Below are 144,179 nucleotides of genomic sequence, written 5' to 3'. Positions count from 1 at the left end.
ATATAAATCTCACAGAAGCGGCAGACTCATCTTCACGCGGAAATGCAAACTCGACCGCGTTCAGAGTTATGGGCTGTTTTAACAAAGGAAACGTTGTAGTTTTTCACTTGTCGAGCTCTATGAGAAGACAAGTTCCATGACTGATAATTTTTTTGAAAGTTTATTTCCTTTCAAACTCTTTTTAAATTAATATGTATGAATATTCAAAGAAGTGATGAATTAATTAATTATACTTGTAAACGTTAAATAAAAAAATTCATACATGCTCTTTTGGTAGAAAAAAAAAATATATATATATAAAATTATTTTTTTAAGCGAGACCACAAAAATGAAATAAACAAATGTAATGCATCGCTCAGTGGACAGAATTTCTATTTCACGCGCAAATGGAGTGCGAGTGTAGGAAGACTGATTTATGCGTGTAGCCCTGACGTGTTAGCTGGGGCGACCTATCTGCCGATATATAACTCTGTGGCTTAAATAAAGGAATGAAACCTTATTTTAGCGAAATTTATACCATTACTTTCCTTTTAGGGACTGATAAGTTAATCTATATATAAAATAGATTACAAAGAGTTCCTTATTTTCTATGAAAGTACCATTATTACAATTTTAGCTTCAGATTGTCTCCGTGGCCTTCTTAATCGGCCCAAAGAGAAATGTACGGCAACGAGATGTATATGTGTCACGTGTGTTCATATTTAATACAAATGAAATCCGTTGATTCTGCGTTAACTGTACGGAATATTCGGATAAGTTATAATCTATATCTTATTCTGATGTCTAAGCCACATTGCTGTAAGGCTGCATCGTAATTATTTAAGTAGATTTTGCGTGTCAGAACAAGAAATACCATACATCCTCACAAACTTTCACAGTCCATAATATTATAAAAAGATAATTTAAGAAACGAAACATAAGTTTTTATATTTTGTTGATAAGTCAAAAATATTGAAAGAGGTACAATTCACCGAAGGCAATATTTTCGCTTATCTACTGAAATTTATGCGAAAACTTGGCCTTGTTTGAGATGTCAATTGCGATAAGTGCCATCTCTTTGCTTTGTTTGAAGATGAAATTTTTATTATTAATTACATCTTATCTTAAACAACACGAAAGTTCTAGGCAAAAATAATTTTCATTCACATGAAAAATATTCCGAGGAGTCGAGCAGAACTTATGAGCAGCATATTATAATACTTGTGATGTTGTTTTTGTTCGTAAGGATAGTATGAATGCATAACCAGTTATTAAACAAACCAGATCAGATGGAAAGCAGACGATATTCATCCCCATTACGGCATAGTACAGCCATCATACGTCTGGCATAATACCAGTTATCATATAATTTAATTTGAATTATCCCATATTTCTTCTCGTGCCACTTATAAGAGAATGCGCTGCAACAAGGGTGACTTAGGACCACATAATTATATAGAGAATATTTTATTAAAATATATTGATTTGTTTAATTTTAATGTTATGTTTTATTACTCATAGTACTTTAATTGTATTGTAAGTATAAAGGTTTTTGTGTTCCTCGGGCGCTAAAAATAAGCTAAAAATCCTATAAGAATCACTTTATTGATTAACAAATTTCGCCCTATCCAACAAATTCTTGATGATATCTTAATACGACAATGGTAAATCAGAAATTTTATTTTATTCTTATATCTTAGCTTATCAAGTTTGAAATTTAAAAGAAAAGGGCTAGCCCTCAAACATGATGGGCTAAAATGCACTCATACCTTATTAACATAATAATATATCAAAAGGAAATATATATTTTAAATGGTAGTAACAGCTCGTTATCAGTAAACGCTTTACCGATCACCCCTCGTCTTAAAACTTGGGGTTCGACAAAGATCATAGCTCCTTTCACAATCGTTCTCCGCAGACCCGTTAAACACAGGAGACTATAAAAATTGTGCAAACCATAAATAACAACTGATGTTCAATTATAGAGGAATTTTGGAGGGCCCGTGACGCTTGACACACGTTACGTGCACTTAATTGCATTACCAAAATATTTCTATTGAATTATTGCCGAATAAATTTCATATTTAAGCTCGACTTAATGCTTACTTCGAAATTTTATATCCATGACATTAAAGTATACGTTTGTTGTTTATTTTCTGCATACAATGATATTGTTACGTAATTTTTCTTTATTTAGACATCCGTTTTGTTTATTTATGCGTCATGAAACGGATAATATACGTGTCGAATTCGCAGATGGTCGCGGCCGTTCCACTCTTCGCATTTGTCACGCGATCCTGTCACGAACGGCCATCAGTCAAAAGCTCTAAAGAGGCAATTCACATACTAAACTATGGCTAGTAAATATAGGTGTATAGTAATAGAAGACGATATTTATTCAATGTTACTTCAGTTGGGCACTTGATAAATACAGCAGTATTGTGGACACTTTGACAGTTATTTGTTTAATGGGAAACATACAGATTATACAAAAATATATAATCTCGTAAGATTATAAAAAAAAAAAAACAGGAAAGTTTACGCTGTTATTTTAATAAGGAGTGTATTAATTCAAATACTTTATATTAAGAGAAAACAGAAATATTACAAAGATATTAGTATTAACAAGAACAACCAAAGATTATTAAAATTTTAAGGTTCTCTCTAAATATTAATAAGTTATTAATGAATTAAAAAAAAACTAATAAAAAATACAAAACTGCACCAAAAACTTATATAACTTTATATTATTCTAAGGATTGATATTTAAAATACAAATAAAATTGTTTATATCAGAGTTTAGAACGTTTATTAATGAGGAGTTTATCAGAGTTATTTGTCACCTTTCCGAATACTTTTATTTCTTAAATAAACTAGAAACGTTTTGAGGATTGAACTCGATGCAAATAAATGTAGGTCGTCGAATTTGTCCCCATGAAATACTAACTTTTCTAGTCTTCAAGTAACGGCGTTCCGTCGCTTCACGAGTATTATTATCGTTACCTATTTTAAAAGAGAATTCAAGTCGGAAGTGTTCTCACGTTGGAAGGTGAAAAGCCCGAATAAGGAGTAAAAACTATTTAGGACGTACGTTATTAATTACTTGGATTGAAGCATTGAAACGCTAATGTAGCAAGCCCGACGCTAGATATAAGTCAGACATAGTCCCAAACAAATTATATGTCATGAAAAATGAATGACTTTCAGTCTCCGAATATTCTAAAACTGAAAAGTATGAAAGTTGCTATGAATTAATTATATATATTTTTTTTTATATGTATTTAATTCCGTCCGTCACGTCAAATGTTTCCTATTCAATGAACAACTAATATATCCCTATTAGTTCCATTAAATGAGTTGTAATGATTATTTATAAACGTAACTTTATCATCCGGTTAAATGACGCTGTCAAGGTGTACTGTTGCTCGAAATACATAAGGCAACTACTGAGTTTAGTCATTACGTTAATATTGTCAATTGTAAGTTGGAATGCTCTGACCTCGGTCAAGATAGCTTAAGTCTAATATAAGAGATATAACAACAACAACAGATGTTAAAGTTCGGTCTAACTTTGATTACAAGACGACGATGCTTATGAAAGTGTCAAATACTATATAATGTACAGTCAATAGCATATATTGTTACATTAGGTATGAACGTTTACTTTAAATTGTTACTAAATTTTAGAAGTTTCATAGTTCATACCTTTGAAAAAAGATTTATGTCTTTTGAGGACATCATTTTAACTTATTAAAACGTTGCTTTATGTTCATATCTTCGTGCGTAACTTTTAATAAAACAAAATAATTAGGAACAGATAATTTGTCCATTACAGTGCTAAATATTGAAGAAAATATATGAGAGGAAACCTCTCAAATGTTGGTAAGGTAATTAACTGATCCCAACCAAATTATCGCAGCGATTATTGCCATTGTACTATTAAGGTAACTACAAAAGATAATAATAATAGTGACAAATATAAATAAAATTCAGTAGCGTCTATATTCATCATGTGTGGACGAGGAGGGCAGCGTTTGACGCTATGTAGGTTATTATCATGCAATGTTAAGTGTAACTAACACTGCCTCGCTCACCAGCCTCGCTCATATTTAATGGCACGCATCACGGAGGCTGTCCTGTTTAATACCACACGGGCAATGTTGCGATTAGTACTATATTAATTAGTTTTGAATAAGGAAATAGTTGTTATGGTTGAATTAAGGGTTACTACAATGAAATTTGTATGGGTTAACTTTATATAAGATACTGTTGAGTTGCTCTCAGAGGAGTGTTTTTATTTTAAATAAGTAAAACCAATATTTCATAGAGTTTATAGTCTATTCAATTAAGATACAGTTTCGCCAAACTCTGTTTGTTAAATCTAAACGAGGCGTTTACTAATGAACTTTTTAATAATTGTCTGTCAAAATATTTACGTCCCACGATGAAAAATTAACAACGCATTATTAAACGACACGTTAAATAACCGACTATCAAATTATTCGTTCTTGTTATTAGACGACCAAATTGAAGTAATCACGTTTAGCACGACATGTTTGCTGCGATACACCACTTTATCCGTTGATCGCATATATTCCTAGATACGTCACTTGTTAGCCAATGCGACCAAATTTTGTGTATCGTTAATTGCATAGATTTGGCACACAAAAAGCTTTTTTTTCACTTTAGTAGGTGTAACCTGTCAATATCGTGTTGTGAATTTATTGACCTAAGTTGTGTTCAAGTTATAAGTAAAGAAAAGAGTAACTAATTGGCAATGTCGAGTATTGCGTTACTATGGCTACAAAAATTAGGGGTGGGGTGTGACATTTGAGTTTTGAAAATACAATTGATTAACAGTCCATCAGCTATTTGACGACCTCTGGATAAGGAATTAATATTAATGTCTTGTTAGGACATTTAAACAGACATTAGTGCGTGGTGGGAAGTTGGATACATCTAACAGTCCATCAGAATTCAGAAGCCTTAACAAGACATGTGAGAATTGAATCTTTTAAAATAAGGTGGAGTGATATTGAATATAAATGCTTTACACTTATATTAAAGAATAAATCCAGGGTATTGATAAAAAATAGTTTAAACATAATCGTTTACGACAATCAATAAAGTTATTACTATGTTACTAGAGAACTGTACAATTTCTTCCCTAAGGTAAACAGCTATAATTTTTAATTTACAATATCTTTGTATATTGTGGATGCAACAATGTAAGATTCGGTCATTATTTAGTTGGACGATAAAAGACTTAGAATACAGAACGCATACAATAGCCAAATGCTAAACCTCAAAATAATTCAAACAGGCCTCGTAATGAAATCCTACTATTACACGAATAACGTGGGCCTCACAATGGTATGGGATTTGCATTTTCACTGAACCGACCAATCTGAATTGCAAACTTGCACTACATCGTATAAACAATTGCGTAGTCAATGTACACACGACTCTCGACACTCCGATATTAAAATAAAGAAAAGATTTCATACATTTTTATTATACGATTCATCACGATACATTTAAATTGATCATTTCAATGATCAGATTACATTTAAACCTATAATAGTTATGTGATTAAATTCTCGTTGAAGTCATCCATGGAATATTAAACTTTATCTCTTTGCATATAAGGTATAACTTTGTATGGCCGTTTACAAATAACCTGTTAGTCGTATTGACGGGATTACAAAGTCATTAGAGGTTTGATTCTGAAAGTCAACACTCGTATGTATTATTTCGGAATTATCCACAGGATTTTATCGTCAAATTCGTATTGATCTGTACTAAAACTTTATTGGCTTTCCAACCTTTTTAATAGTTACTACACCCAAATAAATTATCACATTCTCTATATATATATATATATATATATATATATATATATATATATCTTTATCCATAAGCTTAAAATTTATATAGAAGTGTATTTAATCATATGTATGCGAGTTATGCATTATAGTTAACTTCGTTTAATGAACATAACATATATATATGCTTTAATTTAAATTTAAGTTATCACTTCACTTCTAAGATAGTAATTGAATTTAGTATAGGACAAATAAATTAACCATTATGCATATACTACAAAGTAGGCTGGGAGATAGGAAATTACGACACGATTTATATCATGAGAGGACGGCTATTTATGTGCACAGAACTTTTCCCTTATCATTTTAGGACAAAGAATGAGACAGAATCAGCACGTTAAGGTTTATTACCAAAGACCAAAGAATCTCTTAATAGAACTACACCAATGTACGAATTCTTTAACATTTTTTCGAAATGTTCATATTGCGGATGGGAGCAAACGATTTTTATTTATACAGAATATTGCAACGCTGGTAGTCACATTTAATCTTTATCATGGTATGCATTTTTTAAGTGATTATTATAAGTTCTTTTCGGCCTTATCGTCTTTTTATCAAGACTAAAGTTTGTCGCTTGTCGTGACGGTTTTTGCATTCCTTAGTAACCCTTTCGTTTTGCATTTTGTAAAAGATATGTTTAAGAAAGATTATCAAGTTAGTTAGTTATTAAATATTAATAATCTATTCCTATCCTTGTAATTCCTTGTTTTCAAGTGATAATATTGAACCAAATAACATTTAACTGGAACATTTTATTTGTAGTGCTCTCTCAGTTATCTGCAATGCAAACGGGTTTATTGCAAAAGGGATCACTCGCGATTACATACCACGTGATCACTTTTGATCTGATGGAAATCTATCCGAAAAACCGAAGTACCATCAATTGCATTAAATTGTTTGTATCTATATTTGCTGTATAATACAAACACTTTAAAATTTTCCCACAAAAAGGAATTATTTTTCTTTGCGTTAATAGGATATTTCAAGGCTAAGAAACATGTAACTATAAACCAAATAGAATTTCTATAAAGACTTTCATTTTGTCTATTACAGACTTATTTTCTCATTCAGCAAGGAAATAACTGTTGTATTCTTGGCTACAATCTTTATACTTAAGTGATATATACATACAACTGAATGGAATATTTACAAAAGCAAATTAAACCGATATTTGTATGTATTGGATGTAGGTACGTAAAAAACTGTCATAAACGACTGGTAATTATATTTCGTATCAATATTAACATGATGAATAAAACTAATATTTTCGGATTACTACGCGTTATTTTATTGTTCTAAAACTACATACTTCCGGTGTTCCGGTCACTCCGCTGTAACTGTGATCGTGGGCGGACGAGATGAGAATGATTAAAATTTAAAAAAACCGCTCAGTAATACGAAAACATTAGTTTAATAAATTAAAAGCTGTATATTAATTCTTTTAAGTTCTCATTCTCTTAAGTATCTTGCAGTCGTAACATAAGAAGTCGAAAGCAATGCTTACATTTTCAATATATTTTACATTTTATTAAACAAGAAGCCTTCTATAAATTAAATCAATATTAGTCCAAAATAAATCCTTTTAAATAAACATATAATATCCACAACAGGTAAAGACGCATGATATGATATGATATGATATGATAAGCCTAATGGTAAATTATTCATATTAGTTATATGTTGTATTTAGATTTAAGGGTGTTGAAGTGTTTGTCTACGCAAGATTAATTATGTCGGAATTGATATTGATTTACGTTAACACTATTGAATTAGTTTGGGATTATTCAGAAATTAAATATGTTGGTTTTTATTAAGAATTAGAAAAACAATAAATTTCATACAAATTAACAAGTTTAATGTGTGATGACAGGATGCAGAGCTTGTTTATAGAAGTCTCAATTATATAGTATCAATCAAAGTGTTCTTTGCAGACTCCTTGGAAAAACCTTCAAAAATCCCTGAAGCTAGATTTATTTTATCAAAAGATCTGCATTCCTTGTACCAGACCGCATAAGAAAGCAATGATATATTATAATACATCGATTTATGTAAATTTATACATGGTTATACAATGCGATTGCATGAGACAATTGTTTACATAACATAGAGCAGTTTGCAATGCAGATTGGTAAATTCAGTTCAGTAAAAATGTAAATACATGTCCCATTGTGAGACGCTCGTTTTACCATGTTGTTGAGGGTACGGTATATGTATTGACTTTATGAGAGCCGTAAACCTTTAAACTATAAACGCTTGTTTATAGTTTAACGCTATGAACGTAAAGACTGACAGTTTAAAGGTTTTTTTTTTTTACACAACATAAAATATCTTAATATAATACAATTATCATATACAATATTTTAATGGTATCTTTGTCACTACTGAATATTGTAAGCAATATGACAAGTTATAAGTATACTTTTGTATAAAATATACATGAAACCGTTTTTATATTTTGAAACTTCACTTTCTAGATTTAAATAATAGATATTGATGACAATTTAACTAGTGATACAACAAATTGTGAATCGCTACAATAAAATGTTTCGTGTAATCGTCAATCAAACGATTATTCTGTATTTGAATACTAATACGATAATGTATCGTATTCATCTGCTAATACTGGCGTGTAACAAATTTATTACTAACAAGCGATATAGTCTGAAATTTTACTGAAATATCTACGGAAAATTTTAAAAGTCTTTCATGTTTTTTGTTCATTCTGAAAATATAACACTGAAGATTTTAAATATTCAATGAGTTCTAAGTATCTTATTTGTCATAGAAATGACTACAGATTTTTTACGGTTGATATACTTATTCACATTTTGAATAATATTGAAATAATTTTAGTGATTTTTAGGACTAGTACACAAAATGTGAGAAAAAAAATATTACTGTTTATCTTTGAAATTCATTATAAGATGACGACTTGTTTACAATGTTTATAAGTCTTTATTAATTTATAATTAAATAGTAAAGGCAATATGTATGTGTACTATACTGTATACTCAATATAGTAAATAAATATTTACAAAGCAAAGCCTGTAGAGGCTAGCTGTTGTCAAGTTAGTACAGCTCGAACATGGGTTGGCTAAACCTGGGACGTACCACCCTCTCACAGAAGATCGGGGTGAAGTAGCCTTTAGTGACTGCATTTCGTCCGATGAGTGAGAGAGCCTGTTGCCCTTTCCCCGGACCCACCCTTACCTGCCATTTCTATAATAAAACAACGCTATTTAGTGCAGAACAGAACTAACGTTTTTATTTAAAGTAGTTTTGACGTTAACTAAACCATCACAGATGGCAGCACAAGTTCACAGATAACATTTTAGATATTACTTTTCTACACCCCCACTATATCTAACAATGTTATATTGATAAAAATCAGTATAATGAACAATTATTAACTTTAACATATGTGCTGAACCCCCAACTTATCCAATAAATAATAATGCTTATTAGAGCACAAGCTCTTTGTAAGTAAGTCAGCTGGCATCTCAGCTGATGGTAAATATTTAACATTCACAATATTATTATTTACACATTCTCTAGAAAAATGATAACGTATGTCAATGTGTTTGCTTCTCTTATGAAAGATTGGATTTTGAGTTAACTTTAATGCACTCTGGTTATCATTATATAATTCAATAGTGTACTTCTTATTAGTTATTTCAAACTGTAAATTTCTTAAATAAAGAGATTCCTTACATGCTTCAGTTAAAGCCATGTACTCGGCTTCACTGCTTGATAAAGCCACGGTCTTCTGTTTCTTTGTCTCCCAAGAAATCACACAACCTGACAAAGTGAAACAGAAACCCGTGTAGGATCTTCTATCAATAGTGTTCCCACCCCAATCAGCATCTACAAATCCTTCAATGACAGAGTTCCCATCTGCAGAAAATTTTAAACCATAATGTTTGGTCAATTTTAAATATCGCAATATGCGTTTTACATATGAACAATGCTGTTTGGTATAGGAATTATTAAATTGACTTAAAAAGCTAACTGCAAATGCAATGTCTGGCCTTGTAAGAACCGCTAAATACATTAAAGAACCTATCATTTGTTGATAAGGAAACAATAACTTATCTACATTATTCTCATCTTTAGATGCATGTAACTTAGTCTCCATTGGAGTTTGAACAGTTTTACATTGACTCATTTTGAATTTAAGTAACAGCTGATCAATATAATCTTCCTGACTTATTGATATTGTTTTCTCACATTTATTTACTTTTACATTTACTCCAAGACATTTCTTGATTTCACCTAAATCTTTAATTTTAAAATTGTCAGATAAAACATCTTTTAAGTGCTTAGTAGCTATAATATCATTTGAAAAAATGAAGAAATCGTCGACATACAGAGTAACAATAGTTTTTAACTTATCCTGTGTTTTCAAAAACATACAAGGTTCTATCTTAGATTTAACAAAGCCAATTTTTAAAAGACATTCCTTTACTCTCTTGTACCATACTCTTGAAGACTGTTTTAAACCATACATAGATTTCTTTAATTTAAGAACTTGACCTTTCTCTACTTTCTCAGAAAAACCTTCAGGTATTTGTATATAAATGTCTTCTTCAAGAATTCCATACAAGAAAGCAGTTGTCACATCAAGATGTGTTATATCAAGATTAAGTTGAACAGACAGAGCAAATAAAAGCCGCAATGTGGTATGCCTCACTACAGGTGAGAAAGTGTCAGTATAGTCCACACCTTGAACTTGTGAAAAACCTTTCGCCACTAAACGCGCACGAAACCGAATGTTATTATCACAATCATATTTTTTACGTAACACCCACTTGCACTTTACAACTCTAACATCTTGAGGAGGATTGCTAATCTCCCATGCATCATTCTCTTTGAAACTTTGTAACTCTTCAGCCATAGCTATTTTCCACTGTTCTTTTTCAGGTCCGGCTAAGGCATCCTGAAGAGACAATCCTGTCACATCATCATATGTGCTCTCACCAGCACAAAAATTTGAACATTTGAACCTGTCTGGTTGCTTCCTCTCTCGTGTAGGTCTTTGAGGTCTAATCTGCGGGATATCTTCAGCTTCAGAATCACTAGGTTTATATGTCTCATCAACCACATCCAGAAATGTGTCCTCTGAGCTATCTGTGTGGTCAGATTCCGAGTTTGGTTCATCTATATTAACTTCTTCTTCCCCCACTGAATCAAAACTCTGAGAGGAAACTTCCATCTGACATTCAGATTTTGATTCCTGCTCTATTATAACCACATCTCTACTAGTCAATATTTTCTTTGTTTCTGGGTTATACAGCCTGTATCCCTTTATGTTTTCTGGATATCCAAGGAGAATGCATTTTTCTGACTTCTTGTCCCATTTCTTGCGCTTCTCTTTAGCTACATGGACCATTGCAGTACTACCGAAGATTCTGATATGGCTTATGTCGGGCTGACAGCCAGTCCATATCTCATACGGTGTCTTATTACCCAATGCTGCAGCCACGCTTCGATTCTGTAGATATACTGCCGTGTTAGTAGCCTCACCCCAGAATTCTTTCCCTAGGTTGGCATCAAAGAGTAAGCATCTTGCCTTTTCAACAATAGTACGATTGAATCGCTCACATAATCCATTTTGCTGCGGTGTGTATAGATTACTTTTTTGGTGTATTATGCCAGCACCTTTTAAATAATTGTCAAACTCTTTATTACAGTATTCTAATCCATTATCACTCCTTAATACTTTGATTGTCTTCTTAGTTTGATTTTCCACCTGGGCTTTGAATTCTTTGAAACACCTCAAAGCCTCATTCTTGTGTTTTAGAAAATAAACAAACACCATTCGACTACAATCATCGACAAACAACAAGAAGTATTTGGATCCTCCTATGGATATATTTTCCATAGGCCCACAGATATCTGTATGGACTATATCTAATAGGTCACTGCTTCTCTGATTGATACTCTTGAAAGGTAACCGACACTGTTTGCCTTCGCAACATGTATCACATGAAGATTTACCAATATCCACTTTTTCATCAAAAGACATACCCTGTACTGCAGTCTTCATCTGATTCAGGTAGTCTTTATTAATGTGTCCTAATCTGCGATGCCATGTAACACCTGATACAACTGATGCAGCCAAATGTTCCTGGTTTTGTAAGTTTACTTTGTACACTCCATTTTCTAGTAATGCTGTTGCTACTAACTTATTATTTTTGTTATATACCGAGCAACTACTATCAGAAAAAGATACCTTGTTTCCTTTGCTTATGAGTTGGCTGACTGATAGCAAGTTAGTCGCCAGACTTGGAACACAATAAACGTCTTCAACCATAATTTCGTAATCAATATCACCAGTTGTAGTTATAATTTTCACATCGCCAGAACACAAAACTGACAACTTTTCACTGTTCGCAACGATAATTTCCTGTTTCTGATCATACGACGCATTCATAACCAAACTTTCATTTGCCGTAAGGTGTACACTGGCTCCAGAGTCAATATACCATGCATTTTTACTGAAATTCCCGCTTAGGAACACAGCACTAAACGCATTAGACTGCATTCGGGGTTTTTCCTTGAAGTTCGACGCGTTATTTTCGTTATTAGTACATTGATTTCTATAATGGCCTTTTTGTTTACATCTGTAACATGTCACGTTTGACTTTGACGTATCGGCAGTGCTACCAACATTGACATTTTTTCTTGACGCCATTTTATTTTTCTTGTACTTAGAATTCGAACGAGCTGCGAACGCGCCGCCAACTTCATCACGTTCCTCTATGGTTGACTCCATGTCTAACAATTTCGATTTGATAGAATCAGCCGTTATGCTAATGCCTGAATGCTCAATTGCCATGATCATCGGTGAAAATCGATCCGGCAATCCTGCTAATAACAATGAGCCTGTCCACTGGTCATTTATTTCAAAACCCGTGCCACTTAATTTTTGAGCCGTGTCAATAATTTGAGTCACGTAGGACGTCATTGAACTGCAGTTTTCCAATCTTATCGAAATTAGATTCCGTAACAGATTTATCCTTCTTGAAAAACCGTTGTCATCGAATAACTGTTGTAGTTTATCCCAGAGTTCTTTCGTTGTTCTTACACTTTTCACATGTACAAACAAAGACGGGTCGATTGTCATAATCAATTTTGCTCGAGTTTTCTCGTCGTCTGCAGCTCCTACTACAGCTCCTTCTGGCTTTACACAATGTTTCATGCCTTCAAGGATTAGGAAATTCTCTGCCGCGAAGCTCCACTCGCTGTAATTTTCCCGCCCGCGTAATTTGGGTACATTTACCAAGTAGTTTGCCGCCATCGTAATTCTGAATAAAATACTTTTATTTCACGAATGTCCAGCCAATCTACACAACACAGTGTAAACGCGTGTCGAAACAGTCTTTTTAACACTCGTACCGTGACGAAATACTTGTTAAAACACTACTTTTCATTAATTTTCTGGGCCCATAACCTATAATAAAACAACGCTATTTAGTGCAGAACAGAACTAACGTTTTTATTTAAAGTAGTTTTGACGTTAACTAAACCATCACAGATGGCAGCACAAGTTCACAGATAACATTTTAGATATTACTTTTCTACAATTTCCTTATTCCCACCCCTCCCTTTTCCTCAATATTAAGGTTGGCAGCGCATCCGCAACATCTATGTTGCAGATGTCCGTGGACGACGGTCACTACTGCCCATCAAGTAGGCCGTCTGCTCGTTTGCCACCGTTCACATATAAAAAAAAAGTAAGCAATATCCAAAAGTTGAAATGCAAACATATCTCATATGTACTATATCTCATATATGTACAGATGGAGAGAGAGAGTCTCTTATTTTTCAAAGTTTCTATTTTTTTTACTCATAACTTTTAAAAATTGTTCATATGTTCCTAAATCACTCGAAAATAAATCTTTACCTTTCCCTTTTGCCGACTTTCATCGAAATATGTTCATGTACGTAACGCCGAACTAGCGGCGCGCACCCGTCGTATTACTTTTTTTTTTTATAGTAACTCTCGTTTTTACCAAATTGTTTGAATGTTGAAGACAATTGCAGTGTAATTAAGAAGCACTAAAAAAAGTATTTTCTTAGTTGGTGAAGTGAACCTTCTAATAAATGGAGCTTAGATACTTTCTAATCCTCTTGTTATACATTCGCGAATTTAAATACACTTATAATGAATGTGCAAATCTTGTCGTTCGAGAGTGTGCTATATTCTTTAAAAAAACTAAAATCCCTACCAGAGCCGTGGCTAACTCTGTAAAAACTGTATGGATCGTCACCGTGCTTGGAGAGTGATACAAAACAATTCACAAAATAACGCTAGATATTTAGAAGCTCCATGAGGAAGATTTTTAAGAAAATGTTGTTAATTTTTTCTATATAGTACACGCGAAGGCTTTGGAATGGATAAAAATAGACATATATTAAATTTTTTGACTTTGTGAGTTGAATCTCGAGGACAAACAATTGAATTAATCATTGATTATTTTCTAAATATAAGATAATGGGAAAAATATTAAAGAAGAGCATCGTAACAAGCCAGATGGACGGCTACAGCCATTTACTCTGTGGAAATATGTTTGTTTAATCTCAGTTCTCAATTAGCGCCAAGGATCAACGAGCGCTTCGAGATATTTGTGTATATATTCAAGATTGTATTTGTGGATACATGTGTAAAACCATAGTTTGGATGCAGTCTGGCGGTCATAGCAGCAAAACAAGATTCGTGATTTTTAAAAAATCTTATAGAATGTGAAACTGTTAACAGATATATCTTCAGTAGCCCCCAACAAGTTAAGTCAACATCTCTGGTATTTGGTAAGAAATAGCTGTTTCATAACTCTTTGGTGATGAAGTAGATGAACAAACTAAGATTAATATTGCAGCGAACTTACAAAGAGAGATTTGTGTGATTCGGTAGAGAGGTACATTCCATCGAAAAAAAATATGTCTGATCATTTGTGTGGTAAGTAGAAATACACAATATTTTCATATGTTTTTGAGATAGTACACAATTAATTTAAAGAACTTAATAATTTTTGATCGCGTTAATCACATTTCTATATTTTGACATAGACTGACTTAAAAATGGCATAAACGCAACAAAACCGTATAAAGTTATTTCTTTTAAATGGAAATACATAGTGTTACGTCTTTTATCTTTCATAATAAACTGATAAGAATATTACTTTGTATTTTATTACACGAAAATCATTAAATGATTCTGTATCTGTCAAGAGCATAAATTTATTTGCACGTTTAAACATTAATACTCCTCAAAGAAACCCGTCTCTACATGGGAAGAAGATGTAATTTATGCAGGCAAAAAGAAGGATTAAAGGAAGTTCCTTTAATGATACCTTATGCGAAATTTACCTGGTTTAGTCATTACAGGGGAAGAAAAAAAATTTTTTTTTCTACGATGTATAAGATAATAGCAATCTGTATCCACACTGTAAAAAAGAGATCCTTAAAAGACACTTACCTTGCTGATTTGTAATGTTCTTTTCATAAATACCTATTTCCTAACTTGCTCTTCTATTATTATTATATAATATAAACATTATATTTTATTTTATTACGAATACACAACTATAAGCGTTAAAGACAACGATTTAAAAATCTCCAAGGTTCTGTCGGCATGGATTAATGTTGGCATATAAAGATAAATTTTTTATGCGCTTACGTTTAGTTACATTCAAAAGAATTAAGAGATTTGCATTTCAATAGTAGAAAAATACTTTTCATCCATATAAGGGACACCCTAATATATAATATATATTTTAGTACTCCTATTACTATTAATAATATGTAATGCGATGAATATTAATTAAATGGTTGGATAATAGTCAGATCGACATATCCACGCTAATGGCCTAATTTGATGCAACACAGACTAGTAAATTGGTAACAAATTAATATTTAATATTTGTATTACGTCCGTCCATAGTTTCAAAATTTACAAAGAAGTTATTCACATTTCAAATAAACGTTATCAGATATGTGCTAAGGTTTTGATCAGGGTTTATTTGCGTGTCTTTCTTATAATGTATTTATAACATTTCAGTGAAGACGTGAAGGGTATTGATAATTGAACAAACAAAATACCTATTGTCAAAACCACTATTATACTCATTATGCAGAATTACTATAAATGATTTTGTTTTCTATTATGTAACATTTGCTTTGATTGTTTTGTTAGCGTGTGCTAATTCCCATGTTAAATACCTTTCAAAAGTTTATGTATACTTAACACTTTATTTATTATTTTATCTATTAGTTTCTGGTTACAAAATAATATTTTTGTCTGATTCGTCTTAAGATTGAGATATCTATGGGGAAACTTGGACTTAAGTCCATTTTAAGAACGTGTGTAATATTGTTATTTTCAAGGATATTAGTTGTTTACTTCATCTGATTTTTGCAAAACTCTTTAACAATTAATTTGGTTAGCTAATAATTTTAAATTAAAAACCTCCTCTTTTCCATGTAGGTTAGAAATATATTCATTACAAAATGGGGAATGCTAAATATGCAAAACTCCTTATGCCTGTATGAGATTATCTTTTTATGTTAGAAAAAATGGCGGAGCTTTTAAGGTAAAATTAAATATGCCCTCAATATTACTCTTGTCTTAATAAAAGTAATGATGAGTATAGTGCCTTTGAAATATAATAAAATTGACTTGTTCAAGGGAAACAAATAATTCAAGGGAGACAAATAAATAAATTATACTGGGATGACAATATATTACTTTTAGTTTTTAAATTGCTAACGAGAAAATTAAAAATTTTCGAAATAGCTACACGTATTTAAATGTATAGTAAAATAGTTTTTTATTAACCAAACAAAAAAGATTTTAATTGAAGATTTTATTACATAAAAATATTGTATTAACGCTAGCGGCCGTTGAAGTACCTATTTGAACATTACACGTTAACTGCGCTCAGTTTATTCAGTAATCGTCTAATCAGATGCGAATATGGTAATAAGTGAAATTACGTAAATCAGTCAAATATTCATATAATATAATTTGAGTGAATATGTTTTATTAAAAATTATATTCCTTTTAAACTAGACATTGTTTTCGACCTGTAATTAAATATGATTTTAAAAGATGCACCCAGTTTTGGTTAGTGTCGTTCAATAAACTTAAAAAATATTTTAATACTAATTCCTTACTACTTTAAGTCTTAAATCTCATGCCTGTGTTATTATTTATATTAAAATAAAGATTGCTTTTTTTGTGAAGACCTTTTTTTTTATTAATATCAGTACACAAAAGGGTAATGACATTTCATTAAGCAAAAAAACAAACGATACCTGTAGTAACAGAGACCCGGTTTTCACAACACCCTAAACGAGTTAAATTCTGGACTGACAGAACGTCATAGGCCTTTTGAGTAGTTGGATTACAAGTCTTCTCGGTATATGGAAACATTATCTTAACAGCCTTACCAGTACATCTGGTAAAGGTATCGTCTGGACTAAACAGCATCTGTCTTCTTGTCCACAGTATCATCTCCGTGGCACCGGTTATTTGAATTTGTAGACTCTTAGTAATTCTGACAGCTCATTGAAGGATTCAGCAGCAAGATCATTAAATTAATTATTGGGAGGTCAACCAAACCATTCTATGTTTTGTGTAGACATTGAACAGTGAAGGTTTAAGTAAGTCATCCTGCTCCATGTAATAGACTAAACAAAAAACAATCTCTTATAAGAGAGAGTGTTAGATATAAGTACAAATATTAATGAAGTAAGGCAGTCCCCAAAAGGTAACTTCTTATTTAGATTCTTACAGTTGAAAAATGCACTTTATACGTTATTCATATTCAGTTTTATGTTGTTTAACCCGACTAATCTGATAAGAAATTCTTGTCAACATAGTCTTAAGTTGTACCCTCTATAACTACTTATTCACTACAATAATCTGCACCACGAAAATTCTAAGGCAAATGAAGGTTTCTAAAATGTATGTTCACAAAAACTCATCAAATTATCCCATTAAGTGATGTAATGTTTAGAATAGTATGATGTTTTTTCTAGTTTTAATTAAATAGATTTTCTACGTGTGTGTGTATTGGCTCTCACAAATACACACACACGTAGTAAGGCTGTGGTCAGCTCAAACATGGGCTGGCTCAACTGGGGAAGTACCACCATGTCACAGAAAATCTGCGTGAAGTAGTCTTTAATGGCTACGTTTCGTCCGATGAGTGAGAGAGCCGGTTGACCTTTTCCTTATTCCCACCCCTCCCTCTTCCTCAACAACTAAGGTAAGCAACGCGTAGGTATTGCGGATGTCCATGGGCTACGGTGACTACTGCCATCAAGTAAGCGGTCTGCAAGTTTGTCTATTATGAGAACAAAAAGAATAACAATACACATATTATTAACTCCCTCTCAAAGTTTTTTTGCTGGCTTTTTCCCTCTATAATTTTTTATACCTTCTAAGCATACTTACCTTCTTGCATACTATACCTTCTGGCAAAAAATATATAAATATGAAAAAGCGTTGCAGAAAAAAAAGTCAGAACTACCCTCAGCAGCCATCGTCAACAATAATTAAAGAAAGATTCCTTAAGAAAAAGCAAGGCTTATAACAAAAAATTAATTCATTAATTATAAAATGAATGGTCAATGTCATTTTTAATTGTTTAATTCAACTTTTTCTCAAAAGGATAAGCACTTCAGTTAGCTCAAAAGAATAAGAAATTCAGTGCATACTCTTGCCAGCATAGTCGCTACTCGCTACTTTTCCACTATAACGCTGATATTATCAAATAACATCATGGAAATTAACAGTTTTAAATACCTTCAATAGTTATACAAAAGTAAATATTATTAATGAAAATAAAACAACCCTATGATTATTATACAACAGACAGAAATATTTTTTACATATAAAAAAAAATACGAATTTTTAAATCTCCAAACGTTTTCATAGCTGTGTGAGATAATCTCTCTATGTAAGTAAAAACAGCGAAGCTTTTAGGCTAATATTAAATGTGCTTGTCAGACGTAAACAACGTTCTGTAACAGAATTAACTAATTCGTGCATCAAATAATATATAAAAATAATTATCTCATTCCGTTCTTTCAGATACGGTTTTAATATTTTAATGTACACAAAATAACATATAAATAACGTTTTACAACTGGATTATTCCATTCAAATTTACGAACAAAAGTATTGCGATTTTATCAAAATGTATGTTTCTAAACGTTACAAAACGGCTTGTTTAACTTATACAGCTTTAAGATTCCTTAGCCATCATTATTCGGATGTTTAATCATATGATGTGTGGAACTATTGCAAACCTGAGTGCATCTAGTCCAACATTATTCGTTAACTCAACCAAGTTTGTTCAGTGATCGTCTAATCGTATGCGAATACGGCATTATTCGGAATTATGCGAATTATGCGAATATGCATATATTTGAATTCGAAAGTGTTTTGTTAGCATACGGAAAATTAATTACCTAGTGTTGGAATAATATTGATCTATGTTAAGCGTATTACAATTATATATTTCTTTTATATAATTTGTTAATATCAATGATATTTTTTTATTGTTTTTAACGAAACCTAATTCGATACACCTTTCTCGCTTTTTATGTGAAACTAGATGAAAATTTTGCAGATATTTATGATCTCATAATATACGAGAGAAAATAAATTCTGCAGGAATCCTTTAAAAATATACGTAGATTCTTTAAAAGGCTGATATTTATTGGATTCTTTAATACTTATAAGATGTTTTGGCTCCTTATTATTATTTTAAGGTAGAAACATTATTCTCACCTTACTTACTATGATTATATAATCTGTTCTTGATAACGTATGATATAATTGTGACATTATTTTTTTTTGTTTTAAAACCGAACAACCAGCATTGAAATAAAAATGCCCACATCGCAGCATTTATATCTATAGTTTTATCCCGCGACTTCGTCTGCGTTACTTTCAAACGAACGAACGAACTCTGCTCCTCTTTAAGGGCAGTAAATAAGAAAATTCTGGATTTTATATATTATTTTGGATCACATGAAAAGTATCCTACATCCATAATCTGGTTCCAAATTATTATCTCAGCCAATTTTCAGCATTACCCGTAAAGCCGTTCTTGAGTTATAAATAGTCTTAACAACAGGACTTTCTTATTTATATAAAGAAAAGCATTTATTCAAATAGACATCCAAATAAAAAAAGGTTTTTATCAATCAAAAAGTTTTTATATAAAAAAAAAAATATTTCTACAAAATATTCCGTCAACCGTCTAGACATAGACATAAGTAGAAATATATTAAAAATATACACCTATGAAGTATTAAAAAACAAAATCGAAAGTACTATCACGTTGGCAATTACGGGTTAGACCGTTAGATTGGCACTTTCAATTAATAGTGTAGAACTGGAAGGATTTAAAACTGCTGAAATCTACTGTTCACTTTTACTTTAATGTCAGCTTCCATTGTATACGGCTCAGCCACTCACACGGCAGCTTCATATTTTATATTCAAGCAACATTTAAAACATTACAAACATTTAATTACCTAACTTTTATATGACATAGAAATGCAGGAAATTTCTAGCTATTTTACAAGACCTATATCATTGTTACGCATTATTACAAAATATATAAAGACGATAATATTTTTTCTCTTGTTTTATAAATCACAGTTGATCGAACAGAATCAATAATTTTAAATAATATATATTTTGTATATAAATCAACAAGTCCTAATATAAGATATTTTTTCAATACATTATTTTTTATATCCATGATATTAAATAATATTTCTTTTCAAGTATCATCATAATCATCATCATGAGCCTATCAGTGCCCACTGCTGAGCAAAGGCCTCTTCTCGCATGAAGAAGGTTAGAGCATAAATCACCACGCTTGCTCAAGACGGGTTGGCGATTTCAAGTATATAATTTAAAAATCCATTAAGTATATTTTTACGCTAAACAGAAACAATACGTGTCAGAAAACAGTCAAATTAAATAAATATTACATTATTAAATGAATGTTTATTCATGCCTCGTTCGACATCTAATAGAGTAGACATTATATTTTAATTACTTAAACCATGGCTCCTCTAACTTTTAATTAGTTTTGTCGTCTACAATTACTCGGGCCGTGATAATCTATCGGTCACACGCGCTTAGCTTAAATAGCGGTTATTAATGAATTTATACGTTAATTTGTTATGCAATCAATTAATCTTTAACACCTTACGTCTTACAGTCTTTCAGTATTCAGAATACTAAGAGGTCTGAACGTTGTCGGATCACAGTATATAAATATGCATGGAAATAGTCCATAGACTATATTATTCTAGGCCGATACAATAGACTAAACTCGTTGGGGAGCGCCTGTGGCGGCGACATACCATAAATTAGAATGGTCAAGTGACGCTGAATGCTAAGAGTGGACCGTTAACATTTCAAATTTACAACAATGACTTATTTTTATGTCTCTTATAATAACATTTCAGACAAATCTACTTCTATTGCGTTCGAGTTCTTTTTAAAAAATTACCATTGGTTCGTATAAATTTCCATTCGTTTTAAATGAATAATTTTCCATATAACTAAATAGTTACTATTGTATCGTACTACATCTAGACGTACAAAATATTTGTTAAACCAAATCCTGTTACATTCATATTTCCTTCTGAGGAGGACTTTGTAAATACTTTAAATAAGTCAATTATAAAACTCCGGAGACAGAGGGTTGTGGACCCCTGAGACAGACATGTCTGCCTCGGGCTGTTGCATCATGCACAAGTCGATTTACTATTCTCGTCTTTGTCCCATATTATATACATATTTTTGCTATTCATATAAACTTTATTAGGCATGCTCGACTCCTTTATTAAAATTCTCACAGATATAACATACTGGTGCGTTTGTGGTTCTATTCAAATCTCTCATATGACACCGCTATAATAAAATCAGGCTATGCCGTCACTCAAAAATCTATTACACATATAAAAGGCGAATCCATCAACAAATGAATGACAGCAGCGCTTAACCAAATTGCGAAGTCACTCACGGCAGACTCACTCACAAAGCAAAGCAAGTTGTCATCCATTTAAAAAATTGTTCACCACTCTATCAACTTGCACTCATTCCACACAACACTCGATTATTGAGATGGGAACTTTATATTTAAATAATGTATTTAACATTAAATATTAGATACTTATAAAACTCACAATTATAATCGTTCTATATTAATAAAATGTTTTTTAAAAGCAACTATTTATAGCCACATTATTTAACGGCACTCATAACTTTTAAATGGATTCTATATGTATGTTATAATAGCAAAACTGTCTAATGTTTTATCAAACACAATCCCGTTGATATACGGCAGTGGATGTGGGTTACCGTGTTAGTGCTTCGAATGCAATTATGCGCTATATTGTAGGGCTTTTCCCTTTTTGGGGTTGCATTTCGCACATCACAATGCACGTTCAGCGTTTTGGCGCAGAATGTATCTCTGCGACTTGTGTATCACTGACGGATATATGTATATATTAAAAACGAGATATTCAAGATATTAATATTATAAAATTTATTCCTCTCCAGGCTAATGCTTCTCACGCTGTAATATAAGGTTATTTAAAGACTTTTATAGTTTGAAAGTGTTGAAGCACTGAGAGTTAATTATATCTAAGTGCACCATCGCTTAAGGATTTATTAATAAAATTGTGCTTTACAAAATTTAGAGCCAGTGCGAACCTTTTTGGCTAAACACAGCCTTTGGCGGCGACCGCAGAGTAATACAGACCAGCTTTTAGCCGACTAAGGGCTTTTAGCAAAAATCAAATATGCACCGCAAAATTGCAGCGCCACTGATTTTGATGTTTCGCTGTATCAAAGGCATGCGTTTGTTTATATTTTCACAGAGAAAAATTGAATTCTGTATCGATATCTATTCCAGTGGTAATTGCAACATGCATCATTTGATTTAATGTGTTTATTTATTGTACATAAACCGAAACTTCACTCAGTATATCTATGTATTTTGTTATATACATTAACTTTAAGAACTTAAATTGTTTTACAATACAAATAAAATTTCCACAACGGACTTATCTCTAATAAGTAACTTTCGCGGAACGTTTCCGCCGTATCTGAAGTTACGATTCTTAACATCAGTTTTAATACACGGATTAAGTATAAGCTGGGGCCGGCCATCTGCAATCAGGATTAGTGCTGCAACGGAGCTTTAATGGCTGTTCGTGATTTTTAACAATTCAAATAATCTTTTCTTCGACATAAGTTTCTATTAGCACTGCTTACAAACAATTTCTAAATCCTCGTTTATAACTTTAGTGACTTTTAATGTTGTTTAGAGCAAAGGAAAAAATAGGAGTAATGATTACAATAAAAAATAAGACAGCGGATCATTTACAAAAGTTAAAAATGAGAACCTTGACCCCATCCGGGCCCGCAGCACTTCGCAAACAACACCCATCCCACTTCAGGGGAATGAATGAACTTTTTTCATTCTGCCACACTTATTACGGTCCCTGGGCCAGCGGCGACTGTTGAAATATCCGGCCGGTAGGTTTAATGCATTTCTTTAAGACGTCGCCGTTTAAAACTCCATTGTTACGACTCTCATTTCTATCTCACATAAATATATTCAGCGAGTAATAATAACTGATTTCATATGTAATAAATAAAAAGTATACCTTTTTATGTTAACGTATATACATAAGTATAAAGTATAGTTTTACCGATGAGAAACATAAATAATACATCTGAAAGCCGGCGATAAATAACTTGAAGACTGAAATAAATATTTATTACCAGGATACATCGGATCCGGTATGAAGAAACAATGGGCTCTAAATCCAATGAGAGCTCAGGCTAGGATAGTCTTTGACTGTGGATTGTTTATCGACTGTTATAAAAACGCTTTCCGTATTATGTATTATCCTATCCACTATGAGATAACATGCTATGTATCTTCTTATATTGGTCGTTTGATTTTCTGTTGTTCTTTTCTACAATAATCAATTTAAAAAAGAAAATAAACGATCTATTCAAATACCTTATATGTAAAAAACTTTGTAATTAAATTTAACATAGAATAAGCGAAAGAAAAGCTTTGAAAACAGAAAAAACACAAATTATCATTTAACTGTTTGCAGTTTGAAAACTTTCTTGTTATCTTTAATAAAAATGTATTTTTTATTTTTAACATAATCATAAATGTTACAGTCATCAAGGCAATAAAGATCAAAGCGCAACCTTTCAAAAACGTTACACTGTTTATTTATCATCCCACAAATAACAGCTTTCTTATTGTGACCCTATACGTAAAAATAAACCTTTTCGATTCCGTAGCAATTTACGATATTGCCATATTTTAAATGCATGCGTATAACTGTTATAATACATATATATTATAATGTTAGCAACAAATAAGCAGTGTCAGTAGTACAAGAAGCAAAGTTGCAGAACGTGCCTCGCCCATATTTCTCACGTCAGGCTCTTAAGCCGCACATACACTATAGTTAAAAAATACAGAAAAATATACTTATAACAGAAATTTATTTCTCATATACGATGTCGTGTATGAGTATCTTAAAAGTATATTCAATAAGAGTCATGATATAGAGTTACTTTTATAACAAAAAAACATCGTCATTATTGCCTTTCTGTTGTTGAAACTGAGAGGAATAGCATAGAACTTGTGGCAATTGTGACGGAACGACAAATCTGCATATGCAGATGTTAATGTTGGCAATTTATATTTTAAACTTCCAAAGGTGCTCGCGGCGATTCCATTTGCATTCATGAAAACTAAACAGTCGGCTATAAAGCATCAACGTCTTGACGAATAAATCACCTGAAACTAAGAGTTCCACGGAATAAATAACCGAATTTTATACATTAAAGTTCGGAATCCGTCAGCGGAGTGAAGATAGGGAAGTATGAAAAATATCCCCAGCCATTACAAGGACGGTAATACATCTGGAACGTCGTCGAATGTTTTCAGACATGTACACCTGTCCTCCTATCTCCCGTCGTGTCCGCTCCGTTGATCGCACCATATGTTTCACGCCCTTAAATACGCTTATCCCGTTTGCATTCAGATATTTTTAACTGCATTTATTATGTTATACCTAAACTTAAACGGTTGTAGTTAATTTTATTAATATAAACAATATTGCGTCCAATCGTTTGTCGTTTGTTATTAAATACGACTGAATTATCCGATAAACTATACATTTCTATACATATAGATAGAAAATAATGGCTATTAATTTGAAAGACATATTTTTGTAATAAAGCTCATATAATAACACATCAACGTATATTTAACACATGTAAATGATGATTGGTAGAACTTTTTATCGCTTTGACCCTCATCTAACTCGGCAGCAACTGTGCTTTAGACAATATATGAACCGTTTAAGTCGAAACGCTAAAAGCATTTGGCTTTTTACTATTGGTCGAAAATAATGACCGGCTAAATTATCCCGAATATTAAATACATAGACATTTTACCTGAAATAAAAAAGAAACGTAACAAATAACTAAGAATTTATTACAGTAATATTAAAAAAATTATGTATTATAACAAAATGAATTATTATTATTTGATAATCACTTAAGAAAACTAATACAAGATTTTATGAGTTAATACATATGAGTTCAGATTTATATTTTGTATTGTCGAGTGAGTTTCAATAGTTCATGTCTGTAGTGATCCAAACTTTAATGAGACTCGCTATAAACATCACAGGGATATATTTGTGAGTAAAGCGAAGTGCCCATTCAACTGTTACATTCTAGCTGGTGTAAATCTGTCTTAATTTTTTTATATTGCAGTGTCATAATATTTGGATATAAGCTAGTTCAGAGACCTATCAGTTATGTCAATCAACTGTGTGTGGATTTATAGTTAATTTATATAAGTTAGACTTTTTAAATTAATCTTAACCAATTTTTTTATATCCTATTAAAATATTAATAGTTCATAGATGTATCCACATATATAGACAAATAAAATAGACACATATATCTCTTTGTTTGGGATCAATGTAGAATTATATCAAATAGCTTTTTGTTATGTAATTTTATTATATCACTATCTAATTATAGAAATTGGATTAAAAAAGTAATATCCAATAATTAATTGATATTTTTTATAACGTAATAAAACATAGGCTTTAGAATCGTGTATTTCAGAATAACTTTTTATATTTCTGATGTGGGCATATCGATAAACAAAATTTTATGTTATTGTAACGTTAGTGCTTTTTAACACAATATAATATTTATATAATTTTATCCCTGTCTAAAGATACCATCATTCTCTGAACAATTTTCGGGTGACGTACGTATGTGGGTCTAAATCGTGACCACTCGCAAACCCCTAAGTGTGAGTTTAATAGTCAAAGAAGACTGTCCACTTTGTCGTCTTCCGTTTACTCGAATGTTTATTAAAAAAATGTTTTCATTTTTAATAAATAAATGCTTCAATGTTCAAACAATACACATAAAATAATAAAACAAATTCATAAATATTCTGCAAATAAGATAAAATAAGAGGACATTTTAATGAAAATATTTGAAACTTTCCGTGTTTATGACGCGAAGGAGCCCAGAAAAAAATAGTTGGCCCTTACAAACTGTGAAAGTTTCGGTAACTACAAAACACTTACTAAGAACACCAATTACGTTTAATTGACAGAGAACGGTGGTTAAGGCACATCAGACATACGGGCGACTTGAATGCAGTCTCTAGTAAGAGTTTGCATCGTCTATACGTAAACACTGGCAGTTACAAAGTTCATCATTGATAAAACATTCGATTATTATCAGATATGCTCCTATTTACGAAGATTTATGGGTCAGAAATATGAAACTATCGGTATCGGGTCGGCATTACGATCTCTCACTAAGGTTACCGATCACATCAATCTACACGAATTATACCTGGTCATTGAATAAAGGTGGAAGAAAGGATTTGGTCTTATTCTTTAACACAACTTTTATGTGATATGATAAGAGAATCACACAAAACAAATTTGGTACAAAGATATAGGAAAAGTATGGAACACAAAAACAAATTGCACACTTTACTGTCGGCTTTACTTACCCGGTTGTCGATACTATGTATAAAAAGATACAACAAAATTTTGTCTTTCGAAGGCCACAAAAGATAGGAGTGGCCGCGTGCTGTGAAAACTGCAAAAGTTATTAATGCTGTTAAATGTAGAATTCGTCTAAACTACGTTAGGGAGCAAAAAATCTTGTCGCAAGAAATTAAGTTTCTCGTTAGAACTCTGTCCTGTATTATAAAACAAGACCTGGAGTTCTGTGTTTCTCGTGGATCTACAGGATATGCAATTAACCAATCATTACAATTAAAGAGAATGGATCGGTCAAAATGCCTATTTTTGCAATACGCAACGCAAGAAAAAGGCACAGAAATGTCTTGTTTTCCGATGAATCGCGAAAATTTTCTTGATTAAGAACACTACAACAAGCACAATGAGAGAATGTACCCTCGTAGTTATAAAGAAGCTGCTGAACTGTTCAGAAATATACAATGTGGTCATCCTCCCGTGCACACGGCAGTGCTTATCTTATCAAGGAGTCACAAAACTATATTTATGAAAAAAAAGAGAGATAAATTCAGCCAAAGTGTATCAAGATCAATCTGGGATAATGTTGTGAAACCTCTTAGTAATACACTTTTTAAAAAATACGTTGCATCAAGACTGATCGTAATCACAAGACAAAAATCAACCAAGCCTGGCTTGACATCAACGTTATGGACTTTATAAAGACTAAAGACTGGCTCTCCCCTAGTCGAGACCTGAACCCTGTAGACTTCAAATTATCATCAGCTTTAGAGGACATAGTCTGCTCTAAATGGTACTATGAAAGCGAGTTGTATTAAAAAATCTTTGGAGCTAGCAATGGCGAAATTTCCATTGGGATTAATTTGACATTAATGGCCAAACAGATTAACGGCCTGTATTTTTATACAAAATTAAACAGTGGTCATTTAGACAAAAATATTCTTTGGCGAAACTAATAAATTTTAATAACAAGGTAGGTGTAAATTTTTAATACTACATTACTTCAATAAAAAAAGCATTTTCATTTGTAACAAAACTTATGCCTGTACTAGGTACAACAATATATTTAAGAGCACAGATGTACAGAGAGTCCCATATCGTTTACAAACGATTTATTTAATTTATTTAGCACTTTATTATAAATAACGTTCACGGTAAACATACTCCTGAACCAATTAACACACACTAATAAATCTTTTAATATTTAATTTAGGTGAATTGTTATCATATTCGCTTATTCGTCTCCATATTACAAAGGTTCCCTCTCCGAACGACTCACTGGGGCTCACGTACGAAGTACGTATCTCTAAATACGTGAATAGCATTATGGGTTATAGTCACTTGTGATAAGGGCTATATTCATGTGGTATAATTAATTCAACGTCCATGAAAATTATATGGAACGGGTGTTGATGGTATGAGAAGTTTTGTTGGGATTGCCCTCTCGAGCACGGGTTAGTTTAGTGTCTTGTTGACGAAACATACAGACGGCCACTGATTTAATATTACATTTATAACTAACTTTATATAATTAATATTAATGGGGGTTCTGCATGGGAGAGTAGAGGAATTCGTTATGTCTACTGGGACGCGGTCTCCCGGAAGTCGCAGTGTGAATCCTGGCTGTGATAAAAGTTTGTTTAATTGAAATTAATTATTTTTTTTTTTTACTAACAAATAAAAACAAAATGCATTTATTCCAAATAATCTTAGATTATCTTGGCAGTAAGAAAGCATGATTTTTGACAGTACGTATTATTATAAAATATTGAACACTTCATACTAATTAAATATTAATTTTGAAGTACCAATTAATAGTTCTAATTATAAAACGGACAACATACTGCGTATAGTTTATACATTAATTATGCCCGACACTAGAATATTAATTGATTGTCATTAACATAAATTACTCGAGAAATTTCTTCAAAGGAATTCCTTTATTGCTTCCAACACAGTTCCAAATTGAGATAATTACGAATGGGCATTTATTGTATTATAAAAATTACTTAAAAACGAGAAATTTGTTTGATACTAATCATAACTTAACTTTATGACCCAACGTGTAATTGGTACGCTATAATGAGTTATACTTGTAACGTATATGTCTGTAACAAAGCCATTCCTAATATCTAAGAGCACAAATACATGAAAGTTATTTCGGTGAAAATGTTCAGTAACAAACGTTTGAGCGTGTGAGGCTTGAATGTCTGTATTGATGTATCAATCGAAGATATTGTGGTCATAGGGAATAAAACATTCCGTTTATGTTGTGAACGCGTGGTTGTGGTACGTGTGACAGGCGGTAGCGGGAAACAAATCATTATATGAGTTTAAATCTACATCAAACAACACATATATTTTTTAATGTACGAGTTTTACATTAAATGAAATTTGAACAAGCAAAAAGAATTATATATGTATCGTAGAGCCAATGAAGCTTCTTGAAATAATACTAAGAAAGAAATAATATTAGCAGCATGGTACATCAAATTATATGAACTCATAGCCTCTTGCTATTTCGTAAACCTTTAATTTTTATTTAATGTAATAATAATTTTGTTTGCGTCATAAGAAATCTCGATATATCTCGATCTCTAAATGACACGTTACTTTTACCATACAGACGCACCAACACACAGACGTCCGCATAACGAATGTGCAAACATTGAATACCTGATGATCAATTTGCATACGTGAATCGCTTTATACGGTGACAATCATTTCAGATCTGATTCTGTAGTCGGCTTTAAATTGAACTTTAATACAGTCCCATTACGATTAAATACGACTTAAATGTTGACCTTTTCTGTGATGAGAACTTATGTATATATAGGTTTTTATTGTTAAAGAAAGAATGCTATTACTTAAATAGAGTCCCAAATATATAAAATTGAAGTGAAAGTTATGTTTTTTTAAATGATAATACTTATATGTATGGAATTTTATTGATATTTATAATTTATTGTTCAACTTATCAGTATATCTTTATTGATCGGTTCCGAAACATGCTATTTTTATGCTTAAGATATACGAAACGATTTTGTGTACTAATTACATGTTAGTAATAAAAACAAAATAAATAAAACTATATACATTATCTATAGAGATTATGATTAAGAATATTCTAATAAAGTTTCTTAAACTAACCTGAGTATTAAGCGTGGATGTTTATCTCGTGAGAATTCGCTTATAAAAAAGTACTCAAACCGGCCAATACGCTGCTGTTACTATTAAAAGTAATAAAATATAATTTTGAATTTGGAATTCGTCATTTTTATAACATTGTGAATTGTTTCTTGATTTTCGCTTCAATATAGTATTAAATGTTTAATGATGTCAACAAAGAAAAGATCTGGCCGTTCAAGTACAGTTCGTGCGAAAAAGAATATCAAATTAGATAAGAAAAAACATTAAAAAAACATCTTAGTGAAAGTGACTTTATAGAAGTTGTAGTCTACAAAGACACATTGGTCATTTCTTAACTAAAACTCGTCGTTTAAGGGGTGTTAGTTATGAAGGAGAGATAGAGCCAAATTTTTGTGAAAATATCGACATAAGATTTTCAAAATACTATTCTGGAGAATGTGGTTAAGTCCTTTAACAGCACCGTACGCAATAACCGAGAAGGGTCCTTCCAACAAGACGCAGCAACTGAGAATGCGAGAAATCAAATCCTGCTTAACAATGGACGTGGATTTCACCAAAGTCGAGGGCTGGCGATCGACTAGTGCTGGTCTTAACCCACTGGTTTACGAGCTGTGGTCAGTTTTAGATAATAAAGCTCTAAACGCAGTGATAATTTAGCGTCCCTAAAACAGTCAATGCGATTAGCAAAGAAAATTTTTCCCAGGGTACGAGTGGGCGCTGCTATTGATAACCCCCCTCAACATGTATATGACTGTATTGTCGCCAATGGAGACCACGTGAGTTAAATTTTATATATATTAATGAATTTTATTTAAATTTTATCTAACTGAGACCAAAAATTACTACTAAATTCAGTTGCGAAGCTCTAAAAGTAAATACTTTTTTAATATGTTATATATATGTACATAATATCTCAGGTGACGTACACGTTTTTATGTATAACTTTTACTCTAAATTCGCTATTTACGTTTTGCGGTCGCCGATTCAAATGTCAAACACAAAATTCTTGAAGAAATAAATAAAAAGGCCACTGTAAGGTTTTCCCCCGAGCCGTGGGTCCGTGAAACATTCATAAAGGCTCGGACAAACAACCAAACGACCTATACAACATACACAATTCAGCTAACAAATGTTTTTTCAATGGATAATTGACGAAAGTTTTCCACGACTTAAATACATTTGAGTATAAATGTGCCTCACAAATTATTTTATTTTAGGTTACTGTACAGTCATTCTGTTAGATTCCGTCACTGATAAATGAACAAGTAGCTGAAACGAACAGTAGTTTTAAAGGATACCTCGGTAACTATGAAGCAGATGACGTTAAATCGAATTTACTTCAAAAGAATAACGCCAAGTGGCCATTAGCATAGGAGTGGTTATCAACGCATGGCAGATTTGATGAAATTTCCGTTCACTCGTAAGTGCCGTTCACTGACCGGATATTACGGACCGGCTGACCGAACGAAATGGGTCACCCATTCATTCATTCAGATAGCAGATTGAGAACATTGTTATATCGCTTCAAAATTTATTTTAATTCCTTCTCAAGAATCCCTCATTTATTTTTAAGTTTACTTGGTTATGTATAACATTTATGTAAATTCTCTTGTAAATAAAACTACCCAGGTACTACATTTGAAATAATTAAAGAACTGTCACGAGATAATTCCACTGAAGCTTCCAGTGGCATGCACGCTCCCATAAAACGTCTTATTTGTAGCAAAGGAGGGACATATACAATTTAAAGAAACCGTTCCCGCCTTTAATAAAAAGTACAGCGAAGAGTTTCTTCTGTCGAGGCGAGGAGCTGCAGACATAAAAAATGTGAACCAATTCCACTCGCCGCCCGCAGACTGTCATGAATATTAACCATTTTGTGTTCGGTACATAGAATAAACTCATTACTAGATACGACTTTTTCTTCTGTTTTATACCTATTTTATGTTCACCTTATGTCTTTGACAACCTCTGACGGTTAACGCAGTTTTATGTTCATTGGAAAGTGAGTGTACTGTGAAGGTTAAAGTTTAAGGAAATATTTTCACCTGCTTCATATATATTATTACAGATACTATAAGAAATAAAAGGAATGAGGCATCTTAATTAATTATCTACGTTAAAAAAAGAACAATAAATTTTGAATGACATTATATGTAACCTTTTTAAATTGACACTGCAATTGACATTATCTGTAATGACAAAAAAAAAAACAGATAAAAATATTGTGACATATTAAGATATACCAATTTCAATAATCTATGCGATCGCACAACAGTACGGCGTCGATTGCGCTTACGATCCTTGGGGTTGTATTTCAAACAGGAACTGTCCTTGTACAGATTACATCCAATTTTCTTTCTTACCACATTGAATTACCACGTCAACATTGATAAAACGCTACACATGGCATTGTATACCTGCAAACTATATTATAATACAATTTGGGGAAGTAGCGTTGCGTACACAAAATATAGAAAGCTCCCGTTACAAACATTTGGTTATTGGATGTATGTAGAGAAATATTTATATGTTTTTTATGAATTTTTTCTGTTATCATTCCATTCATCCTCTCCTCTATCGGTCTTGTAAAACGAAGGGTGATGTAATAATGTTATCTGACATAAAGATCCGTGTACATATGCAATGTTTCTCAAGAATGGAGTAAATTTATTTAATAATATATATACAAATGTATACGTATATATATTATTCTGAATTAATTGAAATTCTAAACAAGAAGATTCAATTTCAGGTAGATTGAAATATCCAAAAACGTTACCGGAAACTTGACCTACAATAAACAAGCTTTACTGCCGATAAATTCACAAGCAACCTCAGTTTAATATTTAACGAGAGGTCCGTCTCGTCCGACGGTCGAAGCGAGACTGATGTTTTTCGGCCGAGGAACAGACCGCGGCGCTTAGTTATTTCGACTACCCTCATTTGTTGATGTGGCTTTTAAATTGAGGTCACTGGATTATTCAGGGTCAGTCTAAGTAATCGACCTAATGTTAGGGTAATTTATATTACACTATATAAAAACAGTATATCATTACAAAATATATCAGTTTCTTGATGAAAGAAAGAAATACATACATTTCTTTTAAAAACTATGGTTGCTTTAAAATATCGCCAAAGGTAACAGATTAGGTACCCTACAGAAATTAAGCACAAAACTTTCTAATTAATGCCAAGGTTTAAAAATATGCATATCAATTTCTACGTTTCACTTACAATTTATTATTAAAAATAAATTTGTCTAATGTTTTGTTCAAAGTTAATATTCCTTATAGTAAACAATATCCATATTAATAAACACATGGAATGCAAAAAAAGAATTTCATGATCTCATCTGCTGTAGTTTAGCAAGTAACATAAGGGGTAAATTAATTTTTACTTTGTTATATTCATTAATTCTGCGTTAAACGATAGTTAATTGCTAGACATTAGTTTAACATATCTTGAACTAATCACATTAGGCTTGAGAGGTTGAACTGAGTTGAAAATTATTGATCAACTCTAATACAGATACCAAGAGGACTGTGCCACCTTGTATAGAGGTTGGACAAGAACCGTTAGATGTCAGATATTTGTTTCACATGATCTCCTTTTCATAATTTTACATTGAAGTTCCCATGTTGTCTAAAATAAAACCAGAAGAAAGACCCTGCAAAACCATTTAAATTTGGTGCGAAACTAATGGTTAGACGAAGAATAGGAATTAAAGCAATACAAACTTTTCATAAACCCTCAATTTTATTTTAAACAAATTCCCTGACAAGAGGAAATTTTATGGAAGAATATTTTTCTTGGAATACGGTGGAAAATTGCACAACTGCAGCGCTTCTGCAAAAACAAGGTTTCAAAAATGGCTTGATTACGAGAGCACACTACCTGTCTGTGATATTGACCAAATGCCCACAACAAAGATTTTTTTTTTATGTTAGCGAAACACTTTATAGTCACAACAATTTTCCACATTGAGCAAGATTCTATGCCATATTAACGATAAAAATTAAAAATGTCATAAAAAATTTCTAATATTAAATTCAGAGATTTTAAATTCGCACCTTGGCAGTCCACAAAAACATTATTCATAGCCACGTCTCCAAACAGAGGGTAAATAAAAAACCCATGATTTCTCAAAGGGATGTTTGCCAGCCCTTGCGAGAAACGCACGAGTTAACTTTTTGACCGGGATACCTTTGGCGACGTGATGGGAATGTTAGCGGATGGTGCAAGCTACGGAAGATCAGCAATCATTTTGGACCATCAGCCACCACATAATTAAAAAAAATGATTACACTTCATGAATCATTTGCAGAACTCATTTAATATTTTAACAGCACAGATCATATTAGTTGATCAGAATTATTTTAAGTCTCCTTAAATACTTTTTATCCCCGTTGCTCTTTATTCTCTCTTTATTTCTATTGTGTATTTCTTTAAACAGTCAATATTAATCCCTGATGTGTAACTATTTCCTAGACTGACGTCTCCATAAGCTGATGGGTTGCGTCGTATTATAAGGTACGTTTTTTCGACTGGATGATTTTCAGCGAGATCTCTTGTTGATCTGAGAACGGCAAATTTTTGCCCACTACGTGCTCAAAGTTTCTAATACTAAGGGTTATGTTCGTTATGATCTGTTCTATGATAACACTACATACATATTTAGAGAGGTTCATCACAGAGTAGAGAATAGCAAAAATATGACAGTCACAGAATACCAACTTGGCGTAACAAATAATGACTGTAATTTTTTTGGCTTAATAAATGCGTTTAACTGTTAAATAAAGTGAACGGTAGTTAAAAGTAGCTTTAATTAACAAATATGTTGGTTTTAAAATCTCCTTTCCTCCATTCGGCTTCTTCCACAAAGCAATCGCTGTGAAAAGCGTAGTATCTGCTGCCGGAGCCATTTTATTTTATTTCCAACCCGTCCTGTGTTAGACGTGTTAAGTTAGATAACATTGGTTGTAACTCGTAACCGTCTGTTTAACGTTCTGCGGTGCGTGAAAACCATTTACATAGTATCATTTCATATTTTCTAAAAGCATCCGCTCATTGAACCGTGCGGTCCGGTCAAAAGGCTCTCATATCCGCCGGAGGAGACGCCGTTTGATCAAAAATCCTTATAAATCCCGTGTATGCCAAATATAACGTTGCTACAACATACTTAGGTGGAGGTCGGATCAAATGATTGGATTGTCCGTTTTTTGCTCGATTGTATCTTTTAATGTTGAAATAACGTTGTTTGATGTTTGTACAAATGTTAATATTTGGAAGATTGGCTCTGTCAGGTATATCCATGCATATATAATGTCTGGGCAACAGTTTTATTATCAATGACACTGCTAAATCTTCGTTATATTTTTATTAAAAAATCATTGCAAACATTTGTTCTGCTTCAGATACACTCAGCATATGCCTTTCAAACTTAATATTTTTCCTTGTTTTTGTTGCGTTGTTGTTATTTACCAAGTTTTAATTCTTTAAGTTCAATTGTCTATTTTCGACTGATGGATTATCTTAATCTATTAATATTTGGTACAAATGTGATATAACTTTCTTGTTCCACGTATTATTTGAAGGTAGAAGTCTCTTTAACTAATTCTAAGATGTTTTTATGCGACTAATTTAACACAAATGCTACAGAATTGAAAAATAATAAACCCTATCGGCAAATATCACAAGGTTTTATACAAATGATACTATCTTATGATTACAAGGAGGATTTTATTGACGACGTCTATTGAAGTAACGAACGCACGAAAGCACATTTTCACCCTAAATTGTGTAATCTAGAGAATTAAGATACAATTTAATTTGATTAACTAAAGCTGTGTGGTTCAAAACACTCACGCCAAAGCGATTTAACTATTCAATATGTTTTAAATAACGACAAAATTAAAAGTTTTAGTGAAAAAAGAAATTTGGTTTGAAATAATTAAATTTGTAACAATATAATGATTGTGACATCTATAAATGATAACAAAGTTTGTAGTAAATGTCTTTGTTAAATTTTCTAAAGCGTTTGATTTAAAGATAAAAAATTTATAAATAACAATTCCGACAACTGTAGTACTACTAAAATATACTTCAACATAAAAAATTGGCAAATCTAAATGTTGAATACACAGCGATAGTGCCATCTAGTGAGAAAAATGGACACTAATTAATAGCATTACTTAACACGTCTCACATCGTCAATAGTTTTACTAAATTGTAATAGATGGCGCTTTAATAATATTGTACATAAACAAGATTTGTTTCAACTTATGACAATTAAAATGACGTCATAATTTAAACATTTATTTTTTACAAGGTTATTCATTATAAGCACCATAGCCCAGTAAAGGAAATTAAAAAAGAAATTTACACATAAAACTGAAAATCTAAAGGTAGTTTTTGTAATAATTAATAATTTATAACTTACAGGTAACTTTTTATTAAGAACAATACATCTAAATGACAAAATTCAAATTATATAATATACAATAATAATAATATAGACCATGTTCAACAAAATTTACCATATATTTATTCCCTTTTATTTATTTAAACTGATGAGAGAGCTTTATCCAGCTACTGTGCAAATTTAACTATGAAAATATTTTTCATTATTTTGTAAGGCTGTTAGCCCTGCGACTTTTAGTGTCACCGGGAAAGTGGGCCAGTGCTGAGACCGGCCTATTCAAAGAGGCCTGAAGGGCCCCTAAGCCCTAAGACACGTTCGTTCTAAGGGCGCATGTTATAACTGAGACTCGGAGATGAACATATTCTAAGTTATCTTAAACTTGCTTTTGCTCGCTGCTCGGTCCGCATGAAAATTTGAGTTGTTTTTGACCACTACGGCCACTGAATCCAAACTGCAGGTCATGGTACCACCCATGTGGTTTCAGGATCGGGATTGAGATTTGAAATTCGGGATAGGGATAGAAGGTAGCCTATGTATTTCTCCAAAGCTCTATCTTTCTCTATACTCAAATTAATCAAAATCGGTTCAGCGGTTTAGGCGTGAACACGTTACAGACAGTCAGACAGAGTTACTTTCGCTATTATAATATTAGTAGTTATACTATTCTAAGACCTAACGGAAATTAATGATTTCAATGAAAATTTTGTTCACAATGGAATATTAAAGATTTATAACATAATAGATTTATAAACATAATGCTTAGCGTAATTTCTTTCTTGAGACGATTTAATATAGGTATATTTTTTTTAACAGAAAAAGCGGATATTGTGACTAAACTATTATAGATATATGCTTTTGCATATATTTTTGTAGATTTTAATGGGTCCTATAAACCCGTAGTACATTATTTTGTTGTATTGTCAATAGTTTTCACAGCGAACGCATAAATAGGATTTCTATTTTACACCTTGGGTTACTAAGTAGCAATTTCTTTACGGATCTCAATTTTTTTAAATAAAATATGGCTTATAGCCTTTCTCAATAAATGGTCTATCTAACATTGAAAGAATTATTCAAATCGGGCCAGTAGTTCCTGAGATTAGTGCGTTCAAACAAACAAACTTTGCAGCTTTGTTAAATTAGTAAATGATATAGGGTGGCATTCGGAGGTTCCAGGAAAACTACGTAATTTACTTATAATAAGAATTACAAATTTAAACTTATAACCTATAGCTAAGACTACATGATTGCCCCGATGTTAGAATTGCAATCCCATTCCATTGCTTGTGTTGTATCAGAAATCTTCTAGTTCACATGGCTTGGTGTTCATTCCGCGAAGTCAGTGGCGTCACTCGTAATATGATATTTTATCCATACTACGATGTTGTCCCGGCGATTATTCATTTATATTTTAAAATGTTACTCGTACGTTACAAGTATAGATAAAAATTTATAAATAAAATATATACAAAAAAGTGACAAAAACGTTGATATGCGACCGTGACAGGACTCGAACCTGCAATCTTCGGATCCGAAGTCCGACGCCTTATCCATTAGGCCACACGGTCCTTGTTGCATGAGAATGAAATTTTAAATAATATGTTACAATTATTGATTTTTTTATTAATTGAATTTTTTTTTATAATTTATTTATCAATAGATTAAAAAAAAATTGAAATTAAAACCAATTACAAATACTGAATAAAAATTTTATATTTTATATCCACTATATATATTAAAACCAAATACATAAGTATAGTCTTTAGAAAAGAAGTCTCATAAATATTTTATAAAATGCGATATGTACCAGATCAGTTCTCTTAATTGTTTTTTTTATTAGAATATTATAAATCGTATTATTTTAAGTACAATAAAAATTGTGAAAAGAGCCATCTAGTAACGAACATGGAAATTTAAAGTAGTGCAGACTTAGCTCCAACGTCGTGAAATGTTTAGTAAGCTCCATTTATTATTAAAAGAGGTCACTTTTATAAATTTATAAGTTTGTCTGAAGAGATTCATTAAAAAATAACAACAATAACAAAATCGTAGTTTATTTGTTTTACTCTGTTAATGAAAAAAAAGAAGAATTTGAATACCAGATTAATTGTTTAATCAATTTTAGAAATTACTATCACTGTTACAAAATGGAGATTTCAATACCTTTTAGCTATAAACCAAGTATTTAAGAAAGGCCCACAATCATTAGCCACAAGGTCCGTAAAGAGCCAATTTGTCGCGATGAACACTTAGACGTTGAGCGGATGTGTTTGCCCCTTACAACTCCTTGACTCGCCAATTTTGCCATTCTCAAGCACTTTCTTGAGTATTTTCGGGGTAACCGTTACGTTTTAGTATTTTGTAGCATATATTTTACTTAGTCAAATTTGCTACTTATCTAAGTTATACAAAAATATTCAGAATAGCTCAAGTATAAAATTAAATCTGTTTAAAAAAAAGTTATCATCACGAACAGTAATGTTGTGTCAACATTTTTCACTCACAGATCAGAGATGGCGCTAGTTGTTGCTCCGGTTAACTAAGGACAGCAAAAGATAATAAATATTTTTTTGACAACAAAACATAATTTTCATATATAAGCAATATCTTTTATCCCTTTTCATTTGTTTACATCGAAGCAGGCACTAACAGATTAGTGTCATTATAAAGGCACAAACTTCTTTTGTTTAAAACGATAACCAAATTTTCTAACTTTTATTTAGTTTTGAGGAAGCTGAAGGACCGATTCTATATAATTAAACTAATATGTTTTAGAAACTAACACTGGAAACACAAAAAAGGAAGTTGTATCACGTTTATCAAAATCCTCTACCTTAGACAACCAGCTGTTTTGATAAAATATACCTACTATTATTTATTTACGTCATATTTTCGATTAATACTTGACCATTACAAGTAAACTAATAAACTATTATTATTATTCAATATTTCTATTAGAGTAGGCACATTAAATACCCAGTGTTATTATAATAGGTACTCTATAAGAGAAACCGTTTTTTTATTCTGACTGGAGAGTGTTTGACTGTCATTCCGCCCGTTTGAAGGTAGCAATGAAGTCGTAGGTGGTGAAGCACTATCTCAGCATGTGTAAAGATGATTAAAAATCAATGTCTGTTTGTGTTGCCTTTATTCACATTCCACAAATAACTTTTTGGATGAATCCTAAAGTACTCTAATTCATATAACATAAAAGGGAATTAGGGTGCATACATTAACAAATGAAATTAATCCTGTGAGTCATACACATAACCACAATATACACAGTTTTTGGGACACACAATTATTTTCTAAGCACCAAGGTATATACTCAGCACAGCTAATAGTCGCTGAAACAATATACAATCTCTACTCACATCTTCGTATCTATGGAGACCAATGAAAATAATTTAGGTAAAAAAACCTATCGGAGTCTGCCACACCTCGAACGTTATACGCCCTCCACACACCACATAACAATGGTTTACACAATGGGCACAAAGGGAGCACACTCTTCCTATTGTAGGGTACAATGGAGTCCCCGCCCACGACAAAGGCGGCATTGTTTCATCTCCAGCCTGCACGTCTTATTGGCGGACATCTCGCCGCGATCTTTGACCACCCGCGGCTATAACAGCATCCGAAATCTTATCTCAGCTACTTTATTTCTAACACAAACGATACTCGACTCTCCCCAGTGCGTGTAGGGTCTCGTTCCTAGTGTCCGTCGTTGCTTAACTACATTCTCATTCAATTGACAGTTACAAGCCGCGCACTGATTAATGATACGGTTTTATAGATATAGTTTTTGTGAAAGGACATACATACATACCTATGTATATCTGAGCAGGGATACACGTGTAGGCTTACATACTAAATATTACGTTGTACATTATAACTGGTTGAGAATTCCGTATGATTGATGAATGCACTGAAAATGTTCTTACCAGCGGTGGTGTCTGTTTGTTTTGTGATAGTTCAAGGTGTTTTACTACCGCGTGTAAGTTTTTACGTAACAAATGGCGTTTTAAGGGAGCGCAATAAAACGAGTGCGCCAGACAATGTTATCGATCAGAAAGGGAGCTGGCAACCAGCCGTATGAGGACTGCTCTTACGAATACTTTGAATGTGTATTGTCAGTGTTACAGACAATACATAGTTTATACTTTATACTTAATATGTATATTATAATTATTACTTGACCAAATTTCTCAAGGCTGTAAAGGTTTGGTATATCCAAATACAGATAAATGAAATAAAACTTGGATGTGGAGGAGCCTCTTAAAATGGGCCATCACAATTTGCTTGATCGGTCTTAATCTCGTTTACCTCGGTTACCATTGCATTGTGTTTTACAAATGAGATATATTATTGGCAAATTTCGGTAAGGAAATTAGTTTTTTACCGAATCCAAACATCAGAGGAAGGCATTCTATTCTATTCCACTGTTCACATACTATTGTTTTTGGCATGAAAACTTGTAACTATTTCATGAGATGAAGTTGGTTATCTGACTGATTCAATGTTGATGTCAAAGAATATTGGATGAGAGAGTTGGACAAGAGTGAGGAAATCTGAAGGGACGGCATTCTCAATGGGATGCTTATAAGAAATGTGATTATATACCTACATAAAAATCTCAACGAATTTGCCGATGGATTAAAAAATTATGATTATTTTTCTTCAATAAACCTTTTTTGTTATTAACATTTAATCTATCTTTATATGTAGTAGATGTCGAGGTATTATTATAAATATTAAATTCAACTGTTTTTCATATAGTTCACTGACCTTTCATTGCCTACTTAAATTCTCATAGCTATCAAAATGAGTAAAAACTAAAACACAACCTATATTTCTAAGACAATACATCTCCAGATAAACATCTATCACCAATTATTATAAATTAATACTAAAAATATTTTAACAGCTCTCAGAGTGAGACGATTGCTCGACAGTTAATTTTCGTTGAAGTTAGTTCGCAAACAAGTTTCGTGCGAATAAGGACCTACGCTTAAAGTAAATAATATCGATGAACCGATGTTAGCATTCAACCGTCTCTGGCTTGGTTGAATGTAAATTGCACAATACAGCCTCAACAACGGCTGGATGGAGTCTCGATGGCTGAAACAAACCAATTAATTAAAAAGCAAATCTCGAAGAAGCGGATCTCGTGGTTTTAATTATTGACCCGAATGGTTCTGGCTGTGACGTGACAGGGTTGCCATCGCCACTTGATGTTGCCTGATTAGAAATACTTAGGATATCCAATAAATTTAATATATTAAGGTTGTAATTTTAGACAAATTAAAACTATTTTTGTTTGTACCGATTAATTTAAAAAGTGTTTTTACATTAATATACAAAATTTAAAACAAATTCGGGTTCGTATTTATAAGATTTTAATTGGTAATTTTTTTCACCATAAAAATGTAAACTCAAATGTAGGTAACAAAATCTAATTTAACTCCTTAATATTATTTACCTAATGACGACCCTGGAGCTGTAATTGGCACGTTGTATACAAATAATTGGCCGGTATTCTGAAGTCTGCGAGCCAATCAAAGTTTTCAGCGACAATGAACTGCCTACTTGCTAATTGATTAAAAACAAAAATGGGCCGTCATTAGGGATAACGGGTTGGTGGGATAACGATCGTGTGCCCGAGCCTTTCGATTATTTTAAATCGACGGCTAATTTAAAAAAAGAAGTTGAGGTGACGTAATGAAAACAAATAAGTGCACCAACAATTTATGAATGACAGAATGGAAAAAAAAACGGGCGGTCACTCGTAAAGCCCCCATTTACTATATGTTCCATAGTTAATCATTGTGGTGCCCATAAAATAGCACCTGCTCATTTATTATCGCAATACCATTCAATGAAAGATATATCCATGAAAGAAAAGGAAGTGATAAAAACTTTTTCGACAACAATATAAAACACCTTCGGTTTGACTTTATTTTTTTTTTATTTCATTGACGTTATTATTTGTTATCACTTCGGTTTCCAGATCTGCGTTCGATTTTCAACTTTAACCTTTCGAGGAATAAAATCCATGGGGAGATCATTATTATTTTAATCGAAGCATACTAACTGGCAGGTTGTAATGAAACTAATCGTTAGAACGAAGGAGGTGCAATAAAAAAAGGTCATTCATAACAAAACGAGATGGTGGCACGGAATTTTTGGATCCCATGGGGTTTTTTGGGTGTTTTACGCATCCGTAACTAAATGTCCTTGTGACGACCGTTTTGCGGTGACTAGGCATTAATGAGCTCCTTCAGACAGACGAAATATTATAATTACATTACATTATATGGCCCACAATAGCGTCGACAACAAATAGACCAACGAAATACGATTGTTTCATATTCAAAGCCCATTCAACTATTCATAATGAATTCATCTTCAGAGAACTTTTATACAAATAATGAGAATTACGCATTCATCCCGAAACAAATACACACAACAATGGCGTAAGATAATCGCGCTCAGCTCTGTTCGGCGCACCTATAGCAATGAAAATTTTAAATTTAATTAATAGCAAGTGGCGTCGTCGCCCCGATTATATTATTACGCAGCCATTGTACCACCTACCCGCCCCCCCTGACACCTCCTCCTCCCCCCAACCCTCACGGCTGCCACCCTCGGATGACAATCATGGAACACAAACGCGGAACGTTCCTTAATCTTCTGTAAGAGCGTAATATGAATATATGTTTAATATATTTATCCGCTATATGATTCTTATTTCACATTGGAAAGTAATATTTACTTTTCCCTCTACAAATATCAGAAGATACGCTAGAAATAGATCTGTATTGCAGAATAATATTCTCGATTATCCCTGGATATTCTGAGGCATGTCCCGCCTACAGGCCCCCGTCCCCGAGACGCGTCGCGTTAGGCGCTTTGTGAGGCAAATCCAAGTTTTATATAATGTAAGTATTACAGATTCACTATACATGTAGAATGCGGATCCAACGCTCTTTGTCTCGTATTGTTTAATGCAAATACAAATTTATCATATTTTATTTACTTTTGATTTATTATCCTCAACAATACAGAACATCTTTCAGCATAACGAGACCTCGCTGCAGACATATTGATATCTGTTGCTGGGAAATTCCTATGATTTAAAAGTTAATAATCATTTATTTATTTACTATATAGGTATTATATACGGATACGTTATTAATAAACATTTCAAAATTAAATAATGACCATGTTTATATATGATTTTAGTTGACAGAAATGTCTTTAATTCAACAATTGGTAACCTATATTATATATTTTTTTAGAAATAATGTTGATGATTAGTATTTATATTATACTAGCCTTTGCCCGCGACTTTGTGCGTATTAGTTTCATAATTAGAAATGTAGCTCACCAAGCGAAGGGTTTCGGTTTAGAGGCAGTAAATAGACAGATTTAGATTATTAGCAATATTTTTTTTGGTCGTACGAATCCATAAGTATCTTATGTCCGTCTCCTGATCTCAACCTACCTCCATACAAATTTCTAGCCAAACACTTACAACCTTTCTTGAGTTATAAATAGTGTAACTAACACGACTTTCTTTTATATAAATAGATATAATCTCTGTTGTGATTACTAAAAATTGTTTTACTTAAGTTATTTAATAGTAATATTCAGGACAGCTGCGACTTTACATCGTAATATGGATATCTTGTTCTATAGAAATTGTGAATTTTATTTAATCAAAAAAACGTCAACTCGTCTGAGATTCCAGTGTTTGTGGAATTTTTGTCACTTACCATCAGTTCGCTTATTCACATATGACATATGTGACGATGGACACTACTTACTGACGTTAACAGTTTTTAATTCATAGCTTCTTACGTTATAATATTAACGTAAGTACGTTAGGTTGGTACGTATTGTGTACTTTAATATTGAATGAGAGACGAACAACGCTTTGTTTGTTGTGTTACGATGCAAACTAATATAGACTTTTCAGATTCCGATAAAGCCTTCTATACTATGTAATGTAACCGCCAACGCTTTTTTCTTGTAATTAATTTTGTTTATGGTTTTATTAGTACTAAGAGAAACATCTGTAAAAGAAAAGCAAAGGTTTATTTTCATTTATAAAAATGCACACAGTTATTTTGGCTAGAAGCTTCCATGGAAACTTTACTGATAATTTCATTCAAGTAAATTTTGTAAATCGTAAATGGATAGTAAGTGTGAACTATTGACACGCGGTCATTAAACAGTTCCTTTAGCTATGGCTCGATGTTTAACACTCAGATTATGTTTAAACAGTTTATTTATGAATTAGGAAATAATCTCAACTGATAGTAAAATTATCGATTCATCTAAATCAAATTCTCCTCGCACTGAAGAGAAAAAAGATTTTTTTTATTTAAAATGTTTAAAAAAATAGCCGGTCTTCGACAAACAATGTATGGAATGAAATCTTTATTTTTAATTCAAACTTCGAGAGTGGGTCTAAGTTTTTCGTTATACCAATGTAGGTAAAACTGTTGTTTAAATCAGTCCGAAGAAAGATATTTTCTACTAGTTTTAAGGAAAGCATCTGACTAAATAAACAAATTTGAAGCGAGTCTGTTAGGGCTACCTTAGAAGTACGTTTTGAGAATGATTTGGCGTTAATTTTGGACAGGACCAAGTCTTTTAGTAGGTTGTAGAGAGATTTCGCCGTTATACCTCCCGCTCCCACTTCTACAGCCTACAAATCCACGACGAACCTATATCGAGTGAGTTCGTTTGTGAGCTCGTAATATTTATTGACCTTGATGGCATGGTCTTTTGGATGATGGTTTCCCAAGGAACCGTAAGCTCTATTAACACAAGCGTTTTAAAAATTTGCTAATACACAAATATGCCTAGTCTGGACTCCGACGCACAAATTTTCTCTGGGTTTTAATATTGTTTCTCATATGTATCTGCGAGTCTCAATTTAGTCTCATCAGTGCTCATAACATGCTGGATGTATTGAAAAAGTATAATATTTAGATTAACATAAATGAAAACTGGTTTATTGACCCTCCGTAATAAGATCTTAGCACATTATGATGCATGTGATGTGTATCTCGCGCGTGTACAGATCTAATTATATGTGACGCCCCTCGCGAGTCTGTTTAAACGACTTTTGTTATCGGCTCCTACATTGTCTTATTCGGGACTTTGTTATATAATGCTATTGAATTATATATTGTTTCGTAAATCGAATATCAAAGATGTGAAAGTGAGAATTTTAATTTTCCGAGCTGTTCGTTACGAGCCTTGATGACTATGATTACCCTCTTTGTAGAAAACAATCAATATATTGGTACAATAACGTTTTCTGAAAGTTGAGATAAATAAAGTTATAAAAAAAAACTATTAAAATACAAAAGTTTAAAGTGTGAACTTATGTCAAAATAAGGTTACCATGATAATGACAATCATCACAACCTTTGCCAATTACTTTATATAACAAAATTATATAAAGTAATTGGCAAAATTTATAGTCGCTAAAAGAAATCTAGATGGCGGACCTCATTACCACTGACAATTTTATATTTTAATTGATTAACTACTTTTTTCAATTAAATTATAAAAAAAAGCCTTACACAAACTGTTTTTATTTATAGTAATACTATTCAATCTAGTCCCGTCCCGTAAGTTTACCTGGATATTAATAATTTTCAAGACGTAGGTACTTTGAGGTTTAAATTGTGTCTGCATTTACACATGAATCTATTTTTGTTCAAATCTCTGTTTTTTTTTTGTTTATTGTTGTAAATTAATAGATTTCGTTGGGATACGGTTGTCATATTTAGTCCCACATATATATTTCATGTTAAAAGGAGGTCTTAATGATTTTAGCTTCTGATGACATAAGACGAAGAACAGATTCAAAAACTAATTCTAGTCCTTATGTGGTTAAGCTTAACTACTATTAACGAAATAAATTTGTGGATATCTGTGAATCTTGAAAATCTATATATATTTTATATTTTTTAGCATTCTTTATAGCAATATTCTTTATCTAAACATGTTAGGACTCTGAGACCAGAATATTGAAAACGAAAGAAATACAAATATGATTTTTTTTTTGTCTTTCGATTCGAATGAATGAATTCGACCAGAGAAACATAAATATTTATCTTTTTATGACAGAATGTTGATATGAATCCCAAGGGACAATTAATGCCATGAATTGTAGGCAAAGGCGCAGAAAAAATAATAAGTTTATTAAAAAAATATCAGAACTCAATAAGGAGGGTTACATGATCATTAAACAACTAGATAACTTCTGACATGTTCGGGATGGAGCCAATGCAGGTTTCTAAGAAGAAAGTGTTCAAAATTAAAAAAAAAATAAAAAAATCTCATACCATACAGGTGAATCGCTTATAATTTTATTCACTAAAACTACCCAACAATAACTTCAAGGGAAAAACATTCTAAACGAACCCATTTTCAAATTTCCACCGTGCATCATCCCTCAAGCGAGATGTCAATAATCAAACAATGCATAATCAATATCAGAATTGAAGAGGGTATAATCTTAAAGAAATTCGAGGGTTTTAAAGTCCAGGGGTTCATGACAATAGGTGTTTTTCGTATAAACAGCCCTCACGTCTGTCAGACGAGAATTATGTGCTTCCAGAAACTCGGCCGAGTTTCCCCATCGATTTTCAAGTTTGAGACATTTTTATTTATTACTTCGCTTTAGTTTGGTATTTGATTTATAAATGAAATAAGGTTCTATTATTGTGTTTTTGCCTTCATCGTTTAGGTATTTATAACTAGTGTTTAATATTATTATCCTTAACTTAGACACCCTCCGGCCATAGAATAAAAATAACTCAAACAATTCATGTTTTTTATGTCAATATTTAAAATCCATTTAGAATAAGAAGATAATATTTTTTTTTTGTCTTAATATCACACAGAAATACGGATTATATCTGTGGGTCTGTAAAATGAAACGGGAGATCTATAATGCACGCCCCAAACATGAGTGGCTTAAATAATATAAAATTAACAACGAAAAATCAAACCACAATCAACACTTGCGGAATAACTTTTGACTTGAGCTGTCAAACTCAACGATAACAGTTTAAACAGCACGTGCCGACACGTGGCCACTGACAGCTGTCACTGTCACTGTCAAAGTGTTAAGCGATAAGAAACGGTCACCATTGTTCTTTAAATTAAGGTTTAGGGTCAAGTTATTAGCTTCAATGTTACAAACGCAGGACGTGAATGTTAGATACGAAACATTAAATACTATGTTATACGTAAATCGAACTGACACTTATTATAAATATAAAATAACGGCATTGAAATTACCGTTGACAGTCACAAAGTGTTTTTACAATGTATCAGAAAACAGAAGTATTAGTATAGTTGTATCTTTCATGGTATAATGCCTGAGGATAGGATAATTACACCGTCATTATTGTATGGGAAACAACAGATGTGATGGTGTCGACAAACAGAGTTATGTAGAACACGATAATTTGTAGAATTTTTAAGTGTTGCCTGATACAAGTACACTACGCAGAACTTACACACATATATAATATACTACGGTACTGTTTTTTATTTCGCAGCTGTATAACTTTACTGTTATTCAATTAAGTATACACATATACATTAGAATAATACTATTATATAATTATTGTCTTATACATAGATATTAAAAACGTTATTATTAACAAAGATTTCTGTGATAGATTTATGTTATCAATAAAAAAATATGATTGTATTAAGAGAACTCTTAAACGACTATATTATTATTAGTGTTTTATAAAATAGCGTGGTAAAGTGCGAGTAAATCAGCGTATATTTATTAGTTCTGATTCTGTTTGCAGTGAAAACAATCGCCTGCATCCGACACCGGCGATTTTATTTATTTTCCTTCGTTTTATCATAATACCGGGGAGTAAGTTTATGTACAGGGTGATGATGAATACATCGCGAAGCATAATTTACTATTGTTTAACGAATGATATGGTTATAAATGGTTTTGTCCCAAATATAATTTTGATCGGAAATTCCACTTGGCACAATATTTTTACAGACGGAATTTTTAAAACGTTGAAATTATAGGATATCCACTTATAGTATTAACGAAGATACCTATTATCAAGTATATATTAAATTTTAAATAAAATCGTACATAGAGTAATATTTTATGAATAGATAATTCTCGATCACAACAAAACCCGCTGTATATAAAGTTCTCGAATGAATTTCCAACACGCTGTACACTCACCTACATTAAAAGGGTCCTTGTATATGTTATTCTACCGTATTTTACTCAACAAAAGACAGCCCAGTTGTTTACATTCTGCCAAATCACTACCCTTGTGCCTTGCAGTGATATCTAGTGCGCATAATTTATTAAAAAACATTGGGGACCATTCAACCGTGATCTATGGTATATTTTTTTAATTATTGCCGAAGCAAAATAGTCTTTATGGTGATAAGAGTTCTGTGTTTATTCAAAGGGTATTTCTATTCTTTTTGTCTCAATATAAATTTATAATACAGTATGATCCTGAAATAATATTATCATTTATGATATGTTTTTATAATTATGTATAAAAAAGTCTTATTGATATTGTCACACTTAATTGAAATGTTGTCAGTTTGAAAAATATATTATTTAAGTACTGCCCCATATTCTGATTAAAAATATTATGAAGTAATCAAAAAGTTTTGAGAAGTTTTAAGGTTTAATTATTTCGTTTATAAGAGATTTTCATATATGTATATCAAACTGTAATTTAGATAAACTGTTAATAAAGTTTACTGTACATAAATTGTATAATAAAAACTGTATCTTTTTAACGTGTCTAAAAATATGTATACATATACATATATGTAAATATAAAAAATTATTAAGTACTTTTTATAAATGAGCTGAATTTTAAATTTTATTTTAATAGGAACCGATAATGATGATTCACAATTATTTAATGTCCGAAATTAATTCTAGGAATTTCAGTTCCATATCTAGAATGAAAATATTAGGAAACGAGAGTAAATTAATTTCTAAGCGACTTAATCCACTAATTAATAGAGAATAAAGATGAGGTTGGCGAGGTAAATAAAAGAAACCAAGAGATTTTCAATATTTTCTTTTTAATTCATTAAGTTATTTTCAATAATATTAATTTTCTAAATTCATTGTACACTGAATACATTATAATTATCCTATAAATAATTTACAAAGCACTAAAAGGAAAGCTTACCTTAAGCTTAGTTACTCAATATTTATGTTTCGGTGACAGTTTTGGCAATGATTTTGAACACGTGGTTAATTTTACAATACTGTCATTCAAAATTACATTTTCCCGTCGATAATTGATATAATAATTGTGTTTGAACTCTTGTCTCGTGTTTTTAAATCGGAATATAAATTAAATTATTTTTTTACTTATTTTAAGTAAATAAAAAATTTATGGCATCTTCATAAATGCAAAGGTACGTTAATATACAACATACAGCGAGCGATCATAGACGATTTGAATATTTAAAAATAAACACTACGTCAGTCTATGTTGAACAGACAAACTAACAAGTCGATAATTAATGCACATTTTATTTATAATCTAAAACAATATTTATAATATTTACAATTACAGAGTCGTTGTAATTTGGACTTTTACGTACGTTAAAAACACCAATGACAGCTGAAAACGTGCGCTCCCTTGATAACAGCTCTCACTGTCACTGGAACCTTTAACCCCTCCACGTTACATGTTACCGTATGTACAACATCATTTACAATTTAAATCTCTTAATCTAAACTATATAATTTTTAGACTATAACAGAAAAAAAAATCAAGGAACTTCAGAGAATGATCACGATACAAAACAACGTGAAAATAAAAATTCACTTTAAGCACAATGACGAAAAGAAACAATTTGCAATGATAACAATCGAAGCTGAGAGTTCGTGAGAACTGCTCGTGGCTAGTGAAACAGTCCGATCAGGCTAACTAGACGTCTGGTCAGAATATAACAGTGAGCGGCCGCCTGAACTCCGGACCGGCTTGGGTGTTCTGAGGATACTGGCCGGGATACTGGGGCATCAGGAGCCCCGAGGACTGGTAGTAGGGGAGGGAGGGGGAGGGATTGGATCCCGAGGACGTTGACCCCTCGGGGCGGTCCTGCTTTGTATCCGGCGACTCCGCTGGAGACCTCGGAGACAAGCTGGATGCAGAGTTAACAGTGGAGCTCAATCCAGCCATAGCCACCGAGGCCTCGGAGTACATCTTGCTGATATCCATAGGATACGAGCGTTGCTGCTGTTGATCCATGTACATGTAGGCCTTGGAGAGGGCCGCCGAATCCAAGTAGCCCCGGGACGGGTCGGGATACATACCATAGCTCCTGTATTTGTCGTCTATACCGTATTTAGACATATCCATTGACGAACCAACCTGCAACAAGGTTCCCATTGTGAGTGAGCTTTGTAATACATATATAAGATTCTCTATAGTTATTCGGTAGTTAGAGAGTTTAATATAGTATGGAAGTATCTAAAGAGCAATGAAATATAATTTAAATGTGTTCAATAAAAGTCGTCCCACGCGTCTGTATCGTGTAGGCGATGTATGACTTGTAGAACGACTCCCAATTAGTTATCGTCACGTATAAATCAAAATATTGACAAATCAGCACCTCTATTATTTTCTTAAGCGGATTATAATTGTAATCTATGGCTGAAAATTGAATACCGCATTCATGGAAGAAAGATATATATGGCTATTGTAATACGGCGGGGAATTGTGTGAGGGTATAAGATACAATATTGTACGGCTACACAAATCAAAGCCAACAATGCAGCAACGAAACGATCGCTTAATGGGTCGTGTTTAAATTTTTTTAATGTAGTGTGTCCTATGATATAGCAAGAGCAGGTTCTGATGTACATTCACTTGATATGTTGGCTCCATTTATAGATATTGTTACTATCGTTCATAACTATTGTCATTGCTTTTGATTACATTAGTTGTAATAACGACTGTTAATTGACTCACTAAATATCAGAAAGGCGCTAATAATAGCACTACATAACAACGATTCCTTATACTCTATTATATTGCAGTAAACTAAACAATTTACTCAAAAGTTAACTTGGCATATTTCCTATGAGTATTGCCTTTAGCCGGTTAACATAACATATAGTGCATTAAATCAGGATTAGTTTGACAGCGGGGCAGTCGGTTTACGGGGCTCACAGGGTTATTTTATGACCGGTTATAAAACACCTTTCAAACTGCCTCGCGGCTATTGATATACGTTCAGGAACGCTAAAGCTCTAGTGTAGTTCTTTTAATGTTTTAAATGTGTATAGTAGCCGCCTCCAGGGAGTGTGGAAATTTAATAATCATAAAACTCAGTTCAGGATGTATCTGGCTTCAGGACGCTGGACGGGGAGTATATTAGTTTGAATGAAAGGAAATCGGTTGGTCTAGAGCTTACATACCTACAGGCAGTCGGTCTTTAAGTCCATTCTTCGCTTTCGTCTTTTTAAAGGGATATTCGGATTACATTACTAAGACTTCCAATTTAGCAAGCAATGTAATATCGAATATTTCCTCTGTACTACTTTTTTCAAACTTAAGCGTCGCGTCGTTGTCGCAATATGTTGTAAATATACATTTATTTTTGAATACATTGTACGTTCCATTGAACCTCTCTCCCCGAGCCGGTAGTGAGACGAGAATGAACGCCGAAAAACACAATATCAACCGTGAAATGCCAACAAATAAAATAAAACATCGATCAAGATAATCGAATACGAAAATCACAATGGTTCGTTAAAACGTTTCCATACCTGACGCGAAAATGCCCAATCACTGCTTTTAATATCACAGAGCAGACTACCGACGAGACTGTCGCTGAACACAGACTTGATTAATTAATATTATACGTATTTATCGTTTTATGTGTATGGGTAATATATTTAGTTTCTAATTGAGGCGGAATAAAAAAATGCTAACACAAAAATTTACTATACCCACAGATGAAAATTGTAAAAAATGTTATATGGGTAACGCGTATACAAATATCCGTTTAGTTCAGAGCGGTAATTTTAATATCAGGAACGGGTTCATTAATTTTATTTTTTCGTATAGATATATTAATTGTAACTCGTTGTCGGAAGTCGGTTCAGGCCCGATCATCTCGGAGACCATATGTTCAATGGTAGCTGATTATATTGTTTAGACCGGGTGTGGGCTGGTGGGGTTGTGTTCACCCGTTTATGTAAAAAGCGCTTCATCAGATCGCCGCTCTATTACACGTGATGGATGAACTGTCTAGGGACGATCGCACGCGACATATGGAAAGATATCAATATTTATATATAAATCCCATTATAACACCTACCCGGAGGATGTTGATGCTTACATTTTTAAAACAATATCCACAAACAGACAAAGAACGTAAGGCTTTCAAAAAGAGTTTCCAAAAAGAGTTTTCATTGCAATTTAAATATTTCGTTTAGGATTTTGTTGGTAAATAATAATCCGTAAAACCTTAATTGAACGGTTCATTCCTCCCCCATGTCCTCCATCTTCACAGCGCGTCCCCTTGACGTAATCTGATGTTGATGTGTGAAATATCGTTCAGATTTAGTTATACTAGCGTCGCCCTTCCGACTCGTTTAGAACTAACATATTTTTTATTGACACTATCAAGACAGAGCTCTTTTTATGAACCAATTCAATTAAATACGCGTACTTTACTCGTTTTATTTGATTTGCTTAATGTAATTCGTTCAAATGTGCGGTGTAATAAGTATAATTCAATGTTATAAATCACCTAAGAGGTGTAACGATGATGAAATACTTGAAATTCTGCTCAGCAATCCCGGATACATTAATATCCTTATTAAATGTCTGTGGTGCCCATGATTTGGGTCAAATCGAGGATATTATAATGGAAAATTCTCTATGGAAATTACATGGTTCGTGTTATATCAAAATCATGGTGTCACTACGAATCTCCCCCGTGAGTATTGTTTGTAGGAGAGGCGGCTCGTAGAATAATTAGCAAGTGTGAAGATGTTGGGGTTGGAATGTTTACACCTTGATACATTTGTCTGTTTGTAATTACTAGCGTACGCCCGCGGCTTCGCTTAAATTATAGCATTATAACGGTAAAATTAACCGGTAAAATTGCTATGAAAACAGCATTAATTTTTTACATATATTTCTTTCGGAATATAACGAATTTTGATCATCTGATGTTAGAGAAATGCAAGTAACATTTTAATATAGCCGCCACACGTATTAACCGAGACGAATCACTCGATTTCGTGAACCAAAAAAAAAACATATTCGCTAACACAAAGTAAACTCATTCCCTTTTAATTACACGCCTTTTAGTTTTTTTTCTGATGGCGCTACGAAGATCACACGTTGGGACAGTTTCGAGCCGTGAAGTCATTAACCAGTTTTGACGCTAAATTTTGTTATTTTTTTTACACCTAAGTCGTTTCGGTTTAAATCAGATTTTAATAGAAAATAATATTTAGAAAGATACATATATATATATAACTTCTCTGTTAATATAACCTTGATTCTTTATGAAATCTAAAGATATATTTGTGTAGGTATAATAGATTTTTTTTGTCCAATATTTTTAAAGCATACTAAATAAAAATAAATTAAATAGGTTCGTAAATTTGTTTGTAATTGAATGACAGAGAAACAGTGACAAAACTTCTCATCATGCCATGCATTCACCGTGCGGATGTCGAGTCCATCGTGTTGCAGGGAGAGGAGCTTCAGCAGTGCCTGGGACTGTTGAAGCTCCTCTCCCATACCACAAAGACTGTATAAATTCAGTTCAGTAGTAATAATTCTGGTGATGCCATACAGAAATGCTTTTAATAAATTTTAAATTCCTAGTTTACAACTACAAAACTCTTACAATTCACTGCATTCTACAATTAATGTATCCGGTCCTACAACACCTGTCTCACTTCTAGAATAGTCATCTTTAACATATAAATTATATCTATTAATTTAATTAAGTTCATATTATTTTATTTGATACATGTTTTTTATTCATTTTGAATGTGTTATGTGTGTTAACTCATTTGGAATTCTTTATATATTTCATTTTATTATGATTGGTTTGAATTTTAATTTAAAAGAGATTTAAAATAGCGAATAATGTTGAGATGTGGTAAATGTATTATTAATACCTGTGCGTTCGGCGTCAACGCTGCCGATATGGCGTTCTGCTGCGCCGCTGCCGCTGCTGCTGCGGCCATACTCGCTCCCAGAGGTCCGTATGCAGCACCATAGTAACCACCCATGGCCTGGGTCATACCACCACCGGCCATACCTGGCGATATATCAGACGTTATTTAAATCCTATGCCTCAATTAAGAAGTACATCTAATAAATCTAGTTATACTCATAAGCCTCTTAAATAAACAACTTCCAAAGACGTTTCATAACTTAACAAATCTTGAATAGTATGAAGAAAGTAATGAATAAAACTCCATCAATCTTGTAGACATTTCAAATATAATTAAGATGTAAGTCGTAGCTGTAATAATATAGTGGAGGTGAACAGAACTCTCAATAGACTTATATCCATATAATAATGGCGCAGAATTCAATATTTCATCTCCATAGAATCTATGCAACTAACCCCAAACTAAGGCGCTTTTAATAAACACCTCTAAGGAACTGACCGTCAGTTAATAGCACTCGAGGGCCGTCGGATTATTCATGCCACAATGAAATAATTAATTGGTGCTCAAATCGGAGTTGCCGGCTCGCTATTATGAATATTGTCGGACTCAATGGACCTCTGTCCATTACGGAGGCTACTTGCACACTGAGGTGTGAACTTGTGAATTCCAACTTTGAATCTCTATTCACTATTCTGTATTATTGATTCGAACGGCTTCGATATTCAAAGACGCGGTTTTACTTTTTTAATTATTATCGAACAGAAGCTTAGAACAGGATTTTTATGAACAATTCGATTTGATACCGTTTGATTGATGGATAGAAGTCATCAACTCAAATATATTATGAATTCAATTTAATTTCGAAATTTGATAACGATCGATCGGAATGTTTTGAATTAATAATTGGTTACCACATTTCTGTGTTATCTGTGACAGCAATCATGACGGTATTATTCGTAATCGAACACTTCATGTCTTCCCGCGTAAAAGATTCCAAATTTAAAAATACATGAGACACCCTCATTGTAGTGACGTCAATCGGACCTACAATATATTATAAAGCACACAAATATTTATCGCATTCATTGCACGACAAGTGCCCTATTGTGAAGGAATTGAGTCGAAAATCGCTTAGCAACCTATTGTGGGCTTGTTGGAATAGCTCGACTTTTGAAAGGGACGGTGGAGATTTTTTATTATATTTATAATTAAATTCGTTGTCATCTCTCGGCGTATTCTGATGTCTTCGCCTGGTATTGGCGTGAATAACGATGAATTTTCTCTGCGGACTTTTTCAAGAGTTTTATTAATTTCCAACACACGTTTATCGTTCGTTTTATAAATATATTTTAAGTATGACATCACCGTCACTTAATAATGAATTCTGTCCTCGGTTTAATATTATAAAACTAATTAAATGATATAATATTTTTGTTTTTTGCTTCTATATTGCCAAAATATAGTTAGGTGATTCTTTAAATATAAGTCCCAAAAAAAAATTGTGTAACTTTTATAATATAAAGGTCGTATCCAGCCCCTCGCGTCCACAATCCATCCATTTCCACCTTCTATCCATTCATCCTGATAATGACCGTCTTCCTCGGACATAATGTATTAATACGTAAATATACCCTGGTATTGTGCATACAGGATCCTATTAGAAAAGGTCCGATGCGAAAAGGGATTTTCTCTTAGAGTTGGACCCTCGCCGAGTTTTGTATTTGAATACGTTAAATTTCACGGAAAAGTGGTCATTTTTATGCCGTCAGGTGTTGTCTGGATGATTTGTTACTGTTCACTGTAAATGGGATTTCCTGACGTATTTCTTTTGGAGAATATGAATCGGTCTGAATGAAAATATGGAAGGAATATAAGGCCGGAAAAAGGGAGTTATTAGCGTATGGGAAAATGAGTTTTGATCTTAAATCATAGAATTGGTGATGTATTTTTAGAAATTTTGATTTATAGGTATACTAATACGTTTAAACAAACAAGTAGAAGACTTTAACTATATTTTCGTATGAATAAAAAAATTGGTTAAACTGAGAACTTTATAGTCGAATATAATTATAAAATTCTCGTAACATAATGGTATTAAAAGTGCAGAAACAACAATCAGTGAGCGGCTTACAGTTGGTAAGCCTAAACAAGTCAAACTTAAATATCAAAAGGAACACGAATTTTCGTCAGCGGCCCAGTCGTCCGCACGGCAGAAAAAAATTAATAACTGAAAGTTTTTCTTTACCGACATGGGGAGACCTTTCAAACCGTTACAGTTAGCGTTCTTACCAACGTCTCAGGTTTAATTAAAATCGAGCCTTTGATGTAGCATTTCTGCGGTATCGTTCCTAGTGAATTTAACCCTTTCTTTGTTGAACTAATTGAGTTTTTCGGTCGGCATTATATTTGGTCGATAACGCTTGCTATTTTTAGTTGCAATTCCTATTCACATATTTATGGTTTCTCTTTGTGTATTTTTATTAATTTTCAATAACAGGTCAGTCCGGCCCTGAAGTGTTTCACCCCTAATGTAAAACCGAATATGTATCCCTTTGTCAAAACATTCTTACAAGGATGATGCAGCCGTTTTTTGGGATACCCTCGAATTTAACAAACCGTGGTTAAGCTGATAGATTAGCGTTACTTGCGAATCACGACATCTGAACTCAACTGTGTGAGACAAATACTTTATTACTTTTCATATGTTTGTATGTTATAGTTTTGGAATTAGGAAGAAGAGAGTATTATTATGTAATACATATAAACATTTCACAGATGTGGTTTAGTACTGCTTTTGAACGGATTACCATATAGTAACTTGAAAACTGAAAGTCATTTCCTTCAACAGACTAATGTCTCTTCCCCGGACTCCGGCGCGAGTGTCATGTAAATGACGTCACGCGACCGGAAGCAGCTCGGCCCGGGGGAGGGGGAGCCGCCAGCGCACGCCATTGGTCACTTCCGTTCAACAAACTACCGTCATAATATGCTAATCGTGATGCAGCTATTTATTGGACTATGGGAAGATTAAAATCACTAACATAGAAATGTAACGAAAAAATGTTTTCTTTAATCAAAGATTTAGTTACAAGAAAGACAATATAATTATAAAAGTGTTATAATTTGTCCTGATAGAGTTACTCTGTTAAGTTGCGGACATTTAGTACACATTTATTACAAGTCCTACATTGCTGACAACATGAAAATATTGAACTACCCACACATATGTCAGCCACCCAGAGTAATTGTTCCAGCATCATAATATGTAGCTGATTTAGATATGCATACTAATAATAAATTAATGTTATTGATTGTTCTAACATATATTAATTATTTTTGGCACTAAACCAGACTATTTTTTTTATTTAGGTACGCCCCAAATTATCACAATGTTATTATTTATCAGTAAAATATTTCCATACTTTCACATTTTTATAAAAAAAAAACAAAATAAAAAGATACTTCTGACCTTCTATCTGTATCCGACATAACTTACAGGTTTTCCTATTCTCGTGTCATTAATATATCAATAGTTATACGCCAACAATTAATCTCTGAATTTTTTGTTGTATTTTATAGCAATATTGGTATCGATTAATTGTACGAGGTAATTCAATCACATACAACACTTTACTGTCCAGTGACGTGAAAGTTTTCATTATGAGAAATTAAATGCATGCCAAATAAATAGGAGGATATAGCTGGCTGTAATCTCATATACGGAGTAACATACATCATACTGATATTTTCCTATAAGACGTATGCAATGAATTTTTAAATAAACACGCAACCTTTGTTACAACAATGTGATTAAGCAACTGTGTAAATATGAATAAGTTAGCTGCTAGTACAGTCAGGTGAATATGTTGAAGTTGTTAAGAAAGTATTGATTTTATTTTTAATAAAGATTACATTGACACAGCTCGTATCACACTACACACGTAACGTTTCCCGGTTTTAATTTCTCATTTATTTCGTCACTCATATTATAAATAAGATAAAACGTTAATTTATTTGTTTACTAACTCACGACTTTCGTAATCCAGAAATGAAATATAAAGCTGTAGTCTTAGTACGTGTTCTCACTTTACACAAACACTTACAGTTTCGATTCTGTTCATTTACAAATGATCGGATATATTGAATACATACTTGCGTACACTAATAGATCTAAAATATAATTATATACGAATATGTGACGAGTGTCACTGTCAGTACTTACCGCCAGGACTGTACAATATACAATTAATATTAAATAAATTTTCATTTTAATGGAATGTTTACTGAAGCCATTGTTCACGAACAGTTCAACAATGTAGCTATTGTAGTTTAATTGAACAGTTTTTAAATAAATACTTATAATGCTACGATCAATTTAAACTCGGAGCTGTTTGGATAAATATTTCTTAGGAAAAAGATTATAACTAATATTATACGTAGTTGTATTGTTTATTGATTATAAAGTTATATATTCCTATAAGAAAAGTATTCGTTTTGCTTTGATTTATTGTCAAAGAAGGGGAAATCATGAAATACTTTTGACAATGTCATAAATTATTTATTTTTGTTTTTTTATATGTTATGGTAAGGTTCGAGTAGACAAATTAATTCCCCTAATAATACAGTTTGATATTAGTTATGGCTTTTTAAGACAAAATCAATGTTAAATAAGGTTCACATCTACCCTTGCGATTGGTGGGCGGAGACGCGGAGTGTGTCGGGGCCCTATTTAAGCCGCGTGCCCGCCGCGTGTGTAGCGACCCTTAAGTGGTCATTTTACGACATTTTAGCATAAATTATACTTAAAGAGGATATGTTTGGATAAAATTGAATGAGAAAATCAAATCAAAATAATATTGACATATAATATTATTGAAATTTTACGACGGTCAGTGTTCATCGACAGAACATAAAAATATGCAATTTTAAATATTTAAATATATGAAACAATATTACTTCATTAACCAATATGTTACTTGATTAAAAATTCAATTTCATTTCGAGCGTTGTTTGTATGTCTTTGTAACAATAACAATAAATTCAATTTAAGGGTTGAAAGCATCTCTTAGTGGTGAAGTCTTATAAAATTACTTTACGATCCCGTAGCCGTGTTTAATTCACCCCAATTTTATTTCCACCATAAATTCGCGGTAGCAATTAAGTTAAAAGCTATTTGGTGTGTTGGCTAAGGGTCGCGACACACGTGCGACCACGCCCACACAGACCGCAGGGACAAAACGCCTCATTGACTTTAACGACTAATTTGTCTTTAGTCGATGTTTATGTAATGGTTGATAATGTATCAGACGAACAAAATACTCCACGCCTTACTCACGAGCCATATCTGGTTCTTAACGAATAATATTTAAAAATTTATTACGATTTTTCTAAATCAATTCTTTGGTCCAATCGGATATTTGAAATCAGGAGAGATTTAGGAGAACCCATAAGGCAAATTAAATCTCATATAACACATTATACTACCGTAAAATATGTTGTCCACAGATAAAACTCTTGTGTTCGCTAGAAATTATGTCAAAGTAGTGACATTTATCATCTGTGAGCACATTATTTACACTCGAATTAAATACCACAAAGTAAAAAAACTTTAAAAACTCAATAACATCCCCTTAAAATGGATCTTTCAATAAACATAATCGCATGTCAGGCCCTAACCCTGCGAAATTTGACGCACCCCCTAACCCCATTGTCACCAGCTTCATGTGAAAACTGTCAACTGTCAAAAGCAGTCAAGAAGGTTTAAACTATGCCCGTCCTCACATTATATTGGGGTCTGGGTCTTGGGTTTTTGTCCGCGGACTTAGGGTTAAATATTGTAATGCAAGTTCCAAACGTCTTACAAGCACGATACCGACATAATTATATTTTATTACTATATATACTGAGAACTATTTTGGTGTGCTATAATTCATATTCGTGACAATTCTCAAAAAAAAAAAAATTTGTTTGTAAGTGGACCGTATACCTTTATAAAATTCATATAATATTACACGTACGATAGGTTATAAAAAAAGCCGAAAGTCTTCAATGAAATAAAACAGTCAGAGATGAATTCGGATGCTGACCGACGCTGATCAGTGTTACATACAATATTCACTTTAATGTATTCTTTCAACGATTTTCCTCAATATACGAATACACAACGGTCAAAGGTCTGTCGAGACAACGTTAGCATTGTGTAGTAATGAAGTGCATGTGTGCTGTGACACAAGAAATATAATCAACTTGTTTCGATAATGTTTATAACAATGTCAGTTTTTAGTTTATAACATTTCTCGGTTTGAGTCACGGAAAAAAGTCGTGACTTGAGTTTTTTGTCACGGGGCTAGTGACCGCGATGCTGTCTTTACATCTCGTTAGCCAGCTTGAATTAATGTACAATTAACTCACATTAATTACGAGCAAATGATTTCAATTCCGTAATAATGTTTACGTTACTGTGACATGAAAATTAGAGAGTTCTTTATAGATGCAAGTGAATAACAGATAATATGTATATATATTTTATTATGTATCAAAAAAATAACACTTATTTATTTTAAGTGCGTTCTAACAGGTCACTGGAACGTTTGAACGAAGCATGAGGTTGCGTAACTCCAATGCGGCGGAGAATCGATGACATCTATAGAATAGAGCTAGTTGGCGTCTATTGCTTGCTCTTTATCGATTGAGCACGAATTTCATACTTTTGCTGTTAAATCCATTTGACAATAATCGTTGCATAACGGACGGACAACAGACGCATTAAAAACGTCCATTGTTAATTTATAGTATAAAGACCATTGTTGGAATTCGTTACATTTTTATTTCTATTGATGTTGTTACATGACGATTTCTTGCCAATACTATCTATGTGCATGTTATCTTATTATAACCAATATTTTATCTCTTAGTTACGTCTATTCATATCAAACTTAGTGTTAATTCACTTTGTAACGAGATAGGAACTGGAAATAAAGTGGTAACTTACCGGCTCTCAAGGCGTCCATCGGTACACTGGGATAGGGGATGGAGTAGGGATAGCCTTCCTTCCTCAAGGTCTTGGGCTTCCTCCGCGGTCTGTACTTATAGTCTGGGTGTTCCTTCATGTGCATGGCTCTCAAGCGCTTCGCCTCATCAATGAAGGGTCTCTTCTCGTCTTCTGAGAGCAACTTCCATTCAGCGCCTGTGAGAAGAATTAAGTATCTCGTAGAATTCAGCCATGTCCAAATAGGCCCTGTCGGACCCATTAAATGTACCAATATATTTTTTAGTAACAACTTAATAACTATTACAATTTAATTGCTTTTGACGTTGTTAATACACAATAGATTAGGTTTCTATTATGAAAGAAGTTGATGATCTGCAGGAACTTTATGTAAATTGTAATCCTCCGGTTTTTTCATCAATAGTTAGAACAAACAATTCAACTATTATGACGAGGGACAAAAACAGAAAAGTAATTTGCTCTAACCATCCCTCATTGCGCAGACAAAGCCTTTGATCGATACAATATAATCGAAATCACGAACGACCTGTCTCCCAGCTCGATTCAAGGGACCAACCCTTTGTCTCCTCCCATTTATAGAAGGCTGTATTCGTGGATGCCGTGGAGGGGCGCCACCGTCCATTCAAACAGACAAGACAATTCTGATTCAGCCGGGTATAAAAGCGAAAACAATGTCGCCAACATTGAAACGAACAATCCGGTAGAAACATCCCGTCCCATTCAGGCCCAGCCGAATTTGTGTGAGAGCGAGCGGGACGATGAACAATGGCAGAAAGCGCCGCCTAATGACGAATTTGCGCTTTTCATTCCGCTACAGAAGTTTTTCCCGGTTCCTCATTATTGTCGATACCAGGGGGTATTGCCTTTTGTTAGGTGATAAGGATCTTACTTGCTTACTATTATACGTCCTGTAAAACGAGACCTGCGGCGATTCCAATGTCCTTTGTGATATTCTTAGGATTTATAACTACTTCATTTGTTAAAGTAACGAGAGCTGAAGATCAGTACGCTCAAGATAGCTCTAGAGATAGCAATAATTAGGCAATTAGATTTGAACCCTAAGAGAAATTAAATAAATACATGATATAAGTAATATCATTTAAATCTTTACAACACGTTCATGTTTTTGGTGAAAGCAAGACAACTGTCACTAAACGGACATTTGTCATATACACAATGATGTACAATTTAATTAAAAACACAAAGGCACCATATACTAATTATCCACGTAGTTATTGCTATAATTTCGAAACCGCAACATCCTGTACCTTTCTTATCATTTAAAATTTCTTTTTAAGTGCCCTAATTTAGAGGTAAATAGTTTTCATGATTTTTAAACGTTAATATATGCCAGCATAAATTGAGGTATTTTAAAGGTCGATTGAGAATTGCGGCTAGTGTAAATAAATCAATTAATTCATGCTTCAGCATATTAGAGTAACATGCCCGCTAAAACTTGACCCAAAATTATAGTTAGAAGTTGTTATGTTCGTTTTTAATTTAATTAACAATTAACCGATACTGCAAGCGGCACGTGGCGCAAGTGTTGCCACTCTACAATAATTATTTCCTACATCCCGCCTTCGTTAAACAATGGCAACATTGAATAATGATTACTCTATGTTCAAACAACAGTGGAAAATGTATTTTTCATTGTATCTTTGTTGCTTCGATTTTTTTTCATTCTTATAAACATCATGACTGAGGCGAATATAATTAAAACAATATTCACTTAAGTCAAAAACTTAATATTTAATATCGTAAAAGCGTCTTTCATCATGGAACATTATCAGCTAGGGTCCTGATGGATCCTTGATCCAAGACGAGCGTCGTTCTCAATAGAACACCGAAAACACTATCGTTTTACATGACATGCCTTTGTCAGCGACAATCGCACAAACAAATGTGCGAGACAAAAAACAACTGAGTATGTAACACACTCGCGGGACAATGCAGCCTGCGACAAAGGAATTTCCTCTCTGCGTTGTATTAAAACGACTATTGTGTTCGGAATCGGACGAAAATGCTCTTCATTACGCTGAAAGCTCGTGTGCTGCGACAATAGAGGAGGCCGGGAAGAGGTGGGGGGGGGGCGAGCAAAGACGAAGGAACCCACCCTTTAGTCCGGAAAATTGAATGGTAAGACGTTATTTAGGTCATGATTTTATTAAATCTTGATAGATATTTTTTTAAGATTGAATCAGTTTCAATTATTGACGGTGTTGATTCTATTATATCGATCGTATCGTATTTACCGAAGATTGAGGAACGTTGTTGGAGTTACAAAGTAAATGGTGCGGCGACAATATCAATTATATAATGTAAGCGTACGCTGAGAATATTAAAAAAGAAACGTCCCATGGCATCAACAATGCAGGCAGGTACAAAAGGCTGCAGTAATTAAACAAGGGCAACAAACGCCCCTTTCAACAACAACAAGGATACAACAGTATTTTTGTAGCGTGCCCCTGACAGCCTGCGTCGCCGTGATAAGCCTCTCTCAGTACGTACACTATTTGGTGTTACGATTGTATGAAACAGGAATTATCTTTGCTCTGACAATTCAATTTTAGAATATATCTCGTATATTTTATTAATGCGGAGAAAACGTATAAGGGCGTACACACATTACTGACATAAGGACGGGTATTACATCGGAAAGCGATGTATCCACAACTTGCGATGGAATCATTCGCTCGACTCGACGTTACTAAACATATGGTATAAATCCAATTTAAGTCAATTTTCTCCGCTCTTATGTATCCGGCCTTATTCAGCGTTTTTTTTGTTTCAGCGGTGAGTTTTTTTTTGTGGCCGATGCAGTAATTAAGCCGTGTCTACACTTAATGCCATTGGCTTTCATCTGTTGTGGTGTGAAGGCATGTCCAATAGCGACTCCGTGTATAATAACCCTGGTGGTTTTTTGAAAAGTCTAATTTTTTCTACAACAGTACCTACCCGCCACGAATAGCTATTGTGTGGGGGGGAATCCATTAAAATATACTATAGCGAGTGTTCTGACAGAATTACTGTTTTGTGTAAGTATAGAAGCTTTTTGATTGTAAATTATCTTTTATTACGGAAACTGGCACGAATGGGTTTATAATAGTTTTTTTTTTTGTGATTAATAGAAAGCTTTTGACAGTTTTAATGTATAATATTAATTGAATCAAATCAATATACTATTAGGAATGGTAAAAATCATCTAACTCTGTACATTCAAAGTCAAAGCATCTTAAATGTAATCAGGGAAACCGTCTCGCGTACAGGGTTCAGGGTTGTCAGTATTGATAAATGAAAACCAATTACACGAACTACAATGACCCGCCCCCGTCTTAATTAATATTAACTACACACGCCGAGCGACGCCCCTAACAGTTGGCGGATAGAGGGTAAACGAAACAGACAGAAATGAAAACAAACACACAGATGAGAACGTTTTATAGAACGGTCTAAATTCTATTTAAATTATATCGCATTAATTTATAGTATAGGAAATGTATACAAAATAATATATGCTATACAACTCCTAAGCTTATTTTTTAGGAACTAATAAAATGATTGATAAGTTATATAATCTATTTTATGTAAAGATAAATTTAAATTATGACGACACACAGGAACTGTACACACAGTATCTACAGAAAAATTCGTTCTTATCTGAAACTCATCTTAATAATATTGAGTACTGTCGAGTAAGATCCCTTTGCGATTTGCTTCTCAGCCGAGAGGACCGTGTGTCTCAGCACCGTTCAGTAAAAAGATATGCACTGCACAGCACCTTTGTTGTGCTCATCGACATTTGTCGCGCGACATTTCGATTGGTTTCGTAAACAAAACGCGTTTTGTGCGTCGATTTATTAATGACTATAAACAATGAGCGGGGGATACGTACCTCGATCGGCAGGTACAGTACAATACGGCACAATACATTACAATACGGTACAATACAAAACCAGCGTTTTACCAGCCATATATTACACGGACAGATGTGATTGAAATGGTTTAGATTTCTAATCATTGTTTGATAACGTGGATTGTATTACATTCATTGAAGTCCGCAACTCTTATTGATTGGAGACGGGAATGTTATTCTTTTGTAGCTTTCGTTCTGACCACGGTTATTAAAAGAACTGCAAATACTTTATTTCGTCTAATACTACAAGTGATCCGCCTTGTTATCTATATGGAAAAGAATATATTGACAGACATAAACTACATAAAAACATTTAGATTATATTACATTTAAAATTTTGGTTGTATGAGTAGGGCTTGGCATGTAAAAAATAACGTAAAAGTTACAAAATCTTGATTAACATGGAGAAATTGCTCATTTTAAAAATTCCGTTTACAATTTTTCAGATATTTTTCTCCTTGTACCGGGCACAAGTAATTTCAGCAAACAAACGCTTCTCATTCAGATCCAAAAGACGTTGTATGCATAAAACATGCGCTGTTTGAAGAGGACAATACAAGCCATGTCGCCCCGCTCCTTTCGTTAAGATATACAATACTCCCGTTCAAACTACAGTCGCATACCTACTGCTCAGAATGGAGAGATTCTGTATCAACAAGATAGCACGACTTAACTTACTGTCTGAGTTGTATTAGAATTGCAATTAGACTTGAACTGCGCTCTTGTATTTTTAGTCTAACAATCATATTTCATGGTACAACATCTATGTCAGCGAAACAAATGGCAACGATAATTTGTTTCGATTATTTAAAAATGTATAGTAATGATTACATTAAACTCCGGTTCGTGGTGAACCCATGGAACCATTTTACACAAGAAAAGGAGGGAAAAATAGAAAATGTCGTTCCCTGTCGCCGTCACTGCCAGAATGGCGGGCGCGGTTGGTTTTATTTCTCCATCCCGCCCGTGTCTCCCCTTTTCTGAACATTTTTAAATTCCCTGTTAGACTGGATTTTGCTTACTTTTAGCCGTTGATTAATTCGGTGGCCGGTACCCCGCTGTGACGCTTCTGCCGGTTGATTGCGCGTTGCTTTTTTTTACGGTGGGCAATTTTTTTAGCGCTCCGTATTCTGTGAGCACGATTTTCGAAGACATTTGTCAACTGTGTGCGTCCACAAGGTCCATAGTCGTCCAGTCGGCTTTTTAACGACCATTGTGTCGTAGAAATGTCAAATTAAGCATGAAGGTCAATCGTAACACAAAAGTTATTGAACCCATTCGGAAAAAGACCAGACGTGAAAAAATCGCGTAGCATTGGGTGAAGACAGAAAAACCTTATAAATACCCTTCGGAATTCTTAAATACATTCGTCAACATTAACTATCGCCAAATTGTTTCATATTTAATTAACATTTCCTCTATCGTACGAGATAATTGAAAAGGGCATGTTCCATAAGCCTCCTCACCACAAAGGTGTGATGTAAATGATCAATTTGCAATCAAAATGAAGCCTTTCAATCCTTAGACGTCATTGAAATTAATTACACCAATATCCTCAAGATATATACGATAGTTTATAAGACGTTTGGTTTTTGACCATGCAGAGGGGGCCGACTATGATAAGAGTATGTAATTACATTAACAAATATTGTACAACATCCTTGAAATTTTTGTATGCACAGTCAGGTAAAATTAAATATGAAGGTCTGTTTTTAATGTCGTAATGTAAATTGGATTAGAGTAATGTGAGAAGCAAATATTTTATTGTAAATAGTTGATACTTACCTAATCTCTTTGAGATCTCCGAGTTATGCATTTTTGGATTGTCCTGAGCAATTTTCCTCCTTTGTAATCTGGACCACACCATGAACGCGTTCATGGGTCGCTTGATGTGTTCCTCCTGGGATTTCTTCTGGTGTGATTGGCCGTTCATGGCTGAGATCGCTCCCATTGTGCCGATGGCTCCCATGGCCGACATTGGGCCCATGGGGAAGTGGCTCATGGTGCTACCATAACCAGCTCGATCGCACATAGCACCAGCGGCACTGTTAACAAAATATAAGAACTTAAACGTCATCTTATGTTTATCTTACAGATAACTCAAAATACTTTATACCAAAAATGTTACGTACATAGAGATATATATAACATAAAAGAAATTAAAAAATATACAACCAAAAATATTATTTATGAGTACCAAGTATAACAAGAACTAACAAATCTAATAACGCCGTTATACCAGTAGGTAGGTCGCCCCATCATACCACGTGCGTCGCAACAATTGCAACTTTTAATATCCAGCGACAATTACTGTGATCATAAAAGTGGAAAATATTAATATCATACGCATTATAAAGGGTCCTATACAAATTGGCTGCTTGTGACACGGGTGAAATACTTGTTTCTGATTGGTCTCTTCCCCCATTTAATGATTTACCTGTCGGAGTCGCATTCTAATTCTTAAATTCGCATTAAGAAAGCGACAAACAACATAATTTAATAAGACGCCATTTCAAGAACCGCCTCCGACCGGACTAAGAAAGTAACAAGAAAACTTCCGACGTTTCGAACATAGATGTAAATTATGAAACAATAATGCAAAACTAATTATAATCAGGGAAATCCCCGTACGATTCGCGGTCTCCTACGAAACAAATTGGATTAAATTATTCCGCCAATTAAAATTGAAACCGTTTAGAATCGTAATCAACGCAAAACGATACAATTATTTCTCAAATCAAACAGTCGGAAACATGGCACCGCAAATCCCATAAGGAGTGAGTATTACGTCATTCAAATTGAATTTGAAACGTAGCTACGTGTTAGGTAATGAACTACATTTGATGTTACATTTAACGATTCACAAATAATATTACTTATACGTATTGGGTTAGTTAATTATTGACTTTCCTGTGAACTCCCCCAATATTTAAAATTTCAATTAATCGATGAAGCCACTACTAGTGATATGGTTTGTGATTCATTGTTACCTAAACAGGGCCCTCTAATTAGATTCAAATCCGGGATTTACGTCTGGTGTGGCGTTTGCTTTGTGTATTTGTTATTTTTCTCTACGACTACCAGTTTTGCTTTACCGAGAAAAATGTATTTGGGTCAGAAAGGTTCTATTTGTATACGGCATATGTCAATATTTGTCACCTGCCTCCTGTGCGATTTATACACTCAAGGAAGGAAGAAGTATTTTCGTGTTCACTATAAAAGTGTGAGAGTTGAAATATTTAAAATATGTCAAACAATTATTAAGTCCATGTTTTAGATGATTTTTTTCTAAGGGAGGAGGTTTAGGTGAGTTCAAAGAATGTGCGGAGAACCTTTAGTACCGAGATTCTGTCAACTTAAAACTATTTTAAATATCCCAGGGAACCCTAAAGATTCTAAAGTTCCAAAGTTGTGTGCTCTATAGGAAAACAACACGTAACTAATTCACAGTGGGCCGTCAACTCCTGCACAAACATTGATGTAACGCTGTGGTGTACGTTATGAAATTTTTGAGGACTTCAATGTTTACTATTTCTGAATTACATATAATACCGTTTGTGCAGCTCGTTTATAGTATTCATTTGTTTTACAAATAGATTCTCTTGAGGCGCCATTAATTCGATCCAAGTATTCTTTCTAAACAAAAATATTTTATCACAGGAAATTATTTTCCGATTTTTAAACATTACAAAAGATTATCTGGTCATTATTTTGGAAGTCTTATATTAAAAGTATCTGTTCGTCGATCATGATTTCGTATCTTAACATCAATCTTAAAATCCAAATACCACCGACTGGTCTCCAAACAAGCTACTGTGCGTCGCCGCCATCTTTGTCTAAGCAATTTAAGAAGTCAAAATGCCAAGTTCGAGCGTTATTTCTATTTTTTATCAGTATTGATTTAAGTTATTAGCATCTGTTAGTGAAGACATCATCGTTGGCTTATTATTTGTTTCGCCGCGAAGTATTACAGCTAAGGTTTCAGGCTTCGAAGGCGATGTAATATACAACATAATCAAGCACAATGAGATCTAAGACTTTCGCGAGTTTTATTCATTTAAATGAAACTTTTCAGCAACCGTGATCACAACCGACATCTCGTCTGCCCGTGATCACGGTTGCTGTAAAGTAACCGAAACGTCGGGATTATGTAGTTTTTTATAAAAATAAAGCACGCGTAGTATATCCGAAAAAATATTAGTTTCATTTAAATAATGAAGTATTTCAATTACCTCAAACTTCTTTATTTTTATTGAACACGTCTTGTTAGATATCAAACAGACAAACAGATACACATATAAATAAAGTCAATTTATAATGAAGTTATACATTTCTTTTGTAAGGCATACAATACCAAATAAAGATACCTACTGCCAAGACGAAGGAGACTATCGGATCTAATAGGAAAGACTTTCTCAAGCAGAACAAGTTTTTATTAAATAAGAACAATATTACACGCAAATATCTAATTAAAATTTTTGATACATATAAAATATACCTTTATCATAATCTATCGCCGTAACGAGCAAAATTTCCACTTGGATTATTAAAAATATTATTTTGCCCATATATTTTCCATCTCCATAACCTAGATATTGATCTATATCAACTAGTAACATATAAATATGGAGTTAATAATCTGTCATTTAATTTGAACACGCGTAAACTAAACTGAAATGTAATTTTTATAATAAGAAACAAGCATTTACACATAAACAATATGTAAATTATTCGCTATAAGTAACACTTGTTAAATACTTTAAGCCGTAACGTTAAAATGATGAGTAAGTGCATGTATTAATTCGTATCAGTAAGGGCACGTCTTGTTAATGCGATGCGCACACGCATGTTGTGTTTGCTGCGGCGAGTACTGAGGCTGCGGATTGTTTAATATGCTTTATGTGAGCCGCCATCATCTGACACACGCAGAACAAACAGACTGATGTGGTCTCAGTCTTTTATCACCTGTACTACTGATCAGAGATACTCCAACATTAGGTAATACTGACTTTATGTCGTACTCGTTTCCAAATAAGAAATTCACGGCATTTAACAAGCTTCTTATATAAAATAGATATCATTTCTTCATCGTGTAGGGATTGATCTGTTAAAATTTTATTTAGTTTCGATGGAAAGTAATTTTTGTACGTATTTAATTTTTGTTTCTGGATAAGCTGATGTAGGGATTATTTTTACTTTTGTGTGCATAATGATGGAGGTACATAGGTATATATATATACCTACATTGTAGTCATTTTGTTATCAGATTTTCAGTATCTAAAATCATCGATATCTAAGCTAGTTTTTCAAAAATTGAAATAGATTTACTCCTAATTGTTAATTCGTTGTATTATATTTGAACTATTGCATATGCTAATTTTTTTAAGACATTTTTTAATTTTTTTGCAAATTACTAACTAAATCAGTAAACCAATAAGAATTATACATTCCCCTAGCTTTGTGTGTCTTTAAAAACTTCTCTAATCTTCAAAAATTCTCGCAAGGTCAATAACTCATCACCAAAACGCCGGCGGGTTCAAAGCTAAGCGTAATCGCTATTGTAAAAGTGTAAAAATAAGCTGTTTATAGCACTGAGCTGCCGCAATAAACGACCGGGGTTCATTAGACGAGCCCAACAGAACCCTGATTGGTTTGGTGTGGACTTTCACAGTCATCCTGGCGTATTAAGACTTATTTGGTTATATATGATGTAATTGGGTTATCATTAGAGACAATGTTGTATATTTTAAGTAAGTCCATATAAGTTGATGTTACTAAGATTTATTGGACACAGGTTGTTTTGTGTAACCTTACAAATAATTAAAAAATCTTCGACTACCCACTTTAAGAGTTGAAGGGATTACATTTTGATCTGTCAACTTGATGTTAACTTAAAAATGGTAGTTATTATGCAAAGATTTTCGACCGATGTATTAAAAAAATACATTATGAAATAAACAGTATAATAAATAATTATTTCTCTTATCATCAATTCCGTTTAATTCGAACATTAAACACGTCCTTTCAAAAAAATAAAAAAAATATTAGGAACACAATATTATCTCATCCTGAAGACGCTGGACATTTTTTTTTTCATGGAAACTTTGCAGTAATAAAGTTGTAATGAACATGTTTCTTTTAATACGTTCCAATAGGAATTTGTTTTTAAAAAGTTAATGAAACTAAATTAGGATCGTAATACGCGGTTTTACAGCGTAATAGTAGGTGTAATTCCCTTAAATGATTGACTAACGGTTTGCTTCAACTTATTATCTTACTATATTATGTTATATTAAGGAAAGACTTAACTTTCGTTTATCGATATTCTTAGATTTAATTATTGACGTTTTAAATTTCTTGTACGTATAGTTTATGTCTAACTAGGCAGTTTTTATATGTTTTATGTTTATTTTTCTGTTAGTAAAGTTAAATATTTCGAAATTTTGAGCTGATTTTCTTGAAACTCTTATAATAGAGGAGTTTTGATTAAACTCAGGATATTTTATAATATATACGAGTATATAAAAAATTTTTACCCGAATATAAACTATACCTACATCACAATCAAAATGTCATATTAGTTATCTTTCAAATCAACTTATTATGATATTATATTTTGCTTTAGAACGCACACCTGTATTCAGAAAAAAAACTGGTGCAGAATATATATACAAAATTATTTTTTTCGAGTAGGTTTACCTAAAAGATATACTTAATGTACTAAGTAATCAAGTGACCCCAGTGACTTATACCACCTAGCTATCCCTTATAGGAACTGTTGTAGACAGACGAGCACCTACAAGTGATATCAACGACAATAAACATCAACGAAGAAAGAAGAAATGTTGTTTATATCAATAATAGTTAATATTCATTGGGTTAAGTTTCACTTGGACTTGTTCTTATAAGAATCTATGGCGATAACTTTGACAACACAACCTTAGGAGTCGAAGACTTAAAAAAAACTTAGTCCCAAAAGAGAATTCAAAACAAAACTAATTTGATATTGAACTTACTATAGAACTAAAAGCCTTAATATTATTTTGCTCATTCATAACCTCATCTATATTACGTTTAACACGAAACAGTTCATTCAACTGGAAGTGAACTGTCCCGTATTTGTTTTAACAAAGATGACCGCAGTAAAATATTTATAAACTGAACTATAATCGGTATATTACAACAGGAGTCGCGCGTATAAAACTAGTTTCACATATAGTGATATCTTTGTGATGAATGCCTCGGAATTCAATCCAGGCCCCCGGTCCCCGAGGGACCTTAGTGACGTATTAATCGATGGGCCCTTGGAAGCTATCAACCAGTTACAGAATATAAACTCATGCGATTGATGATATTGATGTAAAGACATACGACACGTACCAAACAACGTTAAGGTTGTATTAGATTATTTTTTTTCTATAGTTACATATATATTATTATTGGATTATATGTTTGTTAATTTGGGTCAATTATACAATAAACTGTATCTCATAATTTCATATAATTTGAATAAAAACCATAAATAGTATAAAAATTAATAATAATATAATTTATAATTAAAACTTACGAGTTCATCGACGTTTGGTAGTCGAGTTGTGAAAGGGTGTACATCTGTTAGTACACTTTACTACCGACAAGTCACTACTCTCAAGGATTCTTAACTTTTCAAGAGCCTTTACCTCATCAGGTGCCCGCTGGTGTTTGGTAACTAGATCCACCGAGACTTCAAACACCCCTCATACAATCATAGAGTCACTCTACACGAACACTGCTCAATACAAACTAAACTGTGGATATCATCGTACAACAGTATCGCATGCGGCCCCGTGTCCCGTGTGTCCCGAGTGTTCCGTGTCGCGATCCCGTACGACCGTCGTTCGTACGTCGCTTCGTACAATGGCGACAATCGTGTATAGTTCGGTGCGGGAGCGGTGCGGTGAGGAGCGGTGCGCTGCTGTGCCGCGAGCCGCGGTGACGCGCTACTAACAAATCGTGTGATGAAGTCGCCCGGCTGAACCAATGGCAGGGCCGCCGTCCGCCCACGACACCGGAGCGGGAACACTCATTGGACAAGCAACTGCCATTACCTTACGGATGTTATTATGCAGAAGGAGACCGACTGTTCGAATATCAAAATAAGAATTCGACCGTTTACCAGCCGACTGCCGCCGTGCCGCGTCACAATGCAAATTGGTTGCGAGCCATGCGCGTCCCTCTCCGCTATCTGTTGTATTCTCGACTCTTTTGTTTGTATTACTTAATAAATAAAAGATGACAATGTTACACATTCAGTTATTCTCAATATTATTTTACACATGGATACAAAAACAAAAATATTTTAAACAAGACGCCATTGTTATTAAAGAATACTTATGTCAACAATGATTCAATTATAAACCTAAAATATTTAAAGCATTAAGTATTTCATAATTATAAAATAAAAATAATGCCTACTTTAAAACATGAGAAAAAATACTATATAAATAAATTAATAATAATGAATTTTACCTATCATATCTCATTTTTAAGTAAGGCATCTCATTTGATTAAATTATTAAAGCTAGGGGTATTCTATTTAGGTCTTTATTGTGTTTAAGAAACAACATTTAAAGTAGGTTAAGTTTAGCCTGTTTGAGGTATACTGCAGTAACACTTTCAGATAAATACCCAAAGGCGGGGGACAATATACCTCGACAAATAAAAGTTATTGACATTTTTTCTAAAGTATATATTGTTACTTAAAATAGTTTTGTATTCAAATTTTATTGAAATTCAAAAACACCCAATTTTTGTATATCAGTGTATGTTTATTTAATTATTAAATAAATTATAGTTCCTCATGTATTAAATTTGTACTTAATTAAATACGTCATGAAAAAAGGAAGTAAACGAAATTCTTGTTAGTGATTTTTGCAAGCTTCATATAAAATTATTTCAGTTGTATCGATAGTAAATGGAATAAAAAAAATATTTCTTATATATCTCATTTAAATTTCCATACAAACGTTCATACTTCATAGTTCAGAACTTATTATTGTAAAACGTTTTCCTTTGTGACTATCGATTTAATTTTTTAACAATATAAATTTAAATTGCAGAAATGCATCGCTTTCTTATGTTATGAATCGACTGAGAAAAAACGCTGTCACAAATTGAATCAAAATCAACCGTCATAATACAAGAGGTCAAGAGTCAGTCATATTAAAGGCATATTGAAAATTTTGCACATCAATAGACATCACAACGGAAACAAGATTAAAGAATAACAACCAAGTATCGATCCCTGGGAATGGGGAGCTACGTCACCTCCAACTTGACTACCAGCCGTCGAAGACACAATCAGAACTTAACGGGAAATTACCATATGTCTATCATCCAAAATATGATCCAATAATGTTAAAGCCGATGCAAATTAGATATCGATATGTTGCAGCGATTTTTATGGAATCGATTGAAATTTAAATGAGCAAAGACCGTCATGGCCACCGATGAATGAGATCGTTTATGAATGACAAACTGGGGTCGATGATTGAATTGTAACGGCGGAGGGCAGCGGGTCGCGCCCCGGGTCCGCTGCCGAAGCCCGAGGTGTTGTCGACAATCGTGCCCACAATGCAACGTACGCAAATTAACTTAGTGCTATACAAATTTTATTGGCAATAAAAAATATGCATTCATAGATCCGATACGCACCGTGCATGTGCCGGGATAAAAGATATTTGAATATCGTTAAATGATTTCTGCATATGTTATAATGTTAATCTTAACATGTGTATACAGGTATTACATGGCTACTGTAATTTAAATTCGATTGTAGAACGCAACTGAATTTAACAACCGTTACAAATTTGCTTATTGACAGGGTGATGGGTATAAATAAATTATTTTTATAGCATTATGGGCTAAATGCTTACACTTGACTGGATTTAGTCGTAAAATAAGAAATATTAATACAATATTGTGTTAATTTGGAAAGAAATTTGCCTGAAAATAAATATAAATAAAATAAAAAAAATTGTTCACTTATGAATAAAGTCGGTCCTATCTATAGAAAGAATCATTCAGTATATGTACCTACTCGTGTATATTTTAGTTTACTTATGTATATTGTATCTTACGATCACAAAACAAACAAGAAATAAGTTTCTTTTTAATTTTAAAATATTTACAAAATTCTTGTTCTTTTTCACAATGTAAAGAATATTATGGCAACAATAGTTACGCCCAATAAAATAGCAACATTACCATAAATCTGCGCGCGAATTTTACAAATGTCAATTGTCACAAAGTATGGTAATGATCTAACGAATGGATTACCGAATTCGTTTCGCATTGTGTGTGTTGTGTTCAGAACGAATAAGTTTATTATTTAAATACAAATGGACATTTGTTAAAATATATCGATATGTCTTTGTAAAAATATGTATAAATATATTTCTGTGTGCCCTATATTGTATCAATGAGCGTGAGTAAGTGAAGTGAAATCGATAGTTCATAATCTTAATATTCGATTGTATTATTTAATGTCATTTCTTATGCTATATAAAATTGTTATTCATAATCTTATCTGTTTGTGATTTATGGAAGATAATATTGTTTGAATTAAGTTATACATATTAAAAATAAAGATCTCTTTTATTTGAGACTATGTACAATGTTTCGTAGTAAAATTTGTCTTGCTCATTGTGGTAACTAAAGTAGGTGAGACGAAACCTCTTAGCATTCAATGGATTCACCGTGCGGGTGCCGGGTCCATGGCGTTGCAGGGAGAGGAGCTTGAACAGTTCCTGGGACTTGCGACCCAGGTGTAGGTTTAAGGTACCCCTATATAACGCGCGTTAAACGCTCATCTCCACCGTCCAAGCTCCTCTCTCTACCTAACCAAATTTGAAAAGAACCTACTAGAGCTGCCTTCGAAGTACATTCCAAGAATGAATTGATATTAGTCCTGGACAGGCCCAAGTGTTTTAGTAGGTTGTAGAGAGATTTTGCCGTTATACCTCTCGCTGTCACTTCTACCGCGTTCAAATCCACGACGAACCTATTTCGAGTGAGTTTGTTTCTGAGCTCGTAATATTTATTGACCTTGATGACATGGTCTTTTGGATGATGGTTTCCCAAGGAACCGTAAGCTCTATTATCACAACGCGCTTTAAAATTCGCAAATACACAAATATGTCTGGTCTGGACGACGATGCACAAACATCCTCTCGGAGTTTGTATTGTTTCTCATAGGTATCCATCAGTATAGTCCAATCGAAGCCGCTTTAAGGATATAGTAAAGCTTGACGACTGTATCAAATGCCCTGTTACGAAACTATATACCTACAGATATAAGTAGTATAAGTATTGGAATTTTAGTTAAATATTAAAAAAAAGAAATAGTTGCTGGTAGATGTTTAACTTTATTATATTTAATGCAATAATGTATTTTATATTTACATTAAGGTTCTGTATATAAGACTAGTGTTGGTATAGAAATTGTAATATATCGATATACAAGTGTTTGTTGTCAGTTTGTTTACATTTCTCACACTAGTGATGTGCACTCGTCTCGTATTATTATCGATGTTCTGTGTTGTGTGTGTGTGTCATTGAGTGGGCGTGCGATTGATGCATCACGTTACATGTCAATTGGTGTTCTGCGATGATCGGATTTAGAACGAGGGTTGATTCAAACATTAATTTCGATTTATTGTTTACAATTCATATTTCGATAATGATGCAGTAGATGCGGTTTATAATGTATAATTTCAATATTATTCCGAATATAATCGCTACAAGCATCGAACGATAAAATCATATGCTTTATTCGTTATGAAAAGATAAGTTCGGGAGCAGTTTAAATATTTACAAGCGACAAATAGGCCCTTAACTAATACAATTAAAATCTACCTTCAATCATTTCCATTCCACCCATAGTATTGATTCTTTAATTCTTTTGCTAAATAACATGAGGTATATACTTTAGTGTGTTTTTTGTTGTCTAGTATTGTCCCTTATGAAGTACTGTTCGATTGTCGTTGGAGCGTAATAGCCGGTTGTTAATCTGAGTTGCTCGTGGTTGATCATTTATGTGTCTCTTTGTGAGGATTCTGGTCGTAATTGTGTGGTCCAAGTTATAACAGTATGGTAATAAAAATTATTGTAAATGATTACATTGATTATATCATTATTTTTATGTTTCGTCAGGCAATACGCAAAATTTGAATCAATTATTTTTTTATCCTATATTTCTCGACCTATGCTTATATTTTTATGTAACTGATCTGGAGCTTCGCCATTCGTTTTCTAAATGTTGGTTCAAGAATTTTTTTATTTGATGTAACTGAATTCTTTATTTGGAATAACAAAACGAAATAAACAGCTACCGTTTATAAATTGTAACCTATATTACATCGAAGGTGCAAACATGGGAACCTTATTACCATGTTTTATATAATTTTCGACTCTGAACAAAAGTAATAGGATTGATATTAAATCGACGAATAACTTCGCGATTTTTATTTGCTTAGGTGCAATGAAATTAAATCCAGCGGAAATTGATGACACAGAAACCAGAAGAGTGCTGTCAATTAGGGATTCATTTTATTCTATGCTGTGTAATGAAAGTATAACAAGTTATTTGTTTACAAAAATTTGAAAAATATATATAAAATAATGTTTCATTGAACTGAATAGTCTTCACTATGAGCAATATTTCTACACTAAGTGAAAGTAATATCTTAGTTTTATTTAAATGAATACTTGTGAAAGTCTTAGATCTCATAATTTCTAAGCTATTTGTAGGTCATAGCAGGAATGCGAGAGTTTGGAGTATGTGCGATAAAAAACAAATCATCAGAGACACGTGGGAAAAAAATGTTGAACAAACTTATAGATAGATTTCGTGAAAGCCGCGGGATGCGGCTTGTATAATATAATTTTATTAATACCAACAAATGTTTGTAATGACTAAATTTTTATTTTTAATTCACTTACGATATTAAAAAGCGATCTAATCACCAAATAGTATGAGATGTATAGTATGACAAAATTCTTACTACGCTTTCACAGTGTACTAAACTTTGCACATGATAGTATGAAAGTTAATGAAATACTGTAAATTGTCTGTTTATGTTTTGACGATTTAAACTTGAGGTAGTACAACATACATACTATGATTATATTTTGAGTTAGGTATACAGTAATAACTGTTTTAATTAATCCAACGGAAGTTATCAAATAAATGATGAAGAAATATTGATATCGTGATTAAAGATAAGGTTCTATATGAATTTTACTACTTATATGTTAATAACCCCTCACTTAAGTTAATTTCATATTGTCGTAGTATGGAAAATGTCGACGAACTGTCTGTAGATATGATTCTACTAGCCGGTACACACGACTTCGTCCCTCGTGTTTCATATACTAATAAAATTTATGTTTGTCCAAGAAAACAAACATCACTGAATATTAAATTATCATAAAAACATTATATCTTAAGATTTTATAAGATTTATTGAAATATTTCTTAAAATTTTAATATATTTATTGCTTTAGATTAAGTGAGTAAGAAACAAAACTTGGAAAATCGAGTTAAAATTTGTACAGTAGGTGTACCGTGATACACTCTCAACTGCAGACATCTGTCAATTTAGTTGCGTATAGAAATAAAACATTTTGATCTTCAGGTGTTATAAAATGGATACAAACTGAATAGTAGTTATATAATTAAAAGATTATTGGAGACCTATCTAATGTACCTATAAGAGGTGCACGGTAGAATTCGAATGAAGGTAAATAACCCTATAACGCAAGGCCTCAAACTTTATTTGATATACTGTTCTATTTTAAATATTGCTGAGTATTTCAAAAATATATTTATACTGAGAATCCACCTTTACAAAAACAGATTAAAACGTTGCCAAAGCTAGAATTGGCAGATGGTGAATGATGTTCTTTGAATGAGAAAAACGGAAAAATACCGTTAAATCTTCACAGAGTCCAGGTTCACCAAAAACTGAAGCAATCCATTACAATGTACACACGCGAATAATTAAAACTCGCCAACTCAATGAGACCGGCCACAATGGTATTTGACTACCAGCTGTGGCTTCGTATAATGTATTGAAAACCACTTAAGTATAGAGAACACTTCATTTAAACCGAAAGCTATCGTTCGATGGCATCACACTTTCTTCCGTTTAAGTGGTTTTGACTTGACAATAAATATTGTATCATTAACTCAAATCCCATAACACAGAAACAGACAAAAAGCTGTCATACGCCAAGGAAACAAGACTCAAAATAACATGATAAGATTCGATGGTCAGTTAATACCGGATATAAAAAAAACCGGTTGTATTTAAGTCGCATTAACGAAGATAACAATCAGATACAAAATGCAGATTTGCTCCACAGAGACAAGACCGCGAGCGGTTCGGCTTTGTCACTTCGAAAGTACACTCGAACTTTTTGTATGTAATTGGTGTGACGACAATGAAATACTAGATTCGTAAAAAAAAAACGGACTTCTTAAAATGCGTGCGAACAACCCATTCAGAGGATTATCGATATCGGTTCTCTTCAAATATTCCCATGGTTACATCACTGACTTTTAATAAGCTCAACCTGACATATTAATATCATTTGATTAGAGTGCGACGCAGCAAGTACGGCTATGTAGGTAATCGTATAATCATAGTTGTGAATTGCTAAACGCCATCTCATTTATCCGACGATCCATTGCAATCTACCGCTGAAAATTATTTAGTATGAATTCCGCCGGTACTTTATTACTGACCCAACACGGATTACAGCATAATACGCAACATAGAAACATTGTAGAGGATAAGCGATATACACACTTATAAGAAGGATGTAGAGTTCAATTCAGGACGACGTATAGTGAACATTAGTAAGCTTTGGAATTAGGAGAAGTGGCATTGTGGTAGTTCAATATAATACTGTGAACGGAAGTAGCGAGTGGAAACCAACTGGAATTATAGAAAAACTGTCCTTTTGACACAATGGTGTTAAGTCCAGGCGTGTGCTCCCATTGATGGCTTCTTGGAGACCTTCTTGTACTATTTCTATTTGTATTTCCATATTTTCATTCTCTGATGTGCTTTTAAGTGCCGATTGAAGTATACCGTTTTAGAAATAATATTTATATGTGATTTTATTTAAAATTTACATAAAATTTATATCAAGTAAAATCTTTACTTTTTCCATATAACAGAAACGTTTCGCGAGAAGTAAATGGTGACTTTGTTAAGTATCCTATAAAATGCACATCATTACATATTTTTTTTTAATTATATTTTTATGAGAGCTTAAGTTTCTTGTCAAGGTACTTAATTTAAAAATAATTTAAATTAAATGTATTTAGACGTTAATGAGTTAACAATAGATGTTGCTTATTTACCAATTTTTAAATTTTTTAAACCGACCATTACTGTTAAGATCTAACGTTAAAAAGATCCAGTAACATACTTAATTAAAAAGAAAAAAAATGGTAGTAGGACTAATATACATGGATGAGAAATAGAAGGACTTCCTTAGTTTTTAATAACCTACCGATACTCGTTCAGTATGTAATTGCAGTTTCTCTCATCTGAAATCGAGATGACAGTTTTTTTTTCTCTAATTTCTTTATTTTATATTTTATAGCGTCACAAGTTTATCTGTATTGAATGCTGAATAGTACAATGGTTGTGCGATTGCGTTGTTCTATTGATAGGTCTGTCATCGGTCGTCAGCTGTTCTCACGACTCACGCCCTATGACCTGTCATGCTGATCTTAGTATTGTAAGACTAGGAACAGGGCTGGTATAGATGTAATATGGATCAAATATAATATACAATACAAAAAACTCATATAATGTTGATGTTATGTTTCGTTAAGAAAATATATGTACATACGTCTTGAGAAAATATCTAATCGTGCAATTACTTCATTTATATACGTTTCATACTTAAAACGTTCATAGCGTTCATCTACAATAATTAATCAATTCAATTGAGAGGTAGCTAGATCAATTTACGTACGTTTTTGGATTCGTCGAGTTGACAACCCTGCACCGTAAACCAGGAAGTACAGGGGATAGAGTATGACCTCAAGTTACCCATCGCAAGGGGTATGCGAAATCTTATTTTTTTTCAATTTCATTGTCAACATATCTAGAGCGTTGCGATTGCAAAAAAAAATCCAATAAATATCAACAATACAAATTGTATTTAAAGGGGTTTTAAATTTAATATCGGTTCGATTGGGGCGGGCGATGGCATTTTTTATATACAATACCAAACACAATAGCTAATTTAAAATTACATTTCTGCGAAGACATTTACTCTTAAGACACTAAATATAGTATATTTAGTGTCGTAATATACTATATTTAGTGTTAAATTTTGTTTATTTTTGTGCAAGATATTTTTGTGACATTGAATTTTAATGTGGAAGGAACTACCGAAAACTGAGGTCGGTCACCTTGGCCCGGTAATTAATACGTGCCCTTCGTGTATAATTATTCATACTACGATATTAATCTATCCGTGTGTACGTCACGAGTCAATAAAACTGTAAGTTGTGCCATCAATAATAAAATTGATTGACATTCGACATCTAATCGATAAATTATATTTTAGATTATGTCAATAAATTCTTAATGTTCTCTATGTATCGATCGTCGAACGTAAATAAGACTATTATTTATTTTATATAGTTAGCTGCATCCCATTTACCTAGTTTTAAATTGGTGTGCTTTCTTATATAATGAAAATTATTTTGAACAAAATTACACGCAAAATTACTTTTAAGTATGTCACCTCTTACAATTTACAGCAAAGAATGTTGAAGTACCTACATTTTGATAATACCCGTTATCATTCAAAATAGTATATTTTAAGTAAATGTAAAACACATCCAAATCCAAATGTTTTCTTTATGATTGACTTATGAACAACATTCTAATACCCTTTATATGATAATGTGTCATTAGCATTCAAATCGCCACTGTTTCTATTAGAGAATTTCTTCAAATCAATATGCAAATCAATATTATCAATAAATTATGTCCCGCCGTCTGTTAACGACTACCACTTTATATTAAACTACATAATAATGACGAATATTTTGCCAAGAAAATTGTGTTAAATTGTACTTTTCAACAATCATTTTACCTTTTAATGGATTGTCAGATAAATTAATGCATTGTAAATATTCTTAATTCCTCTAAAGTCATTGTAAACTATATCAAATTCCTGTTTGAACCAATGTCTGTCTCAAAAGTAGAATATATGACAAGAATCGATAGAGGCATCACCAGTAATATTTTGAACGTTTTATTTACCCTGTACTGTGTACAGCCATAACGTGAGAAAAACCGATTAAATTTTGATCAAAAGATATAAACATTTAAATAATCACGTAGCTGTGTTAGTTTCATCAAAGTTTTGTATTATTAAAATCACATGATTTAAATATAAAATTATGTTTTATGATACAATTTATTTACAGCTTCCATTTTTATATCAAATTTATGTATATATTGATTGCCGTTGATATGAAATTTTGGTACATTTATAATTTAAAATATTCTGCCTCGATTATTAAACACAACTGTTCAGGGAGCTCTTTGAGTGCTGGAATCCAAACCGACCATTATCGCTATTGATGTTCCTAACACCACATTCCTGTGTCATCAACTGTTAACTTGACAAAACAAAGAATTTTGCGATAGAAAATTACAATTATTGATACTGTCATTCTAAAAATCATTTTATCCCCATAATATTTGTAAAACCGAAAGCCCTTTTTTAACATTTTTATTTGTTGACTGACTTAATAGATTGAAAAATTATGGTTAGATAATTAGAGTCTTTTTGAGTATCAACTTCTAACCGAGAGGTTCGACGCTACCTTTATACTTTCATAATCCCTTCCTTCACTAGATATCTTACTTCCTCTAGAGTTGTTTCCGGTTCTCTCGGTCCTTGGTCTTCACCCGCGGTTATCGCAGCTTCATAATTTCTTAATAATTCAATCTTTATTGTAAATTATATGTATCGGTATATGAATACGTAATCGGACCAAGCGTATGAAGTCAAGCAAAAAATGCTCTGTTAGCAAATCGGATGTCCCGATGCTACATTTAAGGAGTTTTGAATAAAATTGCCATAATCGGCTGCATAAGGTTGTATCCCTCCATTATTATCATTTAGATAAAGACATCATACTGAAAGGGTGATTTTATTGCCTCTAATGGATAAGATTTGCTAATATTAGGGTAAAGTGGGCGTCGCTGCATGTCAAACGTAATATATTGTGCATTAAAGGGAATAGAAGTTATGACTTCAACTTGACTTGTTCATTATTCATTGCAAATGTATTATATGTTTGTCTGTGCATCTGTTTGTAAAAAACGGTAATAAGCATGGAAATATTTTGTATGTATTAACGTAACGTTTCTAACCACAGTACAGCGTGATTTTTTTGTGATCTTATAAGACTTGCCTACTTATAGGAAAACAGATAAGTTCGTGAAGATACTTTAGTTTTAATTTGTATTAAAACTGCATATTTTATGTTGAAAACTATGTCAATACCTTTTGATAACTAGATTTTATAGCTCATGCTTATCAGAATTGGAACCCTAATATTAATTCAGCATCACAGTCTACTCGATTTTAAGAATATTCGTACTTAAATAAAAATTTCCTATATATATATATAGTTAATAAATATCATCTATTCAGTATATCAGTAAGATACTAACAGTAGACATTGTAATGGAATATATTAACTTATATATATTTAGTACAAATAAATTAATCTTTTATTATAAATTTTTTTGTTGTTCGTTTGTCAGCTATATCTCAAACATTAGGATAAATCTTAGCTCTGATTGAAGATGAGACGCTCGTAGTAGATATTCCTCATTATTTGAACTATCAATAATAATTTTCCTATAAAACTTTTAATATTTATGTCAATGCTAATATTTTTTTATGTCTCTTTAATATCATTTTTTCACATGAAATATATTGGCAATTGATGACATCAATTCGTCGCTACGGCTGTATAAGTGATCGATAAAATATTGAATGGCTACTATAAATAATGTTTGAAAACTTTTATTTAAATCATAAAAAACCATTTCAGAAGTTTGTTAGTTTATTAACATGTATATTTTATATGTTGACGTAAAAATTAAAAAAGGGATCATCACTTTAAATGATTTTCACCCAATTACACTTTTTAACTTTTTTTTTGTACAGTAATTTTGACAAGTTCCTATATGAGACGAAACCTCTTAGCATTCAATGGATTCACCGTGCAGATGCCGGGTTGCAAGAAGAGGAGCTTTAACAGTGCCTGGGACTTGCGACCCAGGTATAGGTTTAAGAGGCCCCTATCTAACGCGCGTTAAACGCTCACCTCCACCGCCGAAGCTTCTCTCCCTACCTAACCAAATTTGAAACGAACCTACTAGTGCTGCGAAGTACGTTCCAAGAATGAAAGATGTTAGTTCTGGACAGGCCCAAGTCTTTTAGTAGGTTTTAGAGAGTTTAGTAAGTTACATTCAATATTTTTACGTGTATTTTCCTCTTTGATATTATATTTCCAGAAATCAATAAAAATCTAAACGACTAACAGTTGTGATATCGAAATGTATAATGACGTTTATCGACACTTTCATTTATCGATACTGTCGTAAAATTAAAAAAATATTAATATTATAACTTAATTAAATCCAAAGTACTGTAAATGTTTTTTTTTTAACCTCACGTTGAATCGTGGACACTGTTAGGTAGCATCTTTTAAACGTTTTTCAGTTTAATGATAAAAATACAAAAGTCATATATTTGATAAAAAGTTTTTAATAATATGATTGTTAAATAAGTAACATTTTTTACATTTCGAGTTGTCGTTTATTGATAATAATTATTAAATGTTACTTTATAATTTCCTGTTACTATTTACTCGTGTTAAATACATACATAAGAATTAATTGAATTTAATTTGTTCGTAAACTAACATTTTATTTAGAGACGGATGTCTCTATTAAATTCGAATTAAAAAATTCTAATATTATTTAGTATAATATTTATACGAAAATAATTCCCAAGCATATAAGAAGGACAACTTGCACGTCATACAATGATTCTTCATTTGCTTTTCATATAAAAATTGTTTCAACAAATAAATTAATGAGTAAATATCAATAATGTTTTATGTTTATCACTGTCTGACTGTAACGCCTCGTCTGCCCGTGATCACGGTTGCTGCAAAGTAACCGAAACGTCGGGATTATGTAGTTTTTAAATAATAAAATCAGCGTAGTAAATCCGAATAATACTAGTTTCATTTAAATGAATACTCGCGAAAATCTTAGATCTCATAACGCTGAATGAAAATTAAGACGAAAAGTCTACATAACCTTAATAAATGTTGATAATTTCTGTGTTCTCATTCGTATTAATTCCTCTTTATACAGTAAGCAACAATGTATTTTTTTATATACAACCAACGGTATATACAATTTCCTTATAAAATAGATCGAAAATTTATAAGTCTCGTTTTAATATATAGATTTTAAAAGCTGTAGTTTTATATACATATGAAACAATACAAATTTTAAGCTAGGAGAATAAATACTCTTATTGTGTTATCACCAGTAACCTACTGCACCGTGCTTGTGCATGTGGCGGGAGCAAAACTGTTTAGTTCCACGATCACTATAACTAATCTATTTATTTCGGGAAAATATCACGTTTTACCTAACTTATATTAATATTGTATATATATTTTGTAAATATTGAGTGCCCGAGTAGTTGTAACTTTTCTGTTTCGATATTTCTATGTGTTACGAATTTAAAACCTGACCCGACATAGCTTTTACTAATGCTTTAAATTTTATTATTTTGACAAGTGACATTGTACACATTCAGTTTGTACACAAACCGTAGCTAATTAAATTGCTTCATACAATGTTATAATAAAAAATAATAAGTAAACATTATTTATGAGCCGTGTTTTTAAATCTCTTTTTATGGGAACTGCGGTCAGTGTAGATTAACGGTGTTTAAGCAGGTGAGGGGGAACGGCTGTAGGGTCGCCATAAAACATGAGAATATTGATGTACTCACTTTCCGTATTATTGGTCATTAAATTAACGATCTCTTCACAGGTTGTGAGACTATGCGCGTATTAAAGTCGTTAGTAACATTAAACAAGCTTCATACATGACATAAAGAGTATTGTAAAGTATATGTTACCGTGGAAAGATTTGGAAAGTTATAAGAATTATCAAATTGTTGACACCCTAACCCCACAGCTACTAGTTCAGTCCGGTTGAGACTCCGGTAAGCTAGATAAATCATAGGACAGGGGACTGTTTCGCTAGGTCACTACCGGACCCCAGCAACACAAAAGATTTATTATAACAACACAATATATACAACTAAACTATTCATCATCCTATATTGAAGAGTTTTGGGGATAAATCATAATAAATATTCCGTGTATGAGAACACGTAAGAATGTTAAACACAGACCAGATCACATCTCATGTCTCATCTCGCGATATGAAATGTCCTTCCATTGGACCAGAGATGGCTTCGAAAATAATAGGTAACATATTCTTTTTGTATTAAGTCGTATTTAAGTAGTACACTACAAGCCTACAACCTTTATAGGTCAAATATTATTTAGGCAAAAGCTAAAAAGACGGAGGCTGAGAAGGAGCATATTTAATGATATCTAAATGTAACATATGGTTTATATATATATATATAGAAATCTTGTGTAGTCATCTAAGACATTCCCACGTAGCTCCGGGAGCGGTATAAAAAGCCACCGACCCACTCCACCTTAATCAAACCCTCAATAAAGGAGCCCGATGCGCGGGCGCAGGTGGACCTAGTAAACGGAAACATAACAGATGATTCAACTACTGGTAGAAGATTATTTCAGTGGAAATAAGACATTCAATTAAATGCAAAATTAAATGTCTTGTTTTAATTTTGATAATACAAATCATATGCTGTACCTACCTATCGTCGGGTGGTTTTAATATATAAATCCATTTAAAATATTGTTTACGCCACCGTAATATCAAAACCCAATTTTTCTTTAAACGTAATAGCAGTAGTTTTCTGTAACCCCAACTTTATCTATCGATCTTGACTATACTGTTCTCGTTTGACTCACGATATATTCGAGAAATATTCCCGATAATAAAAACTAAAAGGCTGTTTAAAATATCACCCTCATCGAGAATAACACTTCATAATGACGCGGGTCAGTGCGGGCGGTCAGGACAAACAAATGTGCGCGCGCTATGTTTTTTAACATTTCATTCAAAAGGTGGTGAATATCTCCGTCCCGTTCCGCGGCAGGAAGCGGCCGCTTGTTAGACAGGGACGGCACTAGGAAGGCCCAGGTAGGTGCCTGTATGTCTGAGACAGCCAGACGGGTAGGCACCAGTTGCGGTATTTAAAATATGTGATGTCTATAATAGGTTTTTTTAAGGGATCCTCTCGCTACGAATTTTAACACCAAAAAAAATTAATTCAAGATACATAAAGCCACAACGTAATATTCCGCATATGACTTCACACATGTAAAGCTGGTCACCTTATATCGTTTTGTAAGAAATCATCAAATATTTCTAACAAGATAAAAGTTCGTATTTCAAACCGCAGTCCTCTTTATACCTTCCTTGACATATTGAATGTCCAGCTAGCGCCAGTCGGTCGAGTACAACAGACGGACATACGGTTCTAAGTTAATTGGTACATAATCAAATTAAACAAACATAGGGCGTGGCGACATCTCTGACCTCACACATGTTACTACGGACCGGCGCTCACTTAATGATGTTTTGACTCGCAATATGCTGCCATATCTAATGTAATTCATTCTATAATATGAATTCAAGCATTTCCGCTTCCGCAGTCAAATGCAATTTCTAAATTCGAATCTATAATAATTCAGTAAAAAGATTAGAAATCGCCGGCCATTCAATAACATTTAATATCAAAGCGGAGGCAAGTGGCGTGAGGGCTTCCACATGAATCTTTTGATCTCCACGCACAAGCACAGAGTATTTTTGGAACAAACTGGCCCCTTTATGTGTGAGGACCCTCGAGTCCATTTTCCGCTGTCGCTGTCTTTAAAGAACGGTCAAAGAGTTTTGAAACGTGCAAAATATCGGTCATTTTTTTATTTCCTCTAATTAGAAACAGTATTCGAGCCCTCGAGTGTTAAATTACCTACTAGTCACTGAATACATCGGATTTCTTCTGATTAAGATTACTTTTACTCTGAACGTGCATAATAATTTACATCAAAACTTTATACTTTTCAATTACATTGCCAAGGAATATATTATGTGTAATTTTCTTACGAATATTAAACGTACAAAACATTCGATAGTAATACATTTACATAAAAATATTTTGCCTCCCGGCATCAGTTCCTTTGTAATGGTTTAGTGAATATTTTAAACCAGTTCCAGTTTCTTTTCTTTTCTTTCTTTTCTAGTTTTATCAATAGACAAGTCAGTTGTGTATGTGTAAGACGTCTCTTTCTAACGTAACAACAATAGATAAAGATGGAGAAACATTTGGTATTCTAGAAACTTGTTTGATATAGCCGCTAGCCGTTTGCTTTAGTTGGTCACGCTCGGACGCCTTTATTATGGGGGGTTGATAAAAACAAGAGATAAACACTGTCATAATGACGCCTTAATATACGAAGGTCGAGCATACTTTAGTAATACATTTTGTGTCAACTTCTTAAACTATTTATTACCTACAACGAACTCACTCATCAAAAACTTGTAAATAATGATAATTTTATGTCTCTTAAATAATACTCACGATAATTATTGTTATGAAAATTTTATATACACCAATTAATATGTCAAAAAATATCGAAAACTTTTAAAAGTGTCACACGTAAGACGAATGCTTACACATTCTACGTCCGATATATGAATGGGATCCATTAATATCCCAGTCGGTACGGAACCTTTAACAAATGGCCCAAAAATGCCACGCATTATTTATCTATTCCGATATTAAAATACAAATATGAACAATGACACTTCATTGTTGTGAAGAAAAAAAATGAATATATCCCACAATAGTGGGCGGATGAATGAATGAAGGAATGACAATGTGCTCTTAGAATTCATTTTGCAAGATAACTTTTGATAGAAGCTTGAGAGTTATTCTAATATTTGATTGATAATTAAAAAAGACAAGGGATATTTTTGCAATGTCCGTGGGATCTGGCGAGATCAACTCTCAAAAAACATAATTATCGTGAAAAGTAACAAATACAGCGGAAGACGCCATTGTGGTTTATTTTATTGTGATGGAATGACTTTGAAATTGAGTTTTAATGGAAATATCAATAGTCTATTACTTTTATTTATCTTATACCAAAAAGAAACTTAATCGTTCCACTGCCAATCTTTAATATTTTAGCTATAACATGAGAAACCGAAAAATTGATTCAATCAAATCTAAACTTTTTTTTTTCATAAAGTGTAAAACCATTCATTTCCCAAGCATCTGAATCTTTTAGACTTTAATCTTCCATAATAATTATATATATATAATAATAATTATATATATATATATAATTAATTAATTATATATTATATATATATATATATATTCTTTATCTAATACTTCTAGCACCTACTTCTTATATCGACAGAACTTTGTGATCTGTCGGTATGATTATGTACCTACTTACTTCAACAATCTCTGCGATGCCTTTGGCATAGAACTCTTTAAATGTGTGTACATAAAAAAAATTTTCAGATCAGTGACGACAATATTGAACAACAAAACAAGTGATCCTGACAGGCGCACTAAGTGAGGCCAACTTTTTAGAAGCTATATCTATTCTCTTGTATATATTTCTCGTTTAAATAAGTATTATACCAGTTAAATTAGTATAAACATTTTGTTTTAATTTTGAGCCAATAATATCAATAAATGTCCTATATCTATGAATCAACATTAGTTTTTTTATTATTAGCGTAGTCTCAACAAAAACGACGGAGTAACTTTAATTTCTTAACAAGTTCTATGTAGAAGTTGTTGTTAATTGCAATTGTGACGGATCCTAAAATCAATATCAGTTTAATTAAAAAAATATATAAAATATTTCTTTGGATATCAAATACAATAATGAGTTCAACATTCTGATCTTTATTTTATTTTTAATGTAATTTACAGCACCATTTAAAAGTTTATATGATTCCTGAAAGGACTCCGTAATCGGTGATCATAAGACAGTTGACACCTCGCTTTATTCTGAAGTAACCGCCTTCACCCAGTTAGTTCCCCAAGAATTCTTGAGGATCCAGAAGTTAGTGCCTCCCTCTACAAACAAATTTTAATTCCTTTCAACTCGCTTTTAAATTTTAAGCTGTGGGTTTTTTCAACCAAAGAATAAACATTATGTTGTAGAAACTACTCGAAATAAGAAAAAGATATACGCCCATGACATTGATGCTGGATGCAAAATATGAAAATTCTCCTCTAAATACATGTTGAGAAATGCTCTCATGTTATAATTATTAAAGTATTTTTTAAGGAGATAATTTAATACTTACCAAGTCCCAAATAAGGAACAGTTTATTCTTATTTTATCTTTGCACACTCACCGTTTCCGTAGCCTACCAAAAGCACAGCATGATTGAGGTCTTGACTTTGTTCACATTCATTGACGAGGATACCCTTAGTATATGTACCTAATACTTCTGCAGCAATAACTACGTTAGGAAATAAAATACATACAAATTTAATTCATAAAAATAATATTCCTTTCAAATAGAATTCATACCTATACTCAATGGTGCGGTGCTGTAAAGCTTTTCGGCCATTTGACACTCTGACAATACAACTTTTTCAAAATTACTTAATCTAACAACAAACCTGACTGCTATCGTATGTACAGTTTGCGGCATATCCTTTGTATGGGTAAGATTGTTCAGAGATAGCACCGTGTGATACGAGGTATCTGAAAAAAATTAAATATGTATATTACAGCAGTTTAACTTATAATTTTGTTATTTTATAAACGCTCGATGTTACTGTTGTGCGTTATCTGGTAATCCGCTGTCACACGCCTCATCTTTGCTGTCACAGTCTACCAATTGTTGTTCTGATAATCCACAAGGTTCCCGTGTTTGATTGCGTTCACACTTTCCACGTTACCTTAAATTAAAGTCAAAAATAATAAATCATATATTATTTTTCTTAAAATATCTCTTTCGAAATAAGGTAAATAAAGAATACAAGAGCAATTGTGATGTAACTCTAAAAATATTTACCGATTGTACTAAATGCCCAGCATGAGCCACATGTTCCTTGGTTCTTCACTCTGGTGACGACTCCTTTATTCGCCAATCAAACGCAGGCGGTGCGGTGATATTAAATGATAATTGACTCGGTTTTTAATGTTATCATCCAAAAAGTCTGTTTGTCCGGCTTGAAACTGTATAAAACTTTTTGAACTCTTTTGCTCAGATCTGTGAACTTGTTAATACCTGAAACATAAATAGTTCGACGATATAGTAACGATTTCTCAACTTGCATTTTTAGGAAACTTTTGTGAGGATGTACTGATAAGGATGTATGGGTGTTTGTTACTCTTTCTCTCAAGAAATATTAAACGGATTCTTATTAAACTTTCAAATAATGTATTTTTGATATCACAATGGGATATGGGCAAGAATTAATTAAATTTTTCCTTGTGTTACTGATTAAGTACAGTCCTACTGCGCAGGAATGAAGTCACGTGCCGCAGACTATAGATATGGCTGCCGGTTGGTTACCATACCTTTTATTTAAACAGACTTTATATATTCTCCTTGAGAATAATTTAAGTCTTCTTAGAAAAAGTCATAGGGCATAAATCTATACAAAAACCATAACTTACCGTGAACAGCGTTCGTACTCTTGTGGTTTAGATCATTTATTCTCTTTAAATTGTTTACAAATATCTTGAATCTCTCTTCCTTTTCTTTGGAGTCATACTTTTTATTTATTCTCTGATGAAGTTTTCAAAGAGTATTGGAGCTTCGTCCATAGAATAAAATACTGGTTTCCGTACTTTCTCCACATCGCTCACATCATTCTGCGGTGCAGCCGCTGTGAAAGGAGATGGCGCAGAGTATGAAAACGATCATGTTGACTTGTCTTACGGACGATGTTTCACTATGCACATCGCTATTTATACTGCGTTTAGAATGCGGTTACACTTTATCAACGTTAAGATATTCTAATAAGCTGGATATAGCGAATTATTTTCATATAATCTTATATCGCGATTATTTATAATAAAAATGGTTTAAAATATACACTTCAAGAATTCAAGAAATACCTCGTAAGAAACATCGAGGTTTGAAGAGACCAGGATTTAAGTCGAAGAAATTCTTGAATACAAGTTTTATTCATTTTGTGAAGACTATTGATAGAGATAATTGTATTCTTATGCTTAAAACTACACCGGATGTTTATGTAATAAGAATAAACAGAAACTAACTTATTCATACATTACATATTTTACCGTCACAATAACTGTTACTTTACGATTGATAGCAAAAAAAGACACATTCCTTATTGGCTGAGTGTAGTAAAAAAATAACGAATATTCAATCCAATGGGCCGTCTGTCAAAATTAATTTGTTATATTACTTCATAACAACCAATAGAGGAATCGATTAAAGAAGGCTTTCCAATTTTTTGGTACCAATTATATACATGAGATATTTTTTATTAATTAAAATTAACATTAAATATTTAAAAAATATGAAACTCAAACAGGAATCATGTAATAGAAGGATATCCGGTAGTATTCACAACTTTATTCAATATATTCAATTACAAAGACCCTCTATCTTTTGGCGATGTTTGGCGTTAGTTTTATTTTCCTGGTTCGCGTTAATTTTTAATTTGTTTTCACTGTACCAAATGTTTCTTACACATGTAACATAGGCTCGAGATTTTGGGGTGCACCAACATAGCGGCCGATGGCTTTCGCAGTGGTTTTAGTGAGTAGGGGCCTGCCCAGGCCGAGTCTTACAATTCCTCACCGGCCCCACCAAGGCCGGTTAGACGGCTCGCAAAAAGAGTTTCCCTGCGTCAAAAAAAAAAAAAGGCTCGAGATTTTAACAAAAAAATAACACATTTTTAAATAAGAATTAAGAATGAAACACCACCCTTAAAATAATGCATTTATTATTTTTTATCATTTTAACTTATATTAATTATGTTTTCAACGTAAAATAAGATTAGGTATTACAAAGTAAATAATTTTCATAAAATTAAACGAAAATAATATCTACAACCATTGTGCACATGTGATAGGTAGGTATAATACACATAATATAAACATTTTAAATCTTGAAACTAATTTCATTACTAAAGTATAAGAAAGAAGAGTCTAAAAAGTTCAAAATAAAATAAAAAAACATTGTATAATATATAAAAACATAAACTGTTAATATTTTTTTATGTTTGAGATTACCTTGAATTGTTTAATTTTATTAATACAAAAAACTTAAATGTTAATGAAGTCAAGTCTGCGATATAAGTGGAATACTTTTAAAGCAGTTTCATACATCGTAACCAGGAATTAATGATTAGTAATCATTTATTGTAACTGATGAGACATTTTACATCGAAATCAAAACTCCATGTACATAATTATAAAACATCACAACTCCATGTATATCTTTATACAAAAGATGGCCAACTCCAAGAAACTATCAGAAATCGAGTCTAGAACATTAACACTCTCCTACTCTGTCGCCATTAAGCATTATAACGATCTGTCGCAAAAAAATAATAATAAAGGTATGAGTGTTTATTTTATAATACTATGCAGAAACTAGAAACAAGAAACGAATAAACAAACAAGTTTGTCTTGATTTTTAGTATTGAATAGTTGTTATGGTTACTATTGTCTGTTGCATTTTTAAATAATTACTATGTAGTAATATGTAGGTGGAAATAATACGCGATATCCAGCTAATAAGAATATCTTATCTGGATTTGAAATAAAAATCCTCTAGAACTCATTAAATAATGATGTTAGTGAAAATGATAGAAGATGCTGATGATGTAATATAAATTTTAAGATCTTTCAGATACTTAGTGTCATACGGTGATATCTCTGAAGATTCCTACCCCTACATATACATAAATTTAATATAAAGGTAAAAATTGTCTTTCAAGACATTTACTAAATACTTTTAATATTTTTTTTTATAAAACAAATTGATAAGGTTTTGTGGTAATAATGAAAAACAGATAGTTCGGTAAAATTATGAAAGGAATGGTAATAAACGAGTTTAGTTTAGTAATTTTATCATATAAGAATTGTTGTAAGTATTTAAGTATTGTTTCTATGCTTAGTTCTTTGAATACATTCGCTAGAAAAATTTATGAATTTGCATGTTATCAACATTAAAGGAATGTTAGGTACTGAATGTACTGAATAATAAAAATAATACTGAATGGTATGTTGCCAAGCCGGGTTGCGGGTGCAAGCGAAATGATGTACCGCGGCCTGGCTCGGAGCAGGAGAAGGTACGAGGGGGGTTTTCAGTCAGTAAGGGGGTTCAGGCACTCGCTCTTGCCCCACCCAGGACAAGAGGAGTCATATGATGATTTTCCCCTTTATAAAAAAAAATAAAAGGTACTGAATATGTTAAATGAACCAAATATTTATGTAATCATTAAATTTCCATTCTATAGTGTGATTTTTCGAGATAGCTTTCTAGTTAATTATAATAAACACCATTAAGTATAGGTTATTTAAAAAAATTACATTATTATCAAACGAAACTCGTGGTGCTTTTTTTTATATACGTACTGGATTCTAGATATAGATACCCTTTTAGAATGGTTTTATAAACATGATATCTTTCTTCACTATTGTCATGAAAATCTTCAAATCATCATCATCATCAGCCTATCGGAGCCCATTGCTGAGCAAAGGCCTCTTCCCACATAGAGAAGGTTAGAGCATTAATCGCCACGCTTGCTCAAGACGGGTTGGTGATTTGAATCTTATAATTTATTTAATCTTACCTTCAAATCAATCGTGGGTTTCTCGTGTTGGGATACAGAAGGAAAAATAATGAAATTAATATATCTGTACAAATTTATATTGAACATATCGATTTTCCTCTATTTTAATATAAAAAAGTGAAATGTTTCAATTTCCAGAAAAACTTATAGAATACTGAATGGTTAAGAACTCTTAGGGTAAAAATTAGGGAGCAAAAGCTTATTTGAGGGGCCAACTAAATAATTCTAACTCAATAACTATATATTTTTTTTTGGTATTCTCCATGAGACGATGCTATTACAGAGTTATAAATATAGTTCAATTTAAAGATGTTTTCCATCTTAACATTGTCCATGACAGGTCCTCGGTTCATTTATTTTAATCGTTATAGTCCTCTTTATTCAAGATGCATCACATATATTTGAAACATATAACAAAAGACAAAAATAATACACATATATAATTTTGGCAATATTTTATTTTATGTCTCCACTATAAAAATTATTGTTACTAAAGTGTGCTGTAGAAGTAGAGTATAAATAGCGGCAAGCTGGTCATTAGAAGTATAGCAACTTAAAATGCAAATGTTCATTATTTGTGCTATTTTGTTACCAGTTACATTACAATATAATGTATATTCTAGGGAGTTAGGTCAAAAGCATCTGTACTCTCTGGAGGAGGCTCCAACACTTTTCGAAAGGTTTATAAAAGATTACAATAAAGAGTATGATGAGAGCGAGAAAGAAGAAAGGTTTAAAATATTTGTGAACAATTTAAAGGATATTAACGCTATGAACGAGAGGAGTTCGAATGCTGTTTACGGTGAGTAGACTTCTGTATACGAAGAATAGATTTCAGGTAACAATTATTGACATTTATATTCTTACACTATATATTAGGTATCAATAAGTTTTCAGATCTAAGCAAAGAAGAATTCGTAAAATATTATACTGGTTTGAAACGAGAAGAGAGTCCATCGAATGAGGATCATAAAAAAACTGATTTGCCAGAATCATTTAATGTTACTGCACCGGATCAATTTGATTGGCGAAAGAAAGGAGTTGTTAGCAGCGTAAAGGTTCAAGGACATTGTGGTTCATGCTGGGCATTTAGTGCAGCTGGTAAGTATTGTAATATGCGACTGGTAAGCTCATAGACGTGTCTGAGCAACAAGTAGTGGATTGTGATAACCAGGATTCGGGATGTTCAGGAGGGTTGACATGGAATGCCATGAGCTAGTTTAATGTAAATAATGTTTCAGTTTGATGTTAGTTCCATTATTATTGAACGAAATGACGTTCCAGATATTTCCGTAAAAATGGTGCAGTGTCTTTGAAATCTTATCCTTACGTGGATCAAAATGAGAATTGCCGTTATGATAGCAGTAAAGTTGTAATCAGATTAAAGGACTATAAACACATCACACAACTGTCAGAAGATCAAACTAAGGAACATCTTTACAATATAGGACTATTGAGTATAGGTATAAGGTATAATACAAACTATACATTAACATAAAATGATAACTTATTTTATTAAACAATAAAATATATTTCAAACTCCAGATATAACTTCAACGCAACTTACATGGTATAAAGGTGGAATTCTTATTGAAGAGTGTCATAGAAGTTATCTAATCAATCACGCTGTTCTTTTGGTAGAATACGGAAAAGGTAAAGTATAATATAATGTTGTAAAATATTATTTTTGTCAGACAAATATCTTCAATTTGAACAAATTAATTTTGTCTCTTGTATGTAAAATTATTTCTTGATATTATTAGTATTGTTACCTGTTTTCAGAAAACGGCGTTAAATACTGGATCGTCAAGAATTCCTGGGGTCAGAATTGGGGGGAAAATGGTTATTTTAGAATGAAGATGGGAGTGAATTGCTTATTGGTAACTGAATGCGGAATTACAACAGCTGTTATATAGAAAAAGAAAAAAGTGTTGAATGTTTACAATAAATTATTGCTTGAGTCTTTCTTTATCCACGAACATCATTTCTAATAGGAGTGTGAAAAATAGATCAACATATAAAATTGGTCTTTTCTTTATTCCTTTTCCCTACCTTATTTACTTTATAATAATTGTTAATTTTTTTTACAGTAGATATTTGCGCCATGTGATGCTTCTACTACTACTTACATGTTTTATTTAATGTGTAAATTCCCTTATTTTATTTTCACAAATATATGGGTCCGATGCTATGTACAAAGTTGTAGTTAAATGGAAAAGCAAATTCATTATTGTAATTCAAACATTTCTAATCTAGAAAGTCGGTATTTGTAATCATACATCTTTACGTATAACTTCTAACCATTTAGCTACTTTGTCAAATGATTTTAAAGCAACGTAAAGATAATCAACGATTATTTTGTAAATCAAATATACAATTATTAATTTATTTCTTTTGTCCGTAGCGGAATCCATAATTCCAGGTCAGTTTTTGACTCATATTCCAACTAAAGTTAGTTGATTCACTAGTACCCTAATTGTTCCCTCCATCCTCGTTGCAGCGATTACTTGAGGCAGTAGTAACCGAGTGTATTTGGTTTGATTTCCGTATAGACTCTAATACTCGTAATATAACAGCACTCCGCAGAACGTCTGCCAAAAATTATTTTTTTCAAGCCATAGTTCTCCCTTTCATTTGAATTAACATACTAATACTGTATCATATCATTAAGTTATGATTTTATAGATGAGGACAGTACAAGTAAAGCTATTGTGACAACATAATAAATAGCATTATTCTAGCACAATCCCTTGAGGTACGAAGACGACTTTTATTCCCTGCAAAGGAATTTTGTCATGTTTAGACAGGGAATTCTTTACAGTCACGTAATATTTTGAAGCCGTTAACTAGGTAACCACTGACTCACATAACAAATGATTTTACGTTAGGGATTCTTTGGGTCATCGCGTTGGGTTCTATGAGCTACACATCCAGAAGACGTCTTTGAAGCTAACTTATCCTTATACTTTCCCTGTGGTACTTCCGTAGATAATAAATAAATCAAAATATCTAAATAAACAATTTATAATGTTAACTCACAAACTGATTTGGCCTTAAATGTAGTCTCTAACAATATTACTAAGGTTTTTATAACTTCAAAATTAATTAAAATTTCATCAAGATAAGATATTAGCAAAGAATGAATATTAAGTTCTGTACCTACAGAATAATTATAAACTTGTATATGTTTAAACAGACTAAAAATTCTTTTTTTGGATTTAAAAATATAAAATGTAAATTATTTGGGACTTCTCCATTAAACATTAATTAAGAATCATGGATTTTGTTCCACTTAAAGATGTTTTCCATCCATACGTTGTCCATGGTACATGTACTCGTTTTATTCAGTATCGATCAGTGTAAGGTCAGGTAAGATTTTAGTAATTATAGCCGCTTTATTCAGCAAGCATCAAAATGTATTCACATATATGTATATTACTTATTACAAAAATGATACACATTCGTAACATTGGCAATATAAATTTTATGTCTCCACATACCGAAGAAAAATTATTGTTAATAAAGTGCTGTACGAGTGGAGTATAAATAGCGGCACATTGGTCATTAGAAGTATGGCAAACCGAAATCAAAATGTTCATTATTTGTGCAATTTTGTTATCAGTTGCATTACAATATAATGTATATTCTAGGGAGTTAGGTCAAAGGCGTCTGTACTCTCTGGAGGAGGCTCCAACACTTTTCGAACAGTTTATAAAAGATTACAGTAAAGAGTATGATGAGAGCGAGAAGGAAGAAAGGTTTAAAATATTTGTGAACAATTTAAAGGATATTAACGCTATGAACGAGAGGAGTTCGAATGCTGTTTACGGTGAGTAGACTTCTGTATATGAAGAGACGATTTCTGTTAAGAATTGTCATTTATGTCCTTAAACTTTGTAATAGGTATCAATAAGTTTTCGGATCTGAGCAAAGAAGAATTCGTGAAATTTTATACCGGTCTGAAACGAGAAGAGAGTCCATCGAATGAGGATCATAAAAAAACTGATTTGCCAGAATCATTTAATGTTACTGCACCGGATCAATTTGATTGGCGAAAGAAAGGAGTTGTTAGCAGCGTAAAGGTTCAAGGACATTGTGGTTCATGCTGGGCATTTAGTGCAGCTGGTAAGTATTGTAATATTCATTAAATTTGTGCACTTTTAAATACTTTTAATGAAATAACAATTTAGTTTGAGAAATATTTTTATTTCATATTCAAGCTAATGTCGAAAGTATACATGCTATAAAGACTGGTAAGCTCATAGACGTGTCTGAGCAACAACTACTGGACTGTGATAAATATGATTCGGGATGTTCAGGAGGACTCCCATGGGATGCCATGAGGTATTTTTATACAAATAATATTTCATTTTTATGTTTGTTCCATCATTATTGAACAAAATCACTTTTCAGATATTTCGTCGCTAATGGTGCAATGTCTTTGAAGTCTTATCCTTACGTTGCTGAAGAAGGAAACTGCCGTTATGATAGCAGTAAAGTTGAAATAAGATTAAAGGAATATAAACACATAGAAAAACTATCGGAAGACCAAATTAAGGAACATCTTTACAATATCGGACCGTTGAGTATAGGTAATACAAACAATAGATTAATATAAAATAATAATTTGTTTTGTTTAATTATAAAATATATTTCAAACTCCAGGTATAACGTCATCAGGACTTGCAGGGTATACAGGGGGAATTCTTATTGAAGGGTGTCATGTCAGTTATAAAGTCGATCATGCTGTTCTTTTGGTAGGATACGGAACAGGTAAATTATAATATAAATGTTGTAAAATATTATTCTTGACAAAGGAATGTATTGAATTTAAACAAGTTAGTTTCGTCTCTTCCATACAAAATTATTAGTTGATAATTAATATTGTTACGTGTTTTTAGAAAACGGCGTTGACTACTGGATCGTCAAGAATTCTTGGTTTCCGGATTGGGGGGAAAATGGTTATTTTAGAATGAAGAGGGGAGTGAATTGCTTATCGGTAACTGAAATCGGAATTACAACAGCTGTTATATAAAACAATAAATGTTTGAAATAGATATTACTATTTATTATTGTAAGACAATCACTTCTATTCTATAAAGTCAGTATTTGGAATCATACCTCATTACGTACAACTTACTAACCGTCTAGCCACGAGGTCGAAAGATCTTAAAGCAACGAAATCTTTTGATAATCAACAAATATTTTGTAAATAAAATATACAATTATTTACTTATTTGTTTTGTCCGCCGCGGATTCCGTAATTCAAGAACGGTTTTTGACGGCGTCTATCACTCAAACTGCAACTAAAGTTAGTAGATTCAGTCGTACCTTAATTGTTCCCTACATCCTTCTTGCAGCGATTACTTGAGGTAGTAGTAAACGAAGATTTTTGAATTGGTTTCAATTTAGGCTCTCATGATATGACAACACTCCGCCTTTTAAGTCATTTTCAAGCCATAGTTTTTCATTTCATTTGAATTAAACTACTGCTTCCTTACTTAAACTTCTTGGAACAAAATCAAAAGACGAGTACTCCAACAACAAGAGTATTCCTCAAGTGTGTATCCGTAGAAATAACATTTAGCTTGCCAAATGATATACAATAACAATTAATTTATGTTTGTTTATTTTATTCAATAATTACAGGCCAATATATTATGAATAGATGTGTTTCGTAGACATTAATTTTCACCCCCAATTGTAGAAAAATAATTCTCCAGACATTAAGTACTCATACATATAACCGCGCTTCTAGTTCAAGGTTTAACATCTCAGAGTGTGTTAACTTTTTTATAGAAATGGCTCTTGTAAAATTATACCTTTTCAAATAATTGAATCTACTGTTGTACGTATGTAGTAGATGGTGTAAGTTATGATTTTATAATGAGTCAAATTACTGTATAAGGACTATTTCCCAAAATGTAATGTTTTTTATTGAAACCTGTTCTTTTATAAGTGTATTGCCTATTTTAGTAGACAAAACACTTCTGTCTTAACATTGTACAAAAATGCAAAGTTTCAATACTGTAAATTTTTTTAGTACACAATTTATTTCCCAGGTTATTTATCTTGAATATAAAACATTAATTTTAATAATTTTATAGTTTATCCATAAAGTGGTCTCTGAAAAAGATCCCAGAGAAGTTCTCATATAAAAATTTTTTTAGAGATATATTTTAATGTTTACAAGTTACTTTACAAAAAAATTGGTTAGTAGATATTTAATAATTGAGATTCTAACACAGTAGCAATGCAAATTAATGCAGTCTCTGCTTGTACTCTGCGTTTTGTAACAATTAGTCATTTATTGTAGATAGTAGAGCCTAGCTGTTGTCAAATTACTAACCGAACTCAAACTCGACTCACAACTCGAACTGGCTTGATTGGGGAAGTACCACCCTCTCACAGAAGATCGGCGTGAAGTAGTCTTATACGGCTGCGTTTCGTCCGATGAGTGTTAGAGCCGATTGCCCTTTCCCTTTCCCACACTTTCCTTTTTCCCACCCCTTCCTCTCCTTCATCGCTAAATAAGGGTGGCAGCGCATCCGGCAAAAACTTTTGCGGATGTCCATGGGCAACACCACCTCCATCAGGTACGCCATTTGCTCGTTTGCCCTTTGTTATAAAAACAAAATTATAGCAGTAAATCTGTATCATTTCATTAAGTTGAGGAAAGTGGGAGTAAAGCTATTGTGTGTGATATTTTACTAAATAGTATTATTTTAGCATAATCCCTTGAGGTACGAAGACGACTTTTATTCCCTGGATAGGAAATTTCTCATGTTTAGACAGGGAATTCTTTACAGTCACGTAATATTTTCAAGCCGTTAACTAGGTAACCACTGACTCACATAACAAATGATTTTACGTTAGGGATTCTTTGGGTCATCGCGTTGGGTTCTATGAGCTACACATCCAGAAGACGTCTTTGAAGCTGACTTATCCTTATACTTTCCCTGTGGTACTTCCGTAGATAATAAATAAATCAAAATATCTAAATAAACAATTTATAATGTTAACTCACAAACTGATTTGGCCTTAAATGTAGTCTCTAACAATATTACTAAGGTTTTTATAACTTCAAAATTAATTAAAATTTCATCAAGATAAGATATTAGCAAAGAATGAATATTAAGTTCTGTACCTACAGAATAATTATAAACTTGTATATGTTTAAACAGACTAAAAATTCTTTTTTGGATTTAAAAATATAAAATGTAAATTATTTGGGACTTCTCCATTAAACATTAATTAAGAATCATGGATTTTGTTCCACTTAAAGATGTTTTCCATCCATACGTTGTCCATGGTACATGTACTCGTTTTATTCAGTATCGATCAGTGTAAGGTCAGGTAAGATTTTAGTAATTATAGCCGCTTTATTCAGCAAGCATCAAAATGTATTCACATATATGTATATTACTTATTACAAAAATGATACACATTCGTAACATTGGCAATATAAATTTTATGTCTCCACATACCGAAGAAAAATTATTGTTAATAAAGTGCTGTACGAGTGGAGTATAAATAGCGGCACATTGGTCATTAGAAGTATGGGAAACCGAAATCAAAATGTTCATTATTTGTGCAATTTTGTTATCAGTTGCATTACAATATAATGTATATTCTAGGGAGTTAGGTCAAAGGCGTCTGTACTCTCTGGAGGAGGCTCCAACACTTTTCGAACAGTTTATAAAAGATTACAGTAAAGAGTATGATGAGAGCGAGAAGGAAGAAAGGTTTAAAATATTTGTGAACAATTTAAAGGATATTAACGCTATGAACGAGAGGAGTTCGAATGCTGTTTACGGTGAGTAGACTTCTGTATATGAAGAGACGATTTCTGTTAAGAATTGTCATTTATGTCCTTAAACTTTGTAATAGGTATCAATAAGTTTTCGGATCTGAGCAAAGAAGAATTCATAAAATATTATACTGGTCTGAAACGAGACAGGTGTACAACGACTGAGCATCATAAAAGTACTGATTTGCCAAAATCATTTAATATTACTGCACCGGATCAATTTGATTGGCGAAAGAAAGGAGTTGTCAGCAGCGTTAAAAATCAAAGACATTGTGGTTCATGCTGGGCATTTAGTGCAGCTGGTAAGTATTGTAATATTCATTAAATTTGTGTATTTTTAAATACTTTTAATAAAAATATCAATTTAGTTTGAGAAATATTTTTATTTCATATTCAAGCTAATGTCGAAAGTATACATGCTATAAAGACTGGTAAGCTCATAGACGTGTCTGAGCAACAACTACTGGACTGTGATAAAAATGATTCGGGATGTTCAGGAGGACTCCCATGGAATGCCATGAGGTATTTTTATACAAATAATATTTCATTTTTATGTTTGTTCCATCATTATTGAACAAAATCACTTTTCAGATATTTCGTCGCTAATGGTGCAATGTCTTTGAAGTCTTATCCTTACGTTGCTAAAGAAGGAAAATGCCGTTATGATAGCAGTAAAGTTGAAATAAGATTAAAGGAATATAAACACCTAGAAAAACTATCGGAAGACCAAATTAAGGAACATCTTTACAATATCGGACCGTTGAGTATAGGTAATACAAACAATAGATTAATATAAAATAATAATTTGTTTTGTTTAATTACAAAATATATTTCAAACTTCAGCTATAACGTCATTAGGACTTGCATGGTATACAGGGGGAATTCTTATTGAAGGGTGTCATGTCAGTTATACAATCAATCATGCTGTTCTTTTGGTAGGATACGGAACAGGTAAAGTATAATATAAATGTTGTAAAATATTATTCTTGACAAAGGAATGTATTGAATTTAAACAAGTTAGTTTCGTCTCTTCCATACAAAATTATTAGTTGATAATTAATATTGTTACGTGTTTTCAGAAAACGGCGTTGACTACTGGATCGTCAAGAATTCTTGGAGTCCGGATTGGGGGGAAAATGGTTATTTTAAAATGAAGAGGGGAGTGAATTGCTTATCGGTAACTGAATGCGGAATTACAACAGCTGTTATATAAAACAATAAATGTTTGAAATAGATATTACTATTTATTATTGTAAGACAATCACTTCTATTCTATAAAGTCAGTATTTGGAACCATACCTCATTACGTACAACTTACTAACCGTTTAGCCACGAGGTCGAAAGATCTTAAAGCAACGAAATCTTTTGATAATCAACAAATATTTTGTAAATAAAATATACAATTATTTACTTATTTGTTTTGTCCGCCGCGGATTCCGTAATTCAAGAACAGTTTTTGACGGCGTATATCACTCAAACTGCAACTAAAGTTAGTAGATTCAGTCGTACCTTAATTGTTCCCTACATCCTTCTTGCAGCGATTACTTGAGGTAGTAGTAAACGAAGATTTTTGAATTGGTTTCAGTTTAGGCTCTCATGATATGACATTACTCCGCCTTTTAAGTCATTTTCAAGCCATAGTTCTTCATTTTATTTGAACTAAACTACTGCTTCCTTACTTAAACTTCTTGGAACATAATCAAAAGACGAGTACTCCAACAACAAGAGTATTCCTCAAGTGTGTATCCGTAGAAATAACATTTAGCTTGCCAAATGATATACAATAACAATTAATTTATGTTTGTTTATTTTATTCAATAATTACACGCCAATATATTATGAATAGATGTGTTTCGTAGACATTAATTTTCACCCCCAATTGTAGAAAAATAATTCTCCAGACATTAAGTACTCATACATATAACCGCGCTTCTAGTTCAAGGTTTAACATCTCAGAGTGTGTTAACTTTTTTATAGAAATGGCTCTTGTAAAATTATACCTTTTCAAATAATTGAATCTACTGTTGTACGTATGTAGTAGATGGTGTAAGTTATGATTTTATAATGAGTCAAATTACTGTATAAGGACTATTTCCCAAAATGTAATGTTTTCTATTGATACCTGTTCTTTTATAAGTGTATTGCCTATTTTAGTAGACAAAACACTTCTGTCTTAACATTGTACAAAAATGCAAAGTTTCAATACTATAAATTTTTTTAGTACACAATTTATTTCCCAGTTTATTTTTCTTGAATATAAAACATTAATTTTAATAATTTTATAGTTTATCCATAAAGTGGTCTCTGAAAAAGATCCCAGAGAAGTTCTCATATAAAAATTTTAGTAAATTTTCGAACCTTAGAGATATATTATAATGTTTACAAGTTACTTTACAAAAAAATTGGTTAGTAGATATTTAATAATTGAGATTCTAACACAGGAGCAATGCAAATTAATGCAGTCTCTGCTTGTACTCTGCGTTTTGTAACAATTAGTCATTTATTGTAGATGGTAGAGCCTAGCTGTTGTCAAATTACTAACTGAACTCAAACTCGACTCTCAACTCGAACTGGCTTGACTGGGGAAGTACCACCCTCTCACAGAAGATCGGCGTGAAGTAGTCTTATACGGCTGCGTTTCGTCCGATGAGTGTTAGAGCCGGTTGCCCTTTCCCTTTCCCACGCTTTCCTTTTTCCCACCCTTTCCTCTCCTTCATCGCTAAATAAGGGTGGCAGCGCATCCGGCAAAAACTTTTGCGGATGTCCATGGGCAACACCACCTCCATCAGGTACGCCATTTGCTCGTTTGCCCTTTGTTATAAAAACAAAATTATAGCAGTAAATCTGTATCATTTCATTAAGTTGAGGAAAGTAGGAGTAAAGCTATTCGGAGGTGGTTCGCCGCAAGGCCCCTAAGAAGAAGGAAGTGGTGCCGGTGCCAAAGACATCGGCGCCACAGCAAAAGAAGAAGGCGGCCCTAAGGAGGGCCCTAAAAAAGTGACGCTCCCGCGCTCACAGGCCGTAATGCTAAAGTTACGGCCTGAAGCAGCGGCCAAGGGAGCGTCGTATCTTTCAGTCCTCCTGAGGGCCGAAAAGGAGGTAGACACCAAGGAGCTGGGCATAGGGCCCCTGAGGATCCGTTCAACGGCAACAGGGGCCCGCATCATTGAGGTGCCCGGCTCCACCAGTGCGGACAAAGCCGACGCTTTGGCCGCAAAGCTGAGGTCCGCACTGGCGGAGGAGGTGGTGGTGTCGAGGCCCGTGAAGTTCACGGACGTGAGGGTCACGGGCCTCAACGATGCGACGACGGCGGACCGGCTGATAGCCGCAGTCGCGCGAGAGGGGGGCTGCACCGAGGCCCAGGTCAGGGTGCGCAGTGTGCGACCTGGGCTTCGCGGCACAGGCTCTGCCCTGCTGGAGGTGCCGGCTATGGCGGCCAAAAAGCTGCTGCAGCTGGGCGGTATCTCGGTAGGGTGGAGCCAGGTGCGGCTTTCCTACATGGAGGCACGACCCAAGCACTGCTTCAAGTGCTTGGTAATGGGGCACGTCGCAGCCGCGTGCCCCAGTCCTAAAGACCGCAGCGGTTTATGCTCCCGTTGCGGCGAGGAGGGCCACAAGTCCGCCCAGTGCTCCGCGTCACCGCGCTGCGCTGTGTGCGCGGACGCGAGCAAGCCGGCGGACCATGTGATGGGGGGTCATTCGTGCCGCCCCCCGTCCACCCGTGGGAAACTTCCGGCCCAGCCACAAAGGGCGGGGGTTTCGAGGCAGGCGTCGGGAGCTGAGATGTCCGAATAATGGCCGGACATCTCAGTTTCCTGCAGGCCAACGGGAACCACGCCGCCGGGGCTCAGGACCTTTTCCTGCAGTCCATGGTGGAGTGGGCCGTTGACGTGGCGGTCATAGCGGAGCCGTACTATGTCCCTGCCCAACCTCATTGGGCGGGAGACACGGGCGGCTCCGTGGCGATCGTCACGCGGCCGGGCGCCGTGCCCCCCCTCACAGTCAAGGCGAGGGGCCACGGGTATGTGGCGGCGGTTCGGGGGGAGATTGCCATAGTCGGGGTATATTTCTCTCCGAACCGCGACCTGCCGGCCTTTGAGAGATTTCTCGACTCTCTCGGGCCGGTGGTAGGGCAGTTAGCGCCTCTCCAGGTGGTTGTGATGAGGGACCTCAACGCCAAGTCCACGGCGTGGGGAAACCCCCTCACAACACCCAGAGGAAGGGAGCTAGAGGAATGGGCGCTAACTGCCGGACTGTCCCTACTGAACACGGGGACAGTTCAGACGTGCGTGCGACGGTCGGGAGGTTCAGTGGTGGACGTCTCGTTCGCCACTCCGACCATCGCACGCAGAGTGGAGGGGTGGAGGGTTGAGGCAGGAGTGGAGACGCTTTCGGACCACCGCTACATACGGTTCGAAGTGTCTGCCACTCCTGCCGGTCGCCGGAGTCCAGCGTCGAGTTCCTCGTCGCCCCGGGAGAGAAGTCGGTTTCCGCGTTGGGCCCTATCAAGGCTCAACCGGGAACTGGCTGAGGAAGCGGCCGTTGTCGGCCGCTGGAGTCTCCCGGGGAGTGCGGAGTTGGGGGTGGACGAGGGGGCTAGTCGCTTTGGGGACGTACTCCATAACGTCTGCAGAGCGGCGATGCCCCCCGTTAGACGTCCACCCCCACGGGGTGCGGTATACTGGTGGTCGGACCACATTTCCGACCTCCGGGTCGCCTGCAACGGAGCCAGGAGGGCATACACCCGCAGCAGGCGACGCCGACCCCAGGACGAGGAGCGTGATGGCCGGCTGTACAGGGTCTACGTGGCGAAAAAGTTGATCCTGCAGCAGGCCATCTGCCGAGCCAAGGAGGCAGCCTGGCTGGAGCTGGTGGAGGGGCTCGATCGAGACCCCTGGGGCCGACCGTACAAGCGGGCGCGGAACAAAATCTGCGCCCAGTCGGCCCCCATCACGGAGGTGCTCCAGCCGGCTGTTCTGAGAGGGATCGTCGGGGAACTCTTCCCCGACGCCCCGGCGGGATTCACTCCCCCCAGAATGGCTCGGCAGACGCTGGAAGAGGGCGACCGCGTTCCGCCCACCGTCACGGAGTCTGAAATGGAGGCGATTTTGGCTCGCCTCCAGAGTAAGAAGAGCGCACCGGGTCCGGACGGGGTGCACGGGAGGGTTCTGGCTCTCTCCCTGGTGCACCTCGGAGGAGCCCTCAGGGAGCTGTTCGACCTCTGTCTGAGGTCCGAGCAGTTCCCGAGGGCCTGGAAGGAAGGCCGGCTATGCCTACTTCCGAAAGGCAGCCGGCCTCCGGACTCGGCTTCTGCGGTGCGACCGGTGGTTGTGCTGAACGAGGCGGGGAAGGCTTTTGAGAAGATTATAGCCACCCGTCTCGTTCGGCACCTGGAGGAAGGCTCGGGACCGGGACTTTCAGAGTCCCAGTTCGGGTTCCGAGCCCACCGGTCGACCGTTGATGCCCTCAAACGCCTGAGGGCAGTGACGGAAGAGGCGGAACGCAGAGGAGAGGTAGTGTTGGCGGTGTCGCTGGACATCGCCAACGCCTTCAACAGCCTCCCACACAGCGTGATACAGGCGGCACTCGTATACTTCGGAGTGCCCCTGTATCTGAGGAGGCTGTTAGGCAGCTACCTCTCCCAGAGGAGGGTGGCAGTCGAGAACCGGAAGGGGTCCATAGAGTGGTGGACAGTCGACAACGGCGTTCCACAGGGTTCGGTATTGGGACCTGTCCTATGGAACGTCGGGTATGACTGGGTCCTGCGGAGCCGCCTCCTCCCCGGGATGGGTGTCATATGCTACGCTGATGACACCCTCGTGTTATCCCGGGGACGGAGCTACAAGGAGGCGGCGCGGCTGGCCGAGGTCGGAACTGAGCTCGTGGTCAGCCGCATAGAGAGGTTGGGGCTTCGGGTCAGAATCGACAAGACCGAAGCCCTCCTCTTTCGCGGGACTGGGCGGAAAGGACCCCCGCCGGGTGCCACCCTCCTCATAGGAGGAGGGAGGGTCAGGGTGAGCCCTACCATGAAATATCTGGGGCTCATCCTTGACGGAGGGTGGACCTTCGTGCCCCATTTCAGAGAGTTGGGGCCGAAGGTCAGGAGGACGGCAGGTGCGCTGGGGAAATTCCTCCCGAACCTCGGAGGTCCCAGCGCAGCTTGCAGGCGGCTATACTCTGGGGTCTGTCGGAGTATAGCCACGTACGGTGCTCCCGTTTGGGCTGATCGCCCGATGAGCCGCGGGGTCAAGGCCCTTCTGCGCTCGGCGCAAAGGGCGCCCGCGGTGAGGGTGGTTAGGGGGTACCGTACGGTCTCCTGGGCCGCAGCGACGGCTCTTGCCGGTGATCCGCCTTGGGATCTTGTGGCGTCGGTTCTCGCCGAGGTGTTCTCCTACGTCTCGGGTAGGAGGGCTCTCGGAGAGAACCCTTCGACAGAGGAGATCCGAGCGGTTCACCGGCAGGGGGAGTCGCGCCTTATGCGGGAGTGGGGGGAGGACCTGGCGGGCCAGCCGTACGGTAAACGTACAACGGCTGCGCTCCGTCCGGTCCTAGAGCGTTGGATGAGGCGGAAACGCAAGCCCCTCACTTTCCGTCTGACGCAGGTTTTCACCGGGCACGGCTGCTTCGGTGACTACTTGTGTCGGGTGGCCAGGAGAGAGCCGGAAGGAGGCTGCCATGAGTGCGGCGCTGCGGTGGACACAGCCCAGCACACCCTCGAGGTGTGCCCGAGATGGGCTGCGCAGCGCCAAGACCTTGTGGCGGCACTCGGCGGAGTGGGCTTGTCGCTTTCGAGTGTCGCGGAGAAGATGCTCGAGAGTGACAGGTCCTGGATGGCGGTGTCCTCCTTCTGTGAGACGGTCATGTCCACGAAGGAGGCATCTGAGCGGGAACGGGAGGTTGCGGCTGATGCACCCTCCCTCCGCAGACGACGGGGGGGTGCGCGCCGGAGGCGATATTCGCAACGCCTCCAATAGCGCCCCTCCACTACGGGCTGGGGTCGGGCTGGTAACCCGGCTCCTGTGAAAGCCCGGCGTCGTCGGGGCGATCCTAATTGCCGGGATCGCCTCCTTTCTCCGAGGGAGTAAGTCCGGTCTTTGCCAGGATCGGCCAGTCGCTGGTGTGCCCTGTCGCTGACAGATCCGGGGTGCACCAACATAGCGGCCGATGGCTTTCGCTGTGGTTTTAGTGAGTAGGGACCTGCCCAGGTCGAGTCTCACACATCCTCTCCGGCCCCACCAAGGCCGGTGAGACGGCTCGTAAAAAGAGTTTCCCTGCGTCATCAAAAAAAAAAAAAAAAAGGAGTAAAGCTATTGTGTGTGATATTTTACTAAATAGTATTATTTTAGCATAATCCCTTGAGGTACGAAGACGACTTTTATTCCCTGGATAGGAATTTTCTCATGTTTAGACAGGGAATTCTTTACAGTCACGTAATATTTTGAAGCCGTTAACTAGGTAACCACTGACTCACATAACAAATGATTTTACGTTAGGGATTCTTTGGGTCATCGCGTTGGGTTCTATGAGCTACACATCCAGAAGACGTCTTTGAAGCTGACTTATCCTTATACTTTCCCTGTGGTACTTCCGTAGATAATAAATAAATCAAAATATCTAAATAAACAATTTATAATGTTAACTCACAAACTGATTTGGCCTTAAATGTAGTCTCTAACAATATTACTAAGGTTTTTATAACTTCAAAATTAATTAAAATTTCATCAAGATAAGATATTAGCAAAGAATGAATATTAAGTTCTGTACCTACAGAATAATTATAAACTTGTATATGTTTAAACAGACTAAAAATTCTTTTTTTGGATTTAAAAATATAAAAAGTAAATTATTTGGGACTTCTCCATTAAACATTAATTAAGAATCATGGATTTTGTTCCACTTAAAGATGTTTTCCATCCATACGTTGTCCATGGTACATGTACTCGTTTTATTCAGTATCGATCAGTGTAAGGTCAGGTAAGATTTTAGTAATTATAGCCGCTTTATTCAGCAAGCATCAAAATGTATTCACATATATGTATATTACTTATTACAAAAATGATACACATTCGTAACATTGGCAATATAAATTTTATGTCTCCACATACCGAAGAAAAATTATTGTTAATAAAGTGCTGTACGAGTGGAGTATAAATAGCGGCACATTGGTCATTAGAAGTATGGGAAACCGAAATTAAAATGTTCATTATTTGTGCAATTTTGTTATCAGTTGCATTACAATATAATGTATATTCTAGGGAGTTAGGTCAAAGGCGTCTGTACTCTCTGGAGGAGGCTCCAACACTTTTCGAACAGTTTATAAAAGATTACAATAAAGAGTATGATGAGAGCGAGAAGGAAGAAAGGTTTAAAATATTTGTGAACAATTTAAAGGATATTAACGCTATGAACGAGAGGAGTTCGAATGCTGTTTACGGTGAGTAGACTTCTGTATATGAAGAGACGATTTCTGTTAAGAATTGTCATTTATGTCCTTAAACTTTGTAATAGGTATCAATAAGTTTTCGGATCTGAGCAAAGAAGAATTCATGAAATTTTATACCGGTCTGAAACGAGAAGAGAGTCCATCGAATGAGGATCATAAAAAAACTGATTTGCCAGAATCATTTAATGTTACTGCACCGGATCAATTTGATTGGCGAAAGAAAGGAGTTGTCAGCAGCGTAAAGATTCAAGGAGATTGTGGTTCATGCTGGGCATTTAGTGCAGCTGGTAAGTATTGTAATATTCATTAAATTTGTGCACTTTTAAATACTTTTAATGAAATAACAATTTAGTTTGAGAAATATTTTTATTTCATATTCAAGCTAATGTCGAAAGTATACATGCTATAAAGACTGGTAAGCTCATAGACGTGTCTGAGCAACAACTACTGGACTGTGATAAATATGATTCGGGATGTTCAGGAGGACTCGAATGGATTGCCATGAGGTATTTTTATACAAATAATATTTCATTTTTATGTTTGTTCCATTATTATTGAACAAAATCACTTTTCAGATATTTCGTCGCTAATGGTGCAATGTCTTTGAAGTCTTATCCTTACGTTGCTAAAGAAGGAAAATGCCGTTATGATAGCAGTAAAGTTGAAATAAGATTAAAGGAATATAAACACATAAAAAATCTATCGGAAGACCAAATTAAGGAACATCTTTACAATATCGGACCGTTGAGTATAGGTAATACAAACAATAGATTAATATAAAATAATAATTTGTTTTGTTTAATTATAAAATATATTTCAAACTTCAGCTATAACGTCATCAGGACTTGCATGGTATATAGAGGGAATTCTGATTGAAGGGTGTCATGTCAGTTATATAGTCGATCATGCTGTTCTTTTGGTAGGATACGGAACAGGTAAAGTATAATATAAATGTTGTAAAATATTATTCTTGTCAAAGGAATGTATTGAATTTAAACAAGTTAGTTTCGTCTCTTCCATACAAAATTATTAGTTGATAATTAATATTGTTACGTGTTTTCAGAAAACGGCGTTGACTACTGGATCGTCAAGAATTCTTGGAGTCCGGATTGGGGGGAAGATGGTTATTTTAGAATGAAGAGGGGAGTGAATTGCTTATTGGTAACTGAATGCGGAATTACAACAGCTGTTATATAAAACAATAAATGTTTGAAATAGATATTACTATTTATTATTGTAAGACAATCACTTCTATTCTATAAAGTCAGTATTTGGAACCATACCTCATTACGTACAACTTACTAACCGTTTAGCCACGAGGTCGAAAGATCTTAAAGCAACGAAATCTTTTGATAATCAACAAATATTTTGTAAATAAAATATATAATTATTTACTTATTTGTTTTGTCCGCCGCGGATTCCGTAATTCAAGAACAGTTTTTGACGGCGTCTATCACTCAAACTGCAACTAAAGTTAGTAGATTCAGTCGTACCTTAATTGTTCCCTACATGCTTCTTGCAGCGATTACTTGAGGTAGTAGTAAACGAAGATTTTTGAATTGGTTTCAATTTAGGCTCTCATGATATGACAACACTCCGCCTTTTAAGTCATTTTCAAGCCATAGTTCTTCATTTCATTTGAATTAAACTACTGCTTCCTTACTTAAACTTCTTGGAACATAATCAAAAGACGAGTACTCCAACAACAAGAGTATTCCTCAAGTGTGTATCCGTAGAAATAACATTTAGCTTGCCAAATGATATACAATAACAATTAATTTATGTTTGTTTATTTTATTCAATAATTACAGGCCAATATATTATGAATAGATGTGTTTCGTAGACATTAATTTTCACCCCCAATTGTAGAAAAATAATTCTCCAGACATTAAGTACTCATACATATAACCGCGCTTCTTGTTCAAGGTTTAACATCTCAGAGTGTGTTAACTTTTTTATAGAAATGGCTCTTGTAAAATTATACCTTTTCAAATAATTGAATCTACTGTTGTACGTATGTAGTAGATGGTGTAAGTTATGATTTTATAATGAGTCAAATTACTGTATAAGGACTATTTCCCAAAATGTAATGTTTTTTATTGAAACCTGTTCTTTTATAAGTGTATTGCCTATTTTAGTAGACAAAACACTTCTGTCTTAACATTGTACAAAAATGCAAAGTTTCAATACTGTAAATTTTTTTAGTACACAATTTATTTCCCAGGTTATTTATCTTGAATATAAAACATTAATTTTAATAATTTTATAGTTTATCCATAAAGTGGTCTCTGAAAAAGATCCCAGAGAAGTTCTCATATAAAAATTTTTTTAGAGATATATTTTAATGTTTACAAGTTACTTTACAAAAAAATTGGTTAGTAGATATTTAATAATTGAGATTCTAACACAGTAGCAATGCAAATTAATGCAGTCTCTGCTTGTACTCTGCGTTTTGTAACAATTAGTCATTTATTGTAGATAGTAGAGCCTAGCTGTTGTCAAATTACTAACCGAACTCAAACTCGACTCACAACTCGAACTGGCTTGATTGGGGAAGTACCATCCTCTCACAGAAGATCGGCGTGAAGTAGTCTTATACGGCTGCGTTTCGTCCGATGAGTGTTAGAGCCGATTGCCCTTTCCCTTTCCCACACTTTCCTTTTTCCCACCCCTTCCTCTCCTTCATCGCTAAATAAGGGTGGCAGCGCATCCGGCAAAAACTTTTGCGGATGTCCATGGGCAACACCACCTCCATCAGGTACGCCATTTGCTCGTTTGCCCTTTGTTATAAAAACAAAATTATAGCAGTAAATCTGTATCATTTCATTAAGTTGAGGAAAGTGGGAGTAAAGCTATTGTGTGTGATATTTTACTAAATAGTATTATTTTAGCATAATCCCTTGAGGTACGAAGACGACTTTTATTCCCTGGATAGGAAATTTCTCATGTTTAGACAGGGAATTCTTTACAGTCACGTAATATTTTCAAGCCGTTAACTAGGTAACCACTGACTCACATAACAAATGATTTTACGTTAGGGATTCTTTGGGTCATCGCGTTGGGTTCTATGAGCTACACATCCAGAAGACGTCTTTGAAGCTGACTTATCCTTATACTTTCCCTGTGGTACTTCCGTAGATAATAAATAAATCAAAATATCTAAATAAACAATTTATAATGTTAACTCACAAACTGATTTGGCCTTAAATGTAGTCTCTAACAATATTACTAAGGTTTTTATAACTTCAAAATTAATTAAAATTTCATCAAGATAAGATATTAGCAAAGAATGAATATTAAGTTCTGTACCTACAGAATAATTATAAACTTGTATATGTTTAAACAGACTAAAAATTCTTTTTTTGGATTTAAAAATATAAAATGTAAATTATTTGGGACTTCTCCATTAAACATTAATTAAGAATCATGGATTTTGTTCCACTTAAAGATGTTTTCCATCCATACGTTGTCCATGGTACATGTACTCGTTTTATTCAGTATCGATCAGTGTAAGGTCAGGTAAGATTTTAGTAATTATAGCCGCTTTATTCAGCAAGCATCAAAATGTATTCACATATATGTATATTACTTATTACAAAAATGATACACATTCGTAACATTGGCAATATAAATTTTATGTCTCCACATACCGAAGAAAAATTATTGTTAATAAAGTGCTGTACGAGTGGAGTATAAATAGCGGCACATTGGTCATTAGAAGTATGGGAAACCGAAATCAAAATGTTCATTATTTGTGCAATTTTGTTATCAGTTGCATTACAATATAATGTATATTCTAGGGAGTTAGGTCAAAGGCGTCTGTACTCTCTGGAGGAGGCTCCAACACTTTTCGAACAGTTTATAAAAGATTACAGTAAAGAGTATGATGAGAGCGAGAAGGAAGAAAGGTTTAAAATATTTGTGAACAATTTAAAGGATATTAACGCTATGAACGAGAGGAGTTCGAATGCTGTTTACGGTGAGTAGACTTCTGTATATGAAGAGACGATTTCTGTTAAGAATTGTCATTTATGTCCTTAAACTTTGTAATAGGTATCAATAAGTTTTCGGATCTGAGCAAAGAAGAATTCATAAAATATTATACTGGTCTGAAACGAGACAGGTGTACAACGACTGAGCATCATAAAAGTACTGATTTGCCAAAATCATTTAATATTACTGCACCGGATCAATTTGATTGGCGAAAGAAAGGAGTTGTCAGCAGCGTTAAAAATCAAAGACATTGTGGTTCATGCTGGGCATTTAGTGCAGCTGGTAAGTATTGTAATATTCATTAAATTTGTGTATTTTTAAATACTTTTAATAAAAATATCAATTTAGTTTGAGAAATATTTTTATTTCATATTCAAGCTAATGTCGAAAGTATACATGCTATAAAGACTGGTAAGCTCATAGACGTGTCTGAGCAACAACTACTGGACTGTGATAAAAATGATTCGGGATGTTCAGGAGGACTCCCATGGAATGCCATGAGGTATTTTTATACAAATAATATTTCATTTTTATGTTTGTTCCATCATTATTGAACAAAATCACTTTTCAGATATTTCGTCGCTAATGGTGCAATGTCTTTGAAGTCTTATCCTTACGTTGCTAAAGAAGGAAAATGCCGTTATGATAGCAGTAAAGTTGAAATAAGATTAAAGGAATATAAACACCTAGAAAAACTATCGGAAGACCAAATTAAGGAACATCTTTACAATATCGGACCGTTGAGTATAGGTAATACAAACAATAGATTAATATGAAATAATAATTTGTTTTGTTTAATTATAAAATATATTTCAAACTTCAGCTATAACGTCATTAGGACTTGCATGGTATACAGGGGGAATTCTTATTGAAGGGTGTCATGTCAGTTATACAATCAATCATGCTGTTCTTTTGGTAGGATACGGAACAGGTAAAGTATAATATAAATGTTGTAAAATATTATTCTTGACAAAGGAATGTATTGAATTTAAACAAGTTAGTTTCGTCTCTTCCATACAAAATTATTAGTTGATAATTAATATTGTTACGTGTTTTCAGAAAACGGCGTTGACTACTGGATCGTCAAGAATTCTTGGAGTCCGGATTGGGGGGAAAATGGTTATTTTAAAATGAAGAGGGGAGTGAATTGCTTATCGGTAACTGAATGCGGAATTACAACAGCTGTTATATAAAACAATAAATGTTTGAAATAGATATTACTATTTATTATTGTAAGACAATCACTTCTATTCTATAAAGTCAGTATTTGGAACCATACCTCATTACGTACAACTTACTAACCGTTTAGCCACGAGGTAGAAAGATCTTAAAGCAACGAAATCTTTTGATAATCAACAAATATTTTGTAAATAAAATATACAATTATTTACTTATTTGTTTTGTCCGCCGCGGATTCCGTAATTCAAGAACAGTTTTTGACGGCGTCTATCACTCAAACTGCAACTAAAGTTAGTAGATTCAGTCGTACCTTAATTGTTCCCTACATCCTTCTTGCAGCGATTACTTGAGGTAGTAGTAAACGAAGATTTTTGAATTGGTTTCAGTTTAGGCTCTCATGATATGACAACACTCCGCCTTTTAAGTCATTTTCAAGCCATAGTTCTTCATTTTATTTGAATTAAACTACTGCTTCCTTACTTAAACTTCTTGGAACATAATCAAAAGACGAGTACTCCAACAACAAGAGTATTCCTCAAGTGTGTATCCGTAGAAATAACATTTAGCTTGCCAAATGATATACAATAACAATTAATTTATGTTTGTTTATTTTATTCAATAATTACAGGCCAATATATTATGAATAGATGTGTTTCGTAGACATTAATTTTTACCCCCAATTCTAGAAAAATAATTCTCCAGACATTAAGTACTCATACATATAACCGCGCTTCTAGTTCAAGGTTTAACATCTCAGATTGTGTTCACTTTTTTATAGAAATGGCTCTTGTAAAATTATCCCTTTTAAAATACTTGAAGCTACTGTTGTACGTATGTAGTAGATGGTGTAAGTTATGATTTTATAATGAGTCAAATGACTGTATAAGGACTATTTCCCAAAATGTAATGTTTTTTATTGAAACCTGTTCTTTTATAAGTGTATTGCCTATTTTAGTAGACAAAACACTTCTGTCTTAACATTGTACAAAAATGCAAAGTTTCAATACTATAAATTTTTTTAGTACCCAATTTATTTCACAGGTTATTTATCTTGAATATAAAACATTAATTTTAATAATTTTATAGTTTATCCATAAAGTGGTCTCTGAAAAAGATCCCAGAGAAGTTCTATTATAAAAATTTTAGTAAATTTTCGAACCTTAGAGATATATTATAATGTTTACAAGTTACTTTACAAAAAAATTGGTTAGTAGATATTTAATAATTGAGATTCTAACACAGTAGCAATGCAAATTAATGCAGTCTCTGCTTGTACTCTGCGTTTTGTAACAATTAGTCATTTATTGTAGATGGTAGAGCCTAGCTGTTGTCAAATTACTAACTGAACTCAAACTCGACTCTCAACTCGAACTGGCTTGACTGGGGAAGTACCACCCTCTCACAAAAGATCGGCGTGAAGTAGTCTTATACGGCTGCGTTTCGTCCGATGAGTGTTAGAGCCGGTTGCCCTTTCCCTTTCCCACGCTTTCCTTTTTCCCACCCCTTCCTCTCCTTCATCGCTAAATAAGGGTGGCAGCGCATCCGGCAAAAACTTTTGCGGATATCCATGGGCAACGCCACCTCCATCAGGTACGCCATTTGCTCGTTTGCCCTTTGTTATAAAAACAAAATTATAGCAGTAAATCTGTATCATTTCATTAAGTTGAGGAAAGTAGGAGTAAAGCTATTGTGTGTGATATTTTACTAAATAGTATTATTTTAGCATAATCCCTTGAGGTACGAAGACGACTTTTATTCCCTGGATAGGAAATTTCTCATGTTTAGACAGGGAATTCTTTACAGTCACGTAATATTTTCAAGCCGTTAACTAGGTAACCACTGACTCACATAACAAATGATTTTACGTTAGGGATTCTTTGGGTCATCGCGTTGGGTTCTATGAGCTACACATCCAGAAGACGTCTTTGAAGCTGACTTATCCTTATACTTTCCCTGTGGTACTTCCGTAGATAATAAATAAATCAAAATATCTAAATAAACAATTTATAATGTTAACTCACAAACTGATTTGGCCTTAAATGTAGTCTCTAACAATATTACTAAGGTTTTTATAACTTCAAAATTAATTAAAATTTCATCAAGATAAGATATTAGCAAAGAATGAATATTAAGTTCTGTACCTACAGAATAATTATAAACTTGTATATGTTTAAACAGACTAAAAATTCTTTTTTTGGATTTAAAAATATAAAATGTAAATTATTTGGGACTTCTCCATTAAACATTAATTAAGAATCATGGATTTTGTTCCACTTAAAGATGTTTTCCATCCATACGTTGTCCATGGTACATGTACTCGTTTTATTCAGTATCGATCAGTGTAAGGTCAGGTAAGATTTTAGTAATTATAGCCGCTTTATTCAGCAAGCATCAAAATGTATTCACATATATGTATATTACTTATTACAAAAATGATACACATTCGTAACATTGGCAATATAAATTTTATGTCTCCACATACCGAAGAAAAATTATTGTTAATAAAGTGCTGTACGAGTGGAGTATAAATAGCGGCACATTGGTCATTAGAAGTATGGGAAACCGAAATCAAAATGTTCATTATTTGTGCAATTTTGTTATCAGTTGCATTACAATATAATGTATATTCTAGGGAGTTAGGTCAAAGGCGTCTGTACTCTCTGGAGGAGGCTCCAACACTTTTCGAACAGTTTATAAAAGATTACAGTAAAGAGTATGATGAGAGCGAGAAGGAAGAAAGGTTTAAAATATTTGTGAACAATTTAAAGGATATTAACGCTATGAACGAGAGGAGTTCGAATGCTGTTTACGGTGAGTAGACTTCTGTATATGAAGAGACGATTTCTGTTAAGAATTGTCATTTATGTCCTTAAACTTTGTAATAGGTATCAATAAGTTTTCGGATCTGAGCAAAGAAGAATTCATAAAATATTATACTGGTCTGAAACGAGACAGGTGTACAACGACTGAGCATCATAAAAGTACTGATTTGCCAAAATCATTTAATATTACTGCACCGGATCAATTTGATTGGCGAAAGAAAGGAGTTGTCAGCAGCGTTAAAAATCAAAGACATTGTGGTTCATGCTGGGCATTTAGTGCAGCTGGTAAGTATTGTAATATTCATTAAATTTGTGTATTTTTAAATACTTTTAATAAAAATATCAATTTAGTTTGAGAAATATTTTTATTTCATATTCAAGCTAATGTCGAAAGTATACATGCTATAAAGACTGGTAAGCTCATAGACGTGTCTGAGCAACAACTACTGGACTGTGATAAAAATGATTCGGGATGTTCAGGAGGACTCCCATGGAATGCCATGAGGTATTTTTATACAAATAATATTTCATTTTTATGTTTGTTCCATCATTATTGAACAAAATCACTTTTCAGATATTTCGTCGCTAATGGTGCAATGTCTTTGAAGTCTTATCCTTACGTTGCTAAAGAAGGAAAATGCCGTTATGATAGCAGTAAAGTTGAAATAAGATTAAAGGAATATAAACACCTAGAAAAACTATCGGAAGACCAAATTAAGGAACATCTTTACAATATCGGACCGTTGAGTATAGGTAATACAAACAATAGATTAATATGAAATAATAATTGTTTTGTTTAATTATAAAATATATTTCAAACTTCAGCTATAACGTCATTAGGACTTGCATGGTATACAGGGGGAATTCTTATTGAAGGGTGTCATGTCAGTTATACAATCAATCATGCTGTTCTTTTGGTAGGATACGGAACAGGTAAAGTATAATATAAATGTTGTAAAATATTATTCTTGACAAAGGAATGTATTGAATTTAAACAAGTTAGTTTCGTCTCTTCCATACAAAATTATTAGTTGATAATTAATATTGTTACGTGTTTTCAGAAAACGGCGTTGACTACTGGATCGTCAAGAATTCTTGGAGTCCGGATTGGGGGGAAAATGGTTATTTTAAAATGAAGAGGGGAGTGAATTGCTTATCGGTAACTGAATGCGGAATTACAACAGCTGTTATATAAAACAATAAATGTTTGAAATAGATATTACTATTTATTATTGTAAGACAATCACTTCTATTCTATAAAGTCAGTATTTGGAACCATACCTCATTACGTACAACTTACTAACCGTTTAGCCACGAGGTCGAAAGATCTTAAAGCAACGAAATCTTTTGATAATCAACAAATATTTTGTAAATAAAATATACAATTATTTACTTATTTGTTTTGTCCGCCGCGGATTCCGTAATTCAAGAACAGTTTTTGACGGCGTATATCACTCAAACTGCAACTAAAGTTAGTAGATTCAGTCGTACCTTAATTGTTCCCTACATCCTTCTTGCAGCGATTACTTGAGGTAGTAGTAAACGAAGATTTTTGAATTGGTTTCAGTTTAGGCTCTCATGATATGACATTACTCCGCCTTTTAAGTCATTTTCAAGCCATAGTTCTTCATTTTATTTGAATTAAACTACTGCTTCCTTACTTAAACTTCTTGGAACATAATCAAAAGACGAGTACTCCAACAACAAGAGTATTCCTCAAGTGTGTATCCGTAGAAATAACATTTAGCTTGCCAAATGATATACAATAACAATTAATTTATGTTTGTTTATTTTATTCAATAATTACACGCCAATATATTATGAATAGATGTGTTTCGTAGACATTAATTTTCACCCCCAATTGTAGAAAAATAATTCTCCAGACATTAAGTACTCATACATATAACCGCGCTTCTAGTTCAAGGTTTAACATCTCAGAGTGTGTTCACTTTTTTATAGAAATGGCTCTTGTAAAATTATACCTTTTCAAATAATTGAATCTACTGTTGTACGTATGTAGTAGATGGTGTAAGTTATGATTTTATAATGAGTCAAATTACTGTATAAGGACTATTTCCCAAAATGTAATGTTTTCTATTGAAACCTGTTCTTTTATAAGTGTATTGCCTATTTTAGTAGACAAAACACTTCTGTCTTAACATTGTACAAAAATGCAAAGTTTCAATACTATAAATTTTTTTAGTACACAATTTATTTCCCAGTTTATTTTTCTTGAATATAAAACATTAATTTTAATAATTTTATAGTTTATCCATAAAGTGGTCTCTGAAAAAGATCCCAGAGAAGTTCTCATATAAAAATTTTAGTAAATTTTCGAACCTTAGAGATATATTATAATGTTTACAAGTTACTTTACAAAAAAATTGGTTAGTAGATATTTAATAATTGAGATTCTAACACAGGAGCAATGCAAATTAATGCAGTCTCTGCTTGTACTCTGCGTTTTGTAACAATTAGTCATTTATTGTAGATGGTAGAGCCTAGCTGTTGTCAAATTACTAACTGAACTCAAACTCGACTCTCAACTCGAACTGGCTTGACTGGGGAAGTACCACCCTCTCACAGAAGATCGGCGTGAAGTAGTCTTATACGGCTGCGTTTCGTCCGATGAGTGTTAGAGCCGGTTGCCTTTTCCCTTTCCCACGCTTTCCTTTTTCCCACCCCTTCCTCTCCTTCATCGCTAAATAAGGGTGGCAGCGCATCCGGCAAAAACTTTTGCGGATGTCCATGGGCAACACCACCTCCATCAGGTACGCCATTTGCTCGTTTGCCCTTTGTTATAAAAACAAAATTATAGCAGTAAATCTGTATCATTTCATTAAGTTGAGGAAAGTAGGAGTAAAGCTATTCGGAGGTGGTTCGCCGCAAGGCCCCTAAGAAGAAGGAAGTGGTGCCGGTGCCAAAGACATCGGCGCCACAGCAAAAGAAGAAGGCGGGCCCTAAGGAGGGCCCTAAAAAAGTGACGCTCCCGCGCTCACAGGCCGTAATGCTAAAGTTACGGCCTGAAGCAGCGGCCAAGGGAGCGTCGTATCTTTCAGTCCTCCTGAGGGCCGAAAAGGAGGTAGACACCAAGGAGCTGGGCATAGGGCCCCTGAGGATCCGTTCAACGGCAACAGGGGCCCGCATCATTGAGGTGCCCGGCTCCACCAGTGCGGACAAAGCCGACGCTTTGGCCGCAAAGCTGAGGTCCGCACTGGCGGAGGAGGTGGTGGTGTCGAGGCCCGTGAAGTTCACGGACGTGAGGGTCACGGGCCTCAACGATGCGACGACGGCGGACCGGCTGATAGCCGCAGTCGCGCGAGAGGGGGGCTGCACCGAGGCCCAGGTCAGGGTGCGCAGTGTGCGACCTGGGCTTCGCGGCACAGGCTCTGCCCTGCTGGAGGTGCCGGCTATGGCGGCCAAAAAGCTGCTGCAGCTGGGCGGTATCTCGGTAGGGTGGAGCCAGGTGCGGCTTTCCTACATGGAGGCACGACCCAAGCACTGCTTCAAGTGCTTGGGAATGGGGCACGTCGCAGCCGCGTGCCCCAGTCCTAAAGACCGCAGCGGTTTGTGCTCCCGTTGCGGCGAGGAGGGCCACAAGTCCGCCCAGTGCTCCGCGTCACCGCGCTGCGCTGTGTGCGCGGACGCGAGCAAGCCGGCGGACCATGTGATGGGGGGTCATTCGTGCCGCCCCCCGTCCACCCGTGGGAAACTTCCGGCCCAGCCACAAAGGGCGGGGGTTTCGAGGCAGGCGTCGGGAGCTGAGATGTCCGAATAATGGCCGGACATCTCAGTTTCCTGCAGGCCAACGGGAACCACGCCGCCGGGGCTCAGGACCTTTTCCTGCAGTCCATGGTGGAGTGGGCCGTTGACGTGGCGGTCATAGCGGAGCCGTACTATGTCCCTGCCCAACCTCATTGGGCGGGAGACACGGGCGGCTCCGTGGCGATCGTCACGCGGCCGGGCGCCGTGCCCCCCCTCACAGTCAAGGCGAGGGGCCACGGGTATGTGGCGGCGGTTCGGGGGGAGATTGCCATAGTCGGGGTATATTTCTCTCCGAACCGCGACCTGCCGGCCTTTGAGAGATTTCTCGACTCTCTCGGGCCGGTGGTAGGGCAGTTAGCGCCTCTCCAGGTGGTTGTGATGGGGGACCTCAACGCCAAGTCCACGGCGTGGGGAAACCCCCTCACAACACCCAGAGGAAGGGAGCTAGAGGAATGGGCGCTAACTGCCGGACTGTCCCTACTGAACACGGGGACAGTTCAGACGTGCGTGCGACGGTCGGGAGGTTCAGTGGTGGACGTCTCGTTCGCCACTCCGACCATCGCACGCAGAGTGGAGGGGTTGAGGCAGGAGTGGAGACGCTTTCGGACCACCGCTACATACGGTTCGAAGTGTCTGCCACTCCTGCCGGTCGCCGGAGTCCAGCGTCGAGTTCCTCGTCGCCCCGGGAGAGAAGTCGGTTTCCGCGTTGGGCCCTATCAAGGCTCAACCGGGAACTGGCTGAGGAAGCGGCCGTTGTCGGCCGCTGGAGTCTCCCGGGGAGTGCGGAGTTGGGGGTGGACGAGGGGGCTAGTCGCTTTGGGGACGTACTCCATAACGTCTGCAGAGCGGCGATGCCCCCCGTTAGACGTCCACCCCCACGGGGTGCGGTATACTGGTGGTCGGACCACATTTCCGACCTCCGGGTCGCCTGCAACGGAGCCAGGAGGGCATACACCCGCAGCAGGCGACGCCGACCCCAGGACGAGGAGCGTGATGGCCGGCTGTACAGGGTCTACGTGGCGAAAAAGTTGATCCTGCAGCAGGCCATCTGCCGAGCCAAGGAGGCAGCCTGGCTGGAGCTGGTGGAGGGGCTCGATCGAGACCCCTGGGGCCGACCGTACAAGCGGGCGCGGAACAAAATCTGCGCCCAGTCGGCCCCCATCACGGAGGTGCTCCAGCCGGCTGTTCTGAGAGGGATCGTCGGGGAACTCTTCCCCGACGCCCCGGCGGGATTCACTCCCCCCAGAATGGCTCGGCAGACGCTGGAAGAGGGCGACCGCGTTCCGCCCACCGTCACGGAGTCTGAAATGGAGGCGATTTTGGCTCGCCTCCAGAGTAAGAAGAGCGCACCGGGTCCGGACGGGGTGCACGGGAGGGTTCTGGCTCTCTCCCTGGTGCACCTCGGAGGAGCCCTCAGGGAGCTGTTCGACCTCTGTCTGAGGTCCGAGCAGTTCCCGAGGGCCTGGAAGGAAGGCCGGCTATGCCTACTTCCGAAAGGCAGCCGGCCTCCGGACTCGGCTTCTGCGGTGCGACCGGTGGTTGTGCTGAACGAGGCGGGGAAGGCTTTTGAGAAGATTATAGCCACCCGTCTCGTTCGGCACCTGGAGGAAGGCTCGGGACCGGGACTTTCAGAGTCCCAGTTCGGGTTCCGAGCCCACCGGTCGACCGTTGATGCCCTCAAACGCCTGAGGGCAGTGACGGAAGAGGCGGAACGCAGAGGAGAGGTAGTGTTGGCGGTGTCGCTGGACATCGCCAACGCCTTCAACAGCCTCCCACACAGCGTGATACAGGCGGCACTCGTATACTTCGGAGTGCCCCTGTATCTGAGGAGGCTGTTAGGCAGCTACCTCTCCCAGAGGAGGGTGGCAGTCGAGAACCGGAGGGGGTCCATAGAGTGGTGGACAGTCGACAACGGCGTTCCACAGGGTTCGGTATTGGGACCTGTCCTATGGAACGTCGGGTATGACTGGGTCCTGCGGAGCCGCCTCCTCCCCGGGATGGGTGTCATATGCTACGCTGATGACACCCTCGTGTTATCCCGGGGACGGAGCTACAAGGAGGCGGCGCGGCTGGCCGAGGTCGGAACTGAGCTCGTGGTCAGCCGCATAGAGAGGTTGGGGCTTCGGGTCAGAATCGACAAAACCGAAGCCCTCCTCTTTCGCGGGACTGGGCGGAAAGGACCCCCGCCGGGTGCCACCCTCCTCATAGGAGGAGGGAGGGTCAGGGTGAGCCCTACCATGAAATATCTGGGGCTCATCCTTGACGGAGGGTGGACCTTCGTGCCCCATTTCAGAGAGTTGGGGCCGAAGGTCAGGAGGACGGCAGGTGCGCTGGGGAAATTCCTCCCGAACCTCGGAGGTCCCAGCGCAGCTTGCAGGCGGCTATACTCTGGGGTCTGTCGGAGTATAGCCACGTACGGTGCTCCCGTTTGGGCTGATCGCCCGATGAGCCGCGGGGTCAAGGCCCTTCTGCGCTCGGCGCAAAGGGCGCCCGCGGTGAGGGTGGTTAGGGGGTACCGTACGGTCTCCTGGGCCGCAGCGACGGCTCTTGCCGGTGATCCGCCTTGGGATCTTGTGGCGTCGGTTCTCGCCGAGGTGTTCTCCTACGTCTCGGGTAGGAGGGCTCTCGGAGAGAACCCTTCGACAGAGGAGATCCGAGCGGTTCACCGGCAGGGGGAGTCGCGCCTTATGCGGGAGTGGGGGGAGGACCTGGCGGGCCAGCCGTACGGTAAACGTACAACGGCTGCGCTCCGTCCGGTCCTAGAGCGTTGGATGAGGCGGAAACGCAAGCCCCTCACTTTCCGTCTGACGCAGGTTTTCACCGGGCACGGCTGCTTCGGTGACTACTTGTGTCGGGTGGCCAGGAGAGAGCCGGAAGGAGGCTGCCATGAGTGCGGCGCTGCGGTGGACACAGCCCAGCACACCCTCGAGGTGTGCCCGAGATGGGCTGCGCAGCGCCAAGACCTTGTGGCGGCACTCGGCGGAGTGGGCTTGTCGCTTTCGAGTGTCGCGGAGAAGATGCTCGAGAGTGACAGGTCCTGGATGGCGGTGTCCTCCTTCTGTGAGACGGTCATGTCCACGAAGGAGGCATCTGAGCGGGAACGGGAGGTTGCGGCTGATGCACCCTCCCTCCGCAGACGACGGGGGGGTGCGCGCCGGAGGCGATATTCGCAACGCCTCCAATAGCGCCCCTCCACTACGGGCTGGGGTCGGGCTGGTAACCCGGCTCCTGTGAAAGCCCGGCGTCGTCGGGGCGATCCTAATTGCCGGGATCGCCTCCTTTCTCCGAGGGAGTAAGTCCGGTCTTTGCCAGGATCGGCCAGTCGCTGGTGTGCCCTGTCGCTGACAGATCCGGGGTGCACCAACATAGCGGCCGATGGCTTTCGCTGTGGTTTTAGTGAGTAGGGACCTGCCCAGGTCGAGTCTCACACATCCTCTCCGGCCCCACCAAGGCCGGTGAGACGGCTCGTAAAAAGAGTTTCCCTGCGTCATCAAAAAAAAAAAAAAAAAAGGAGTAAAGCTATTGTGTGTGATATTTTACTAAATAGTATTATTTTAGCATAATCCCTTGAGGTACGAAGACGACTTTTATTCCCTGGATAGGAATTTTCTCATGTTTAGACAGGGAATTCTTTACAGTCACGTAATATTTTGAAGCCGTTAACTAGGTAACCACTGACTCACATAACAAATGATTTTACGTTAGGGATTCTTTGGGTCATCGCGTTGGGTTCTATGAGCTACACATCCAGAAGACGTCTTTGAAGCTGACTTATCCTTATACTTTCCCTGTGGTACTTCCGTAGATAATAAATAAATCAAAATATCTAAATAAACAATTTATAATGTTAACTCACAAACTGATTTGGCCTTAAATGTAGTCTCTAACAATATTACTAAGGTTTTTATAACTTCAAAATTAATTAAAATTTCATCAAGATAAGATATTAGCAAAGAATGAATATTAAGTTCTGTACCTACAGAATAATTATAAACTTGTATATGTTTAAACAGACTAAAAATTCTTTTTTTGGATTTAAAAATATAAAAAGTAAATTATTTGGGACTTCTCCATTAAACATTAATTAAGAATCATGATGGATTTTGTTCCACTTAAAGATGTTTTCCATCCATACGTTGTCCATGGTACATGTACTCGTTTTATTCAGTATCGATCAGTGTAAGGTCAGGTAAGATTTTAGTAATTATAGCCGCTTTTCTGCAAGCATCAAAATGTATTCACATATATGTATATTACTTATTACAAAAATGATACACATTCGTAACATTGGCAATATAAATTTTATGTCTCCACATACCGAAGAAAAATTATTGTTAATAAAGTGCTGTACGAGTGGAGTATAAATAGCGGCACATTGGTCATTAGAAGTATGGGAAACCGAAATTAAAATGTTCATTATTTGTGCAATTTTGTTATCAGTTGCATTACAATATAATGTATATTCTAGGGAGTTAGGTCAAAGGCGTCTGTACTCTCTGGAGGAGACTCCAACACTTTTCGAACAGTTTATAAAAGATTACAATAAAGAGTATGATGAGAGCGAGAAGGAAGAAAGGTTTAAAATATTTGTGAACAATTTAAAGGATATTAACGCTATGAACGAGAGGAGTTCGAATGCTGTTTACGGTGAGTAGACTTCTGTATATGAAGAGACGATTTCTGTTAAGAATTGTCATTTATGTCCTTAAACTTTGTAATAGGTATCAATAAGTTTTCGGATCTGAGCAAAGAAGAATTCATGAAATTTTATACCGGTCTGAAACGAGAAGAGAGTCCATCGAATGAGGATCATAAAAAAACTGATTTGCCAGAATCATTTAATGTTACTGCACCGGATCAATTTGATTGGCGAAAGAAAGGAGTTGTTAGCAGCGTAAAGATTCAAGGAGATTGTGGTTCATGCTGGGCATTTAGTGCAGCTGGTAAGTATTGTAATATTCATTAATATTTGTGCACTTTTAAATACTTTTAATGAAATAACAATTTAGTTTGAGAAATATTTTTATTTCATATTCAAGCTAATGTCGAAAGTATACATGCTATAAAGACTGGTAAGCTCATAGACGTGTCTGAGCAACAACTACTGGACTGTGATAAATATGATTCGGGATGTTCAGGAGGACTCGAATGGATTGCCATGAGGTATTTTTATACAAATAATATTTCATTTTTATGTTTGTTCCATCATTATTGAACAAAATCACTTTTCAGATATTTCGTCGCTAATGGTGCAATGTCTTTGAAGTCTTATCCTTACGTTGCTAAAGAAGGAAAATGCCGTTATGATAGCAGTAAAGTTGAAATAAGATTAAAGGAATATAAACACATAGAAAAACTATCGGAAGACCAAATTAAGGAACATCTTTACAATATCGGACCGTTGAGTATAGGTAATACAAACAATAGATTAATATAAAATAATAATTTGTTTTGTTTAATTATAAAATATATTTCAAACTTCAGCTATAACGTCATCAGGACTTGCATGGTATATAGGGGGAATTCTGATTGAAGGGTGTCATGTCAGTTATATAGTCGATCATGCTGTTCTTTTGGTAGGATACGGAACAGGTAAAGTATAATATAAATGTTGTAAAATATTATTCTTGTCAAAGGAATGTATTGAATTTAAACAAGTTAGTTTCGTCTCTTCCATACAAAATTATTAGTTGATAATTAATATTGTTACGTGTTTTCAGAAAACGGCGTTGACTACTGGATCGTCAAGAATTCTTGGAGTCCGGATTGGGGGGAAGATGGTTATTTTAGAATGAAGAGGGGAGTGAATTGCTTATTGGTAACTGAATGCGGAATTACAACAGCTGTTATATAAAACAATAAATGTTTGAAATAGATATTACTATTTATTATTGTAAGACAATCACTTCTATTCTATAAAGTCAGTATTTGGAACCATACCTCATTACGTACAACTTACTAACCGTTTAGCCACGAGGTCGAAAGATCTTAAAGCAACGAAATCTTTTGATAATCAACAAATATTTTGTAAATAAAATATACAATTATTTACTTATTTGTTTTGTCCGCCGCGGATTCCGTAATTCAAGAACGGTTTTTGACGGCGTCTATCACTCAAACTGCAACTAAAGTTAGTAGATTCAGTCGTACCTTAATTGTTCCCTACATCCTTCTTGCAGCGATTACTTGAGGTAGTAGTAAACGAAGATTTTTGAATTGGTTTCAATTTAGGCTCTCATGATATGACAACACTCCGCCTTTTAAGTCATTTTCAAGCCATAGTTTTTCATTTCATTTGAATTAAACTACTGCTTCCTTACTTAAACTTCTTGGAACAAAATCAAAAGACGAGTACTCCAACAACAAGAGTATTCCTCAAGTGTGTATCCGTAGAAATAACATTTAGCTTGCCAAATGATATACAATAACAATTAATTTATGTTTGTTTATTTTATTCAATAATTACAGGCCAATATATTATGAATAGATGTGTTTCGTAGACATTAATTTTCACCCCCAATTGTAGAAAAATAATTCTCCAGACATTAAGTACTCATACATATAACCGCGCTTCTAGTTCAAGGTTTAACATCTCAGAGTGTGTTCACTTTTTTATAGAAATGGCTCTTGTAAAATATACCTTTTCAAATAATTGAATCTACTGTTGTACGTATGTAGTAGATGGTGTAAGTTATGATTTTATAATGAGTCAAATTACTGTATAAGGACTATTTCCCAAAATGTAATGTTTTCTATTGAAACCTGTTCTTTTATAAGTGTATTGCCTATTTTAGTAGACAAAACACTTCTGTTTTAACATTGTACAAAAATGCAAAGTTTCAATACTATAAATTTTTTTAGTACACAATTTATTTCCCAGTTTATTTTTCTTGAATATAAAACATTAATTTTAATAATTTTATAGTTTATCCATAAAGTGGTCTCTGAAAAAGATCCCAGAGAAGTTCTCATATAAAAATTTTAGTAAATTTTCGAACCTTAGAGATATATTATAATGTTTACAAGTTACTTTACAAAAAAATTGGTTAGTAGATATTTAATAATTGAGATTCTAACACAGGAGCAATGCAAATTAATGCAGTCTCTGCTTGTACTCTGCGTTTTGTAACAATTAGTCATTTATTGTAGATGGTAGAGCCTAGCTGTTGTCAAATTACTAACTGAACTCAAACTCGACTCTCAACTCGAACTGGCTTGACTGGGGAAGTACCACCCTCTCACAGAAGATCGGCGTGAAGTAGTCTTATACGGCTGCGTTTCGTCCGATGAGTGTTAGAGCCGGTTGCCCTTTCCCTTTCCCACGCTTTCCTTTTTCCCACCCCTTCCTCTCCTTCATCGCTAAATAAGGGTGGCAGCGCATCCGGCAAAAACTTTTGCGGATATCCATGGGCAACGCCACCTCCATCAGGTACGCCATTTGCTCGTTTGCCCTTTGTTATAAAAACAAAATTATAGCAGTAAATCTGTATCATTTCATTAAGTTGAGGAAAGTAGGAGTAAAGCTATTGTGTGTGATATTTTACTAAATAGTATTATTTTAGCATAATCCCTTGAGGTACGAAGACGACTTTTATTCCCTGGATAGGAAATTTCTCATGTTTAGACAGGGAATTCTTTACAGTCACGTAATATTTTCAAGCCGTTAACTAGGTAACCACTGACTCACATAACAAATGATTTTACGTTAGGGATTCTTTGGGTCATCGCGTTGGGTTCTATGAGCTACACATCCAGAAGACGTCTTTGAAGCTAACTTATCCTTAAATCCATCATGGATTTTGTTCCACTTAAAGATGTTTTCCATCCATACGTTGTCCATGGTACAAGTACTCGTTTTATTCAGTATCGATCAGTGTAAGGTCAGGTAAGATTTTAGTAATTATAGCCGCTTTATTCAGCAAGCATCAAAATGTATTCACATATATGTATATTACTTGTTACAAAAATGATACACATTCGTAACATTGGCAATATAAATTTTATGTCTCCACATACCGAAGAAAAATTATTGTTAATAAAGTGCTGTACGAGTGGAGTATAAATAGCGGCACATTGGTCATTCGAAGTATGGCAAACCGAAATCAAAATGTTCATTATTTGTGCAATTTTGTTATCAGTTACATTACAATATAATGTATATTCTAGGGAGTTAGGTCAAAGGCGTCTGTACTCTCTGGAGGAGGCTCCAACACTTTTCGAACAGTTTATAAAAGATTACAATAAAGAGTATGATGAGAGCGAGAAGGAAGAAAGGTTTAAAATATTTGTGAACAATTTAAAGGATATTAACGCTATGAACGAGAGGAGTTCGAATGCTGTTTACGGTGAGTAGACTTCTGTATATGAAGAGACGATTTCTGTTAAGAATTGTCATTTATGTCCTTAAACTTTGTAATAGGTATCAATAAGTTTTCGGATCTGAGCAAAGAAGAATTCATAAAATATTATACTGGTCTGAAACAAGACAGCTGTCCATCGAATGAGCATCATAAAAGTACTGATTTGCCAAAATCATTTAATATTACTGCACCGGATCAATTTGATTGGCGAAAGAAAGGAGTTGTCAGCAGCGTAAAGTTTCAAGGACATTGTGGTTCATGCTGGGCATTTAGTGTGGCTGGTAGGTATTGTAACATTTATTAAAGGCAGTAATTTGTACATTTTTCAATACTGTTAAATTTAGTTTTGAAACCTATTTCATATTCAAGGTAATGTTGAAAGTATACATGCTATAAAGACTGGTAAGCTCATAGACGTGTCTGAGCAACAACTACTGGACTGTGATAAAAATGATTCGGGATGTTCAGGAGGACTCCCATGGAATGCCATGAGGTATTTTTATACAAATAATATTTCATTTTTATGTTTGTTCCATCATTATTGAACAAAATCACTTTTCAGATATTTCGTCGCTAATGGTGCAATGTCTTTGAAGTCTTATCCTTACGTTGCTAAAGAAGGAAAATGCCGTTATGATAGCAGTAAAGTTGAAATAAGATTAAAGGAATATAAACACATAGAAAAACTATCGGAAGACCAAATTAAGGAACATCTTTACAATATCGGACCGTTGAGTATAGGTAATACAAACAATAGATTAATATAAAATAATAATTTGTTTTGTTTAATTATAAAATATATCTCAAACTCCAGGTATAACGTCATCACCACTTGCATCGTATAATGGGGGAATTCTTATTGAAGAGTGTCATAGAAGTTATCTAATCAATCACGCTGTTCTTTTGGTAGGATACGGAAAAGGTAAAGTATGATATAATGTTGTAAAATATTATTTTTGTCAGACAAATATCTTCAATTTAAACAAATTAATTTTGTCTCTTGTATGTAAAATTATTTCTTGATATTATTAGTATTGTTACCTGTTTTCAGAAAACGGCGTTAAATACTGGATCGTCAAGAATTCCTGGGGTCAGAATTGGGGGGAAAATGGTTATTTTAGAATGAAGATGGGAGTGAATTGCTTATTGGTAACTGAATGCGGAATTACAACAGCTGTTATATAGAAAAAGAAAAAAGTGTTGAATGTTTACAATAAATTATTGCTTGAGCCTTTCTTTATCCACGAACATAATTTCTAATTGGAGTGTGAAAAATAGATCAACATATAAAATTGGTCGTTTCTTTATTCCTTTTCCCTGCCTTATTCACTTAGTATAAGATTCAGTCATAGTTTTATGAGAGTAATCTAGATATTTTTTTTTTCTTATTGACAGTAGACACTTGCGCATTTGCGACCAACATTGTTTACTTATTTATTTTATCCGTCGCAGATTGTAACAACACTCCGCATAGGGTCTCTATAAAATATAGTTCAAGATTTAAGTCGTTTTCAAGTTATACTTCTTGCATTCGTTTGAATTAAAATACTACTTCTTTACTTAAACTTCTTGGAATGTTCCATAATCACCAGCAGAGTATTCTTCAAGTGTGTATCCATCTAAGTAATGTATAGCTTGCCATGTGAAAATTTATAATAATTTATATTCAATAGTAACAGAAAAAAATATGTTTAATAAAATGAGTGTCGTAGACATTAATTTGGACCCACAATTCTAGAATAATAATTCTCTAAACATTAAGGACTCATACAAATAGACACGATTCTAGTTATGTTTATTTGTGTGTTGTGAAGTGTTACTTTAAGGAATTCCAAAATTGTATTTTTTCGTTTTATTCCTATTTTAGTTCCTGGAGCACGAGGACTCGTCCATTGTTAGTTCTCTCTTTTCTTTTGGGAAACGCTTTATAATATTTGGAACACTATTCCTTCTCAGTCTTGTGTAATATCTACTTCCAGAACTTGCTAGTCTAGTTAACATCATTTGTTAATTTTTGTTGGTAGTTTATGCTACGTGTAGAAATTTCTTACTTCAGAGTTGACGCCCAGATTGCTGCAGTGTCATTTTTTGTGGATTCGTTAAGGAATGATGAACCTGGATCCCACAGCTTCAGTCTGATTTCGACTTTTCAAGATTTCGATTCTGCTTTTCATTCCGTCCCCCAAAGCTCTATTTCATAGGTTCAAACTGGTTTTAAAATGGTTTTGTAAACAGCTATTTTACTGCCGCTGTTTATTTGCGAAGTTTTACCAATCAGCTAATACATAGAACTTGAGGTTATTGTTTGGCAAGACAAGAATGCTAAATATAAGATCCATGCAATGGATTTAGAGATGCAGAGCGAGTAGTTAGACAAAGTGGATTTTTGTATCCTATTAGTACTAAAATGACACACCTTAATTCAAGATTGGTTGCTAGCATGACTAAAATTTTATCTCAATGGGTTCCAGATCACTTTCAGATGACTTTCTCAGATGAGAGTAATTCCAGAGTAATCTCAGATCAGAGTAAGATGACGTAAAGGTAACGAAAAGACTTACTATATCTGGGGCAAGGCAGTTGGAATTGCTAAGCATTTGCTTGTGGGATGTAAGGTACTCCTGGATGGTGGTCAATTCTCGAGTCGTCATGATAGAGTTCTGGAAATCGTATGTGGATTATTTCGGTAGCCAGAGCGCAAACGGAAATAACTACCAACAAGCGATCAATAGGTTTTGTGAGAGAATGCTCTGGGGCTATAAAATCAAACGGCAATCCTTACTCCATCCTTATAGCGGCATTGAACTGGACTGCAATGACGGAAAAGTATGAAAAACAATAGGAAGGATATAAATCCTGCAAACAAGACCTATTAAATACGGTTCTTTGAGAAACCAACATCCCAAAAGACCATGCCATCCAAGGCAATAAGTACTACGAGATCACTAACTCATTAGGAATAGGTTCATCGTAGATTTGTACGCGGTAGAAGTGTTTTCACAAACAAATAAACTGTAATTTTTTATACATGTATATGTCGCGCTCAACAGTGAAAACGCTCAGAGTGACCGGAAAAATAGCTCACAATCCGTTGTGGTCATAGTAGAAAATCTACAGGAAAAATTTTTGTTTTATGGCTTTGTTTAATGACAACGCCCGCGGCACGAAATCACAGTTAGACCAAATAGCGAAAAACGTGTCGTGGCTGACATGATTGGTTCAATCTCAACGTTTCTGACTATGAAAAAAGCCATGAAAGTATGAAATATATATTATTTGATTTGCACTTCTTTCCAATAGGGATTCTACTAGGCTTGGGCTGGAAAAGTTTTTATAGATGTCCTTAAATATTTTTTTTTTATAAAATGAATGCATAACGTGTTTGTGAATACATGAATCGATATTTTTTAATTAGATTACTTTGTATTTAAAAATTCAACGTATAAAGTAATTATTTGCTGGACACAAAACATTCATCATTTGTAAATTGCTTACAATTCAGTTAAAATAACTAGGATTTTTTTAAATGATAATTAAAATTCTTTCAAATAATAAACATGTTTATTGTTTACCAATACATAACTATGTACTTATATTAGAAATAGCAGGGTTAACAACGAAGTAGAGGGCACATCATAAATGTTGATACAGTTAGTTTCAGAAAGTGTAAACTTATTACGTCCATCGAATGTACTTTCGTTTTTCCTAAATGGTAGAGAACTGATTGGTTAATACTCAAACCAAAACACATAACATTCCTAGGTGCTGCACGTCCTCTATCAAATTCAGGAACTCGAACTAAAACGTTTTTAAAATTTTCGGTCTTTGAGCGTAACATTGTATGTGTATATATCAAAGGTGGCAAGCGAGCAAAGGGCCTACTAGACGGAAGGCAACCACCGTCTCCCATGTACATCTGCAACATAATGGAATAAAATAACATTTCTTTTTAGGAGATACAAACACAAAAAGTAAATTTTTATTTCGACTTCTCCAAGAAACCAAAATATAAAACCAGTAATAAATTTTTTGCCACTCAAAGATACGTTTGCTCCATACTTGTCCAAGACAATTACTCATTTTATTCAGTGTCTATCAATAAAAGGTCGGATTTTAATAATTATAGTCAATTCATTTAGGAAGCATCATATACACGTATAATCAAAACATATTACTAATTACAAAAATGATACAGATACATAATTTTGACAATATTTTATTTTATGACTTTACATACCGAAAAAAAATTGTTGTTACTAAAGTGTTGTAGAAGTAGGGTGTAAATAGCGGCACACTGGTCATTAGACGCATGACAACTAAAAATCAAAATGTTCATTATTTATACAATTTTGTTATTTATTACATTACAATATAATGTATATTCTAGAGAGTTAGGTCAAAGGCGTCTGTACTCTCTGGAGGAGGCTCCAACACTTTATGAACAGATTATAAAAGATTACAAGAAAGAGTATGATGTGACCGAGAAGGAAGAAAGGTTTAAAATATTTGTGAACAATTTAAAGGATATTAACGCTATGAACGAGAGGAGTTCGAATGCTGTTTACGGTGATTTGATTTCTGTATATGAAGAAACGATTTCTGTTAACAATTGTCATTTATGTTCTTACACTATATAATAGGTATCAATAATGAGATCTAAGATTTTCGCGAGTTTTATTCATTTAAATGAAACTAGTATTATTTGGTTATACTACGCGGATTTTATTATTTAAAAACTACATAATCCCGACGTTTCGGTTACTTTGCAGCAACCGTGATCACGGGCAGACCAGATGTGATCTGCCACTGGCACATCTCGTCTGCCCGTTGTTAGCAGCGTAAAGGTTCAAGGACATTGTGGTTCATGCTGGGCATTTAGTGCATCTGGTAAGTATTGTAATATTCATTAAATTTGTGCACTTTTAAATCATCATCATCATCATCATCAGCCTATCGGAAGCCCACTGCTGAGCATAAGCCTCTTCTCGCAGTGAGAAGGTTTGAGCATTAATCGCCACGCTTGCTCAAGACGGGTTGGCGATTTCAAACTTATAATTTGAAATTATAAGCCCAGGTTTCCTCACGATGTTTTCCTTCACCGTCCGTCAGTGGCGTCTAAATACTGTTATAAAGTACATATGACTATGAAAAATCACATTGGTACTTGCCAGGTTTCGAACCCGCGCCCTCACGCATGAGAGGCGGTCCTTTAACCTCCAGGCCACCACGACTTTTAAAGGCCACTTTTAAATACTTTTAATGAAATATCAATTTAGTTTGAGAAATATTTTTATTTCATATTCAAGGTAATGTCGAAAGTATACATGCTATAAAGACTGGTAAGCTCGTACACGTGTCTGAGCAACAACTAGTGGATTGTGATAGCCAGGATTCGGGATGTTCAGGAGGCTTGACATGGAATGCCATGAGGTAGTTTAATGTAAATAATGTTTCAGTTTGATGTTAGTGCCATTATTATTAAACAAAATGACGTTCCAGATATTTCCGTACAAATGGTGCAGTGTCTTTGAAATCTTATCCTTACGTGGCTCAAAACGAAAATTGCCGCTATGATAGCAATAAAGTTGTAATCAGATTAAAGGACTACAAACACATCACACAACTGTCAGAAGATCAAATTAAGGAACATCTTTACAATATAGGACTATTGAGTATAGGTATAAGGTATAATACAAACTATACATTAACATAAAATGATAACTTATTTTATTAAACAATAAAATATATTTCAAACTCCAGATATAACTTCAACGCAACTTACATGGTATGAAGGTGGAATTCTTATTGAAGAGTGTCGTAGAAGCGATCTAGTCGATCACGCTGTTCTTTTGGTAGAATACGGAAAAGGTAAAGTATAATATAAAGTTGTAAAATATTATTCATGTTTAATGACTATATTTAATTTAAACAGTTTAATTTCTTCTCTTGCATACATAAATATTTGTTGATATTTATGTTGTTACATGTTTTCAGAAAACAGCGTTGAATACTGGATCGTCAAGAATTCCTGGGGTCAGAATGGGGGGGAAAAAGGTTATTTTAGAATGAAGAGGGGAGTTAATTGCTTATTGATAACTGAATGCGGAATTACAACAGCTGTTATATAAAACAATCAATATTTAAAGTAGATAAACGTATAAAATTGTTTTTTTCTTTATTCTTTTTCCCTACATCTCAGAGTGAGATAACTTTATAGAAAATGACTCTTGTAAAATTATCCCTCCTAAAGTACTCGAATCCACTTTTCTACGTATGCAGTAGATGTTGTAAGATTTTCCGAAACCTCATTTGGTTCATTATTCTGATTAAAACCTGTTCTTTCATAAGTATTGCCTTTTTTAGTAGACAAAACAGTTCTGTCTTAACATTGTAGAAAAATTCAAAGAATAAAAATAAAATAAATGGGTTTCTCTAGTTCACAATTTATTTTTCCTGAATATAAAACATTAATTTAATTAATTTTATAGTTTATACATGTACTGGTCTCCGAATGAGATTCTAGAGTATTCATTAAGTTGAGGAAAGTAGGATTAAAGCTATTGTGACAATTTAATAAATAGTATTATTCTAGCGTAATCCTTTGAGGTACGCCGAGGATTTTTGTTCCCTGGAAAAGAGTTTTCTCATGTTAAGGCAAGCGATTCTTTGCAGTCACGTAAGGTTTTGAGGTTGTTAACTAAGTAATCACTGACTCTCATGAAAAATGATTTTAGGTTTTCGAGTCTTTGGGTCATCGAGTTGGGTTCTATGAGCTCAGATATTCAGAACATGTGTTTAAGGCTGCCTTACCCGTATACTTTATATGTTGTACTTTCCTCCAAATAAAAGGAGGTCCATAGTGTTATTGTTTAATTGACGAAATAGAGTAATATATTGAACTACAGCTTGTACTACAAAAAAAAAATATTTTGTGGGAAAACTAGCCAGACACATAAATATTTTCTTATAAATCGAAAGTTTTTAATAATATGAATAGATTTGTTCAGTTTTGTTCACCTATAAAGAAATAATAAATAAACAAAAACATTTCAATGAACAATATTCTAATGTTCACTTACAAACTGACCAGGCTTCAAATGTAGTCTTTAACGATAATACCAATGTTTTTATAACTTCAAAACTAAATAAAATGTCATCAAGATAAGATATTATTTAAGGAATTTATATTAAAGTCTAAACCTACAGAATAATTATAAAATTGTAAATGGTTAAACAAAATAACATTTCCTTTTTGGATATAAAAATATAAAAAGTAAATTTTTCTGTCGCTCTTTCAAGATACCAAATTATTGCACAAGTTATAAATTTGTTCAACTTAAAGATGTTTTTCCTTCATACGTTGTCCAAGGTCCAGGTACTCATTTTATGCAGTGTCGATCAGTGAAAGGTCGGATTTTAATCATTTTAGTCGCTTCATTCCAGGAGTATCATATATGTCTCAGTAGGAATACTTTGTCGTTTTTTAAAAGAGTGACGTCACCAATGACTTTTCTTGACTGTCATCATGCACTGAGATATTGAAGGTAATCCCATAGCCGATTTGACGAACCCCTTACTTCGAGGTCCGTACCCTTGAAAGGCTCGATCGAGACTATCATTAGTAGTATCAGCAGTAGTATTTTCGCCTCTACTTTTACCAACATTGTTGTGACTACACTTACACGGGTGGCTACGCAGATGGTTATGCGGGTGACGCCTAATAATTTCAACTACCCTCAATTATTAGTTATTCAAATAATAACAATTGCGTCGCTATATATATTCAAAGCATATAACTAATTAAAAAGAAGATACACATTCGTAACATTGGCAATATTTCATTTTATGTCTCCACATACCAAAGAAAAATTATTGTTAATAAATTTCTGTAGAAGTGGAGTATAAATAGCGGCAAGCTGGTCATTAGAAGTATAGCAACTTAAAATGAAAATGTTCATTATTTGTACAATTTTGTTATCAGTTGCATTACAATATAATGTATATTCTAGGGAGTTAGGTCAAAAGCATCTGTACTCTCTAGAGGAGGCTCCAACACTTTTCGAACAGTTTATAAAAGATTACAATAAAGAGTATGATGAGAGCGAGAAGGAAGAAAGGTTTAAAATATTTGTGAACAATTTAAAGGATATTAACGCTATGAACGAGAGGAGTTCGAATGCTGTTTACGGTGAGTAGACTTCTGTATATGAAGAGACGATGTCAATTAAGAATTGTCATTTATGTTCTTACACTATATAATAGGTATCAATAAGTTTTCGGATCTGAGCAAAGACGAATTCGTGAAATTTTATACCGGTCTGAAACGAGAAGAGAGTCCATCGAATGAGGATCATAAAAAAACTGATTTGCCAAAATCATTTAATGTTACTGCACCGGATCAATTTGATTGGCGAAAGAAAGGAGTTGTCAGCAGCGTAAAGTTTCAAGGACATTGTGTTTCATGCTGGGCATTTAGTGTGGCTGGTAGGTATTGTAACATTTATTAAAGGCAGTAATTTGTACATTTTTCAATACTGTTAAATTTAGTTTTGAAACCTATTTCATATTCAAGGTAATGTTGAAAGTATAAATGCTATAAAGACTGGTAAGCTCATAGACGTGTCTGAGCAACAACTAGTGGATTGTGATGAGTGGAATTCTGGATGTTCAGGAGGGAATGCGTTGTTGGCGATGAGGTAATTTAATACAAACTGTATAAATTTCTGACTTTGAAGTATTTTTAGTACTCAAAATCTCATTTCAGTTATTTCCTCGATAATGGTGCAATGTCCTTGGAGTCTTATCCTTACGTTGCTAAAGAAGGACAATGCAGGTATAATAGCAGTAAAGTTGTAATCAGATTAAAGGACTATCAATACATTATAGAACTGTCGGAAGATGAAATTAAGGAATATCTTTATAATATCGGACCGTTGAGTATAGGTAGCACAAACTATACATCAATATACAATGATTAATTATCTTTACTGAATATTAAACATATTTTAAACATTAGATATAGATTCATCACAAATTCATCAGTATAAAGGTGGAATTGTTATTAAGGAGTGTCAAGAAGTCTACAGCACCAATCACGCAGTTCTTTTGGTAGGATACGGAAAAGGTAGAGTATTGCAAAATATTATTTTTTTATTTATTTATGTACCAAAAGTAGAAATAATTAAAGAAACGTGGAGAAGGTAAAATATAAAAAAGTAGAAGGAAAGAAAAGATATATATATTTATACATAAATATAGACATAAAATATATGCATGATTATATACATTTTTCTTAATTAGAAAATAATATAAATAAATAAACATTAAATATCAGAAGGTAAAATTATGAGATGAAGTCTCATAAGACGATGTTTAACTGCAACTTGGACACTATTTGTAAACTAAAAGTGGGAGTCAGTTCCAAAATATGTATTTTATCTAGCAGCTCATCAGTGGCATCTAAATAGCAGCCATCGCCGTAATCAAGTAAGGAGAGAAGAAGACATTGCACAAGAATAATTTTAGTTTTAAAAGGAAATAGGTTATGCATTCGTTTAAGATAATGTAGAGTAATGTGAATTATTTATGTGAAATGCTTGTTTTGAATTGAATCGAGATAATTTCCTATTTTGCATACAAAAATATTTTTTGAAAATTAATACTCTTACGTGTTTTCAGAAAACGGCGTTGAATACTGGATTGTCAAGAATTCCTGGGGTCAGAATTGGGGGGAAAAAGGTTATTTTAGAATACAGAGGGGAGTGAATTGTTTATTGCTAGCTAAAGACGGAATTATAACAGCTGTTATATAAATCAAGAAAAAGTATTGAATGTTTACAATTAATTATTGCTTGTTATCATTCGTGTTCCTCTTACATCAGGTCAATTCGAAGTCTAAAATAGATCAACATATCAAAATTAATCTTTTCATTGTTTCTTTTCCCTACCTTATAGACCAAGTATAAAATTCAGTCCCAGTTTTTAATAGATTTTTGAGAGTATCGAAAAATAATCGATATACAAAACCCTCGTTATAATATATCACAAATACCGATTTTCCTTTACTTCAAATTCAATGGTTGAATCGTATGATTTGCTAAAAAAGTCATATTTCATATCAGAAAGATAAGGTGTTATGTAAAGAATGAAAATAAGCATTTGAATCCATGGCGCAAAAATAATAATAATAATAATGTAAAACTAAATGTCTGTTAGAATATGCATTGTTTCTAGACTTTCTCTTTATCTTCATACTTTTTATATAAACATTTCATATCAATGTATCTTATAACATGTGTGACGTATTATCTTAAAACTCTTTCTTTATAGTAGTGTCATGAAAGATATTTTGTTTATATCCAATAATTGGAAGGCCTTAATTTATTATCGAATAGCAACAGGAACTTTTGAAGGACGACTTTTATCTATTCCAGGAGTGTATGTTGGACAAACAAACAGGCACATATTGGTTATTGAATATAAAACTGGACATTCATAACATTCACAATATTTTTTGTTACGCTAGATTACTCAAATTTATAACTGATAATTCTTAATAGGCAGTGTCGGGTTTATATACTGCTGAGCTGTTTATGAAAGTTGGAGTACACAAAAACTCTGTTCGTCGTTTGTACAATTTTGTTATCGGTTACATTACAATATAATGTTCATTCTAGAGAGTTAGGTCAAAAGTGACTGAGCAACAACCAGTAGACTATGATATCTGGGATGAGGGATGTTCAGGAGGGATGCAGTGGTTGGCGATAAGGTAATTAAATACAAAGTGTGTAAATTTTTGACTTTAAAATATTTTTAGTGCTCAAAATCTCATTTCAGTTATTTCCATAAAAAAGGTGTAATGTCTTTGAATTCTTAACCTCACTTTTCTAAAGAAGGAAAATGCGGCTATGATAGCAGTAAAGTTGTAATCAGATTAAAGGACTATAAACACATTACACAACTATCGAAAGATCAAATTAAGGAACATCTTTAAAATATCGGACCATTGAGTATAGGTAATACAAACTATACATTAACATAAAATGACTATTTATCTTAACTGAACACACAATATGTTTCAAACTTTAGGTATGGGTGGATCACCAATTATGTCGTATAAAGGTGATTTATTATAGAAGAGTGTCCTGACACCTATCTGGTCAATCCCGCAGTTCTTTTGGTAGGATAGGTAAAGGGGTAAATACTATTTATGTCAAATGTATCTTTTAAGTTAAAAACAACTTAATTTTTTATTTAGCATACAATAATAGTTTTTGATAATTAATAGTGTTACGTGTTTTCAGAAAACAGCGTTGACTACTGGATCGTCAAGAATTCTTGGGGTCCGAATTGGGGAGATAAAGGTTATTTTAGAATGGTGAAGGGAGTGAATTGCTTATTGGTAACTGAAATCGGAATTACAACAGCTGTTATATAAAACAATAAATGTTTGAAATAGATATTACTATTTATTATTGTAAGACAATCACTTCTATTCTATAAAGTCAGTATTTGGAACCATACCTCATTACGTACAACTTACTAACCGTTTAGCCACGAGGTCGAAAGATCTTAAAGCAACTAAAAGATAATGGCCGAATATTTTATAAATTAAATAGATTGTATATTTATTTATTTATTTGTCCGTTAGGGATTCCATAACTCATGGTCAGTTTTGAACGGCGTATATCACTCAAACTGTAACTATAGTTAGTAGATTCACTCGTACCTTAATTGTTCCCTACATGCTTCTTGCAGCGCTTACTTGAGGTAGTAGTAACGGAGGATCTTTGAATTGGTTTCAGTTAGGTTCTAATAATGTAACAACACTCCGCATAGCGTCTCTATAAATTATATTTCAAGTTTTCAGTCATTTTCAAGAAATAGTTCTTCATTTCATTTGAATTAAACTCCTGCTTCTTTTCTTAAACTTCTTGGAACAAAATCAAAAGGAGAGCACTCCAAGAACAAGAGCATCCTTCAAGTGTGTATCC

The 144,179-nt window shown here is 34.5% G+C and overlaps 9 protein-coding genes and 1 non-coding gene across 11 annotated transcripts; 7 read left to right on the top strand and 3 right to left on the bottom strand.

Moving 5' to 3' along the window:
• Positions 1–38,056: 38,056 nt before the first annotated feature.
• Trnar-ucg (transfer RNA arginine (anticodon UCG)) lies at positions 38,057–38,129 on the bottom strand. Its single transcript has one exon. It is a non-coding gene; the product is annotated as a tRNA-Arg (tRNA).
• Positions 38,130–49,744: 11,615 nt separating this feature from the next.
• On the bottom strand, positions 49,745–73,634 carry LOC116765218 (transcription factor SOX-21-like). 2 transcript variants are annotated; one of them, XM_032654635.2, is made up of 5 exons: positions 73,380–73,634; positions 67,486–67,745; positions 61,767–61,961; positions 54,776–54,918; positions 49,745–50,996 (listed from the first exon to the last, which is right to left on the bottom strand). In XM_032654635.2, the coding sequence occupies exons 1-5, from the start codon at positions 73,382–73,384 to the stop codon at positions 50,565–50,567; spliced, it is 1,035 nt and encodes a 344-aa protein (XP_032510526.1). In that variant the 5' UTR covers positions 73,385–73,634; the 3' UTR covers positions 49,745–50,564. The 2 variants fall into 2 exon arrangements, with proteins under 2 accessions (XP_032510526.1, XP_032510525.1); XM_032654634.2 differs by having other exon boundaries at positions 73,268–73,632.
• Positions 73,635–90,901: 17,267 nt separating this feature from the next.
• Positions 90,902–92,853, bottom strand: LOC116779737 (uncharacterized). The gene is given in 9 exon segments (XM_061523308.1): positions 90,902–91,045; positions 91,048–91,095; positions 91,380–91,487; positions 91,559–91,735; positions 91,808–91,885; positions 91,888–91,932; positions 92,049–92,111; positions 92,114–92,163; positions 92,849–92,853. Coding segments are annotated over 9 exon segments (657 nt in total). The 3' UTR covers positions 90,902–90,962.
• A 3,519-nt stretch (positions 92,854–96,372) lies between these two features.
• LOC133319326 (uncharacterized) lies at positions 96,373–100,871 on the top strand. The gene is made up of 9 exons (XM_061523303.1): positions 96,373–96,616; positions 96,694–96,915; positions 97,597–97,694; positions 99,361–99,643; positions 99,718–99,939; positions 100,035–100,158; positions 100,228–100,406; positions 100,480–100,587; positions 100,716–100,871. Exons 1-9 carry the CDS (start codon positions 96,373–96,375, stop codon positions 100,847–100,849), a joined length of 1,614 nt encoding a protein of 537 aa, XP_061379287.1. The 3' UTR covers positions 100,850–100,871.
• A 2,491-nt stretch (positions 100,872–103,362) lies between these two features.
• Positions 103,363–104,859, top strand: LOC133318888 (uncharacterized). The gene is made up of 6 exons (XM_061521357.1): positions 103,363–103,630; positions 103,705–103,926; positions 104,023–104,146; positions 104,216–104,394; positions 104,468–104,575; positions 104,704–104,859. Exons 1-6 carry the CDS (start codon positions 103,393–103,395, stop codon positions 104,835–104,837), a joined length of 1,005 nt encoding a protein of 334 aa, XP_061377341.1. The 5' UTR covers positions 103,363–103,392; the 3' UTR covers positions 104,838–104,859.
• Positions 104,860–106,648: 1,789 nt separating this feature from the next.
• On the top strand, positions 106,649–117,275 carry LOC133319325 (uncharacterized). The gene is made up of 16 exons (XM_061523299.1): positions 106,649–107,277; positions 107,436–107,645; positions 108,135–108,403; positions 111,798–112,058; positions 112,133–112,354; positions 112,450–112,573; positions 112,643–112,821; positions 112,895–113,002; positions 113,131–113,255; positions 114,765–114,825; positions 115,768–116,046; positions 116,121–116,342; positions 116,439–116,562; positions 116,632–116,810; positions 116,884–116,991; positions 117,120–117,275. The coding sequence occupies exons 1-16, from the start codon at positions 106,649–106,651 to the stop codon at positions 117,251–117,253; spliced, it is 3,234 nt and encodes a 1,077-aa protein (XP_061379283.1). The 3' UTR covers positions 117,254–117,275.
• Positions 117,276–119,782: 2,507 nt separating this feature from the next.
• LOC133319187 (uncharacterized) lies at positions 119,783–121,278 on the top strand. The gene is made up of 6 exons (XM_061522650.1): positions 119,783–120,050; positions 120,125–120,346; positions 120,443–120,566; positions 120,636–120,814; positions 120,887–120,994; positions 121,123–121,278. The coding sequence occupies exons 1-6, from the start codon at positions 119,813–119,815 to the stop codon at positions 121,254–121,256; spliced, it is 1,005 nt and encodes a 334-aa protein (XP_061378634.1). The 5' UTR covers positions 119,783–119,812; the 3' UTR covers positions 121,257–121,278.
• Positions 121,279–128,222: 6,944 nt separating this feature from the next.
• Positions 128,223–129,851, top strand: LOC133318898 (uncharacterized). Its single transcript, XM_061521418.1, has 6 exons — positions 128,223–128,473; positions 128,548–128,769; positions 128,866–128,989; positions 129,059–129,237; positions 129,311–129,418; positions 129,547–129,851. The coding sequence occupies exons 1-6, from the start codon at positions 128,236–128,238 to the stop codon at positions 129,678–129,680; spliced, it is 1,005 nt and encodes a 334-aa protein (XP_061377402.1). The 5' UTR covers positions 128,223–128,235; the 3' UTR covers positions 129,681–129,851.
• A 2,045-nt stretch (positions 129,852–131,896) lies between these two features.
• On the top strand, positions 131,897–133,478 carry LOC133318764 (uncharacterized). Its single transcript, XM_061520967.1, has 6 exons — positions 131,897–132,171; positions 132,246–132,467; positions 132,556–132,679; positions 132,749–132,927; positions 133,001–133,108; positions 133,238–133,478. The coding sequence occupies exons 1-6, from the start codon at positions 131,934–131,936 to the stop codon at positions 133,369–133,371; spliced, it is 1,005 nt and encodes a 334-aa protein (XP_061376951.1). The 5' UTR covers positions 131,897–131,933; the 3' UTR covers positions 133,372–133,478.
• A 6,628-nt stretch (positions 133,479–140,106) lies between these two features.
• On the top strand, positions 140,107–142,108 carry LOC116765352 (uncharacterized). Its single transcript, XM_061523106.1, has 6 exons — positions 140,107–140,374; positions 140,449–140,670; positions 140,759–140,882; positions 140,951–141,129; positions 141,203–141,310; positions 141,865–142,108. Exons 1-6 carry the CDS (start codon positions 140,131–140,133, stop codon positions 141,996–141,998), a joined length of 1,011 nt encoding a protein of 336 aa, XP_061379090.1. The 5' UTR covers positions 140,107–140,130; the 3' UTR covers positions 141,999–142,108.
• Positions 142,109–144,179: the final 2,071 nt, after the last annotated feature.

Source organism: Danaus plexippus, chromosome 2, assembly GCF_018135715.1.
Source record: "Danaus plexippus chromosome 2, MEX_DaPlex, whole genome shotgun sequence".
Lineage (NCBI taxonomy): Eukaryota > Metazoa > Arthropoda > Insecta > Lepidoptera > Nymphalidae > Danaus > Danaus plexippus.
This window is presented reverse-complemented; position numbering and strand designations above follow the sequence as displayed.

Coding starts and splice junctions, on each gene's coding strand:
- LOC116765218 (XM_032654634.2), bottom strand. CDS start 73,311: ATGTACACCCTTTCACAACTCGACTACCAAACGTCGATGAACTC. Junction 67,746..73,267: donor TACCAAACGTCGATGAACTC/GTAAGTTTTAAT, acceptor TTTTGTTAACAG/TGCCGCTGGTGCTATGTGCG. Junction 50,997..54,775: donor CGTTGACGCCGAACGCACAG/GTATTAATAATA, acceptor ACCTTGTTGCAG/GTTGGTTCGTCAATGGATAT.
- LOC133319326 (XM_061523303.1), top strand. CDS start 96,373: ATGCAAATGTTCATTATTTGTGCTATTTTGTTACCAGTTACATTACAA. Junction 99,644..99,717: donor GAGTTCGAATGCTGTTTACG/GTGAGTAGACTT, acceptor ACTTTGTAATAG/GTATCAATAAGTTTTCGGAT. Junction 100,407..100,479: donor TATCGGACCGTTGAGTATAG/GTAATACAAACA, acceptor TTCAAACTCCAG/GTATAACGTCATCAGGACTT.
- LOC133318888 (XM_061521357.1), top strand. CDS start 103,393: ATGTTCATTATTTGTGCAATTTTGTTATCAGTTGCATTACAATATAAT. Junction 103,631..103,704: donor GAGTTCGAATGCTGTTTACG/GTGAGTAGACTT, acceptor ACTTTGTAATAG/GTATCAATAAGTTTTCGGAT. Junction 104,395..104,467: donor TATCGGACCGTTGAGTATAG/GTAATACAAACA, acceptor TTCAAACTTCAG/CTATAACGTCATTAGGACTT.
- LOC133319325 (XM_061523299.1), top strand. CDS start 106,649: ATGCTAAAGTTACGGCCTGAAGCAGCGGCCAAGGGAGCGTCGTATCTT. Junction 113,256..114,764: donor AATGCGGAATTACAACAGCT/GTTATATAAAAC, acceptor TCGCTAAATAAG/GGTGGCAGCGCATCCGGCAA. Junction 114,826..115,767: donor GGCAACACCACCTCCATCAG/GTACGCCATTTG, acceptor GAGTATAAATAG/CGGCACATTGGTCATTAGAA.
- LOC133319187 (XM_061522650.1), top strand. CDS start 119,813: ATGTTCATTATTTGTGCAATTTTGTTATCAGTTGCATTACAATATAAT. Junction 120,051..120,124: donor GAGTTCGAATGCTGTTTACG/GTGAGTAGACTT, acceptor ACTTTGTAATAG/GTATCAATAAGTTTTCGGAT. Junction 120,567..120,635: donor CTCCCATGGAATGCCATGAG/GTATTTTTATAC, acceptor ATCACTTTTCAG/ATATTTCGTCGCTAATGGTG.
- LOC133318898 (XM_061521418.1), top strand. CDS start 128,236: ATGTTCATTATTTGTGCAATTTTGTTATCAGTTGCATTACAATATAAT. Junction 128,770..128,865: donor CTGGGCATTTAGTGCAGCTG/GTAAGTATTGTA, acceptor TTCATATTCAAG/CTAATGTCGAAAGTATACAT. Junction 129,238..129,310: donor TATCGGACCGTTGAGTATAG/GTAATACAAACA, acceptor TTCAAACTTCAG/CTATAACGTCATCAGGACTT.
- LOC133318764 (XM_061520967.1), top strand. CDS start 131,934: ATGTTCATTATTTGTGCAATTTTGTTATCAGTTACATTACAATATAAT. Junction 132,468..132,555: donor CTGGGCATTTAGTGTGGCTG/GTAGGTATTGTA, acceptor TTCATATTCAAG/GTAATGTTGAAAGTATACAT. Junction 132,928..133,000: donor TATCGGACCGTTGAGTATAG/GTAATACAAACA, acceptor CTCAAACTCCAG/GTATAACGTCATCACCACTT.
- LOC116765352 (XM_061523106.1), top strand. CDS start 140,131: ATGAAAATGTTCATTATTTGTACAATTTTGTTATCAGTTGCATTACAA. Junction 140,375..140,448: donor GAGTTCGAATGCTGTTTACG/GTGAGTAGACTT, acceptor ACTATATAATAG/GTATCAATAAGTTTTCGGAT. Junction 140,883..140,950: donor AATGCGTTGTTGGCGATGAG/GTAATTTAATAC, acceptor ATCTCATTTCAG/TTATTTCCTCGATAATGGTG.